Raw genomic sequence first — 121,896 nt, 5'->3', positions numbered from 1 at the left:
CTTGCCAAATGGAACTAAATTAGGTACAATTGTGAGTTATATGGACGGTTAGTCACCACAGTTTACTCATTTAAGATCTTCAATGCTCGCGTACGTTTCGAGAAATCTATTATCGATGATAAAAAGAGTTTCTAAGTTTGCCGTCAGAATCACTACGGATTCGTTTTATATCAATAAAACATATTCAGGATTATTGGAAAAATTGAATATCGGCACTTATGCATCATGGGGTGAATGGAGAATAAAACAAGATTAATCTGAATCCGCTGATGTTTCGATTAAAGATATCTATTGCGGAAAATATCAGACATTAAAGCTATTTTCTGCACCGTCAGTATATGATCCCTTTGCTAGACATAAAACAGTTTATCTCAATGGACCTGGAGGTTCTGATAAAACAACTCGTGTGATTGAACTATTTCGGAATTTTGATATGGTCTTTTTAACCCCTACACACAGACTCGCAAGAGAAATAAGAGAAATAAATATTAAATCATGCATTTATCAGAAATTCTTTCGATGGAGAGGAGATAAATTGATAAATTGACCCCTGAACGAATGGGAGAGAAGTATATTCAAAGGATAAATGTTTGGGATGAAATATGCACTGTATAATTAGAAACGCAAAAAATATTTCTTGATTGGTTATTGATAAAAAATATTGCGGTGCTAGTCAACCGCTACCCTTTGTTGGATTGTCTCCACACGAATGGCTGAAGAATTTTATTGATTCTTATTAAGAAATAACTGATGATCATGGAGCACTTGATCCAGAGTTAAGAGAGTTTAAGAAATTAATCAGACTACAACCTAATAAATTTCAGTGTGAAATAATGCGTGAAGTAATTTCAGAAACTCCTATGAGCAACTTTTGGAATGTATGGAGACCAAATGATTTATTAGTAGCAAGTGGAAAGATAGTTCGTGATACACTTCAACAACAATTATTTCAGTTACATAAAGATAAATTTTCAAATCTACCCGTACCGTTGTGTTATCGACCGGTTGATACGCGATGGCAGAATATCGTTGATATACCGGGTTTGACTGAAAAATAAAATCTTGTATTAAATGATATTGTTTTAGTTCCTGTTCATGTTGTTGTGAGCGCGTTAGCCATGGACAAAACTCCGTGTACGTTAGGATACACAATGATGATTCATTCATCACAAGGATTAACCATCTCTGATACAAGTGTTTGGATCGTCGATGATCGTATCTAGAGTTAGAAGAATACCTCAGCTGCAGAGGGTTATCATAGACTTTACAGAAACTACTGGTAATAGCGATGCTATTGACAGCAATATAGTAAGAAAAAAATTAGTTGGTTATAAACAGTGTGACAAAAAATTAAACGCGACTTTGATCTTCACGCTGAATTTATCGTGACATTAAAATAACAGCAGAATAATCATTGTGCGAGCTGTAATACTGTAATGTTGCGGAGCAATATTCTTAATAATCCAAGACAATTTACTGTCGACAGAATTAATAGTAAGTTTAGTCATGCACGCGAAAATGTAATGCTGACCTGTCTTGAATGTAACTGACGTCGATGTGCTAGTTTACAAAAGTGAATGCGGTAGTAATTATGTGTCTTCAGGAATTACTTGTAATTGTTCACGTACAAATCCACGTTGAGGAGTAGCTGAATCTAATCTGTAGATTGCAGGTCTACACGTGGATCTTACCATACTAGATATTTTATGTGTCGTAATACTCCAAATAGGATCAGTCGCTCTTTGTCTTACCACATTCAAGTTCACCAGGTTCATATAACTATCTGACAGTCACATTACCTAATACTGGTTGTTTTGAAAAATCATGTCGTTGTATTGGTATTTGTTTTTGTGATCGCATTAACGGGTTTCATGGCAGTTGTTCGAGTTACTTCATTATTTAAAGCAGATATTACACTTGGTAATCTTGCAACCCATTCACGAGATCTTGTATCCTGAATTATTTCCTTTGCATATTGATATCCAAATAACCGCTCAGCAAGTGTTCGATTAAATCATTCAACATTTGCCTGATCACGATGAATTGGCGGTATGTCCTCATTTGATTTCGACATTATGTTTTTTTCATCAGAGATGATACTACATTAAGAAATTCTTTGCCAGGATCAACCTGTAATAGTTGCGGACATCGCTGATAAATTCGTTCAAAAGCAGATACAACTTTAGCAGCTGTTTTCGTTGATAGTGGCTCTGCCTCCTTATACCTACTTGCAACGTCAACGACACTCAACGCGTATTTGTATGTTAATTGACGTCTACCAATTTTGATAGTATCGTGTGCTAAAAATAAAATATGAGCCTGATGAACTTCATTAGGAGTGCTGACATCAAAATGTGCATGCTGAATTTTTTTAGGTGGTGGTAGATAATTTGCCATATTGCCTGTCGTTCTAACCATTTTCAACAGCAGAACGTGTAACATTTGCTGCATCAGCGAGTTTACTAATTGCTGCTCTACCTATCCCCTTGGGCTATAATAAATCGATTCTATTATTTTAATAATTGTTTAATTAATTAGCAGCTCCTTATACTAGTTTACCTTTTATTGCGGATCTTACCAACCGATTATCTAATGATTCTCTGATATTTTTATTTTTTATGGAATTTTACGAATGAATCAACTTCACATCTGCAACATGTCGTTGTTGTAAATCTTTATTTTTATATGCCACATCATGAACGTGACATGCTTGATCAATAGCATTCATAGGATATTCACCAGGTTTTGGTTGATCTTGTTTATCAAGTCGAATATTTCTCCTGGGTATTTAGCCCATGGAGTTCCTGAAAATTTTGACTTGAATATCACCACCATCCTTATGTTCAATTTTAGGTAAAAACGAAAAAACAATTCTGTTACATATTGCACATTTTCCACCATATGCTATTTTTCCATTTTTGGTTGTAACCGTGGATAAATCAGTGGTTCGAGTTTTAACTCTACAACGTAAGCAATATAGATTCATGTATATTTATAATATGGATGTAACTGATTTCTCAGCAACACGAAAACAAGAACCAGTCAAACATATTTCAGCATTACCAAATTCTATCAGAATGATTATAATAGGCCCGTCAGGATCAGGTTAAACACAATTACTGCTTAATCTTATAATGAGATGGTTAAAGTGGGACAAGTTTTATTTAGTTGCACCATCAGTTGATGATCAGAGATGCTACGATGTACTTACACATTTTAATGAGAATGCAAAATTGTTAAATGAAGATGGTGACGACATTATTAATTTTATAACCGATATCGATGAAGCACCGTCCGTTTATGAATTAGATGGATTTATTAATAATCTCGTAGTATATGATGATGCGATGCTGGATAAACAATCAAATCCAGCTAGAATATTTTCCAGAGGCAGACATTAAAATGCAAATATAATTTATGTTACTCAGCGATATACACAAATACCTAAATTGATCAGAGATAATATTTTAGTTGTATTTAATGGAGTTAATACACATACTCTGCGAAATATTCATCAGACTTGGTGTAGCGGAGACATGGATATAATTAAATTTAAAATTTCTTTTCAAAAGCACAGTCTGCTCCACACATATTAATTACAATAAATTTACACGATCCTAGAACAAGATATCGTGCATTACTTGATAAATATTTGGTTGATATAATAATGATCTAATTATAGCAGCAGAGAAGGTACGACCTCAATGAGACGTCATTTGGGTAAACAAAAACGTGCATACAAATTTAGAAAAACACTAATGACAACGATAAAGTATAATAATAAAAAAATAACCCCCAAGAGAGACTCTTGGACAGAGACTCTGGGAGAGAAACTCTCGGTAAAGTTAGAGGCTTTGGTTTAGCGTTATTGACCGTTTTTTTTTTTCATTTGAGGTTTTAAGTTTTCAAAAATAACGTTTCAGCAAAAGGTCTGTTCACCCACTCAGCTGCTAAATTGAAAACGTATTAAAATTAATACAGAAATATTTTTGGGGGTCGAAAATAAACTCTTGTTGTAAAGATGGAAGCAGCGCGGTGCGAAAATGTCATTATGGTGCAGCACCATACTAATTAAGATCAAATGAAAAATTTACATAGTGGTTTCTGATTGGTACTAGTGACAAAAATTGTTTCCGCAATTCAATCTCACCTCGGAAGTAGTTACGCTTAATAAGGCCAATGCGCCTGCGTACAAGTCTATTCCTTGCCGTGTATGCACAGAAGAACGGTGGAGGATACAAAAGTGATTGATATAATTATTTATGCGCTTTTGCTCCCCTTAATTTTGTCAGCAGTGATCGAATTTTTATTAGAGTTAATTTGAATACTGTTTTCCATGTAATACATCAATAACTATCATTGTTTTAGTCACGCTAATGCGTGACCTTGTCACTTACACATTGCATTGAACAGGTAGTAAGCAAAAGCCGTTGATGATGTTAACAAGTGCTGCTTAGATCTGTAAAGATTATTACCATCAGAATCTTTTGACATAGAATTTTTCAGTAAAACCTGTCCTCAATGTATTTATGCGACATACCAGTCATACCTTGATACTGATTTCTTGTATTTGTTCCTCATGACCCCGTCTTGAGATATATTGCTATTGGTATTGTAAAGTCGTACAGGTTATGTAGGCGTTCAGAAGGGTATTTTGGTAATGAGTATAATTTTTGTTAGAATTTGATTACACATTTTTTTTAAATGACAGTTATTCACTTTATTTGGATCCTCATATATCCATATTCCTCTGAAATATTATTAATTGCACACCCTGAAAAATACAAACATCAAAACCAATGCAAAATTATGTGGGCATATTTGGATGAGGTGAGCATAAAGGTGTGCTTCAGTACATCACACACAGTCTTGTCACAATGAGAACAATGTGTGTTGAAAACAAATTCATACTACCCTGTTATCTGTTATGCTAGGTCCGACATTCTCTTTTCGTTACCCACTTTAGTGCCTGGCTGTCATTGTAGTCAGTAATTTTCGTCAGAATAATTTTGAGGATGTCTAAAATGCAAACATTCAACTATCTGGATTGGTTAGTTAAACTATTTGGTATTAAATTTTGGAACAGTATTTGATTAAATGTGCTTAATGACCACACTGACAACACTTTAGACTAGTCCTACAGTGTAAGACTTCAACTTCGATATCTGTGTTGTTTAGGTTGATGTCTTACTTCCGAAATAACATCTTTTTGTAGCTTGTTCCCAGGTGGACTGACATGATCAAGAGGACAAATTTTCATTTACATCTCATGCACTTGGTAACCCATATTGTGTGTGTGATTTGGATTTTTAACGTAGCTCTGATAGTTTTTCATTCATATTGCTATGGTGTCTGCAATGTGGCAGTTTATAGTGATGTCTAGCACTGGGGCATCATGCTGCAGACATGTAGCATGATGTCCCACCCATTTACAATATCCTGGCGCCAGGCCAACTAGTCTTAACATTAACCTCTTAATGCTGAGCACCAAGCGAGGCAGCTGTTAGTACCATTTTTATTAGTCTTTGGTATGACTTGGCTGTTTTTCAAACCCATGATCTCCTGCATCTGAGGCAGACTCTCTAACCACTAGGCCACTGGAGTGGTGGCAGCCCATATTGTAACTTTTTGACAAATTAATGTAAAATTGCTTTTTCGGACAATACATACTCTGATGTCTTTTTTCCTAATGGAATAAAATTTTGACAAAACCAGTGGGCGCATTTTCAAGTTCTGCAGACATGTTTTAGTTGGTTGAAATGCAATAGTAGCTGAGGAAGGTATTTTGAGCTGCATATATCAGTGTCTCGCTTGCTAATTTTAAATGGAACCTTTCTTGTTGTCTCTTACCAAAATGCCTTTATGAACCTTTGGATGAAGCTTCCTTCTATAATCTTACCCTTGAAATAGTGTTTCTTTTTCATGTTAATGTCTGCTAGATGAAGGATTGAGCTTCATGCCATACCCATAGAGCATAGCTATATCAGGTTCAGTAGGAATTATGTGTTGGTTTCTCTCCTTTTCCAACCAGTTTCTTTAAAAGCAAAATACCAGCATCAATCATTTGTTGCACTTCTGGTTGAGATTCAGTCTCAGTCATATCTGTGCAGTGGATGATCAAGATAGACTTTTATGTCCAGTTAGGGTTTTGATTTTTAATTTGTCAGCCTATAAATAGAGAAGAAAGAATACGAAATATCTTTTCCTTCCTGTGAAAGGTTCAATAGTTGCGTCAGCTTCCACCAATTCTAGGTGAATTGCATTAACAACCAAGAGATCTTACCAGTCCTTTATCTGTTTTTCATGAAAATTGAAGCCCATGAGGTTCAAGTCATTGATGCCTCCTTGGCCTGTCTAACTTGTTCATCTTTGTAGGATGTGATGAAAGCTGAATCCTGGCATACACACTACTTTCAGATCTTTTTACCTTCGCTTATTAGCCCACCAAAGCAAAGCATTTTGATTAAAACCAGATCTCCACTGTCCTACATGAAGATCTGACACTGAGTGCTTAGGGACCATGTTCTGTCAGCTTTTGAATTAGCCAGTGGAAATGCAGCTTTCAGAAATCTGAAAGTGAATCAGATCAGTTGGTACACATTGATGCTCAACAGCCATACTGCTTGGTCTCCCAAATGTGAAGAAATAAGATTGGCTGATAAAATTAGCTACTATGGTAATAACTGATCACCAGAGCATGGGGTTTTCACCAAAAGACTTCTGATACCTAACCTTGTTGGTCCTGTGATGACGGCTGTCACGAAAACCTTGTTTTCATCAGTCTTCAAGAATGGATAATCATTATGACATGGGGTTTTCACTAAAAGACTTCTAATGATGTCTGCTTTGATCTAAACACAAATGGTGCAAGTCTGATAGCCACTATGTCCACAACAGCAGTTAGTTTGAAAATTTTGTTATTGCTGAAGGATATCAGAGATTGTTTAAATACAGTTAAAAGGAGGAAATGGTGTTATCTTTAATCCCTGGAAATTCATTTTGCCGAAGAGTGTCAGTCCCTTCAAGGGACTCTTGTTGTTGTTGTTGTTGTGATTAATATTATTATTATTAAATGTATTTACAATACATTGCCTTGCTATCATGATCAGAATTAACCAAGCAGATCTCCTTGAAGTTTTTGCACTTCTTTATGACAGCAGTAATATTTTTGATATATTACAAATTTTGATCTTATTAAAAAGTGAATGATGTAATAGCAGCTGATATAACATGCTGTTTTTTGTTTTTTTATCTTCAGACACCATGGTACATATTCGTGGAGGTGGTGAGATGATAAAACGCCCTGTTCAGTTGGGAGCAGCATTAAGGCAGTTCCCCTGGGTTTGGCATTGGAAAAATGGCAGATGGATCCGCTTTTTTACCTACACTGTTATCCTTATACAGCCAGCTTTGTTTATGATTACTAAAGCTGGTGAGGGAATTGTTAAAAAAAATGTAGAAAGAATATTTAATGTGTATTGATGGAAATTATTTGGCTATGAACACAGGAAAATATAAAACTTATAAAATGTAAAGTTATTGTTTTGCCTGCGAATGAGACATGTACAGGGCTCTCGGAGCATGAGAATCAACAATGGTTGGTGCTCTGTTTCAAGTTTTGATAGTTGCATATCTTCTTCATAAGTTTATTAAACTGTAAGTTTGGTAATATATATTTCATTTTTTATATATATATATATATATATATATATATATAAAGTGGTGCATTGGTTGAGAAATCAAAATATGTGGTATGGTGTAGTGCAATATGTGTCAATCAACATGGAATATGCATGATTCCGGACACAGTCTTTATCTCTGACAGTGACTCAAGGTTAGATCTCAGCCCTTGACAAAAAATTTCAATGAATATTTGGTATTGTGCTTCTTGGTTTGGAACAACAATTCCATTATTTGATGGGGTATTGCATGAGCACCACAATAAACAAACTTGTTATAGTAGAATCATGAACATCAAGACATCAATCATTCCTTGTAAAATGCCAAGTGTCCAAGATTCATTCAGGATGTGTTTGATTATTTGGCTGTGGTTGAGTAAATGAAAATATAATTGTTATCACATAACATCATTTCAAACATGCACAGAAGATCTGGATCTTGTCCTGACTGTGCCATAATAAAACACAGACTGTGCAGGGCTGAGCAAATTTTTTTTAACCACTAGTCCAGGACAAGTGGTTTCAGAAAATTCACTAGTCCCACCTTACTTTTAACTGGTCCCAAAATGGTAATCACTTGCCGAGATTTGATGAGACATATGTACTTAATCCATAGAAAGAAAAAAAACGAAGTAATAAACAAAAAAATTATTTCTTAAATGAATTTAATTTTTAAAAACATTGGTTGTTATACATTTGGCTTCTTCAGGTTCATGTATATATGTTTTAGCTGATGGATATGAAAATATGTCCATGTATATGTTTGCCACCTTCCGAGTCATATATTCAAGTCAGGGATAACAAGCACACTCAGTATCCGTCTTACGTTTTATCCCTCCATTTTCAAACAAATTTACCTTCTCCGAATCGCCGTTATTGCCTTCCTTGCGAAAATTATTTAGCAAACTCATTTTATCCACAGAGTAACTATCAGCTTGCTTGACAACTACTTCTAAAGTGATCATAAGATCAATTTTCTCTTTTAAATATGAACTGAAACAGCTCATTAATTAGCATAATTGTTTCGCTTCAAACACAATATCGCACATGGAAGTTAATCATCTGTATAATCAATTATAAATTAAAGAATCATTACTGTCATTTAATCAGTTCATAAAGGAAACCAACACTGATGTCAGTAAAGTACCTTTCATTAATTTAATTACACTGACTCGCTGGATTAAAATCATAGTGAGCCACTGGTTATAATCTAGATTGAGTAAACTCATTGCAACAAAACTGCTAATTGATCATACTGGCTTTCTTTTGTTTGACGTGTTTTGATTTGCCGATAATTTGGTTGCTTAGCCCAATATGCAGTCAAGTGGTAACAGGATGTAAATGTATACACGAAGAGGGGTAGAATCAAGTATTCAGTATGCCTGGAGGGCATGATTGGCCAAATAAAGGTAGATATATTGATTAAAGCACAAAAATAAGGACTGGCCCGACTTTTTTAAAAAGCACTTGTCCCGGACTAGCGACTTGGAAAATTTTACATGCCTGACTTCAGAAATGACTAGTCCAGGACGTCGGGCTATGGGATTTGCTCAGCCCTGCTGTGCTTACTGCAGATAAATATTTTGACAATTTTGCAGTATATGTTGAACATGAAGTTGTTTGGTGATGATCCTTGCAATTTGATTGCATTTAACGTTTATCCATATTTAATGCATTTATGCAGATACACAGCTTATCTTGAGCTGCTGGTCAGGTGTTTTTGCTTTCATTATTAATTGCTAACCATGACTTTAATAATATGTCAACTTTTACTTTTGATTAAAGAGATCCCTTGAAGCACTTTATACTTTGCTGAAATTAATCCACATGCCTGTATCTTCAACAATTTTTTGCAATAGTTTCCAGAAATTTTTGGTCATGACCCCAGTGTTCGACATTTTATGCGTATATTCCTACATTTTAGTAGCAGATGATCCTTGTAAATAAATTTGTGTATTGCACAATCTGCATACACAAAATAACAAGTCATTTGATCAATCACATAATGTCCACCCTGTGTAACATGTCAATATGAATGCATTTACAATGTACTCCACAATGAGTGGGTGATGATGTTACATTTGTTGTAAAGCATCATGGTCTGTAAGCCACATGACATGTAGTCTAGCAGATTTGAAGCAAGCATTTGACTGATGATACTTCCAGATTAGCATACAGATATGGAGTAAATTTTTAAAGGTGCTTAAAAAGTAGTTTTTTCTGTTTTTACAAAAATGACAGTTTTAGAGCAAACTTGATTTACGTTTGTTTCATTGCCTTTCGTAAATGTGCGTGTATATATTTGTAAATGACTTTTGCACTCTAGTACATGATTTCACCTTTACTTAACTTCTTCTGTTTTGCTTGTATATTCTTGATTATTCCAAATACTACAGATTTGTATAACAACTGTTTCTTCTATTTTGCAGTAAATAGTCCTGAAAACTGGGAATTTTGGACACAGAAGAGAAAAGCTAGAGAGCGTCAGTATAATCAAGTTAAAGAGAGAAAACAAAATCAGATGCCTTTGTCTGTTCCACTTTGAATTCTGTACACTATCTACAATATTATTTTATTTCAGCCAAATTTGGCATGCAGCATAATGTTGAGACTGTGACTGAGCATTACTGTCAGCACTCAGCATCATTGTGTAGTCAATTTATGGCCCATAATTGTTGGACCAACCCACTTTAGTTTTGTCATCATCTTTTAGTGGAATTACTTACCCACTTTCTTTTTTGAGGAAACACTTGTGTTGGATTTCAGCCAGAATTGGTACGAGATGTTATATTAATTACACCTTGACGGTGGTTTTCAGATTTCCACATCAACATTTAGCAGAGTTGTGACCCCTTTAAAACATCCACACTGGAGAGAATGGTGGCATACCTCTATGCTACATTAATGTAATGTGGATGATATTTCTTTGGATATTGTACTTTTGGAAATTGTACACGATTTAAACACACTGCTAACTAAAATGAATGCTCCCTTGTGCTAAAAAATCAGCTTGAATTAGTCTAAAGTGCACTATCCATAGCAGCTATTAAAATAGGGAAAATGAATTTTGCCAGACTAGACAATACCAGCTTCTGAAAGTGCAATGAATGAATATATAAAATGTAAAAAAAGGATTATCGGCTCTTTTTTTATACAATTTACCTCTGAAGTTCAGGAAGTAAAAATGACCAAGTGGAGCTAGCACTTTTTTTAAAGGTGCACATCTGGAGTAAGGCCAAGCTGTTTACTCTATAACCCATATTACACCCATCAATCATATATCAAAATAAAGGGAATTAAAGGTTCTTTGAATTATACCTAAGATATACAAGGTCTTTTTTAAATAGCCAGTATAACCAGTGAGGAAAGCCGGGGTAGTTGTTTTTCTTTAAAATCCTAACCCTATGCAAAATACGAAACTAGAGCGCCACCTTATTTAGGGCCTAGCTCAACAAAGTTGGTGGATCCCTATATAAAAATCATGTTTTCTGTCTGTCTTTCACTCTGTCCAACCAAACATCCAACTGTTTCCAGTATGGGTTCGACCGCTCCAGTGGCTTAGTGGTTAGAGCATCCGCCTAGGATACAAGAGGCCATGGGTTTGATCCTCGGCAGAGTCATGCCAAAGACTTACAAAAATGGTACTAACAGCTGCCTCGCTTGGCGCTCAGCATTAAGAGGTTAGTGTTAGGATTAGTTGGTCTGGTGTCAGGATAATGTGACTGGGTGGGACATCATGCTACATGTCTGCGGCATGATGCCTCAGTGCTAGACATCACTATAAACTGTCGCACTGCAGACATCGTAGCGATATGACTGAAAAATTGTTAAAGCTACGTTAAAAATCCAAATCACACACACACCCAGTATGGGTTATGCCAGATAACTTTACTGTGAATTCTTTTGGTGTTAACCAAATTTGATTTGCAGCTTTATACTGATGAGACCTCAGAAGAGTTTGATTTCCAACAATCTTTAAGATCATTTACAGGAGTTATGGCCTTGGATTACCCACAAAGTTTTGTTTCCATTGTTTAACTTTTCCAAGGGTTGCTGGACTTGACCACATTTGCCAAGCAGTTCAGTGTTGTTGGAACCTTGAATAAATTGGATATCCACGATATCATTTAAAGGAGTTATGTCCATGATTTCAGAGCTGTTTACTAATAAGATCTCATCTGTAGTTCAATGTATTAACTGGCTTAGTCTTTTTCCATAGAGATGCAGCCTTCCAGAGTTACATCTTGGTTGGACTAGTTAAACTTTCTAAGGGGCTTGGCTGAGACAACTAAATTTTGTCAGTATCAAAAGTTGAACAGCTGCATATTACTAACTGAATAACCGCTATCGTTTTAATTTAATCCCCAGTGAGTTTTAAAACAGCTGCATGTGCAACTGAATTAACATCAGTAAATGCCAATGCATCCAGCAGGCATGTCTAATACCAGCTGCATTTGAAAGCACACCCCTCCTCCCACTGACCTATGTTAAGAGATCAGTCTGAAAAGTATTGGCAAAGAAGATGCTTGGCTCTTTATAGACCCTGGTGGTGTAAGTTCATACATTGTATGATTTGGTAAAAGTACATAACTTTTGTCAAGGAGTAAACCACATCTAATGGCCAATACTGCTGGTGATACTAAATGTGCAGACCGCTCTGGTTGCCTATTGGTTAGAGCAGCCACCTTGGAAGCGGAAGGTAGTGGGTTCGATCCCCAGCCGAGTCATACCAAAGACTTACAAAAATGGTACTAACAGCTGCCTCACTTGGTGCTCAGCATTAAGAGGTTAGTGTTAAGACTGGTCTACCTGGTGTCAGGATAATGTGACTGGGTGGGACATCATGCTACATGTCTGCGGCATGATGCCCCAGTGCTAGACAAAACTATAAACTGTCACACTGCAGACATCATAGCAATATGACTGAAAAATTGTTAAAACCACGTTAAAAGTCCAAATCACACATCACACACTAAATGTGCAGATTAAGTAGACTTTTGTTGGTTGTGTAAAAAAAGGCAGTTTATCCTCAGAAGTATTACCAGTACTTAATGGTTGCAGCTTAGAAGTCCATGAAGGGTTATATTAGAAAACTTCTTTTGTGAAATTTGATCAGCAGAAGTATTACAACTTTATCAGTAGTCAAAAACATAATATCTCCATAACAAGTAATATATATTCACTTGCATAAAGATTGTGGTTATACATTCAATACAATCATTTTTGGTTAAACGTTAATGTGTATTGTATTACTGATATTACAAAAACTAGCTTTTGAATATTATTAAACACTAGAAAAGAGATAGAATATTCTGTAGATTCATAAAGTTTGTTATAGATAATAACCTCCGGCCTCTTCCATCTGAACCCTTATTTTCTAGCTTCAAATTATTCATGTCTACACAGGAAACTGTCCTTAAGTGTTAATGCTGATAAGAACAAAACCATTTTAAGTCGAAGGGGTGGAGAGATTGGCTTATATAATCAACATTCTGCTCCCTGCTCTTTGCTCCACAGTGAAGCAAAGTCTTGGTTATGAAACAAATGTTTCAATGAATACTGGGTTTATTTCATTTATTGTTTTTCCCTGTCCTTTAGAGAATGACTACATTTTTTAAGGAATTCACTTTGAACTCAAACAAATGGTTTACTCCCAAATTGGGTTCAGGCAGTGTTTATGTACACACACCTGTTGAATTCTCATCCAACAGCATTACTAGGGGTCTATGCCTTTGACATTCTGCAGAAAATAATGTGCGTTTCTTAACTTTGCGTGAATGTATTAGCAAGACATTAAATATCAGAATTTGAATGGATCTAACAAATGTTTCTAGGACCAAGCAAATGGGTTTTTTCATAGAAATTATGCATTTTTTTATGCACATTTTTGATTGAATTACTATTATGGATATAAAAAAAGATTTTTGCTGTAGTTCAATGTATTAACTGGCTTAGTCTTTTTCCATAGAGATGCAGCCTTCCAGAGTTACATCTTGGTTGGACTAGTTAAACTTTCTAAGGGGCTTGGCTGAGACAACTAAATTTTGTCAGTATCAAAAGTTGAACAGCTGCATATTACTAACTGAATAACCGCTATCGTTTTAATTTAATCCCCAGTGAGTTTTAAAACAGCTGCATGTGCAACTGAATTAACATCAGTAAATGCCAATGCATCCAGCAGGCATGTCTAATACCAGCTGCATTTGAAAGCACACCCCTCCTCCCACTGACCTATGTTAAGAGATCAGTCTGAAAAGTATTGGCAAAGAAGATGCTTGGCTCTTTATAGACCCTGGTGGTGTAAGTTCATACATTGTATGATTTGGTAAAAGTACATAACTTTTGTCAAGGAGTAAACCACATCTAATGGCCAATACTGCTGGTGATACTAAATGTGCAGACCGCTCTGGTTGCCTATTGGTTAGAGCAGCCACCTTGGAAGCGGAAGGTAGTGGGTTCGATCCCCAGCCGAGTCATACCAAAGACTTACAAAAATGGTACTAACAGCTGCCTCACTTGGTGCTCAGCATTAAGAGGTTAGTGTTAAGACTGGTCTACCTGGTGTCAGGATAATGTGACTGGGTGGGACATCATGCTACATGTCTGCGGCATGATGCCCCAGTGCTAGACAAAACTATAAACTGTCACACTGCAGACATCATAGCAATATGACTGAAAAATTGTTAAAACCACGTTAAAAGTCCAAATCACACATCACACACTAAATGTGCAGATTAAGTAGACTTTTGTTGGTTGTGTAAAAAAAGGCAGTTTATCCTCAGAAGTATTACCAGTACTTAATGGTTGCAGCTTAGAAGTCCATGAAGGGTTATATTAGAAAACTTCTTTTGTGAAATTTGATCAGCAGAAGTATTACAACTTTATCAGTAGTCAAAAACATAATATCTCCATAACAAGTAATATATATTCACTTGCATAAAGATTGTGGTTATACATTCAATACAATCATTTTTGGTTAAACGTTAATGTGTATTGTATTACTGATATTACAAAAACTAGCTTTTGAATATTATTAAACACTAGAAAAGAGATAGAATATTCTGTAGATTCATAAAGTTTGTTATAGATAATAACCTCCGGCCTCTTCCATCTGAACCCTTATTTTCTAGCTTCAAATTATTCATGTCTACACAGGAAACTGTCCTTAAGTGTTAATGCTGATAAGAACAAAACCATTTTAAGTCGAAGGGGTGGAGAGATTGGCTTATATAATCAACATTCTGCTCCCTGCTCTTTGCTCCACAGTGAAGCAAAGTCTTGGTTATGAAACAAATGTTTCAATGAATACTGGGTTTATTTCATTTATTGTTTTTCCCTGTCCTTTAGAGAATGACTACATTTTTTAAGGAATTCACTTTGAACTCAAACAAATGGTTTACTCCCAAATTGGGTTCAGGCAGTGTTTATGTACACACACCTGTTGAATTCTCATCCAACAGCATTACTAGGGGTCTATGCCTTTGACATTCTGCAGAAAATAATGTGCGTTTCTTAACTTTGCGTGAATGTATTAGCAAGACATTAAATATCAGAATTTGAATGGATCTAACAAATGTTTCTAGGACCAAGCAAATGGGTTTTTTCATAGAAATTATGCATTTTTTTATGCACATTTTTGATTGAATTACTATTATGGATATAAAAAAAGATTTTTGCTGTAGTTCAATGTATTAACTGGCTTAGTCTTTTTCCATAGAGATGCAGCCTTCCAGAGTTACATCTTGGTTGGACTAGTTAAACTTTCTAAGGGGCTTGGCTGAGACAACTAAATTTTGTCAGTATCAAAAGTTGAACAGCTGCATATTACTAACTGAATAACCGCTATCGTTTTAATTTAATCCCCAGTGAGTTTTAAAACAGCTGCATGTGCAACTGAATTAACATCAGTAAATGCCAATGCATCCAGCAGGCATGTCTAATACCAGCTGCATTTGAAAGCACACCCCTCCTCCCACTGACCTATGTTAAGAGATCAGTCTGAAAAGTATTGGCAAAGAAGATGCTTGGCTCTTTATAGACCCTGGTGGTGTAAGTTCATACATTGTATGATTTGGTAAAAGTACATAACTTTTGTCAAGGAGTAAACCACATCTAATGGCCAATACTGCTGGTGATACTAAATGTGCAGACCGCTCTGGTTGCCTATTGGTTAGAGCAGCCACCTTGGAAGCGGAAGGTAGTGGGTTCGATCCCCAGCCGAGTCATACCAAAGACTTACAAAAATGGTACTAACAGCTGCCTCACTTGGTGCTCAGCATTAAGAGGTTAGTGTTAAGACTGGTCTACCTGGTGTCAGGATAATGTGACTGGGTGGGACATCATGCTACATGTCTGCGGCATGATGCCCCAGTGCTAGACAAAACTATAAACTGTCACACTGCAGACATCATAGCAATATGACTGAAAAATTGTTAAAACCACGTTAAAAGTCCAAATCACACATCACACACTAAATGTGCAGATTAAGTAGACTTTTGTTGGTTGTGTAAAAAAAGGCAGTTTATCCTCAGAAGTATTACCAGTACTTAATGGTTGCAGCTTAGAAGTCCATGAAGGGTTATATTAGAAAACTTCTTTTGTGAAATTTGATCAGCAGAAGTATTACAACTTTATCAGTAGTCAAAAACATAATATCTCCATAACAAGTAATATATATTCACTTGCATAAAGATTGTGGTTATACATTCAATACAATCATTTTTGGTTAAACGTTAATGTGTATTGTATTACTGATATTACAAAAACTAGCTTTTGAATATTATTAAACACTAGAAAAGAGATAGAATATTCTGTAGATTCATAAAGTTTGTTATAGATAATAACCTCCGGCCTCTTCCATCTGAACCCTTATTTTCTAGCTTCAAATTATTCATGTCTACACAGGAAACTGTCCTTAAGTGTTAATGCTGATAAGAACAAAACCATTTTAAGTCGAAGGGGTGGAGAGATTGGCTTATATAATCAACATTCTGCTCCCTGCTCTTTGCTCCACAGTGAAGCAAAGTCTTGGTTATGAAACAAATGTTTCAATGAATACTGGGTTTATTTCATTTATTGTTTTTCCCTGTCCTTTAGAGAATGACTACATTTTTTAAGGAATTCACTTTGAACTCAAACAAATGGTTTACTCCCAAATTGGGTTCAGGCAGTGTTTATGTACACACACCTGTTGAATTCTCATCCAACAGCATTACTAGGGGTCTATGCCTTTGACATTCTGCAGAAAATAATGTGCGTTTCTTAACTTTGCGTGAATGTATTAGCAAGACATTAAATATCAGAATTTGAATGGATCTAACAAATGTTTCTAGGACCAAGCAAATGGGTTTTTTCATAGAAATTATGCATTTTTTTATGCACATTTTTGATTGAATTACTATTATGGATATAAAAAAAGATTTTTGCTAGTAAGTACACATACTCAGTGATTTATGCTTATATTACAGCTGTAATATATGTAAAACAAATTATTAAATATTTACAACTATTTCAAGTACTTGTTTAATGTGGAACAAGCTGATAGCTGCATCATTAAATACATAGTATTGCACCCTCTTCTACCCCCCCCCCCCATTATTCTTTTTGTGAGTATGCACCATTTTCTACAGCTTAATGACTTGTTCGGCTATAGCATGAAATGGTACAAAATGCAGTATCATTTTGTGGAACCTGATCATTATGCTGTATTGGGGTTACACTGTACCTGTTGTATACCAAGGTGTCTTATAGTAAAGGAGAACTGTATTGCTATAATATTGGCAGAATTTTGAACATTAGTTTTGTCTTCATTTAGTGGAGTTTGGACCACTGAATGCTTGACCCACTCTGTTTCAGTATGTAACTATTTTAGTCTTTTTATTAGTTTGTTTTATTTCTTGAAAATTTAGTATGCAGCTTTAAATTGATAAGACATTACCTGGTTTTAATTGTCATTGTTCTGTCAGTGTCTGCATAATAGCCCTTTGAAGTAGTTTTAGGTCATAACCTAACTTAGAATTCAGCTCTATACTGATAGAACCTCAGTTGAGTTAGATATTCATACAAGCTATTCTCCTTCCAGCAAAAAGCAGAGATATTAATTACTTTTTATTACATGATGTACCTGGCAATGATTGTAAAGTTCATGAATCAATTTCCATTCCTTAATTTTCTTCCATTATTTGTTTCAGACAATCCCTTTGCTAAACCTAAGCTTGACGATGATGGTGGTCATCATCATTGATTACAGATGCGGCATACTGAAGGATGAAAATGTGTGATTATATGATATAGCAAAAAATACAATTCAGAGAATAAAAATTTGTTTTTTCCTAATTTCTTTTCCTTATTTATTTCCCCACTGCATTGCCAAGTGAATAAACTTGTGGTGTGATCCTGTGTCCGTTGTGCATTGTTTTATATTGTCCTTCCAGTTGCAATTGCTTCTTGCCAATCTAGATACCATACATTTGATCTGATTTTGGTATAACTTTAAATATGAGCTTGATTCATCAAATTTCTGTTGGGTTGAAAGTGAGATTTGCACATATTAATGAGGTGGTCTTGCATCTGATTAACTGAGTTTTTTTTTGTTACTACTATGGAAGCCATATTTTTGATCTGATTTTGATAAAGCTTGGAATGTAGGCTTATATTGTAAAGATTTGATGAGTTCAATAATGAGCAAGATAATGCATAATAATGGGTGAACTTCATTTTATTGGTAAAGCATGTTACTACTTTTGAGGTCACATTTATGATCTGACTTTCGATCATATTTGGAATATATGGTTATATCACAATCTTGGATGAGTTCAATAACGGTCAAGTTGCAAGCATATTAATGAGGCAGTCTTGCATCTGATTGGCTGAGTTTGTTACCACTCTAAACTATATTTTTGATTCAATGTTAAACACAATTGAAGTGCAGGCTTATTTCATCAAGATCTTGGAGGTGTTTAATAATTGGTGAGATCCAAGCAGTTAATGAGGTAATATTGCATCTGACTGGCTGAACTTGTTACCACTCTATAGACTGCATTTCTGATACAAATTTGAGTAAACTTGGTAAATAAACTTAAATTGTCAAGATCTTTGATGGGTACAATTATGAGCAAGATCAGTGCATAGGAACCATGTGTCCGATTGCTGAGCTTGTCAACACTTAAGTGACTATTTCTAATAAGATTTTTATCAAACTTAATAAGTTTATATGGTCAAGATATCCAATGAGTTTTATTATGAGCAAGATCTGTTAATGGAATTTAGTGCAATTTTACAAAGTTCTCAATTCATTTGCTATGTAATCGATGTTTGTTTCTTTTAACAACACTTCTCTCTTAAGGAAGGGAAGTAATCCATTATAAACATTATTCTTTACCTTGTAATAAAATGCAAACATAATTTCAATAATAAATTTTAGACTAAGGTTGCGCACACCAGTAAAGACAAAGTAACAGAAAATGTCTGATAGGTTGATGTTGGAGAAAATGCACAATTGCAGGCTAAATAAACCATATGTTGTAATTAAGGATCAGAATTTATTTTCTTAATTATAGGGATTCGTTTACATATATGTATTTCTGAAGTTGATTAGCTCAGTTCATTTAGTGATGTAGAATTTGACAGTTGCTAGTATTGTCATGTTAAAGTGAACACCACAAATCAAAGCTTCATGCAGATACTTTTAGAGATCTTGGATGACTTTGTTTATAAGCAAGGAACTATGCATATGAATTAAGCTCATATTTTTGGAAGTAATTTTTATTTCAAGTAAAATGGGTAAAGTCAACACGAAATATAGTTTACATAGGTTTTGCAACTACATATCTAATAAAAGCCTGAGGATTCAGGGTGGCTTTGTGATCATCATACTGGACGTACAACCAAAATAATGTAGTTTGAATTGCACCATTAGCTCATTCTATTAGACTCTAAAGTGATGCAGTTTTTATCATTAGGACTAAAGGTGTTTGTTTGCTGGATGGTGAGAAAAGCAGTTGTGTTATCACAGCAGAAGTGGAAGTCATCTCGTGACATGATTGGTTTGATATCTGCATCTATTTGCCTGTGAATTTAAACTATCATATGAAAAAAAGTTAACTTTTGAGAAGAGATTAGAGTTTATCCCTTTTCCTTAGGGTCAGAGGTCGTTAGTATTTAAAATTTGTCTGTAAAGGTCAGTGAGGTTTCGGTCCATGGGACACAAAGAATATCCATGTATGATTTTCATTCCCTACTCATTACAGGTGTCATATAAGCCGACTTTTGAGCTTGGCAGGTTAAGCAGCTGACTAATGCAGATATTGTTTTTGAAGCATTAAAAGCCATTTCCAAAAGCCTAATCTATACATGGCTGTCCACAGAGTTGGACCTCTCTGTTAGTCTTGTGTAATCTGTCAATCAATAGTGAAATTGGTGTTTTCTGTCATGGTGCACAAAACAAAGATCGTCGATTATTTTAAGTCTGTGATGATTTAATGTATAGGAGAGATTAATGTGAGCAGGATACAGTTATCTTGTATGGAACATACATTTTGGAGAGATTTGCTTTGACCTGACAGTGATAAGATCTGCATTAGATCTGGCTTTCTGATAACAGAGGTATGCAATTTTATGTTTGGTCTAGGTAAGTATGATACCGCTTTACCTGAAAATTTGATTACTAAGACCTATACAATATGCCACAGACTTTAGTTAAATTTAGCACATTCGGGTCACTTTCTTGAACAGTGTCTGCTACAGTCTGCTGTCTGGACAGTTTGCTGAATGATAACAGAAATACCAGTAATCAGAACAATAAATGGCAAATACAACTTAATCTAACAGACCAACCTAAAACAAAACGAGTAAACAATTCTCATCTGAGATGGTTTCAGTTAAGATTATTATACAGGTTTCTTTGAACATTCATCATTTTACAAATATAATTGCAATAATAAATGAAAAGTTCTTTATGTAAATACTTTACAAATACTGAATCATCACTTGTGGGACTGTCCTTTAGTGAACTTGTTTTGTGGTATTTTAAATCATTAGAAGTAACACTAGTTTGTATTCATTTTCATTTTAAGATTTAATGTTAAGTGAAGGGTTGCAGAAGCTGATAAGCTATTTAATCACTGATCACTTAATTATATACACACTATACATCATAAAAGAATACCTCCATTTGTTTTAAAATTTCCTCAAAAGATAATATATGTATGAGTAAAGAATATAATAAAAGAAGCTATACACATCTTGAGGAGTTAAATGTTATAACACCAAAAGCAGGTATGTCACTTTCACTTTTCTTGTTTGGTGATGAGTTGTATTTTACAATTGGGTGTTTCTGATGCTCATTTGATTGTACGGTCACACAAAAAAGGGTACATTCAAATTTTGTGAACACATTTCTAGTTTGGTCATTAATTGCGATGTATATTTTCTACAAAAGTTGTTTTAAACAGTTTAAAGTCCAAATGGAAACAAAAATTTATTAAACGATCCTCTATCCGTCCAGAAAAAAATGTGATTGAGGAAGAACCTACAGACAGGTAGTAAGAAAGATTGAGTCAGTGAATGAAAAGCAAAGAAGATAACTAGTAATAACATTTATTAATTTATTGTACCAGTAGAACTACATGTCCCCAGTATATGAACTTCCTGAATATCATTAGATGACATACACAAGTTACAGTGATACTTTTTAATCACCAATATTTACAGTATTTGAAATTAGATATGACAACCATAAAGCATAATATTTCATAAACAGCATCAAACATTGGGCTGTTGCAAAAGAATTCACGTGGAAAAAGTTGGAATGCCAGTGAGTTTATTAGTTTGGGGATGAAGACATACTTGCTTACAAGTCGGATCCAACTGCACAGTCCCATATATGCCACTGTATAATGTGCCGGTAGATATGTGTCTATGCAGTTTGGAATAATAAGTATATAAGCACAGACCCTTATCTGTCACTGTATTACATGATGGCAGATCAGGGCCTATGATGCCTGCAGCTGGAACAGACTTGCAAGCAAATGTACATGGTGCCATGTTATTCAGGCTATTAATGTGAAGTACAAGCACAGTCCCAAACCTTGCCATTTCTGATCAAGTACCGATGATATACATTATTTGTTATGCACATAAAAGTAAAAATTGATAATTCTCTTAGTTTTATTCAAGTCTTCAGAATTCTCATTAGTTTGCTTTTGTGCATGAAGATGCAATGAATTGGTCGTCAGTTTAATGTTTGTAATGAGATATCCAGGAAAGCTTTCCTTTCCCATCTGATTGTGATCAAGTACATTGATTTTGGTGTGCAATTGAACAAAACTAAATATTATTAACACTTTAAAATCATTTGGAACCAGTTAGGTTTTGTGGTGAATAAAACCATGCAGAAGTAAGCATCAAGTGTTTTGAATAAAATTGAATTTCTTTACATTTCTAGATACCAGTACTCACTGACAGTCAATGGGAGTAAATCAATAGGAATATCTCAATGTTAAAGTTAATTTTCATTAGAAAGTTATCTTACATATTTAAAATACATTTCATTTCCCACATGTACCTATTTAGGGACTATCATTTAATTTTCAGAGGGGATGCCTGAGATTTATTTGTGAAAAAGAATTTGTCGGTATCCAAATAGCTTGAAAACATATTTTTGCTCTGATTTATAAAATTACCTTTTATGTTCCACTATATTAGCTGAAAATAAAATTTATCAAGAGATAACAGAAAAAAACAGTCCCAAAACATGCCCTTCAGAAAGTATGTATTCAGTCTCTTTTGAAACAGTTTGGAGTGCCAGCATTATAGAGGAAAGTCCTCGTGAGTAAAATCATCAATTCAGCATAATTTAATCAACAAATCATTACCACATTTTCACATCTTTTGATCCATCTAATTAATTCTAAAGGAATTTATTCATTTAATTTTACTCCACTTTTAATTACAACAATACATAGAGAGATTAAGACAAACTCGTTTGCTAACAATATCAAAAACATACAGCCATGTGAGGAAATGAAATATGACACGAGGCATATTCCTGCCTGGTGATATGACTTGATGATCTCATCAGCTTGTTAACAGTCTTAGTTACTCCAGTCATATTTTTAGTACATGTGATCTGGTTACATCAGTCAGGATGCACAGTTCCAGTGTCTAGTGCAATTAATGATAGCTGTACAACACCTGAAATTGACAAATACCCAAGTTTCTACCCCCATTTACATTGTAACTATTTAATATATAAGTGACTACTTGGAAATACCCATAATCATCAACAGAATTTTTAATTTTGTTTGACTCCTATAATTTTGGAGAGGAAGAAAAATGTGAAATTGTACTAACACCTAACTGATGCAGCAAAATCTCTTGGTGCATGATAGGTTTCTCGTAATAGATGTTATAATATAAAAAATAACCTTCCTCTGTGCAAAATAAAAAACTTCAAAATAATCTATAAGTAGTTTTATAAATAACATCTAACAATTTTATGATACAAGAGGCATTGTTTGTGTTAAACATACTTGAAAAATAGCAATTGCCAGACAATATGCATCAATCATTCCTTTGTTGATCTCTCTTTTGCTTCCAATTTGTTACATTTATGTAGTTATTAGTAATAAATCTGAATCAACTCTTTTCTTTATAGATTCTGGAAATATGTAGTACATACACCTAATGTAGCATTGATACAATCTGATTAATTGCTAACAAGAAGTCAAAGGTCAAACAAATGAAATGCATACCTAGCATTAAACAAATCCACTGGCTACGACTGCACTATATCCAGCTGGGGACAATTTGACTGAAAAGCATGCAGGCATGTTTACAATCTCTTTCACCAGTTTGAAATTGCTGCAGTTGGCAGAACAATACTGCATCAGATAGTTGGCAAAGTAATCTGATAGGGTAGACCAGTTAAGAGTGAGTAGTCATGGGAAATTTGTGTACAAATCCAATGACTTACTCAATGGAATTGCCAATGCAATGTAGTTTTTATGGCCACACGCTTACTACATTTGTGACAGGAGACTTTTACTGTATAAGGATTGGATTCAGCTATTAAAATCAATGCAGTGTAGCAATATTGGCAGCACATGTTTACAAGCTTGTTATATCGCCAAACAATGATCCAACAAGACTGCAGAATAAGCTGGAATTAATGCATTTTTGTATAAGGACTGGAAGTTTTTTGAGAATTACTGACAGTACTGCAAAGTGGCAATCTTCATGGTCAGCAGCATCTTATAATCCATTTATATTCATCCACCCTCTCTCAATTATGTCCACATAAAAATACTGATTCTTTTATTATTATCATTTCAAAATGTTTTTTAACAAAAAAATGTTGCTGATGCTGTTCATGTAGCAATTATGTGCTTCAAAAATGGCAGTGCTTGTGCAAGAGATGAACTAAGGGTTAATTTTGACTGAATCTTCTGAGATCACGATGAACCATGTAAATAACTGGTATGTTTCAATGCAGAAACATCTCCAATGACAATACTGTTTTTCACCCCCACGGGCCCCAGTAATTTATTACTAGTGTGAATCCTACCTGATGTATAACAATCTTGATGAATATGTGCTACATTGTAAACAGTCTTGAAGTATTAGTACTACATTGTAAACAGTCTTGATGTATATGTGCTACATTGTAAACAGTCTTGATGTATATGTACTACATTGTAAACAGTCTTGATGTATATGTACTACATTGTAAACAGTCTTGATGTATATGTGCTACATTGTAAACAAGCTTCCTTGTGGCCAACAATTTTTATGGCAGTGTTTTATGTGTCATGCAATGTCAAAGTGGAGCACAAGACAAGAGTCGTTTCTTAAAAAAAAGGTATTGGCTAAAATACACAGAAAAGTACCAACATAAAATAAAGGTTGTCAAGTACAATTAAAATTATAAGATAATGGAGGAATGTTATCCCTCCGAAAGCCATGTAAATTGTTCCAAAACAGCCCTTAATGACTAGAAACTATAGTTGGGGAAAAACACATATAACAGCACCTTATGTAAATAGGAATTTGAAAAAAGAATTGACAAAAGTAAACTATACAAAACTTTAGGCAAATGATTCATGTAACAAAGTAGTCCATGCTTTCACAACACCTCTCAAAAAAGTCACATGTGCATCTATCTCTACACCATTTGTCCCAAATTTGAAGGCCTAACCATCTTATGGCCCTTCACCTCAACAAAAGGGATCAATTTTTGTATAGCCTTGTTCCCAACACAAATGGCCAACCCACATAAGAGACTGTCCTTAACACAGGGGATCAACTCTTTCATGAGCTTTGTCCCCACACAAGGGGTCAACCCACATAACAGCCTGCCCTTAACACATGGTAACACATGGGATCAACTTTCTTACAAGCCTTGTCCCTGACATGATGTGTCAACCATTGGGGGTGAGCATGTGAACTGAATAAAATTTTTAGATGATTCAAAGGAATGTTGAAGGACAACTACAGTAAATAGTTGTCAAAAGCCAAAAACAAAAAAAAATCTTTGTATCTATTAAACCAATAGGGACACACATACATACATACATACATACATATACACACACTTTTGTTGACAATTTGTTTGGCAAAATAGTATAAATATTTACTGAATATTATATTTACACCAAGAAAGTATTTCATACTTGGGACATCTGGCAATTTTTGTACTGAATTTGTATTATCACCTGTGAATAGTTCTTGGCATGCGTGCACACACACACACACACACACACGTCAGATGAAACATTACTAAAAAGATTAAACATTCACATCACAAGATTTTAAGATGTACCAAAAACAAAATTATCATGTAGTATTCTTGATGTGCTTCAAGCCAATATGTGCAAGTTATGCTACAGACTGACTACAAATTTTATTTTCTAAAAAATGCTGTCTGAAATATCAATACAGAATGATCATTAGGTAATACTGTACACACAATGATTTTTCAGTGCTTGATCATAAGTATGAATACAACAATTAATTGAAAAAAGATCACATTGTTTCATGCAAGCATATTTTAATTTTTTACAATATTCACTCATCTCTAAAGAACACTATACATTAAATATAAACAAGAGGCCCATGTGAGACTAATATTTCTCATTTGATAGTTGACGTGTAAGCTTGCGAGTGCATATTCACACATTTTGAAATTTGAAAGAAAGCGTTGAAGCACATAGTCGCTAAACTGTGCATTAATATTGATGCCATTTATCTTCTGTCCTAGACCATGTATCAAGGATCACTTTCTTCTCATAAAAAGAAGGTCATTTATACAACCAGGATTTTCACCTGGATCTGTTCCTGCACCACGGAAACTTGACCCAAATTCATAATCGAGAAACTGTTTACAGCAATACCCTCAAAAGTATATACTTGGCATTGCAATGTACCTGTTTTCCTTCAAATCTGATCAAAAATTTGTTGCACAGTTTTTGAGACTGAGTCATTTTTAGATTTTTCTTTTTTTAGTAACAGTGGTCATAGTTTATGGTGGATCAGCATAATTTGAACAAATTCGATAGATCTTCATGCCAGGATGCTTTCTATCAAATTTGATCAAATTCTATCAAGTGGGTTTTGATAAGAAGTTGTAAAATGGAAAATAGTGACTCGATTGTTCACAGTTGATGAAGGGCCAAACTATAAGCTCACTTAACCTGATCAGTGAGGTAAAAAACAGGCATATTTATTATGATAGTACATTTCAAATAATTTTAAAGAAAGAAAATTCATATAGTATAATGAAAAAACTGACAATGGGTTTTTTATAGTACTGAAATACCTGCAAATAAACAAAAAATCATGGGTTACAAAGAGAGTTCCAAATTTATTTACAACATTTAACTAAAACACACTGGAAACAGCTGCAAGTTATTCCATGTAAAAAGAAGCATAGTGTAAAGACGAAATTTCATACATATTTGCATTTCCATTCTCATTCTTGTGAACATGAACATTTGAAAACTTAAAGATGAAAAATTGTCAAACATCATCCCCAACAAAATAAACATAATTATACATTATCATACATTTTACACTGTACAAAAAAAATGCACACAGTCACATGTACAGTCAATAAACAATCAAAATACCATCATGAAGAAAATGTGAAGCTTGGAAGCCAGATGCAGTTGGATTTGCTACATTACTGCAAAAGATAACATTTTGGTATCATTAGTCCAGGTACATTTTAAATTATCTAATTTATGTTCTGTTTCAAAGTTGGTAAACTATATTAATAACTTGCATCTCATCCTCATGTAAAGCCGATCAGCCCATTTTCCCCTAGCAATGTGAAAATAATGCTAGAAAACTTTGCATCCATGGTATCAATATCAATTATCATCCCAACAATTAGAAAATCTTTCTTCAAAAGTAGAATTTAAATGACTGTTATTGGAAAAACAAAATTTGTATATTCCTTACATTGGGTTACCTCCCATATCTAGGATAAAACCAGTCACAATGCCATAAATTTGATTGTAAATTTGCCACACAGAGAAAACCATACTGTTTGATAACCTTATGACTGTGGCCTCTCAAAACAGCCTGGACATGACAGACATGAGAAAAAGATTGCAGATGAAATAACCCAAGATAAAATAACCCTGCAACTCAGCCACCTGTGGCCCTATTGTTATCATTATTATTATTATTATTATTATTATTATTATACAATTCAGATTATAATGTCTTATGAACAATAAAATAGCCTCTATCCCTGTAGTTTTTGTCTGCATGAGAACTTCTTTTTGTCTTTTTTCAGGGTAAGGAAACATTATTTTGACTAGACCTGAAAAACAATATGCAACCAGAAATAAGGGAACATTATTTTGACTAGATCTGAAAAATGATCTGCTATTAGAAACAATAGATTACGTTTACTATAAAGTGTCTTGGATCATCTGACTTTATCCACATTTATTGCAGATTCAACAAGCATGGATTTCAGTGATGGCGTATTTTTTGTGATGGCTAACAAGTTTTTTATGAGATGGAGTATCAGCATGATGCGTGATGTCATTCTTTCACTTAACAGATTTTAAAATCAGCTTTACAGGAAGATCAGAATGCATATTCATGTCTCTTGAACTTGATTCCAGCCAATGAAATTCCCATTTCCATCCACAATTGAATTTCATGTAATATTTCTGTTGCTTAGAGTTTGGCAAATTGGTATTGGGAGATAACACATATTTAAGCATCTCGACAAACTTAACCACTGAAGTCACATCAACCTTGTTTTATGCCTCTTGAGCTCTCTAGTAATCATACCACAACCAAAGAGCATCTTTTACATAGTACTGATTTTTAACCATCTCAACATCTTTAAGCACTAAAGCAGAACATACTCTCTGGAAAGAATCAAAGTAATGTCAATTGTTTTATGCTGATTGAGTTATTAAGTAACCATAATCAATTAACATCTTTAATCCTTTTGGAATTACTTTTGCTCACACACAGTATAATCCATCTAGACAAACTTCAAGTACTGAAGCCAACTGACCCTGCCAAAAGAATCAAAGGGAATTTAATTGTTTTATGCTGTCTGAAATTACAACTAAACTGTCTTGCTTTCTTTGAGCCAGCTTGCAGTCATGTGATAACAGACAGTATTACAATAAATATTCTACAATGGAACCATAGTGTGAAAAAATTGGAACATGTTACCCTTCAAGATGGGAGAAATACCCTCCCCTTCGGAAGGTTTACGTGTAAACATAAGATGCTGTTATCACATATAGACAAATAGACACATACCTTGTATACATATGTAGGTACCATTTATAATGTAACAAGAATTAACAGGACTTGCCAGCATATATGCTGCAAGAGATAACATATAAAAGTCTAATGTTTTTATAAACACATAAATAAACAATGTAAATATGACCCACTATGTCCATAAAGTACCTCTAAGTGGGTAGATTTACATTATAAGCAGAATTTAGCAAACTACTAAGTTCTACCAACTTACATTTGTACATTAAAAGTGGATCAATATAAATGTGACCTACTTTATGGATAAAGAATCCATATGTAGGTACATCTATATTGTAAAATGAATTGAGCAGATTGCAATGACTTGCCTCCTTGCACAGTGAATGATCAACAAGCTTGATGTTGTCACCAATATATTGAAAGCATGTGACGTGGCTTTTTTTAGTAGTGGTTTGTCTCAAAATCAATGCACCATAAAGTTTCGTGACTATATATGAAATGGTGTCATTTGAGATGGAGCCAAAGAAAAAATAAGTGACATCAAACATAAAATGCCGTCTGGAGTGTCAGAATTAGGTCGATGTAGATAGGTAAAAAAAGAATACCATTAACTCAATTACAATTCACAGCTTGAGGCAAGACCAAAATTTCCAATCTAAGTTTGCCATGACCGCACTTCATTGACAACCCACTGTTGACCTGTTTTACTGGCATCACAGGTGTGGAGGTGAAGTTGGTTATCTGACCCAGCCTCGATACATTTTCCATAGTCTGTATGCTGAATAGCACCAGTACTCTGTAAAAAAAAATAATATAAATTCACATTTATTGTGTTGTCATCAAAAAAATTTGTTCATCATACTGATTGATTACTGCAAAGTCTTTGCTGGTTTGTGATAAAAAAGATATGTTTATTACATCTAAAATTTATGAAACTCACTGCATCCAAAGTATTTCAATATATTCAGCTTGATCTTCAGTTATGACTAGTTTTACTGTATACACTTATCTCAGATAAATTAGTATTAGGGAAAATCTCGGCAATTCAGTAAAAGAACAAATCTTAACCCTTTCCCTCATGTAAGCGCCTATGAACGCCTTTATTCTATTCTCTTGGAAGTATCTTTGGACACCTCAACCCGATTCTCATGGAAGCGCCTTTTGACACCTCTACACTGTTCGCATGGAAGCACCTTTCGATGCCTGCTGAATACATCAGCTATTTTGAGCGGGTTTTTGTAGCACCACCTTCAGAGAAAACCCCCTATTAGATACTACATTCACCGGTGTCAATGACCATTACATCAGATCACATGGTCGCATTTTCAGATCTGGTCGAAATCTGCTATTTAGAGTAACTGGATTGTATTCTCCACTCTCCAAAATTGAGGCTGTTGATTTTGTTCAGTACCTTCTTGAGTTTTCACAAACAGAATCACTACTATGAAAGCTTCAATAACTTAAGTGGCTCTGATATTGATATAGGCAGCAATTATGTTTTAAAAGTTATCAGATTCAGATGATTTAGTGATGCAGACATAGACAAAGAACTTGTAAATTTCAAACATGAAAAATGGCAGCTATGGTTGGTCATGTGGCTTCACTGAATTGATGGTGAACAAGTTCTCTCAAGACTGTAAAGCACATAAAAATTCCTCTGTGAAAAATAATTATACAGCAATAACGATCAGATTTTACTCTTAAATCTTTCTATACATAATATGTGTACCAAAAATGTAAAATGGTTAAAACTTATGTTAAACATAACATATACTACACTGCTTAACAGTTAACAGGCAGGCCTATGTGTATGGAGTCAAATAGATAACAGGTGTTCTATTTATAGTGCATGTATATCAAGGGCTAAAAAGACATACACTCTGTGAGGTAAAGGGTTAAAGAAAATCCTCCAAAATATTTCAATCTCAAATGGACAGGTTACACTCTAATTTCTGAACTTTTCTATCTTTAGAGTATAACTTTGGGTCTGACAAACATAAGCAGTTATATCTGTGAGACAAACCTGGGACTCTGTGTGTGTGTGCACAGATGAATGCACCTATGGATACATATATGTCTTGGATACATATGCCTGTGATTTAAAAAATCTATTTAGACTGACACAGGCACAATGAAATCCCAGTCAAGGGGATACTTAATTCTGAGGCACCCATCCATGAATTTTCCTTCTCGAGGTGCCAAGCACCTAAAATGAGTATTTTTTCATTCACTTGTTATTCAACAAAAGAACATTGCCAGTAGCTTCTCATGGGTTGGTGGTTCTTTCCAGGGTTTTCCCTGGTTCTTTCTCCACCATTTATACTGGCCGCCATGTATAGCCTATCTTGTGCTGAAAGATGGCATTAAACCCCACAATAACAATAACAAGAAAAGAACAGCATTCAACCACACCACTGGCTTGTCCTACCTGGAAACATGACCATTATTTGTTTATTACCATACTAGGACATGTGCTAGTTGTCACAGGACAAGAACAGGAGGTTAGCAACTTAAAACAAACAGACTAGGACAAATAAAGATATGCAAGGTCTCTCAGTAACAGGGGTGAGCATAATATGGTGTAATAAGTGCTTCAGTAAGAAAACCCTACTAGATCATAATTCCATGGCCCCTCAGGTTGTGTATCACAGAAATGTATATGAAGAGTGTCCCCTCCTGGAGATTCTATGCAGCGTTCCCCAACTGCTAGCTGGCCCTTCACATTCAAACGGAACAGCTGAAATGAAATGTAAAAGAAAAATAAAGATGATTGAGATGAATTGTGTTAGAGTTGTTGGAAGTGGACACTCTACAATTTATCATTCTCTATAAAATTTAAGGGAAAAATTATATTTAAAAATACAATCATTTAAATTTGGAAATCATCTTTACTTTATTCACTGTTTCTGCAATAAACATTTTTATGTAATATACTCTTGAGTACCATATCAAATTTGGAGGCTCTGAGCTTTTGTTTAATTACATATCCATTTAACTGAACATGTTTTATGTTTGATACAAATTTTCAATCTGTATTCATGTATTACAAATTCAGATTGGAAATATTTTTGACATCCAGAAGTCCATATTCTTAAATGCACCAATCTAACTTTTGTAATTCTCAATTCATTCCAAATTTCAAACTATAAAATTAAAAATATTTAGAAGGCATAACTAAATGGGTACATAATAAAAATCTGCAATAGTGTTTTGTTCTGAATCAGGGACAAGAACTCATTTGATATGGCTTATAATACATCTCAGTCTGATTGCCTTGTCAAATTCCTATTCCAAACTCTTTCTCTCTGCCAACTTTGAATAAAATATGTTTTGTGGATTGATACTAAAAGATATTTCTTTCAAACTGTAAATTCGTTTATTTTTGTGGACATAAAGTTTTATGTTTGTGCAATGAAGGACCTTTCCTTGCTATTTAAATATATGGGATAGAATGGAGGCCCTATCAAATTTTGCAGATTGATCACTGGGCTTTAAAGTTTGTTGTTGTTGTTGTGTTGTTGTAGGGTTTAACGCCATTTTTCAGCACATGATAGTCTATACATGGCGGCCAGTATTAATGGTGGAGGAAGAACCTGGGAAAACCCCGGAAAGAACCACCAACCCACAAGAAGCTACTGGCAAGCTTTCTCACATATCCAAATTGGCCAAATCTGAGACTTGAACCAACGCAGACAGCGGTGAGATGGCAGTGATCCATAACAGAGAGCACTTCAGACCACTCAGGGCCCCCTTTAAAGTTTGTAGTTTGTAGCAACCACTAAATCAACAAGTATTGACACTGAGCAAGTTAAAATTAAGTTACAGTACAATTATAGTTGCTAAAAAGAACATTTCTGGTAAAAAATAGAAGGATGAGACACAAAAGTTAATTTCCAAGAAACAAAGTTTTGAAAGAAATAAAGTTTTTGGAGGAAATGCATAAAATTTATCAAAGGTGGTCTATATATGTTTTTATTACTTTTAATAACTGCTTTCATGTGCATGATCTTGATCTGCCCAAACAATATAACACTTATTTATTTATATTATGGAACATATGTGAACCAGGAAATATGAACTGTGATATCAAGACCTGCTGAGTATTGGTCAGTTTTAAACTTTAAAATGGATAACCATCAATGTTTATATCTAAACTACAAAGAATTGACTTAAATAGATACATTTCATTCTGGATTTTATTTTCTTCCTGATGATAAACATGATAAAAATATTGTTTTCAATGCCAAATAACTACATGCCATCCTAATTAAAGAAGCATAGATTATCAATAAAGCATTTTACATCAAACACCTCAAAATTGGAAGCAAAATGCATACATGGTGAACATTTATTAAAAAGCAGTTGCAAAAGAGAATATCAAAAAAGCAATTGCAAAAGAGAATATAAAAAAAACGATTGCAAAAGAGAATATAAAAAAAAGCAACTGCAAAAGAGAATATAAAAAAGAACAGAATATTAAAAGCCCACGGCAATATGGTAGCTATGGAAATTTAGCAAAGTACTAACACACTATCCAAAACTACTTATAATTCACCATAAAAGCATGAAATATCACAAAGATCTACATGGGAAATTAAAATGTACTACCATACAATCTAAATATTGTCAAAGTATCTTGACTGTGGCATAACCAATAATGGAGATATGAAAAGCCAATGTAGAATATATAATAGATGTTATGATGATGAAGTGGTATGAAATATGAGATTGATATATCAGCAGAGGTCATGGAGATGAAGCGGTATGAAATATAAGATTCATATGTCAATAGAGGTCATGGTGATGAAGTGGTATGAAATATGAGATTCATATACCAAGACTTGCAAATGAGGCTTAAGTAATCATGCCCAGCACACAACTTTATAACCTCCACTATAAAATGTATCATAACTATGAGGTGTGCAAACTGTATATCTTATCCCTTTTAGTCTCTGTATTTTATCACAAGTAAATCAAACAAACACCATCCAGGTGAAAAGAAAGGTGATTCAAAAGTATATAAGCATCTCTAGAATGGAAAAACTTCCCATCACCATGGTTACCATACAAAGTTCTTACCTGGTGATAATACTGGGTACCAGAATCTGTATATATACCCCTAACTCATACTTAACTTACCTACCATTGCACCATTAAGGTGGTAGCAAGGGAGGTGGATGGAAACATAAATATATGCAATTTGACTGCAGAAGTACATGTGGATAGATACAGTTATGGAAGGCATGAGAAATGCCCAAGATTACCTATATTGACCTAACCATGTAGTAGTCCAGCCATGCATCCACTGTTTTAGCATTTCCTAAGTCCTTCTACTAATGGAAGGATTATGTATGTGAAATCATTAAAGGCCCCTATTTGAACTGAGATGATGGTGACATGTAGCAAAAGACACTCAAGTTTGCCCTTATTCATTATAGTCCTACTAGAGCTACCCTGGTAAAATGGTCAAAAAATCAAACTCGGACTTAAAATCAAAGGTCCACATACCATACCTGCAGTTTGTTAATAAAAATGGTGTTGGGAAGCCAAAACAGTCTTTCAGAACAGCAAGTCTCTAAGCAAAGGTCACAGAATTAAGTAACTTAATTACTTATACACTATGAATCTGGTCATGAATAACAGGTCGTCATCCCACTCATGGCCTAGGGAGTTGTCATCATCCTGAATGCTATACATCCAGGTGTATAGCATTCCATACAGAGTGCTTGTCTTGTCACCATATATAATAATAGTTTTACATGGCAGAAATGCTAGTTGGGCTGACCGAGTCATGTTCAGCATGGTGCATGGTCCAACAATGGAATGTCAATACAGGTTGGTTTGGTGGACCAAACAGGACAGCTAAACAAGGTGATGCCAGTGCAACCCAGTGCATCATGCAGGTGGTGCTCTACAGATAGGTCAAGCTGGTTGTATATGCAATATTCACACAATGAGGAGATGCTGGAAATCCTCTGCACTTCTTTCATGTACTGTTGCTGAAATTTCTTCACACATAGTACTTATGGAAACTATACATGATCTAAGTACACAGCTGACCAAAAAGGTTGCTCCTATCTGCTAGAAAATAAGCATGAACAAGTCCAAAGTACACTAAGTTTATCAGTAATTAAAATAGGGAAAACAAATTTTGCCATAGTAGGCAATGCAATGATAGAATTAAAAAATATATAACAAGTATAAAAACAGTCATTGGCTGTTTGTTATAAATTACCTTTAAAGTCCAGAAGTGAAAAATACCAGCAATTAGAATTTTGATAGGTTCACATCTTAAGTAAGGTCAAGCTGCATACTCTTTAATCCAAACTAAAAACATCAATCATACACTAAAATACACGGAAAAGTTCTTTCAACAATACACAAGATATAAATGCCTTTTTTAAATAGCCAGGATAACCAGTGAGACAACCTAGGAAACTATTTTTTAAAAAAAAAATTAAACCCTATGCAAAGTACTAAACTGTAGAGCACCACCTTACAGGGTGGCATGCTGGGTGTAGGTCAACAAAGCTCTAGAAACTGTGGAGCTACATGTGGTTTCCAAATCCGATATGATAGATACATGCCCACCAAAACAAGACACTGACTGGACATGTTTGTCTGGAACTGGGATGGCATACGGTGAATAATATATCACATGCAGGTCTATCCATCCACCTTAAATTATGATAAATGGATTATTGGTAGCACTGTTAACAGCTGCAGCAAAATTTTTAACTAGTATTCATCCAATCCGGATAGCGGGATCAAGGGGAGTTAATATGTAAGAGTTACATCCCTTTGTTTATATGGAAAAACTAATGGAAAGAACTTTTTGTTTTGGTTGGTCTTTCAGGGAAGGCCGGATAGGATGCAGCAGAGGGTTATTCCAAGTGTTAATGTAATCTGGTAATGTATTTGACAAAGACAGTAATTTTTTAATGAGCTGTTTTTAAGCAGATGAGAGCAGATATGTGATATTCATGCAGACAGAACAATAATTGGTGAGATTAACATGCCATAATGAGTTCTTTAGTTTATATGTATTAGTTCAAGATAACCAGGTATCTATGTTAGTATGATTAAGTTAAACTTAGATACAAAACTGTAAACCTTTTTCCTAGTATGACTAAGTTAAATTTGGATATAAAACTGCACACATTTCGATTAGTATCACAGAACTGAACTCAAATACAAAACTGTACATATTTCTGTTAGTATAACAGAGTTCATTTTCAGGCAAAGTTGTTATTCCATATAACATGCATACAATGAGATTTATGTATTGTCTGAATAGATAACATAAGCACTGTATAAGGTCAAGGTTATTTATGGAAACTTAAACACAGAAAATAAATCAGTTCCTAGAGAAAAGATAACTGAATCAAATGTTATTTCTGCTTAAACCAGTGAAATTCATTGTTACAGGTTGTTACATTTTGGTCATTTCTCACAAATTTTAGAACAATGCAGCTGACCATTTTTCGAAATTCACTGTTACTGATGGTCACATTTTGGTCATCATTTGCAAACTTCAGGACATGCACTTTACTCAACCAAATACAATTCAGCAGATTCACTTTAGAATAAAAAGGAAGAAATCTGAAACCTAAAGATTTACTTCCATCAGTAATTTTATGATTTTTACATTAAGATGTACCATCTGCTCAATATTGGTTCACAAAATGTGACAGCTTGCAGTAGATATCTATGAATTTCCAAAATTATTTACCCTAATTCGTTATCCAAATTAATTTTGCTACAGCTTATTCAGATTTGGAATTGATCCTTTTGTGACTAGGTTACTAACATATTTTCTCAAAGGGATCTTCATTCAAATGAATGGTCATTCCCAACTGTGTACTCCAACCACAATCAAATAAGATCATTCCCATGGGTGTACTCCAACCATATTCAAATGATAGGTCATTCTCAAGGGTGTACTCCAGCCACATTCAAATAATAGGTAATTCCTAAGGGTGTATTCCAACCATGTTCAAATAAGTCATTCCCAAGCATGTATTCCATTTTTTCATAAATCATCCACTGTAGAGAAATGATGAATCACCAGAAATGAAATAAACATGCCTACTCATCAGCAAAGCATTTGCTCTAAAGACAACTTTTTTATTTTGTAATTTTATCACTGTCGAACCATTAGGAATCACTGTTTAACCATTCAGAATTACTGTCTAACCAGCAGTTGTCCTTTCAGTCAGACATGCTTAACACAACACATGTCATTATTTAACAAATGACAGGTTGTGTAGGAAAAGACTGACTGGTGGCCCCATAGGAATTTTGAATAAACAACAACTGATTCACAGCTGTTGTCAGATGAGTGGAATTTGGTATTCATCCAGCTTAGCCCATGTGATTCACATAAAATAAGATTCTATTTGTTCCTAATTCAACAATAAAATGAAGGTCAAATTTGAAAAAAACTCGCATTCATGTCAGTATTAACTTTTCTTCCATCTGAACTAAATAACTCACCAGGCACAAAGTGACTGTAGTGACAAATAATGAGATTACTTGCAATCTATGTCCCAAAGTCATAAAATTATCTGAATACAAGAAGAAAACACCAAAAATCATATAAAATCATAGTGCATCAATTTTTAAGTCTTCTCAAAGTATGAACATTCTTGGTGAAGAAACACACCATACAATTTATTCAAATGGTTGAAGAGCATATATCAGAATGATACAAATCTCATGCTGATGATGTCATGCTCACAATAACTGTCAATAAAAAAGATATAACAAAGATTACACTGACTCTTATAATCTGTTTTTTGGCAACCACATAATCTAAACCCAATAAAAAATCCACTCTGCAAATAGTTAAGTCACAATTTTTTTTATGAGAGTACCAATTCTTTTAATTTCAATGTAGCTTCAAACCACAAATGCAATAACCCCACGAATAGTGATCAGAAAGCTTAAATTTCTCATTCAGAAATTTAATTACACACTAAAAGGTCATTTTTCACAAAACCAAGAAAATTTACATCCATAAAAATACACCAGATCATGGTTTCTCTAACATTTTCCTGATTCTGCCTTATTCTGAGAAAAAAAAGATAAACTTTCTTTCCATGTTCAATTCTGTCTGCAAGACATTTCTTGAGTAGCACCAACTGAGACTGGTCTGTCTGTACCCAGTGAATATTTATGTATCCATCCACTCTACCTGGTTGCCACCAAAGTGGTGACAATGACTTATCCCTATAGCTCCTCCTCCTACACCTTGCCCCAGGGTATCCCAGCACATCATGCCTTGCTTCTGCTTAAACTGAAATTTAAAAAAATCTCTTTAAATGCTCCAGTGATGTAATTTAGTGAGCAATTCCATGAATAGGGGTTCTAAATGATGAAAATATCAACACTTTATTTAATTAATTTTTAGATATATGATATTTATCTTTAAATTTTATCTTGTCAGTCAAGTACGTACCTATGTAATCTTAGTCATGAAGTTATGCTTTTTATCAGAAGATGTTTATATAATCATTCATCTGGTTATAATCTGTATGTTTTTGTGATCACACATTAGGTACATATAAGTAAATTGTTCAAAATTTCAAGTAAATGAAAGTTCAAACATTAAAATAAAATAAAATACATATAAATATTGCATCTCTCCCATTTTCTTCAAGGAATAAATTGTCTTGATTTTACAGGGATTCCATGCATACTAAATAAACTCACTGGACCAAACCTCGAACTGCACAGACTTAGATCTGTTGTTGTTATGTTTAATGCCATTTTTTTAGCACATGACAGGCTAGAAATGGTGGCCAGTATAGCTAGTAGAAGAAGAACCCAGGAAAACCCAGGAGAGAACCAACAACCCATGGATTTAGGAGCAACAAGACATTAAAACCCCCATATAGATATGACTCTTCATTTTGGAGATCTAACAATAACAAAATTTTCAAGATAGGTGCCAGTGTGGCCATATTTTATATAAGATTGGCACCATTTCCATTTATGATCAGCTATACATCATAAGAAGTCTTTTCAGAAAAAGCACACAGACCGTTCTGTTGTCCTAGTGGTCTGAGTGTCCGCCTCGGATGAGGAAGGTCACAGGTTTGAACCCTGGACGAGTCATATTAAAGACTTATAAAAATGGTACTAACAGCTGCCTTGCTAGGTGCTCAGCATTAAGGGGTTAGTGTTAGGACTGGTCAGTCTACTGTCAGAATAATGTGACTGGGTTGGACATCATACTACATGTCTGCGGCATAATGCTCCAGTGCTAGATATCACTATAAACTGCTACTGTGGACACTGTAGCGATATGACTGAATTTTTTTTAAAGCTACATTAAAAATCCCAAACACACACATGCAGAAGTAAAAGCACAATAAGCACCATGTCTATATGACTAGCCATATTCCTAAAGTCACTATAATAAGATTTTCCATCTGGGCATTACGGTGACCATCATGGAGGTCAGAGTGACAGTGTTTTCATTCACAACAAACTAAATACATGTATCATAATAATATTTCAGTTAAACCCCCATGAAGATATAACCTTTCATCAAAAGGAGTCAAGATAACAAGATTTTCATGATGGCTTAAGTGACAGTCACCATTTTTATCTAGATCCAACAAGATATTACAGGAAGTCTTCTAACGAAAACCTTATATCAATGTGACTTTCTGCTTAGAAGGATTAGTGATAACAAGGTTTTCAAAATGGCCACTACCGAGGTCATCTTGGAGGTCAGATCAGCACTGATTTCATTTAAGTATAAGAATTTAATCAGAAGTGTAACTCCATCTGTTAAGAACAGTTATTATAAGATTTGAAAGATGACTGCCAACATGACATTGTTAGGTAAGACTGGCACTAATTTTTATAGGACCATTTATATATCATGATAGGTGTTTTACTAAAACTCAAGTTTTATGTGATTTTATCTTCAGGTGGAGTAGCAATAACAAGATTTTCAAGATGGCCCCTACTGTTGCCAATGTGTGAGGTAAGCTCAGACAATTTTCAAATAGGACCACCTACATATAGTAACAAGTGTCTTTGTAAAAATCTGATGTCAATATGATCATCAGTTCATGACTGGTAGCCATAATGATATTTAAGATGGCCACCATGGCAAAGTGAGAACATACTATCCTTGCTGAATGTCAGATGACCAATATTATTATGTAGGAAAAATTGATAACACATTAAGTTCTTTTTGATTGATATTCAAGATGGCTCCTATTGTGGCATTACTCTCTTACTAGTGGAACTTACTTGTGAATTTTGCAATAAATCCAGAAAAAAGTGGCACACTATGTAAAATATTTTGCTGACCCCTGAATTAGACCATGGGATGAATGTGTGTGCAAAGTTTCATGGCAAGCCACCAAGTAGTTTTGGAGGAGTAGAGATTACAAACTTGAATTAATATACAACTATGGATGACAACATCCCACAAGTTATTCTACACCCAAGGATTAAACTGGTACTGTCCTAAACCAAGCTAGAATATAAAAAAATTGACAGTGCACAAGTAAAACCTTTCTTCATTCTGTTTCAATTAAAATTAAATGATCAGCTTTGAAAAGATACATTTACTTAATTTTTTACTTCTCATTATCAACCAATCATGGCATCATAAACCAATATCCTCTATTTTATGTCTAACCATTTTAAGACTGCTTCTAATCCTTTAATATAATTAGTACCATGAACCCTATATTCACTGCTAAGCTACTTGACAGACCTTTGTAAAGTTGTTGAGCGCACAAATAACATGGGCACATAATTTTCTGCAGAAGAAAGCCCATGTCAATATGACTTTCTAATCAGGTAGAGTTGAGATTAGAAGATTTTCAGAAAGCTGCCATGGCAGTCATACTGGATGTCATTTCAGCATCATTTCTATTAAAGACCAACTAGACTTCATAAGATGTCTTTCAGTGAAAACCGTATGTCCAAATGATCATCAACATAGGAGGGGAAGGAATAAAATGTTGCACCATAAGGTTATTGTGATTACCATATTTGCCATCAGATTGGCATCATTATTATATAGGAGCAACTAGATAATTAAAAAGCCTTTCAGTGAAAACCCCCTGTTTATATGACCATCCTTTCAGAAGTAGTAATAACAAGATTTTCAAGTTGGCTACTATGGTGGCAATATTGGACATAAGATCAGCACCATTTTCATCAAAGATGAACAAGACATCATAAAAAGTCTTTTAGTGAAAACCCCATGTTGATAACACATCTGTTAGGACTCTGTGGTCTTAAACTACTGTAAGTAACAGAAAAGAGCAAACACCAAGATGTTTTGTAAAATTCAACAAATAATTTATTTTCCTACCATACAAAGTGAAAATCTAAAAATGACTTACAGTATTGTGAATTAAATCCTAAATAGGACTAAAAGTTCTATCACTTGTCCAAAAGTATATAGTATTCCATGTGAATTCCAGTGGTGTTCCAAATGAATTCCAATATTGATTGATGTATCACAATGTCATAATCCAAAACATCCTTGAATGAATTCACAATAGTCCCAAAATAATGATTTAATCTGAAAATTATTGAGCACTTTGTAATTCCACTGAATAATGTAAATTAATAAATTAAATCCTCTCAACTGAACACAATTAAAATTGATTCCACTAAGACTGATGTAAAGATATGGAATGAGTAAATTAATGTATATTTAATTTGTATTGTTCATTAGCTTTTTCTCCATGATTATATGCTATGTATAATTGTATTTTTTAATTGACCTTAGTCCAAAATCAAGTTCATGATGTACCTGACTAGGGACATTGATTTTGTAAACAATATAATACATAGCTAATATTTCTCTGTCAGTATAGATTAAATATTATGATTATTATCAATGGAGGTAAACATGTTTATCTTAATCTGAGTCTAGGACATTGGTAATCTCCATAGAAAAACCAGGTGTACCTTATGTTTGCCATGCTCTTTATTAAAAGTTTTGTAATAAACCTAATCTTATTGACAACTTAGAATGTTCTAGAAGTGAACTTTTGATCATCTTGGTTTTGTTATTATGTCTTAATTTTTTTTATAACGTTATTTACTTGAAAAATTACCCATTCTTGCTTTGACATCTTGAAGAAGGATCAGTCTTATTGTTTTATTTACATTTTCATCTGAGTGGAGTTATGTATTCATATTATTATTTACTGGAAATATAAAGCGCTCATCAGTAATAATCTTGGCCTGGAACATTAATCTGGAATTATAGTGAATTCAGATAAAAACATTTTTTGGATTATTTTATTTTAATATATAAAAAAACTGTAAACACTTCATCACATTCAGGCCACTGGCACATTACCACATTCAAGACTACAGATGCATCAACACATTCAATTTTTTAACTTATTTCGAATACCACTGGAATTCATTTGGAACTTCATACATTTGGAATTGTAATAAAACTTCTGTAACTATTCGGGATTTAATTCACAATATTGTACGTTCTTTTTAAGTTTTCAATTTGTATTCTAGGAAAATAAATTATTTGTTGAATCATAAAAACTTGTCAGTTTTCGCAATTTTCTGTTACTCAGTTTAAGAGCATGGAGTCATAATAAAATTACAATGTTAACAACTTTATATACCTCTCCACACGATCTATATCATAATAATTTTCTGAAAATACCCTGTCATCTTAATGGAATTTTCCATAAAATTAATAAACAAGGTCAAGTTTATTTACTTAAATTTTAATAAGCAACCTGTGAAAGGGAAGGTAGATTGTTTTTTTTTCTGTGAGGAATACCAATGTCCTAATTCAAACTCAAGTAAACATGTTTACCTACAAAAAATAATAATCTTAATATATAATCTACAACAAAGAAAACACCCAGCTATGCAATATGTTATTTACAAAACAACAAGTCATTAGCCAGGTAGGCACAACCACTACCATCAATTATGGATAAAGGTCAACTATGCAATACAAATTAAATATGCATAGCAAATAAACATAGACAAAAGCCAATATACAATACAAATTAAATATACATAATACTGTCCATGTGGTTAGAGTAGTGATAGCAAGATTTTCAAGACGGATATCAAGATTTTTCCAAGATGAAGTGTTGGCCATATTGGACTTCAGATTGTCACCATTTTTATTAGGACCAACTAGACATCATAAGAAGTCAACACCATTTTTATTAGGACCAACTAGACATCATAAAAGTATTTTAGTCAAAACCCCCTATTGATATGACCATCCATTCAAAAGGAGTAGTAAAAACAGTTTTCATACTGGATGTTCAAGCAGCACAGTTTTCATCTATTGACAACTTGACCACAGGCAGTTATGTGTGTAAAATTCTGTACCAATCCTCCAAGTAGTTTAGGAGGAGTAGTGATAAAAAAAACTTGTGCTAAACAGATGAACAGACAAATGACTACTGACCATCCCATAAGCTCCTCTGGTCTATTAGCGCTGAAAAATCGGTTACCAACTTTAAGTAATCAGGCTTGTTTGTATGACACTAGCCTCTCCCTATTTAAATGCTTTTATTGACATGCCTTTACATACACCTCTGATGCAGCAGACATACTGCCTTTTCTATACAAAGCATTTTGCTTCAGGATAACTCTAATGAGACTATGCATCTAGCAGCTGTAATTAATACAATCATGTACGTAACCATCCTTGATGGCTTAGTTCTAAAATCACATATTAGATTATTCACCAAGTATTGATTTCCCTTAATTGAAAATTATAGTGTTATTTTTCATAAATATGTTATCACATAATGCATTTACATACACCATAAAAATGCGGGAATGTGAGATTTCACTGACTGCCCAAAAATGAATGAAGCTGATAGTAGGCTTCAACGTTTGTTACTACGCTTCATACTGAGAAACTAAAGACAGAAGTCATATTTAATACAAAGGAAATTTGTATCATAAATTATGTTTCTTCAAGATTACTTACCCAATCACATTACCTATAGGAATATAATTTCTGCTACCTCAGAAACCCAGCCATCCCAGGAAGATAAAAAAAATTCTTTCCTGTCTATATCTCATATAGACTTCGAAAAATTTCATAAAATGGAAGTATATTTTTCAAGATTCTATATCAAGATTCCCATGCCACTGCTAGTTGGTTACCCATCTTTTGGATGTTCTATAGTATAAACTTAATCAAAACGCAAACCAAACACTGTGTTCAAAAGCAAAGCCCACACAATTTCAGTGAGAGATATCTTCATGAGATGTATCTGATCCTGACAAAGCGCAGAATGCACCAAGAGAATGACCCACTTGCATCACAAGGCCAGCACTTGATAGGTTTTACCTTGTTTTCCAGCAATGATACGAAGGAAAAGCCATTCATAGGCTCCATGAATGTTTTCCAAATCCAGGTTGCAGCACCGGCATAAATTTATGATCTTATCAGAATGGAGATAGTATGTAGCAATAAACAGACTGCAGTACAGCTCATACAATTTTTCAGAAACCACATGTATTGCAGTGAGGGATGGAGAGAGAGTAAAGATTAAGAAGAAAAACAATTCCACTATATCTCCACGTGACCTGATGGAGTTATCATGGATGACCACCACTGAGTGGATGTGGTCTATATCAAATGGGTGTAGTTTTAGACATGATTTTGGTCTTCTGTGAAAAAAAGCTGAAAAAATTTAAAGGGGGGTTTGGGGGTCCTCCCCCTACGGGGTCTCAAGGGGCAGCACTCTCAATCCAGAGGGCCAAAGATGCATTTTACACTCATAAATACTGCTCTTGGTGCAACTTAAAATCATAAAATAAACCAAAATAATAATTTTAAAAACTAATAAACTTACCAAACATTTTCAACTAGACTTCAATAATTTCACAATATTTATAGTCACATGAATTTGTTCTCCAATGCTGTTGATGCTGAAGTTATTTCATGTGCATGTCAGTGTTCACATCGTAATTAAGTCACAGTAATTTCTCAGTTTTTGCAGCAAATATATTATACTTCCCTCTTTTCATAACAAATCTCTCAAATAAATACCCAAGTACATCAACTATATACAAATAATCCCATAATTCACTTGTCTTTTTCTCCAATGGACACAACATGTTGATATGCCAGTCGAGCTCTTTTTATGGTTTTGGGAAAGATTTCTTTAGCCTTCCTTTTTGTCACCGCTGACTTTTTGGCTCAATGTACAATCGTTTCTTTTCCTTCTCAATGAGAGCCTTTTTCCTTTCAAGCTGGTGCTTGTATTGGCAACATGCCGTGCGCATATTCTTACAGAGGGCTACATCTGTTCTATCATGCAAGAAATCTTTCTTCTTATAGTAATTAATTGCACTTTTTTCCAGATGCCTTCTGAGCTTCAATTTTTCCGTATGCAGCTTCTTTTGTAGGTGCTGTTCCAAACTCTTCCAACTGCAATTACCGTAGAGCAGAGGTCACAAAATACCAGTCCTCTAGCATTCAGTTTTCTAATAAACTGACCAACTACATGGTTCCCATGCTTTTCTAAATATAAGTTTCCAGGTCTTTTCCAGGTATTTTCCAGGATGAAATTAATTTTTTCAAGGTTAACATATGACCATTAATGAATGGAATTAAAGAACATTTTGGATTATAAAACATGCATTTTCCGAATCTGAAGATGTTTCTCTTTCAAGACTCTCAAAAAAATATGTCAGGAAAGATAATCATGTACAAAACCACAAAACGAGTCACATGAAACAAATTTCACTATATTCCTATAAATTGGCATTTAAAGCCATTTCAATGTACAGAATACAAATTCTAACTTTACTTTGCTGACCTGCATTATGTTGCTACGTGGAAATAACATAACGAACATAAATTATTTTGCTTCCTTTCAAACCTTTAATTCTAAAGAAGTCTAGAGCAATATATGTGCATATTATACAAGTAAACATTTCCTATCAAAGTATGAAAAAAAGCAATAAATACAAAGTATTAGAATCTTAACTTGTAACGAAAAAAAGTTTAACCCTGAATTCATGTGTGCCAATAAAATCTCAAACAAGATTTTTCAACCAACCTAAACTCCTTAAGACGATTTGGTTAAAAATTCCATCATTTAAAGATATTTACAAAAGGGATGTTTTAAATTTTGACAAAAGACCTTCAAAATTATATATTGTTGTATAAACAAGGACTGAATTTTCTGTAAAATCAACTTGTCTTCTTGTAGTTCAATAAACCAGTGCCAAAACCTGAACTGATAGATGGGATCTTATAATTTCTTAATATATAATAAAAGGGACGACAATTTCCCATTTCACCTGTGTTCTATTTTAGATCTGAAACCAATGCTTCAAGCTCAAAATTTTTCTAAACATGGTTTCCTCCGAATATTCCAACCCCATTTTTCACATTTGGACATTTAGGATGGAGTGTGGGTTCAAAGTGATTACATATAAAAAAAATTTGGAAGCTTACCAGGTGGCCTAGCAAATTTAAACTATGTTATATTGACTTTTACCTGTATGAAATCGATAGGAATTTTTTTTATTTTCTCAAAAATGGCAAGTATTGTAATCGTTATGTCTTTAATCTGCTGACAGACTAGATGAAACGCGGCATAGGTGAAACCTGACCTGGTACTCGCCATTTGTGTTAATAGGCTCATGACTTCACAACTCTCAAACAATGACATTGGAAGTCCAATAGTCACACGATATCAACAACTCATTTTTAATGTCACTGTAAAAAATTTCAATTATATTAAATGAAAGTCTGATACTTTTTGTAAAAACCAGAAAGAATACATAATTCTCAACATATTTATTTTGAGAACATCTACAAGAAACTTGGCCAGTCTGATTCATCAAGCAGAGTAGTCTGGTTCCCTGCTTTGTATGTTCCCTGCGTGAGTGAGCACATGTCAACATGGTAGTCACGTGATACAACAAAACTCCAGAAGTTGGTCTCAGAATAAATATAGAGAATTTTGTGCTCTTTCGTTTTTGTATTTTTATTACAACCAGTATACGACTTTGATTTAATTTTTCCTACAACATCTGAAAATGATGGTTGTGAGATTCTGTGTGCTCGTGCAACTAACAATCAAAATCGCTAGTACCAGCTCAAATTTCATCAACGCATTAGTTTTTTTCTTCTTTCAGCAGATTAAAGACATAATGATTTTAATACTCACAATTTCTGAGAAAATAAATAATTTTCATATCGATTTCATGCAGGTTTAACTCAATTTAACAATGTTTAAGTTGGCTAGCCCATCTGCAAACCAGCTATGCTTTAACGCCACCATGTTGGCCTCTTGTGATGCTGGACTGGTTTTCATACCTTCCATATATAAAAAATATACGGATATCGAACTGTCTGTGAAACAAAAAGTCTACCAGATGAATCTAATCCACTAAGCGTTTGGATTGTCTCAACAAATTTATTTATGGCAAGCACCCAAATGATCCATACTGCAACCTCCTACTATTCTGGTTAGAACTAGATAAATTTAACTCATGATCAGTTCAGTTACAACTCAGTTATGTAATTGTTTCGGGCATCAAGTTGTGAAGGAAAATTCATCGGTTTTTCCCATCTTTCGTCAATATTTGCAAAATTTAAGGACTTTTCATGGTCGGGAGAAAAATTATCATTTCTCCTGACTTTTTCCAGATTTCCCGGTAGTGTGGGAACCCTGCAAATACATTTCTGTCAACTTTTTGCTCCAGCCATTCCCATTTCCATACGTTCCACAACTCGGGACATCATGTTTTGCAAGCATGCTTGTCTTCCCATTGCCATCAGTTTGGATTACATTAAGATTCATTGGATGAATTTAAACCTTTGACAAATCAGAATACTCTTTACGAGAGCTGTGTGCTAACTAATATATGGAACGAATAATTTACAATGTTCATTTGTGGAATGGGAGCAGACAGACTGTTTTTAAAAAACTGGATGGGAGATGATATAAAAAATGGACTATATAAAGAAAAATCTGATTCAAGTCAGGAGAAAAGTGGAATTCCGTTTTAAAACGGAGAAAAATCATGTCTGCAGTTTACTGTGTATGACCCTTGCAAAGCATATTCTTTAGAGGTTCACAGAGAGAGGTACTGATTTATCTAGATGATTATCAGCTGATTATAAACATTTCCTAGTTCTAATGAAGATGAGGTAATAGACAAAATGCCAAATCAAATTTTAGACATTAACAGCTGCAATACATTGCAATTAATACCACAGTAACTTTTTTTCATCTAGAAAAGCCTGATCAACATCTTTTACAATAAGTTTACACTTTTATTTAATTGATAGAAATCTCAACACACCAGCACACTGACTTGATGAGACTCTGTTGAGCTTTTCTTGAACAGTGTAAATTTATCTTACTGTTTAAACATGAAAAGTAACCCTCTGAGGTATGGAAAATTAAAATTCCAGATAATAGCCACTTCTGAAAAAAACACACAAAAAAACAGACAGGCAACATTAAATTTACATTTAAGTGCAAACCACGTGTTATGAGGCTGAATACACAAGTACATAACTAATAATGGTTAAATTCTGATTGCAATTGTAATGTAAAGGACTGGCCATTTAATTTACGGGGCTAAATTGTTCTTTCAGACTGGGATATTTTTTATCTTTTCATTCATCACATGATAAATTTGTTTCAAATAAAACAAGGAATGGTATAGTGCCCTTTTTTATGCTACAAATCAGAAGAAGACAATCTCCCCCCTTCTGTAGTAACTTAAATGGTCTCTCCCATATAAAGACTTGGCTTCAGCAGCTGTTCAGAACAAAATAAAGGCATGACCATTGTAAACATTGTTATAAAATGTTAGCATCAAAAGATAATGTCAATTTCAGCTTTGGAAAGGTGTGTTTTTAACACATGAAGCCATCTGTCTTGGTTCTTTGTATTTAACAACTCAAATTATAGTCCTGTCATTAGCAATGGAAGTTTGGTAATTGTTTCTAATTAATCAGACCTCTACATATTGTGGAAATGAATAAGAATGTGGAAAATTGTCAAATCTTAGATTGTCAGAGATTTTAATTTCCAACAAAACTTTTGGGCATTCTGTGTGGATGTCTCCACACATATCCTACTATTTGCTTATTCTTGTAAGGAAAAATATAAAATCAAACGTTGCATCATAATAGAAAAAATATAATCTATCATATGGAAATGATGTGTCAATCACATTAATCATAACATAGATCTACTTCTTACAATTATTTTGATGCAGATATTCAAGTATGCAGTTTCCTGTTCCTGGAGACATTGTCTATTGACACCCCCACCCAATCAAAACTTTTGCAGCTAGTTACTGTGGCTGAGTGAAAAAAGTCTCTCTATCGCTAACACCTCTCTCTCTCTCTCTCTCTCTCTCTCTCGCGTGTACATATAATGGGTAAAATTTCAACATGTCATGCATTGGAAAAGTTAAAATCTGGTTAGCAATAATACTTTCAGCATTATTTCTGAAAATTACATTGGTGGAAATGTCTTCAAAACATATTCTGAATCATGAAAAACTTTCATGACAGAAATGCCTTTTTGGCTTGGTGTGAAAGATCAGGGCCATTAAATGGAGAAAGTCTGCAGTCAGGAAATACTTAAACTTTTACTGAAGCATGTATAAAAATGTTTCGAGTGCAAGTGATTTGGATTCCATATTTTATGAGAGAGACAGAGAGAGAGAGTTGTCATCTGCAATCAACGAAGAGATTTGTTATCTGCAATAAAAATGAGTATAATGAGAAAGGAAGTGAGTTGCCATCTGCAATCAATGAGTATGTTTGTGTGTGTGTGTTTTGGTTTTTTAACGTAGCTTTAAAAAATTTTCAGTCATATCACTATGATGTCTGCAGTGTGGCAGTTTATAGTGATGTCTAGAACTGGGGCATCATGCCGCAGACATGTAGCATGATGTCCATCTCAGTCACATTATCCTGACAACAGGCCAACCAGTCCTAACACTAACCTTTTAATGCTGAGCACCAAGCAAGGCAGCTGTTAGTACCATTTTTGTAAGTCTTTGGTATGACTCAACCGGGAAGCAATCAGTGAGTAAGACAAGCGACTGAGTCATCATTATCATCTGCGCTCTCTCTCATTAAAGGCTATTTGTGCATGTAAAATTCTCTCTGTTCAAATGTGGATGCCTTTTACTGCTTTCTCCCTCCCTCCTCTCTCTGCAGATAAAATTGCATATCTAATACTTACGTTTCTCTAACATGATGTAATGACTTTACACAAACAAAAGAAAACTATCAATAGCAGTAATAACATTTAATTTATCATTTCCTTTAACCACAAAGCAATGAAGTTTTAATTTTACAAGAGTTTTTGAATCCCTGTCATATAAAGTACAATACAAAAGTGAATCAATCTGAGCTGAAGCAAATGTATGAATATCATTTATCATATTTTGTATGTAGTAGGAACCAGTTGATAAAGAGAAGTTTGGCCTCTACATTTATCTCAGATTGGTTTTGTGATTTCTACTGCATCTTACAGAACACTCTACTTAAAGCAAAAACTATACAAATTGCTTGTAGATACATTCTGAGTATATTTTGCACAATGAATCTTATTAATGTTGTTTTAACAACCATATAATCAGAATGTACAGACACATTCATTTCCTTATTTCTGCAGTTTGCACAATATACTTTGTTAATTATCATATGAAAGTCAGTGATACTGCACTCCCTGCAGAGAAAAGAAAAATAATGAAAGATACATGTCAAATTGTTTTTATAACAAAACTGCATTCATACCTGACTGAAGTGAAAGAGTACTGCACAAGTTCCAATAGTTACCCAACACATGAGTTCTCATTAACATAATGTACATGTGGAAATATTTCATGCAGAATGCCATACATTATTTATTTCAACAATTACTAAAGTTCTGTTGCTAATAATGGGACCATAATTTGAGTTGCTAAGTACAACATGCCTGGTCTGATGGCTTCCTGCATTAGAAATGCACCTTTTCCAAGCTGAAATTGATGCCATCTTCTGAAGCTAGCATTATATAACAGGGTTTACAATGGTCGCTGTCAATATTGCTGTTGAACAGCTGCTAAACCAAAGTCTTTATCAGGTAGAGACCATTTAAATTTCTAAAGATGGGAGGGGTAAATATTTGAAAACTATTGTCTTGCTCCGATTTGTAGCATAAAAAGGACACTATCCATTTCTTGTTGTACTTGAAAAAAAAAAGTATCTTGTTATGAATGAAAGACTAAACAATACCCCAACAGAAAGAACAGTATAATCTCATAAATTAAATGACCAGTCCCTTACAGTGTACACGCAGTTAGAATTGAACTAGTTCATAGCTGTATACATGTATATTCAGCCTTGTGACTGGGTCATTACTGCTTAAGGGCTAAACAAGTGGTTCACATTTAAGTGTAAATTTTGGTGTTTTCTATTTTGTTGTTAGTTTTTAATCAGAAGCAGCTGTCATCTGGAATTTACCTGTCCAAGGCTCAGAGAATTACTTTTCATGTTTAATTGTAATCCAAGTTTCCTCTGACCATTCCCACCCCATTTTTGATATAGGACATTTATGTTAGGGTGTACCCTCTGATGAGTTTATCCCTTTACCTCATACGGTGTATGGCTTTGAAGGCAGTTTATATACATGTCACACAGTGCAGTGAACTATAAACAGAACATCTGTTACCTATTTGACTCAAATACACATAGGCCTGCATGTTAACTGTTAAGCAGTGTAGTATATGTAATAATCAACATCAATTTTAACCATTTTACATTTTTAGTACAGATCTTTTATGCATAGAAAGATTTAATAGTAAAATCTAATTATTATAGGTGTATAATCATTTATCAAAGAAGAATTTCTTTTATGTGCTTTAAAATCTTGAGAGAACTTGTTTACAGTCAAGCCAGTGAAGCTGCGTGACCAACCATAACTGCCAATTCTCATACTCAAAATTTATCAGTACTTTGTCTATGTCTACATTAATAAATCATCTGAATCTGATAAATTACAAAAACTCAGTGTCACCTACATCAACATCAGAGCCTTTACCTAAGTTATTGAAGCTTTCATAGTCACGATTCTAATCATCCAAACTCCAAAAAGTACAAAATGAAATCCATGACCTCCATTTTGGAGAGTGAATTCAACCCAGTTACTTTAAATAGCAGATTATGACTAGAACCTAAACAGCAACCATGTGATCTTAAGTAATGGTCGTTACATCAATAAATGTAGTATCTAACAGAGGATTTTCCCCTGAAGGTGGCACTATGAAAACCAGCTCAGAATGGCTTATGTTTACAGCAGGTATCGGAACACACTTCCATTCAATTTGCTTACTCTATAGGCTCAAGCTAGAGCTACAGGAAAACAAGCAAGATGGAAGTTTCAGTGAAGAAGACAAGGGCTCCAACTTAGTCAAGTTGAGCCATATCAAGACCCAGGAAAGTGTTCATCTGGGAAAAATGGTGAGCAGGTGGAGCCATGGAGGTTAAAAACTAGCCAACATGTTGAAGAAATCTTAGTTGCAGCTAATATCTTCTCCCCCATGGTATTTAAACATATCAGAAATCATGAATTAAAAATCCTTCTTCTCCTCAAAGAGCCAAAGGAAGAAGTATGCCAAATGCCAAATTCACAGTATGATAGCTGCCAAGGGTAATCTGGAATGCAGGACCTATGCAGACATGTTGGGAGACTCGTGCCCATTAAACTGCCAAATGAAAAAAGAATACAAATATATGTCACTCAGTGTAGGAGATGAAGTCCACAATGAAGTGAAAAATTAGAAACATTTACCAGAAAAAACAGAAATACTGTTACCATGCAGTAACAGTACAAAACAGTATGTAAAAATATTAAAACTATCAAATACCATCGATTCAAAGATAAATGGTGTACAGTACCAAGGTGTTTTTAAACTGAAGAACATCCAGTAGATGAGTAACCACCTGGTAGTGTCAAGTGGAGGTAATTTTATATAATCCAAGAATATTTACTTCCCTTTGATACAATTTCTGAAGTTCATCCAGTATGCATATGGGTCATCTGGAGAAGGCTGGAACTGGAAACTAATATTGGGCAATGTATTTAATGGGAAAAAAATATCTCCTTATATTACACACATGCAGAATGGTGGTAGATGGGTGGGAGCAAAATGAAATTGTCAATGAAAGTTTTCAAGCCAATCATGCAATTTCTGTGGACTTAAGATACATGTAGGTGATAATGCTAAAATCTTACCTCGCCCCATGCTTTATTTGGTGGTAATGGAGGAAATTTATCATAAACTTCATATGCAATATTGTCCATAAACCACTTAAAGCTTTTACAGTTATGATCTTTCTTAAATTTCAATTGTTCGGAAATATTGCCAACAGGGAAACCACGAACACTGGGCTCTCTAGTGTAGAAATAGTCCTTGAATTCATCATCTAACCACACTTCCACAACTCTCATATAATTCTGAAAATATAAATAGAATTAAACAAATGAAAATGATTTAACTTGCTATTTCAAGAAGAATACAATAGTTTTTAAGCTTTGATGGTATACTGCAGAGATCCTGTTACCACAGTTACTGCTATTAATAAGCCTCCAAACAACCCTTAGAGTCTGAATAATACTGGTGTTCCATATATTTTATATATAGTTCTTGACAGAAACACATCTGCATAATTAAACAGCTGTCAATACATTTTAATTTAATTTTTAACAAGAAATGGTGGCAACAATTTTAGTTATGCAAAACTGAATCCCCCTCCAAACTTTTACACATTTAGAAGCTACAAAATGTTTAAGCTGGGAATAAAAGTTTACAGCAATCTCATAAGAACTGAGATCTGCTTATAGTAAGTAGATCCAACTGGCACTATTCCCACCTCAATTATTTTAGAAACATAACAGATAAGGCACTGTGTTTTGAGTTAGCGAGAGTTATCATCTAAAACATGTACATGTATTACTTTCAAAATGGCTCAAAATGTCAAATGAACATGACCTCTTATCATCATCAGATCTACATTATGTTGAGGATCTTGGCTTTCAGACTGAGGTTTACATTTACTGTCTTCAGTTGCATGCTTATAACATTCTGACAACAAAAACTAAAAGCAATGACACTAAATTACATCATCTGTCTGTAAAGAGACGGACACTGACATACACTATAATCACATGCAAGATTGCTTCATGAGAGGTTTTGATCATATATACCTACATTCAAAGTTTGATCAAAATTAGATTTTACAAATTGATTAGATGTAGTATCACCTCATCACTGTGTGTAGATCTTACTCCTTATCAAAACTAAGATCTTGATGAGATAAATATATATTCCAAGTTTGATCAAATCTGATCAGAAATATAGCTTTCAGAATTGTAACAAGCTCAACTGTGGATCTTGCTCATGATCAAACCAATCCTTGAGCTTGATGAGATGTGGGAGTATAATAACTATGTTTGGTTGATGCACTGATTCAATGCTGGAATGTACCAGTGGTATTCAATTGCTCTTTATCTTCCCCAATAAACTTACCAACAAAATAACTGGTATTTTGAGGTCAATATTTCCAAACCCATATGGCATGTGATTCCTATATACATGTCCCACTCGAGAGCATGGCACCCATTCTATGCTTCCACCACACTGCCACAGCTGCAAAATAGAAGAGGTGATTATAAAAATTGCAATCTTCTTTCCCAGCAAGACATTTTCTGTTGTTTTTTTTTTTTTTAAATTGTAAATTATTGTCATCATTAAGCATACTGCCATTAAGCAAGCTGTGATTAAGGGTTGACAATACTGATTTTGACCAACAAGTCCAGCAAGAGTGACACCAGATAAAACAGTCTCAAAATCTAAATTGTTTTTTTCTTCTATGTAAAAATTGGGCAGGTGACATGAAATTTCACAAACTAAGTAGTGATTTTTAGTTGCTCAGGCTAGTCTTGTTAGGAAATTGTCACTTCCTGCCAATTCCAATCCATTACCTAATAAAACCTTTAGAAGCCAACAGTGAAGATTTTGGCCTTCACTAGTCAAAGCCTTCTCATACAGAATTACAGACCTGGCAAGGGCAATTTTACCAAATCTTCATTTGGTTCGCATCTCAAAAGACCTGGAATTATATTCATTTGCAACTCATTTCCAACCTGAAATGAGTAATTTGAACAAATCTGCATTTAATTTGTATTTCAAATGCATTTGGTATTCATTTCATTGGGATTCTATCTGTATTAAATTCAAGTTTACATTTCAGCTGTAATTTTGTAAGTTCACATTTGTGATCTCAGAAATGCAATCTGGTATTATATATATCATACCAATCACCTTTTCATCTCATTTTCATGCATCTGGAATAAAATGGAAATGGATTAACTTAAGGAGCCCCTCTACGGTTTCACATTTCACTAGGTTAAAAGAAAAAGAGATGTTCAAATTTTTTATCTATGATATCACGCGTTCTTCAAATAAATCAGGAATGCTTTTGTTCACATCATTCAGTTTTATCTATGAATTTAATATGTACCACATACTGCAGGTATCAAGCTCAGTATGACTACCATGGGGTTTGAATGCAAAACTAATCCCAGGTCAGTGCCCAGCTTGAGAGGAAATTTAAAGAGGTAACAAATCAGTTTCTTCTTTCATCCAGAGAATGGCAATTAAGGTACCTAAATCACCATATGAGTGTAGGTGTAAAGCAACTCATCTGTCAGAACTGAAATATGCAGAAATTCCAGATTTCTGCTATTTCTGAAGCATTTATGCTAGTTCTCAATCTGGACTTAAGCAAGTTCTTATGTCCAACTGAAGAATACAATAAAAACACCAGCTACAGTGACAGAGAATTCTATTCGGGATTTTACAGTGTACAAGATGAAAGTCCCATTTTATGGCAAATATATAAAATATAAAAGACAGGATTGAACTGGTGATAAACTGAAATGTAATGGCAATTGCAATAAATGACAGATTATAGTTGTAGAGTGTCTGTATCATTCAAAAAAAATTGTGCAGAATGATTTAACATCTGTGATGATATTATCACATCAAAACTGGTGAAAAATTGTATCAATGTATTCTTGATTATCATGCAAAAGGGCTTTTGACCTTGTAAATTTATTGGAAGCCTGAAATTAATCAATTTTCAAATCCATGCATGAAAGCATTTGTGTATCCTTCAATTTTTTAAAATTTATCATTCACCATTCTGCATTTGGCAGTTATGATTTCCATTTTCTTCAAAATGCATTCATCACTTCATTTGCATTCATTACATATTTCCGATGGGTTTATTCTGCATTCCATTTTCCTTTCCCTGGTAAAATTACCTGTTTCAGGGTCTGTATGGAACACTCATAATATGGTAGACCCTATATATGAAGCCCCCAAGTACATGTAAATGAATGATGCAGTCCCTCCTATAATAGAGTGCTGAATTCCCTCTGTATGAAGCCCCTAAGTACATGAATGACGCAGTTCCTCATATAATACACTAGTTCATCTATATGAAGCCTTAATTACATGAATCATGCAGTCCTCCTATTATATTACAGTATGAATGTATGAAACCTCTAAGTACATGTATGCTGCCGTCCCTTTTACCGGTATAATACAGTAATCCCTCTATATGAGTCTCTAAGTAAATGTATGCTGCAGTCACTCCTAAAATATAACAGACTCTCTGTATGAAACCCCTAAGTACATCCAAACTACCATTCCCTCCTATAATAATGTAGTCCCTTTGTATGACCCCCCCCCCAAGTACATGAATACTGCAGTCCATCCTATAATACAGTGGTCCCTCTACATGAAGCCCTAAGTACATGAATCATGTAGTTCCTCCTGAAATATATTAGTCTGACTCTATGAAGCTCCTACGTACATGTAATCTGCCCCCCTCCCATCCCCAGAACATGTTTCAGTCAACATTTGACTCTAATTAGCCATTATTGTATTCAATGTCGGATATTGTATTTTAACAGCGTCCATAATTATCATTATTGTATTCAATGTCAGATATTGTATTTTACCTACGTCTGCACTTGTCATTATTGTATTCAATGTCAGATATTGTATTTTACCCATGTCTGAACTTTTATTATTGTATTCAATGTCATATACTGCATTTTACCTATGTCTGAACTTGTCATTATTGTATTCAATGTCAGATATTGTCTTTTACCTATGTCTGAACTTGTCATTATTATATTCAATGTCAGGTACTGTATTTTACCTATGTTTGTACTTGCATTGTTGTATTAAATGTCAGATAATTTACTTTACCTATATCTGTCCTTGTCATTATTGTATTCAATGTCAGGTATTGTATTTTACCTATGTCTGTACTTCTCATTATTGTATTTTACCTACGCCTATACTTTTCACTATTGTATTCAATGTCATATATTGTATTTTAACTATGTCTGTACTTGTCATTATTGTATTTTACCTATATCTGTACTTGTTATTATTGTATTCAATGTCAGATACTGTATTTTATCCATGTCTCTACTTTGCCATTATTGTATTCAATGACATTGTATTTTACATGTATCTGTACTTGCCACTACTGTATTCAATGTCAGATACTGTATTTTACCTGTCTGTACTTGTCAGTATTGTATTATACCTATATCTGTACTTGTCATTATTGTATTTTACCTATGTCTGTATTTGTCATTATTGTATTCAATGTCAGATACTGTATTTTACCTATGTCTGTACTTGTCATTATTGCATTAAATGTCTGATAATTTATTTTACCTATATCTGTACTTGTCATTATTGTATTCAATCTCCAGTACTGTAATTTAACCCGTGTCTGTACTTGTCATTATTGTATTCAGTGTTAGACACTGTATTTTACCCATATCTCTACTTTGCCACTATTGTATTCAATGACAGATATTGTATTTTACACGTCTCTGTACTTCCCACTACTGTATTCAATGTCAGATATTGTATTTTACCTATGTCTGAACTTTGCATTATTGTATTCAATGTCAGATATTTTATTTTACCTATGTCTGAACTTGTCATTATTGTATTTTACCTATGTCTGTACTTGTCATTATTGTATTTTACCTATGTCTGTACTTGTCATTATTGTATTCAATGTCAGATACTGTATTTTACCTATGTCTGTACTTGCCACTAATGTATTCAATGTCAGATATTGTATTTTACCTATATCTGTATTTGTCATTATTATATTCAATGTCAGATATTGTATTTTACCCATGTCTCTGCACTTGCCACTATTGTATTCAATGTCAGATATTGTATTTTACCCATGTCTGTACTTTGCCACTACTGTTATTGGCCTGCATCAAGTATTTTATTTGGTAATGGTACATAGGGCTGTTGATCTTCCTTTAGCACTAAAGCCACTAGATCAGTGATTTCATTTCAATACAAAAACATCACACATCACATAAAAAGATCAGCTAACAAATACGATCAGTCGTTTATTGACACAGAAAGAACTAACAGAAGCATATCTTATATATACTGCTGCTACTTTCGGTGATCTGTCACCTTCCAAATGTCAACTGATGCAAATGGCACGAAATAACCTCATCTTTGGTACTTGTCATGCAAAACTAGAGCTTTAAGTGCTCAAGTGCAGCACAGAGTGTATTATCGGATGACCAGAGAGAAGGTATCAGTCATGAAGCTGCATACACCTTTGTGTGCATTTTGTTTTGTCAATTGGAAGAATTCAGTGCTACAAACTTGAAAATGCAGAATTACTTTACAGCATTGACAGATCAGTGTAAAAGATTGCCTTCTGGCATCAGTTATGTCAAACATGTTCATTGTGTTAGAATGTCAAATGTGTTCATTGTGTTAGAATGTCAAATGAGTTCATTGTGTCAATATGTTACACATGTTCATTGTGTTATGTCACACATGTTCACTGTGTCAGAATGTCACAAATGTTCAGTGTTAGAATGTCACACATGTTCGTTGTGTTAGAATGTTAAACATGTTCATTGTGTTAGAATGTCACATATGCTTATTGTGTTAGAATGTTACACATGTTCATTGTGTTAGAATGTCACATATGCTTATTGTGTTAGAATGTTACACATGTTCATTGTGTTAGAATGTCATGTATGATCATTGTGTTAGAATGTCACACATGTTCATTGTATTAAGAATGTCACACATATTCACTGTGTTAGATTGAAATGAAAACTCCTGATTCAGCAATGACTAAAATATTGTGTAGGAAACATATTTTATCAGCTCTTTCATATAATGAATTACACAATAAAATAATTAAATTTTTCTTTTGTCATTATGATTGACAGCAATCTGATTGGCCAGAACCTCTTGAATTTTTTTGTACATACCTATTTGAATCTAATTTGTTTTAAGCCATGCCCACCTGCACTACTTTTCTGTACATATACTTAATGAATGATGACTATATTTAGAATATAGGATCACTCAAACTCAGATTTCTTATGAAAGATTTTAATTATGAACTAAATACAGGACCTTTTCAAATAAATGAAATATCTTTGCTAATGCTACAAATAAAATACACTTTAAATGAATAAATAAAGATCATCTGCTTATCGATCTTGATGTGAAGACATGATGGTACCATGCTAAATTCATCAATGAGTGTATCTATTAATGTATGAAATGAAATATGTATACCAATACAACATGGGAATCTGAAATTTGTTCTGTAGAATAAAATAAAATAAAAGAATAAGAAATGAGAAAAGAAAATAATGTGGCCACAGAGAGAATCAAACTAATGACCTATGCATTGTTAGTTGTTGTTGTTGTTGTGGGGTTTAATGCCATTTTCCAGCACAGGATAGGCTATGCATGGCGGCCAGTATCAATGGTGGAGCAAGAACCTGGGAAAACCCCAGGAAGAACCACTGACCAACGAGAAGCTACTGGCAAGCTTTCTCACATACCCACACTGGCCAAATCCAAGACTCAAACCCACGCAGACAGAGGTGAGATGGCAGTGATTCGTAACGGAGAGCACTTTAGACCACTCAGCCACTTGGGGCCCCATGCATTGTTAGCACAATGCTCTAACTTAGCTATGCAATCACATGACAGATGTAGTATTAGATAATATATAAAAGCCAGTTTAGGCTGTTTACAGAGTTTATCATTTAAGGATTGTTGTTTATTATGAAACAAATTAGACTTACATATAACAAATGTTAGCATCTAACGTCTTCCAGCTGATCAGAGTTGTGTATTGACATCAGCCAGATAGCTTTTCTCTGGCTATGTTGTGTTTTATTTCACTTCACTGTTATGTTTTATTGCACCTTACTGAATGAAATTCAGGTTATGATTATATAAAAAGAATGATATAAAACAATGAATTTATTTAGCTATTTATGATGTTTATTTTTTGAGCTTCAAAAAAGTATGAACCAAAAAATGTTGTGTAGTCTTTTCAAAAAATTAAAATGTGTAGAACCCATGGAGCTCATATAACATAGGTAGTTTATACAATGAATTTGAAATTCTAAATCTTACCTTAAAAGATAGTTCAAAATTCTCTCCACCCCAAATTTGCAGGCCAGTATCATATGCACCCATTTCAAAGAAATATTTTCTGTCCATAGCAAACAGTCCACCTGCATGAGTTGGTGACCTGGAGTGTACAAGAAGAAGTCTGAAAAATGTTGTTTCTCACCTGTTTAGTCATGGCATAAGTCATAAACCTTTAAAAGTCACTAGAGATTAAAAGTAGGCCATTTTATGCAGGGTGATAAGCATCTCTCAAAATAAATGCACCCATCAAGATTCATAACTGTATATGCAACAATGTTAGAGAAAATAGACTGAATGCTAAAACACCATACTATATTTACTGTATATTTTGGGACAATGTATTTGTTGTTGGGACACCATATATTAATGCACCATATGTTCTGGGACACATCATTTTATTCAAGTTGCAAGTTGTGGGACACCTTTCAACTCATTTGAAAACTATGCTGGAAAATGCATTCCAACTTAAGTTGTATTTAAAAAAAATATAAACTGTGTACCTGAGATAAAACTCTTTAATCCACTGCAGAATCATCTCATCAACCTAACATTATCCTGCACACATACAATCCATTCTTCTGGTGTATATTTTTTTAAGCTTTCTCATGCTGTAAAAAATTATCACTGGAGAAAACAAATGTCCTGAAGCAGAAACAGGAAGACTGAAAGTCAGATTTTAAAAAAATCTGTACCAGTCCTGCTAATTCTCACACTTTTAACCCCCATCTTATCAACAGTCCATCCAGGAATGAGATCAAAGTACACTGGAATTTCGTCCATGTTAATGATCATATTGTCGAAAAAAATCATCTTTTCTTCTGGCCTTCATGAATTCATCCAATGATTTTATTTTCTCCAAATCTTCTGGATGATGCTGGGTTATTGATGTACATGCATGAAGCACTAAACTGTATCAGTTAATTTTTTTCTTCTCCATTTTCTCAATTTATTTTCAAAATTTCTGTAAATACCAGTGAAAAGCATCCAAAGTAAGCTTCCGTTATGTTGGCCGACTTTGTATAATAATAAAAAAACAATAAATGAAAAAAAAATTAACACACTTATAAGAATCCAAAGTCAGCTTCTGAGGTCGACTTGTTTTGTAATAAAATATCTTTTGTATTTGATATCTTTTAAAAAAAGCATCAGCACACTTAAAAGTATCCAAAGTTGGCTTCTGAGGTTATAGCTTTGTAATAAAAATAATTGTTGTATTTGATATCCAGTCTGTAAGTTCACACAATGAATTGATTGCTCACTGCCAGTTGTGTTTATTCACCATCCGGGCTTCTATCTGCTTGGCATCTGTAGTAATACATATGGATGTCTGTGGGTAAATATTACACACAGCAATAACTTGCCTTAATAATACTTTTTGTAACACATGCTAGGGAAATGATTGTCATTATTGTTAAACTGGATATAATACAATATTGGTTATTTTGCACCTAACACCATGTCATGTGTGGATGGCAGATGCCTTCATGGAATTGGCTTATTATTTCCCTCTCATTTGCAATTTTGTTCAATCCACTTTTCAGCTGAATAACATATTCAAACCTCTGAGGACACCCAAATATGATTTGCTTTTCTATTTTCACATCAATGAACAATGTGTCATGTCTATCTGACATAAGCGATGCATGCTACAGTATGGATGCCTACAGTACACTACATATATGAAGTACATGGATATATTTTTATCTTTAATGCTCAAGATGGAAAAAAACAGAGGAATAACAATACAAGGTTAGTTTATTTCATTTTTGTTTCTGAATAAGCATTTTGTTCTTCTATTCTGTAATGTGCAGTAGGTAGTGATGCACAAATTCAACACAAATTTATTTCATTTCTTAAGTCTTGGGACATTTGACCTAGGTGATAAAAGTTTCACCATAAGTTCTGGGACAGGAAAAAATTATTTTATCGTGTCCCAACATAGATGGTAAATACAGTAATAACAGAAATGTGAAAAGAATGCCACTGTTTTCTCCTACTGCCTGTAATCAGCAATACCATCCATTATGAATGCACCCATCAAGTTGGATGACTGTACATACAACAAGGTCAAGCAAAACAAAGAGAGAAATATAATAATATTATGTTGTGATATTTGATAACAGTTTAGCAACAAGTTTATAGCAATTAAAGAGAGATTAATATTAAAATCTGCTTTTTCTCTTAATCTTGCAAATAACCAATTAAGATGCTTCTCCTAACAGTAACAATCACATGTATATCATAAAATCTACTTTAAAAAACAAAACAAAAAAATTTACACCCAATATACCAGATCATCCTGCTAGGTCAATACTAATTTAAGATTCTGCTCCTGTCAAGCAAAGCTCTCTAAAGAGGATCTCTTCAAATGGATTGAGAATGGTGGGCTTTACTTGACTAGGCTTACTGACAAAAAGAAGAAAACAATTCACTATAGAATCCCACTGGTGTCAATCAAAACTTAATATAGTAATATATGTGGTTCGTTTGTGAAATTACAAATGTTGTCTTTGTTTTACACTTTAGTTCTGCTGATTAAACTGCATTGGTGTCACCATTACCTTGATTACAATGTTAGGATTTTCTTGGTTATTTTTTCATCCATGCACAAGCTATACAGTATTCTGACTGAATTGTTTTGGATCGACTGGTTTCAAATGTTTAGTCCATGTAAAATTTGCCATGTTATAGAGCTGCTGCAATATTACAACATGAGTCATTCCTTTTATTTTTATTTTGGGACCGTTTTGTATTTTCCTTTATTACAAATTAAATTAATCAAAAGTGTTCCTTAAACTTGGCTAGAAGTAAGTCCAGTAGTAAGATTCATCTTGGCATACCTTTTATTGTAAAGTACTTTAATCACTTCCTAGTCACTCATTGGTTTTAAAGATATCCCTTAAAAAGCTCTCTAGAATTAGGTGTTTTGACTGCAAACCATGACATCATGTAAAACCAGTGTATATGAAATGCAAACACTTTTAAAACATAATCTAATACTGATGATGCCCCAATGTTGAAACCTGTGCAAATGTGTCATTTGTCCATTAATCTGCCTCCTACCAATAATTTGTGCACCAGATTTGTCTTATGTACATTAATTTTTTGGCTACTTTTTGCCCTTTCTTTACCCCCTAATTGTCCTTAACACCAGTAAAATGCCATACAGATCTACTGGAAATAAGAAAATCTAGGAAAACAGGTTCTGATACTGTGGATGACACTGCTGCCTCTCTTGCCAATGCTGGAAGTGATACCAATGCCGTCCCCTAAATCCAAAATGCTACAAACCTTCAAAACTTTTTGAAAAGAAGAAAGCATTTGGGAATTACAATTAATTCACCTGCAGTGAAAACATTTTTTTTTTCTCACCAAGATCTTTGACATATACACATACATTTCTTTGTACATATGGTAATTAGCCATGAAAAGTTATCTCCCTTAGCCTGAGAGAAAGGTGGAATCGGGTCACAATTAGTACTTCCAGTTCAGTACCCACGAATATAGTTCTAGTCTATTTTTAGAATATTTTTATCTCTCTCATTCTGGTGGTGATAGAAGAGTTATATTTATGCATTTTTTTGGTAGGGATTTAAAGGTAATTATTTATTCTTGAGAATATGAGCTCAGGGTGTGGTGTTCGTGTGTATTTCGGCGACAGTGCACAGTGAGTAATAAGGCTTTGGTGATGATCCGGAAGTGAAATCTGTGTTCTGTTTACATGCTGCCCTGTTACAGTCCAGCCTCTCAAAAAAATGCAGGTCAACCTTTGACAAGAACTTCACAGTGAAGTCATCTTTGAAGGTATTTTAGATTAACATATGATTTGTATTGATTGTCACACAATGGAAAGGTCAGTATTGAGAAAAACAAATGTAGAGAACATATAATAAAATTAATTGTGTTCTATGTCCTGTCAGTGCATATTGAAATAAAGTTATAAAATCTTTATTATTAATGACAGACACATTAAATTTGAATATGGTATGTATATTGACTTTGAAAATATAAGAATGCAATTAAAAATAAAAATTAATTTTTATTTTAAAAATTTAAATGAAATTTAAAAATAAAAAAATCCCCCAAAATGCACATAATTTATATTATATTTTGGGAATCATATTAAATGATATCAGCATGTATATATTCCTACACCATATGCAAGCTCCAATGTTGGATATTTGTCACATTTTGTCAGAGAAAATATCTTTGTAAGTCAAAATCAGACCTTCATTTAAAATACACGAAGACAAAATTCTATTTTGTATTGGCCATTCAAACTACTTATTAGGGGTCCAAGCAGTTCATTTATGTGTTTATGATGGGGTCACTTCCTGAGTAACACATACCTGCGTGTATAGCCTACAGTAATTGTTTATAAACATAGTTATAAGGTATTTAGTGAGAGGACAGAGATAAAAACTTTATACAAGAACCTACTCACGTTCTCTACTAAATCATTTTAAACTGTCTGAGAATGAAATACAGGTCAAAGGGATAAAATATACTTTCCCCAGGTATATTTACCCTTGGATTAAGAAATCAGCAAAACAATTTAAGCTGAACACAAAATGCATTCCTTTTTACTGTTCAGTTTGGTTAAGATATTGATTGGTGTAGTGTGGCATTGTGGCCTATATGATCTTTTGGGAATTCTAATGATCCATCTTGCTTTACACATTATTAATTACTAATACTATTTGTTAACTGACACTCTAAAGATTACATAAGAAATATTCAAACAGATTATTTGAATTTTACTTTGTACAACTGATCTTAATATCATTACATATCCCACATGATCAAATACCCATATATTTTAGAATGTATGGGATGATAAGTTCACATTCAATATATCATATAGGCTGACATTGTACCTACAGTGAATCTGTAAGGCACATTTCTGCTGTGTGCACTGAAAATATCCCAAAATGTTATTTTCATCATGAATATGCCTATGTGTGGTAACATATTTCAATTTAGTATTTTGACAGAGTGTGGTATTGTAGCATGAGCCTCTCAAAAAAATGCAGATCAACCTTTGACAAGAACTTCACAGGAAATCATCTTTGAAGGTATTTTAGATTAACATATGATTTGTATTGATTGTCACACAGTGGAAAGGTCAGTATTGAGAAACAAATGTAGAGATCATGTAGTAAAATTAATTGTGTTCCATGTCCAAGTGTCAAGCATGTATGGTAATCCTGTGACACAATTGTTTATAATGACATGTACCTCAATTCATTTGTATGCTGCTTTTTGTAATATTATGTATTGAAAGTTCTGAAAATTGGATCCATCTCCTTTAATACTATATCCATACAACTAAAGAAGGTCACTGAGAACTACAGTTTATGCCTTTCTAACAGAGGTTAAGTATTTTTTTTTAGATTAGATCCATGTAGATTTTTCAAAACTATATGTAACATAGCCAACATAAAAGGCCCATTCATACCAATGCATTTGGAAGTAAGAATAGATACATTTTATTCAATGGCAGACTTTGAATATGACTGATTACTTATTGCATCTTGTGATAAATTATCATCAACAGCTTCACCATGTGAATGAGTATAGGAATTAAATAAGTGGACTGTATGCTTTTAATGTGAGGCCTTAGTAGTATTATAGCTTATTAAGGCAATTAATGATGCATGAAATATGCTTCTGATAATGGTTGTCACTCCATGGTTACTCAAAGCCCATGACTTTCACCCTCTAAAATCTGTCATCTTCATAGCTGCCAACCTTCCAAGCTCGCAATTAGTGAAAATAGAGATAAAAATTAGTGAATTTGGACACGAATTAGTGAAAAATACCATGACAATAACTCCATCCACTCTGACCGTCAATACTACACTATATCAAGATCGCAATATAAAACTAAAACACTACATATATGCAGAAATATATCTGCATTTCTATTTACTATGGTATTCATAAACTTCACTTGTTCTTGTGGTTATTTATCAAGACATGATACTGTGGCAGACCTGAACTGCCTCAACTGCTTGATCGTAAATTTGTTTTCAAAACAGTTCAGGCTTCTGGCTGATCTTGGTGACTAAAATTGCTGACAAATTTCTGCACCTAAGGAGGCCCTAAAGTCTGTCTTATTTTTCCTCATTAGAGAAAACACTCTTTCACTGTCACTGTTGTTGTGAGGAATGCACAGGAGCTGCAGCACTTTTGGTTCTTCCACAGGAAAATCTGGAAGCGATCTTAGAGTCCGGGAACATTTGTCGGAACAAATGTTTAGCATGGTCTCCAGCTGATAAAGGTAGATTGTGTTTAACAAGAAAACTCACAAATAATGCTTCAGCGTTGGTAGCTTGCAGGTCTTCGACAGCTTAAAATATTCCAGAGCTGAAATCTGCGAATTCTTAATCTTATCTCTATGTACTTTTTGCAACCGATGTGCTTCCTCACATTGTCTCTGCCACCATGCCCAATACTAAAATTTGTGGCACACTGAGTGCAAAAAGTATGATGTATATCAATGTTTAATGGCTGAATGCACAGCCAATTTTTGGTATATTCTAAATTAAACTTCACTTTTTGAGCAATACATTTCTTTTTCCTTGGTGGTGAAGCCATTTTCAAGATCTTACATGTGATGCCGAACGGTAATTCAAATCAGTGTTGGTGACACATGCGCGAAGCGGAATTCCAGTTAGGCCCCAATTTCTCTCAAAAGCATTTGTAAAACAACTCTTATACATATAGATTAAATTAGACTAAAATGCTTACTACCGAGCCAACTGTACCAATCGGCTGTAGTTCTACTAATATTGCGACCAGCAGTACCGGACCGTTTCGGCAACTGTCAATATCAGGACTAGAGCTTAACGGGAAATCATTTGTTTTATTAAGGAATTAAAATAATTGAGAATTGAAGAATTCTTGAAGTTTTTGCTTGCGGCATGAATCCATGAATTGCTGAAAAAGTTGTGAAATTCATGCCAAAATCGTGAGGGTTGGCAGCTATGCATCTTGGTGTAGACAATGATGCAGATTTTACGTTTTTTTTCTGGGTTTAAGGCCATTTCTCAGCAACAAGATAGGCTATTTCTTGTCAGCCAGTATAAGTGGTGAAGGTAAAACCTGGGAAAACACTGGTAAGAACCACAAACCCAAGTGTAGCTACTGGCAAGCTTTCTCACATACCCACACTGGCCAAATCCAAGACTCGAACCCACATGGAGAGAGGTGAGATGGCAGTGATCAGTAAAGGTGAGCACTTTAGACCACTCAACCACCCAGGGCCCCACAGATTTTATGAACTGTTTTTATAGCACTTCTATTTTGATATCATAAAAAAAATGAATTACTGTTTATCTTGTATGCCATGTCACAAGTATGTATGTCTGTATGTATGTATGTATGTATGTTGTTGTTAAATGGTTTAACGCCATTTTTCAGCACAAGATAGGATATACATGGCGCCCAGTATAATTGGTTGAGGAAGAACCCTGGAAAACTTTCGTTATCAACCAAACATAGCTAGCCAAACCCATATATGCTCTATTTTGCTATCACCCATTTCTAGACTGGTTCCATATCATTATAAGTCCAATAAGCTTCAATGTAGTGAGCTATGCAATAACTGATTACATTCTGTTTCCATATATGTACCATCTAAGAACAAAACCTTAGCTCCAAATATCTTTAACTTTATATAAAATTTTTTTTAGCAAATTTAGTATATGCAGACATTTTTTAATATATAGAGAAGAAGTTTAAACAATTACTGTAATAGGTATCAATGTTGTTGAAATAAAGCAAAGGAACAAAGCAATAATTGTACAGATCAAGTTACTGTATATACTAACTTCTGTGTTATACTCACTTTTAAACTGGATCCACTTTTAACTGCTGAGACCCAAATCTGAAACTGCATAATGCATCAAACAAATCCATGTCTATGTAGTTTGTTAGGAGTAATCAGTAGAACAAACAAACACTGACCCTGATCTGCCAGTGCATATGCAAAAGCAGATCAGGTTCTATGTTCCTGTAGCTGAATTTTAACTTGCAAGTGACAAGCTTTATGCCCAAGCTACTGCAAGTAACTGGATATTATAGGCAACTATCATCCATCCTGATAGGCAGGCAATCAGTTTGGTTTCCTATGATAACTTAAGCTGCAGTCAACATATTTAAGACAACCCGGTACATATATTCATCTTAGTCAAAGAAAAAAAAAACTTAATGATTTTGAGATCTCTGATTCTAAGGATAGGCCACTGATGCTAAAACTATTTGTTGTCAATGCATTTCTATTTCAGGTGACATGTTATGTTCTCAAAACATTCAAGGAAATTTAGTGCATTTGTTCCCTTTAGTTCTGGGAAGAACTCTCTTAGTCTAGGCCTCAGTAGTCCAATTGTCAAAACAGATATAGCTTATGCATTTCTTTTCCAGTCAATAACTTCAGCATCATACAAGTCATTTGTAGAAAACTTTTTTCATTTTACATTTGTTTCCCTCTGCCAAATAAAGATCCATATTGATTTTCATGTTTGTACCACCAAGGTCAAAGCTGAACTTATTACCATCTTTTGCTAATGATATTGTCGAAGCTCAAAAGTAAGCCTTCCCCTCAAAAATTAGGGATCTCCCCAAAACAGCTCATCACCACTTCTGACCCAGAGGTAAACAAAAGTTTCTGCAAACATTCATAATATTTTGTAATTATATTCAAAAGACTCCATATTTTAGCTAGTTTTGTATTAGTCTCAGCGGAATGAAAAACATTCATTTAATAAATCATTCTACATTTAGTTGCAAATATTATTCTGAAAGAGACATTAGGCCACTGTACTAAAATCAGTTATTCATAAAAATTTATTTCAAAACCTTTCAACTATCTAGAATTTCTTAGATGTCAATAAACCACTTATTATGCTGATTTTAATGCAGAAAAATAATGTGTCCAAGTATATTGCCTTGTACATGTTGACTGCCAGTGAAAGCTCGGTCATATCCAATTTAAAGATACATTAAACTACATGTTTATTAACTCCAGCAATCACATCATATGAGATCCATTCAAAGGATACTTGTAATATCAGTAATCCAAATCACTCAAAGGTGGAATGACTTTGAGAATAATGTGCTTTCATGGCTAACATGACTTCCTATTCTGGTTCAGCAGAAATCTTTATTACAGGAAATAAGAATTCTTTTTGGATTGTTGTTGTAAACATGTGGTACTAACTGAGATGCACACCATCATCAATTTCATAATTCTACCCTACAGTACCTGAGAAATAAATATCAAATAGTTTTAATCCAATTCAGTAAAGCATAAAATATGGGCCATAATGACCTACTTCTGCAATTAGTGAGTAGTGCTCATCAAGATGCATCCCCTCATCAAGGTTTTGATTCTATATATGATAGTACAGTAGTCCCCCTCTTATAAGGCCACTCCTAATGCAGCAGGGAAGTGGCCTTATAATGAGGGTGGCCTTTCTAGCGGGGGATGACAAATGCGAATAGTAAATACATATGAAGTCACATGTACATTTAATTCTAAAACATTTAATATTTTCATTAAAAAATCACATGCATATTATGAAACAAATGTAAAACAAACTGAGTCATCATTTTCAAAAGAATGCTACGAATAACCATTGATGTAGTTTTAAAACTGTCTTTATAATTATGTTACAGATCACATCATGTCACTTTGTTGGTAACAGTCTAAAAAACAAACCAGTCTCGTCACAATTAAAAATATCCTTGCTGTCATATCCCCTGCATATATCGTTTAGTCTTTTGTTCCAATCTTTGACAACTTCATTATTAACATCAGCTGATTCTCCACTAAGGACAGAACACTTAATATTGTGTCGCACTTGAAATCTGTGCAACCATCCGTTACTTGCGGTAAAGTCATCATATCCCAATTCAACTGACAAAATTGTTGCTTTTTCTTGTCATTCAAATCAGGAAATAAACATCTCCTGGCTCAAACAATCTTCCTTTCTCTGTCCATTTCACCTTCCCACTTCTGCAAAACTGTTTCATTATCTTTCACGATATTGTTTATATGAGTCTTCCCGACAATAGTTTTCTGCAAGGATCCTCGACACCCCCACCCCACAGTCAGTTGAATCACTTTCACTTCTAAACTGAGATTTTTCTTTTCCTTGATGAGATGCTGATCTTTTTGCAGTAAGTTATTCATGCTGCCAACTGCAATACTGATAAAACAATTTTGTATGCATCGAAACAAATTGCCGTGTGTTTTTAAAGGAAGTGATCTTGTCATGTGATTTGTTAGTCGCAGTCTGGTACCCTATTGTTTTTATACATTTCTTTACATTAAGTGAGAGAAGCCAAAACGGCTTCAGTATGTACCATTAACATCACGCAGATTTGACCTTGCGGCCATTAGGATTTGTAATTTTGACAATTATTGTCAGTAGTAATAGCCACTAATTATCAAAGTGAACAAGCTCAACATCTTACTAAGGGAAGCCATAAAGGCTATCAAACCATTTTCCTGCTGACTTGTGTATTGTACATCAATACTACCACATCTCAGCTGTTACTACTGTTCAATAATTGTAATCTTAACAATTATCAAAGTGACTAAATCGGGCATCTTATGATAACACAGCAGTAAGGCTAATTGGATTACATGTACTTACCCTTTTGTATGGATTAAAATTTGAGTCTTTCTTGGTTTTTATGGAATAAATTTGGCTTCTCGTGACGTGTAAATGATTTAATATTAACCTTAGTGGTACACATACTTTACTCAACATTTCTTTCAGTAACGAAAACCTGACATCGGGAAACAGAAATCGGATTACTTAACACATGTCATGAATGAATTGCTGGTTCTGGATACATATTCAAATAAAATGCGGCCGCTTGTGAGGGGTAAATTTTATATTATTGCACTAATATGCTGGCCGCTGGTCACGTTAGCTGGGTGGCCTTTCGTGAGGTGTACTTTTGAACACAAACTTGTCGATGCCAATGGATTCTGGCTGTACAGAGCGGGTGGCTGCTGGTCAGGGGGGCTGTTCAAGAGGGGGACTACTGTATGTACAAATAGCTTGCCAAAAATTCCTACCTGGAACATGACTAAAAATAGAAACTTAACCTCAGCTAGTAAATATGAAATGTCAGTTACAGTGACCTTTTTTGTATGGGCATAGTACTAAAGGAGATGTGTTCGATTATCAGTTTAATGATTTGAGCATGAACAGTTAAAATACAAACTAAAATCAGTGATGCAAGAAATATGGGTCACAGTGACCTACTTTTGTGATGATGGTATAGTACTCATCAAGATGCATCCCCTCACCAAGTTTCATGTTTCCAGGTATAACAGTATGGATACAGGATAAAAAAAGGTGGTCATGAGCCAGTAAAATTTAGATCACAGTGACCTTTTGTTATATGAGTATGGTAATGACAGAGATGTATACAATCATATAGTTTGATGATTCGAGCATTAGCAGTGCTTGAAAAAAAACTTCCAGCATAAAACTGAACCCAAGTCTGTGAGGACTGAGATATGGGGCCATAATGATATACACAGTTCATGAGGACATAGTGCCCATCAATATGCATCCTTCAACAAGTTTCATGAGCCTTACCTGTATGGCTCTCTGTGATGCTGCTTTTATAAGCCTTACCTGTATGGCTCTCTGTGATGCTGCTTTTTATAAGCCTTACCTGTATGGCTTCCTGTGATACTGTTTTTTATAAGCCTTACCTGTATGGCTCTCTGTGATACCGCTTTTTATAAGCCTTACCTGTATAGCTCTCCATGATACTGCTTTTTATAAGCCTTACCTGTATGGTTCACTGTGATACTGTCTTCTATTTAATTCTGCCTGAGGTACTAAACTCTCCTTGTACAGAAAACCCCACTCAAAAATTCCTCTGTGATGGTTTGTGGTGTAAACAGGATGATAAGCAAAATTGTCCCAGTCAATTCCATCCACTATTGGTACTGCCATGATAGTTCTGAAAGGAAATTTCAATAAAAAGAATATACACTAGGTATTTATAAGACCTGGTAGCTGTATACTGGACTTTGATCATCAAGCTAGAGAACTTATTAAAAAAAACAGCAACAAAACAAACAAATGTGACATGTAATCAAAAACACAAGTTTTCTTCACAACAGTAGCACATTCTGAGTGCCCCCCCCCCAAATATACAGACTGGTATACAGAATTAATTCCAAGGTAATGGGAATTAAGTACATTGCAAATTGTTATATGCCATGATAACCAGCCCAGACTGGTTTGGATAGGATGTGAATCTGTTACTCAAATGGATGAAGGAAATATGACTGCAAAATAATACTAATTAAGATGAATCAACATACAAAGTTCCATCAACAGTATAGGGATGAAACAAAGTTGTATTAGTCTAGCCTTAATATAGTTTAAGATACAGAGACTGTAACATATGACTGAAAATTCAAAATTCAAATGTGAAACATAGGTCACAGTAGCGTAGTTTGGTATGGGTGCATTACTCTCTTTTGGGATACATTCACATAACAATTTTCAGCAAAGTTGGTAAAATAGGGTCCAAAATAATGAACATATTTTGAATCAATAGCTACAAATATACAAGTCAATCAAGCATGAAATTTGGGTCACAGTAACTTGTTAGGCATAGTTGAGTTGCTCACTGAGATGAATTGAAATTATCAATTTTTGGTGAGTGTAGATAAAATAAGGCCAAAGATAACAAATGTGTTATGAATGAATGGGCAATTATACGAAAATAACTTAATCCTGAAAACTGAATCAAAGTGATTAACTTTGGTATGGCTGAGTTGACTAGCTGGAGATCCAATTCCACACAACTTTCATAAGTGGACATAAAATGGCTGAAGCTATTGCAAGTAAAATGAACAGCTGCAAATCAAAATCACACAAGCATGAAAACTGGATCACAGTCACCAACTTCTGTAACTAGTTATGGTTGTGTTCCTCTCACTGAGATGTATCCAAATACCAACTTTCATGTGAAGGTGGAATAAGGTCCAAGATATTGATGGCATAAAATGAACACATAGATGGTTGCTGTTGTTGTAGGGTTTAATGCCATTTTTCAGCATGGTGGCCAGTATAACTGGTGGAGGAAGAACCCTGGAAAGGACCACTGACCCACAAGAAGTTACTGGCAAGCTTTCTCACATACCCACGTTAGCCAAGCCTGAGACTCGAACCCACACAGACAGAGTTAACTCTCACAGTAAACCTATGGAAAGGTCATGATATTAAAACTTTAAATTTCTGAATTCTCATATATATATATATATATATATATATATATATATATATATATATATATATATATATATATATAAGCCATAACCTTGATGCAAGCCATCATATTTTCTGGATTAACACATTTCTGAAACAAGTAGTTTTCAATTTTGCATATAAGAGTTGGGTGCTAGTGTCAGTGATGAATTTCTGAAACTCAATTAAAAGGACTACCGCTCTGATGGCCTAGTGGTTAGAGCGTCCACCTTGGATGCAGGAGGTCATGGGTTCTATCCCCAGCCGAGTCATACCAAAGACTTACAAAAATGGTACTAACAGCTGCCTTTTTTGGCGCTCAGCATTAAGAGGTTAGTGTTAGAACTGGTCGGTCTGGTGTCAGGATAATGTGACTGGGAGGGACATTATGCTACATGTCTGTGGCATGATGTCCCAGTGCTAGACATCACTAAAAACTGTCACAATGCAGACATCATAGCGATATGACGGAAAAATTGTTAAAGCTATGTTAAAAATCCAAATCACAGACAAACACACACATGCAGAAAAAGGACTAAAATTCCCTCAGTAAAATATCATCTCTATTGTTTCAGTTACAACAAGGATAAACTCTCTAAAGATTCTTTATAATAGTATCTTACTTTCATTATCAACCAAACCCGGCTAAGCAAACCCATATATGCTCTATTTTACTATCACCATTTCTTGACTGGTTCCATATCATTGTAAGTCCAATAAGCCTCAATGTAGTGAGCTATGCAATAACCGATTTCATTCTGTTTCCATATATGTACCATCCAAGAACAAAACCTTAGCTCCAATTATCTTTAACTTTATATGAATTTAACTTGGGGCCCAAACACATAGATGGACAAACATGCAAACAAACACTTAAACAAATGAACAAAATTCTGATTTGATTGGTAAATACAGTTAAACCTTTAAACAACTTATAAATAGAATTTGATTGCATTTGACAGATAACATGTGAGTTTGAAGACCTTCCAAATTGTACAGCTTATCTCCCATAAAATATGGCCACTATTATTTTTTTGATAACCCATCCATAGAATTCAACCAAATTTGACAGAAAGCATCCAGGCATAAAGGCCTTTCAAAAACAGTAATTTTCAGATTATTACTTGTGTAAACTACAGAATATGAAGAAACTGGTAGAGAAAGCACCCAATTAACACCGATTTCTTTACCAAGTGCTCTTGTACTGGGCTATTAGGCAGGTGTCAGCCAGCTGAGCCATCACAAGCCCATTTTGACCTCTTGTTCTTGTGCTAGTCCCAAAACCAAGATGAATATTGCCCCTCCCAATTATTAGTAATGTGAAGTCTGGAACAATAAAAAAGAGGAAAAAAGATCCCAGCTTGATTCCTTAATTATTTCCATCATCAGAATATTATCTTTTTCTAACTTGTACTGAGACTAACGGACATTATGAGTATTGTAGGAGGAGGGAAATAGGTAATAATAACAGGTAACCATTACATAATTAAAAGAGAACTTGCCATCTGCTCACAGTAGGGTGCAGACTAGAAGACAGTTTGATGACTTGCTAGGCTGACCCAATTGGACCTAATGTGTAATTGCTTCTACTCTGGTGTGACACAGATAAAAGCAGAAAAAAGAGGTGAAGTGAGAATTCATGACATCAGCCAGGAAAGAATGAATAAGAAAGGCCCAAGAAGGAACAATAGCCCTAACCTCAATGACTTTGATTCTCAGTGAGAGACTGATAAGCTCTTCTGATCATCAGAATAATTCACCTTGAGATGGTGGCTGCCAAAATATCAGCAGTACCTTTAAGAGTGAGAGTTTCTACTATTTCTTTCTGTGCTGACTGAGGCAAATAGAAATGAACACCACCAACTGGACAAGGCACCTATCTTGATGATCCACATGAATGATGCAACTGAGACTGGGGATTACAAGAAGATCAGAGGCTACCATGGGTAGATGATTCTTGACAGAAACCCAGGATGGCACGGAAGAAAAATGGAGTCATTGTTACCAATGAACTACAGAAAACCCTTTTCCACTGATAAGGCATTAATTTCACTCATTTTCCTCATCAATGCTAGGGAGAAAAGGAAGACTATCTTGAAGATTAGGTTCACAAAGGAAGCTTCACTCAAGAGTTCAACCAATGCATTACAGGGTTAGAGACTGGTACCTGAAGATCAGAGTACCTGAAAAAGTGTCCAATCCAGTGGTGGCGCCAATTTAAGAGTATTGTTGAGGGCTGCTCAATAGCCCTTAAAGGTGGATAACTGAGCTATCTTTGTCCTTGTAAAGAAAGAGATGAAATCTGCAAAAAAGTTAAAGGTGATCATATATGATCAATTCATTTCCTACTATACCATTATAGAATATATATTCCCTGCTTGGTACTTAAAGCCTTGTAAGTTGATTGCTTCCAGGTATGGGTCATGCAGATGACAATTGTTGTGCGTAAACTAATCTTGGTGGATTGATTATTTGATACAAGCCAGACATAAAGGTGGAGAATCTGCATTGTTGTGTACAAGGGAACTTCTTAGCTTCATCTGCAGTTCCTTCATCAAAGGTAATTCACTGAACACATCAATTTACAGGTTGAGAAGGTCAATGAACCATGATCATTAGGGCCTGGAGAGTATTATTAGAATGAGTCATAATAGAGAGGTATTGGCTCTGTGGAAAACTAGAAATTATACTGAAGGGTGGAAGAACACAAGAGTAGAGATGATCCTACTTAACACTGAAAGCATCCACCACCCAAGCCCTCTGATCTGAAAATGGAGAGACATAAGGGCAAGCTTCACAGCAAACATATGTGCTATTGCCTCCCCCCACCCGCTGAAAAAATTTCTTTGATTTACTGGTGCAGAGACTACCTGACCCTTTCTGGGCAAGCTGTTTGCCAGGATACTTCTCTTGCCTAGAAGCAGCAGGCTAAGAATGATCTCTGAGACTCTCCTACTGAGATTCCAGACTTTGAAGCACAGGAAATGAGTACTCCTTGCAGCCAATTCTTGCCTGCGGTGACCATGATTCAATGAGTACTAGAAAAAGATCCGACATTTCTAGGTTGAAGATATGACAGGATAGCTCTTCCCAAGACCACAAGCCCTGTAAAACTACCACTTCTGGCTCCAGGTGAACAAACCAACCTGAATCTGAAGAAAAATAGGTGAGGTGCCAAGGTATGTATTTGGAATTCATTCCAAAACCTGTCCTGATCATGCAATCAACACAAATGATGAAATTTGGATCTCAAGTGCAACTGAACTTACACAGTGTCCCTGTGCATTTTCTATCAGTAGGAACAGGAGAGACTGCAAATGAAATCTTCACTGAGGAACAAAATTTGCTGCTGCATTCAGAGTCCCCTGGAGAGTGGTAGAGGCAAGCAAAGGATAAAAGTCTTAACTGTCAGACTTGCTATGAGAAATGATCTGTGTGACTCCCTCAGAGAAATCTGAACTGTCCCTTTACAAGCAAGAACATTCATACCCAGATAAAAAATATTCTGAGAAAGGATCAGTGTGTGTGTGTGTGTGATTTGGATTTTTAATGTAGCTTTAACAATTTTTCAGTCATATCGCTACGATGTCTGCAATGTGGAAGTTTATAGTGATGTCTAGCACTGGGGCATCATGCCGCAGACATGTAGCATGATGTCCTACCCAGTCACATTATCCTGACATCATGGCCAACCAGTCCTAACACTAACCTCTTGATGCTGAGCGCCAAGCGAGGCAGCTGTTAGTACCATTTTTGTAAGTCTTTGGTACCACTCAGCCGGGGATTGAACCCATGACTTCGAGAAGGGATCAGAATCCAAAAGTAATCTAAATAATGGCTGAAGGATACCCCTAAAGAACTCACAAAAGCCACTAGTATACATATCATCCTGGTAAATACTGTGATCGATGAAGAGCCCAAACTGAAAGATGGAACTTCCTGTGGGACAGGAAGATGGGGATATGAAGGTTGATATGCTCCAAATCTATGAAGAGTATGCAGTTGCTTGATCTTGACATTTTTTGACTTAAGCAGATGTTTTGAAATGCTGATCCTAAAGAAACTTTATTAACTCATTCAGCCCCAGACCCGTTATCAGTATCACTGCTGCTATGCCCCAGCAGCGCTAAGCTGTGTCTAGCTGCGTGTGCCCCAGAGTTTTTACCTGTTTGAAAATTTTGTAAACATCGTGCACATGCATTCACTCTTACCTTAATTTCTCTGCTTATATCCAATTAAAATCCAAGAAAGTTTCACCATTTATTGCAAATGAATTTGTCTACACAGTGATGTATTTTTTTTCCCATTTGTCCAAGTCTTTCACGACTTATTTATACAGAATTTACAAAATTATGTGCAACGTTTATCCGCAAGAACTCGATCATCAGCGCTGTCAGCATCCTCATCTTCGGACGATTCAATCTCAGAAACTTCTATGTCCGAATCGAAATCTCACAAAATATCCAACTAATGAACATATCTTTCCTCAGCTTGCTCAGTATTTTCAAGATCAAACCCGAGAAACTCCTCATTTTTGCTCTCATCAAAAATCACTCTTACGTCCGCCATCATTTATGATTTTTCATGACCAGAACACGTGTAGTTAAACTGCTTTCAAAACAGGAGCCCTTAGCTTCTGAACAATTCAAATTTCCGCAAATGAAAGTAAAATCATTTCTGATTGGTTTAATAGTTGTTAGTTCTTGGAATAAACCCATTTCTAACCAATCAGAGACGTTGAATCTAACACACATTCATCACACTTGGAGACGGGATCGGCCATTGAATGCAGTAAAAAAATCACGACTACAGGCGGGATCGGCCATTGAATGCAGAAACCGGATCACACCTACAGACGGGATCGGGGCTTAAAGGGTTAATGGGGAAAGTTCAATACAGGGTTGAAACTTTCTATCCATTTTTGAAACTAAAAGAAAATCTAGGAATAAAATCATAGACTTTGGCTGTTTGTCACCTTTTCTACTGCACCATTCCTTAGAGGTGTATACCTCAGCCTTTATTGATACCATATGAGACATCTAATGGGGGTCCTTGAAAGAGCTGGAGGGTCCTGGAATTGAAGCCTGTAATTGACCTTTGTTGTGAAAAGGACCCATGCATCAAACCTGAAATCTGACCAAGCCTCTTAAAACAGGGCCAGCTTGGTACCAACTTTGATTTCAGGAAATGTGGTGACTTGGCAGGAGGGTGCGACTCTGTACAGATTTCTGCCTCCATCCTCAGAGAAAGGGGAAGAGCTCAAAAGCTTTCATCACCAAGCCCTTCAAGTCACTTCATCAAGTGATAGAGAGGCAAAAGTTTTAAAATGGGTCTGATGGGACCCTGTTTAAAAGGTTTGGGAGGAGGAGGACCCATTGACCTTTTCAGGATGGGTCTTTTCTTTGCCATCTTAGCTGGGCAATGGACTGAGCCAGGGACCAGTGTTGCTACTCCCTCAAATCATTTAAGGCCATCGAAGGAATCAGCCCTCAGAATAGCATCTCTGAATCAAGCAGTGTGACCTTCAAAAGGTCTTGGCTGTGCTTCAGCAAAACCATAAATGTCTCCAGACATTTTGCCAGGTAAGTGTGGAAACAGCTCAGTTATTTATTGTCTGTAAAACTTAAGGAAACCTACTGTATGACATTCATCAATGCATTGCTGTTTACATGTGTTGAACACATCAGTAAAATGTAAAATGCCATTTTTATATAGGTATGTTATGTCTAAAGTGAAGAGAAATGGAATGTTGGAAAAGAAGGAAAATGTGGTAAAGTTACATATATAAAAATAAATTGACAGAATATATCTGCCAAAATGGAAAGAGGCTTGATTTCAAATTCTGAGGATTACTGGCTGTTCTGTTCAAGGAATTTATACTCAAAGATTATTTATCATTTTTTTATTTAATCCCTTGATCAAAATTGTGTTACATTTTGTGTTTTCTTGTCATACTCTTGCTTATTTTGATGTTATTATTTTTATGATTATTTTTTATCATATAGAACATTTTTCTGGTGTGAAGATTATACTGATTTAGATACATTTTCATGATTTGTCATCTTGCTGTGTTCAAGTTCTGGTGACATTCAATTAAATGTCACTACACTGTACTGTTAATTCAATTATGTATGCTGCCAATTCTTTCTTTTCTATTTGACTCAAACTGTGCCTCTGACAGATAATGAATTGGTCATGGATATAACATTGTGTGAAAACCTGCCATACTAAGCTGGTGACCAAAATAATTGTCCAGCTCTGTAGTTTAAGATTAAAATAAAATTGGTAACGGCTCATTTAAATTGCTATAAAATGTAGAAAATCATGTAACAAGCAAATATATGTAATACTTTCTTGTCATTCTAGGGATCACTAACTGTACAAAGTTTTGAATTTTCTAACATTTATATTGATAGTTATAATGTCACAAATTTAGTTTATCAGCAATGCGTTTCTCAATAAAATGTCAAATTTTCATAGTATAGTCACCAATATATTTTGGTAAATATGAAAAGAGTGCAGTTTTCTTTTCTCTAGCTCAATCTGGAACATTCTGTCAAAAGAAAAGAGAGAAAATGTAATTTTCTGTGGCACCATGTCTCAGAAAGGTATGCTGACATCCAAATTGGATCAAAATTTTAACGGTATTTCAAATTTTAATGCCAAAATTTCAGACCTTCAACAATTAGATATTTTATCAAAATGTGCACTGGATGCACAAATATGTTTCAATAAATTTTACCTGTCATAGGCTATCCTGGTCAGCAGAGGGACCAACCAGTTTCTGTTACATTCACAGTGAGCATCTAGGAAAATAATGACATCTCCTTTGGATAGCTCGGCCCCTCTAGTTCTGGTTCTTATCAAGCCCAATCTTTCTGAATTACGATACAGCTTCACCTTGCCATTAAATTGTTTGATGTATTCATCCAAGTTGTCCTTTAAATGAGCTGAAAATGGGAAATTAATGTGTTCTTATGCAACATGGGAAAAAAGAAATAAACCATTATAAAACTTTCTGATAATTTTACTTAATTTTCATTACCAAACACCACTGCTAGATGTTCAAAGTGAATCAGCATTTTGTTTTTATTTCAACAAAAACAGTTAACAAAAACTAAGCATGTGAAACACCATGGGATCTGCAAAAATCCAAATTAAAATAGTTTTCAAAGGGACATAATTCCTTTGAAAAGGGAGACAAAACTAAAAATAACCCCATGGACAAGCATTTGTATTTAACTTCTGTTGCTCTTTACCTAACACAGCAATTATAATCAATAACTCCTATAAATCAAATATGGTTACAAACCCAGAGCAACAACTATACCAGAATCAATGTATTGATAAGTTAGGCAGGACTTTAGTGAAATACTGGTGAACACATGTAGAATCGAACCATGTCATTGCAAACAGGTACTCTTTACATAGTAATAAATAAGGAAGGTTTAATGTCAAATTTGGACCTTAACAAAACCTATGCAGTTTTGTATATAATGGTTGTCCTTAAAAAAAGATGGTAACCATGGCAGGTTTGACAGTACTTCACTCATTCAAAAGTAAATTTACCATATTTTATTGAAACCATATGATAGCTTGGTTACAGATATGTATAACATACTGTGTCCTCCAAAAGAACAAAAGAGCTTACAATGATATTCCTTACTTCATTATGACATTTTAGAGTGGTCATACCGGTCATGTAGGTGTTCAACATTGATTATTTTTGCAATGCGTGTCATTTTTGAGAATCTGATTTTGCATACTGTATATGGCAATTATTCACTTTATTTGGATCCTCACAGAGCCATATTCCTTTCAAAGATCATTATTTAAACATCCTGAAAACAACATTTTTTGATGAAATGAACATAAAGGTGTGATCTAGTACGATCTGGACTGAATGTCATAAGATGTGATGAAACAATGAAAGATACACATGTTGACAAACGAATTTGTACTATTCTTTATCGTGACAATTAGATTTGACATGCTCTTTTCTTGACTCAGTTTATTACCTGTCCACCACTGCAAAAGTCCATAGTGATCAATAATTTTCAGGTGGAAGTTTCATGATGACAGATGAAGTGCAGAGCATTCAATAATCAGGACTAAATAGACTTTGGCAAAACAAAATTAGTATCATATTTTTAAACAACAATTTAAGATGAGTAAATGTGCATACCTGACCTGTACTAAAGTCTCCTCTGCCCATATTTACACACTGCTACATCCTCTTGGCTCAAATTTGGTAGAAGCAATGAGTCAACTTTGTCCATCTGTCTGTCTGTTTAATTTTGTGTTTAAGTTTTCTGCCACTATGGTGGCACATTTCTTGTGCCACAAATAAATTCATAGTTGACGATATATCTTACTGGATCAATCATAAAAAAATTATTATGTTTGATGATATAATATAAATATTCATGCTTGTCAGAATATTTGCCAGATATAAATTTATTTAGAGCTATTATATCTATTTACAATAATTTCACTAATTCCAATCATGATATAGGATTTGACAGCACAAAATATAATATTTGTTAAACTTATTTCTCCAATCTGAAACAGACAAAACTATATCTGAAATGTCATTTCGTTTACTTGTTTATGTCAGATACATTTTTAGAACTTTACTTTCTTTTGTTTTATAATAAGTGTAACTCACTTTAATTAACTCAGTTACGTAAAATATCAGCTAAATAGTCTATCAAGTCTATATAAAAAATTTGGTACTTACTAGTAAATAACCTATCTTTCTCAGCCACCTAAATGTAGGAAGAATTACGGTTTATAAACACAACCTATTGTGGATGATCACATTCTTCTTGCACTGATCAACTGTGTTATATAATCTTGTGATTGCTGAGGAAAGAACATTTGTTGCTGTCAGAAGGGGGGAGTCTCCTCTCAAGACATGTGACACAGTATTAGACTGTTAAATGAGGTAAACCATAAGTGGAAAACAACAGCCAAACAAAATAAACATCAACTGGAAATGAGGTGACTGTTGATGGTAGGTGACTGCTGCAATGACTGTTTGTCTTGCTGATTACCTAATTCTGCTTAAAGTGATCACACTTACTGAAGACAAGTTGTATAGCTCAATCATAATATTAAGTTCATGGATAGAAAATGTAAGCAGCTGATAATAGCATTCTGACTGGGGAACATGAGTAGTTCATGTCCTTAATGCATCTTATACGATGAAATTACATAGCATACCTGAATGCACCAAGTAAATGTGTTCACATTCTACATGGTTTCATGCAGTCTGTATATTTATACCACTTTACCACTGTGTTGTTAATAGAATCCACATTTGTACTTTTGTTTTACTGATATATTTTTGTGCTTACATTTTTCACTAAAATCATCCACCATTACCACCTCCTTCAGTAGTTCAGGTGGGGATGTGTCGATAACACTATGTACTGTTCTCATCAGTGTAGACCAGCCTTCATTGTGGAAAACCAGAATCACACTAGCGGTGGGCAACTTGCTGATTTCAGGGTAGTGCCAATATTTGCACCTAGTGAGGAGGAAAAGAGAATGCAATGAATAAAAGTTACAGTGTCAGTTCCTATGGTCTCAAGCTCAGGTTGTTTAGGAACTGTGTACATTGACAGTTGAAAATACCAAGCTGATGATGGTTTACTTCAGTCATTCTAATAATTCCCATTAACATCATCAGATTTTCTTGCCTACCCTACAGAGTTACCCATATCCCAAGTTCTTCCATGGGATAGACAGATCTTATCATATGGGGAAAATAATTTTTCCCCACTAATGTGGTATCAGTTTCCTAATATCACTAATGCAAAAATTTCAACTAGCTTTTCACATTATGCAATGTTTATATGAGAAAATAATCATGCAGGTGGAGGTGGATGACTTGACCCTGATACAATGTTATCCCTTCTGGCTTTATTTATCTATCTTGTCCACATACCTGGAGAAAATTCTATAATACCAGACAATTATGTACAGCAAATGGTGATTTACAGTGAACATTCAATACCTGATGCAATAAAAATATCATAGCACAGGCGGGCAGTGTTATACATTAACCATGTGTTTGCACATTTAGGCTGGTACTGCCTTTGAACTAGTGTCTGAACATCTGTGAATATATATGAATTGCCTGCCTGTGCTTGGATATTATTCCTGAGTCAGGCTTTGATTGCTGGCACAATTTCAATATTGGCTAAAGATAAATTCTATGTGCTCATGTATAAAAAAATCATACAGTTGCAAACTGCATAGACTGAGCTTTGCAGCAGTATAATGCAGTGGGAGATCAGGGTGTACCAGTAAGCTGTTGGTTCTAATTAAGATTTTTAAGAGTGATCTGCTGTGAAATGTAGGAGTGTTTAACTTTTAAAAATGTTTTTATTTTGGTACAGAAAAATGTCCAAACAGTGCTGATAGATGTATAGACTGAAGTGCATTTTTGTGCTACTCTTATTTCAATATTTACTTTAAGTAAGGGTCATTACATAGAAATGTATCATGTCACTAATTCTCAATAAATTAGTAACTGCATGAGTACTGAAAAGTTCAAATTTGTACTGGATGAAGACCAAACACTCTTCATATCAAATAAAAATAAAAATGGATATTGGTGAATGCAATTTTTCAGGTTGACACAACACTGAGATCACATCGGTTTTCTGCAACAGAAAGCATGCCTGGCAGACTTACAACTGGTCATAAATTGCTTAATATTTCCCAATGTACTGTACATTTATCACTGTCTTCATAATTTTTCTTCACTGGGCTGTTATTGCAAATATTAAAAAGGTAAAACATTTTCTTTTTCTTTATTTAATAGGATACAGAAATCGCAATATAATATGATGAAGAAAAATACAACTGAAACTGCAACAAATGTTTAAAAAATATAGTAGTAGAATATTTGGCAAGAAAATGTTATTTCTTATTTCATATGGTTCAAAAACAAGGGTCCCTTAAATAAACTGGCACCCTAATGGATTGAAAGAATTTCCAGGAATTCAAGATAAGACCGTTAGGTGCTGTGGTGGTCATATAGGCTGTTAACTTGGCACCATTTACATTTAGGACCAACATGATAAGAAATCTTCTGGGGGAAACCCCAATGTTGATATGACTTTCCATTTTGGAGAAGTAATGCTAACAGAATTTTCAAGATGGCTGTCATGATTGACCATATTGGATATATGACTGGTACCATTTATATAACCATTGTTATACTCTCCTTAAGAGGGCCTCAAGGGTGAATAGTCCTTGACTAACGAGTCACCCTCTATAAATAAAACATTATTATTATTATTATTATTATTATTTACATTTAGAACCAAACATATATCATAAGAAGTCTTCTGGTGATAGCATAATGATAATATGCAATCTAGAAGTAGTGATATCAAGATTTTCATTGTGGTAGCCATATTTGAAGTCTGATCAGCACCATTTTCATTTAAGACCAACTAAACCTCATGATGCCATTTAGTAAAAACCTGATGTTAATATGACCAACTATTCAAGTGTAGTGATAATATTTTCAAGATTGCCACTGTGGTGGCCATATTAGATGTGCAAGCAGACGTGCTTTTAGGACCAATCAGACATCATAAAAAATGTTCTGGTCTGATAATAATCCCTGCCACTATGTAACATTTTCATGGAGTTAACGTTTTTTAATCAAATTAATTTCATATTACGGTCTCTATCAAGAAGTGGGCAGATTTCAGTGGTGGACTGACTGGGATTTCATTGAAAGATATATTTAAATGCCATCAGAATCTGAAGCAGTCACCTGAGCAACAACAGTATCATTATGGACTGAGCAACATGACATCTGATTTTATCAACATGAAATTGACAATCCAAACAACTGTGCATCTGTTGGACTGCATATGGTACATTTTCACAGACAGTGCAATTCTCAATGTTCATGACTGCTCACAGCAATGAGATGTGCCTATTGTAAAGTTAAATGACAAGTCTGCATGTATGCATTATTGGCTGCCATTTACTAAAGACCATTACATGGGAATAAACTGTCAGCTTCACTGTACTTGAAATGAGCAAGACTGGTATATTATCTGTCCTTACAATAAGAATTAACTCTTAATGCAGTTTATCTATTGTAGCTAATGATGGAAGCAGTCTTTAGCCCATAAGCAAACTGTTTCTGCTAAAAGAAAGTATTATTTTCCATTGGTAAGACAGAGATAAATGCTACAGTCAATCCTGAAAAGTCAACCCACTCACAGTTACAAATGTTGTCTTTTTAAGAATTTTAAATACATGCAATAGCAACTGTAATTATATTAACAGTTATTTCCACTTTTGGAAGAGTTATTTTCCATCTCCTTTGTTCTGCTGTTATCATCAGCAATTGTTAAAAATTTGATCACATGTTTGGGCTTAAGAAATGAAAACACATCTCATTTATGATCTGTGAATTCATTTATTTCATGGGTGATGACATTTTCATTGTTTTGCATTTAAAAACTATTGTTTCCAATAAGTCTAATTATTCAATGGGTCATTAAATATGATTTGTAGAAACCATAAAACCCATTCAAACTGGCACCCCTCTACAAAAACTGGTACCACATGAATAATATGAATTTACAATTACTGACCATTCATCATAGTTCATAAAGCCTTTGAGTGTGTTTTTCAAAGTCTTCCAAATGAGGTTAAGGGATGCTATACTGTACTCCATCGGTGCATATCATGTATCATTTGATACACCCAAATTCAATGATATTTCAAGGCAGAACAAACTTTTTCAAAATTCAAAAAGTTTTTTTTCCAAAGCAAACCCTAACATTCATGGATTCTTTAAAGGCTGTATCATTCATGTTCATTCAAGTTTTCAACTGATTTTGAAAAGACTTCACTTCAATCAAAAGACTCACTCATCCATCCGAGTATCTGGAATTGTTCTGTTCATGGCAATCTTGTCACTGTTAACCATGTTGAAACCGAATTCTCGAATGGTTTGGTCAGCTCGAGCTCTCTCCTCCATTGAGGTGTATACTGCCTGGCCCTGCTCACCTAAAGAAAAACAGAAATTTCTTGTAGCATGTGAATACAGATGTTGGCACAGGGTAACTGGATAAAAGACTACATACTGTAATTCATGTATTTTTTGTACACAAAAATTATTCATTTCAGTGTATGAAAAATTACATGTAAAATAAATAATTTTCGTTTGGTGGTACTGACCATGTACGAAAAATAAAGGGATCATACCAGAACAAGTTCTATGGAACACATGCTACTTGACAACCTAACGGTACAAACATACAAAGTAAACATACATTTTCTGTCTCATTCTGCTCTCAACTCAAGAATCTAATTACAATAAAAATAAAAGCACTCAAAAAGATTTGTGTTGTTATTAGTGAACGAGAGAGAAAGAGGATTTTGTCTCAGTGTGCAAGCTTGTCTGCATTTAGAGCATATGTAGCTGTTATGTTGTGTAATGTTGACAAAATGATTACGGTAAGATGGTTTGAACATGTATTAGTTATGTGTATTATTGATTAGTAAATTGTATGCAATGATACGAGTCCACTCTGTCAAGAAATTAAGTGCAACTTGTATTTTTTAAGCAACAACAATCTCATTATCAAATTGCAATACAAAAATAAATCATGTTTAAGTTAATGTGCATAAGCACACACATAAGTGTATGTGTGAGAAAGAGATGAAACAAAATGTTTTCAGTGTACGAGACCATATTTATTTGTAGCTTTTGCAAAGAGAAAAAAGACTATTTTCAGTTACCTGACGATTGTGATAATCCTCATATATTATGACCCTACTGGGTAATCTGGTCATATTCCAACACTGAGGTCGTTGACATGAGGTCTACAACTTCATTATTGAAGACGACTAATGTGTACCTAACTACAATACAGGAAGCAGTCAATCAGGCTTCTTGCAAAAAGTTTCATTATTCAAAAAGCATATAATTTGAGTTCTTCTTACTGAAAAGTGATTTTATTATGACTATATATGCAGGGGGTAAGTCCAACTGTGTTGTGGCTTATTCTGATCTTTGATATGTGTAATTCCAACGACAATATATGGACCGTACATATATGTTTCATCTATAAAATAGAAAGATTTTGTTTATCTTGACAGATTAAAAAGCTTTAAATTGTTTTTATTTTATTTTTTCAGATAGAGAGATAGCAGATAGAAAGTGATATTGGTATATAGATAATTGTTGATGTTATAGAGATCATTGTGGAGAGGAGTAACATTTTATTTTTATTTAGATTTAGACCTTTAATTTTTTTATTTCTTTTTAATTGCATATTTATTCTGTTTTTTTCTCTTCAAAGTACAATACAAACTAATCATAATTCTACATTTTCTTTAAGCTTGTATTCTTGGTCGGAATTGCCCTCTTATGATAAAGAACCTGGGGTAAATCCAACCAATTTTTACTTTTTTAGCAAGACAAAGCATTATTTTAAAACTACGATAACATAATTATTATGTTATTGAAAGCTATACAAGTTCTGGATAACAGATGCCTGACTAGGTTCCTGAATACAATTTTTTATGAATGCTGCTTCTGAACTTGTGTGGAAGAGAGAATACTGATGTGATTATGTCATTTTGTCATGCAATGCCCTCGTCACCTGGGAACATCTTTACTAATTTGCATATGCATGTGCACAAAAAAAAATAAAGAACACAGCAAATAATTTGCATATCTTTGTTGTAAACAGCAGGACGTATATCCAGGGTCGGAATATGACCATATTACCCTATATTCCATTATCAATAAAAATCACTAAACCAACAATTCATTCTTGTAATAATTATGATGTACATTGTCACAACAACAACATGGCTATGCAGTGTTATCTACACAGTAATTAAACATGCTTAGTGCTTTGGTTATCCAGTTGAAACCAGATTGAGGACAAGAATGGACAGAAGAGGTAAAATCAGAGAGGCTGCCAGTAGGGAAATGAGGCTCTCATTAGGGAAATGAAATCTGTCAATGTGCTATTGAAGCCGTTGTCCATACAGCAGATGTTATAAGGACAAGCGATCATATATATTACTTGTTATTTGAACTTGCCAATAAATAGTGGGGTGTATCGTAGAATAGATTTGCAATAAAATGTTAATTATATCAAAGTCAAAACATAAAAAGCACTTAAAAGATATATATATATATATGAATCAATTTAACGGAGTCCATGACTTTCAAATTTACGATAGAAACTTACAAGGCTTTTATATTTTATGCTTGTATGACTATATTGAAACAATAAGACTAGATGACCAACGGTCTGTGATCTTCACTTTAGCATGTATTGAGACGTAATTTTTGTTGGATAAGAAAACATCAAAGGGCTTCCAAACTCGTTCGAAGATGCATGTGGTGTTTTGTTACGGTGACAGACTTAATAAGGAGAACTAATTAACGATACTACTTAAAGGTGTGGTCTGTGAAATCCTTTGTCCATTTCTTAATAAACACCAGTAGATATTGTAATGACAATAAGAGAGCTTATGCACATGGGCATCCACAGGAGTTTTTGCAAAAAGGGGGGGGGATCAGTCAGTCTCGGCTGGAAGAGTTAGTATAGAAAGCAGTCTGAAACTAAAGCTGATATTTACTAAGCATTTTGAACTAATCTTGTGACATATTTTCAGCTTCATGTGACCCCCCCTTGACCTATGCTGTGGGCGCCCATGCTTATGCATTGATCTTTTTTTCTCACCAACAATTAATTATTAATTGTTGTAAAAGCAAAATGGCAATACAGTATTTTTCATCTTTTTTGCAAGCGTAAATCTTCTTAGTAGAAATTTTAGGTCTGATAATTTAATGGATTTTTTCCAAAAATACAAAGTGATATATATGAAAAATTATGATACATTTAAATAATTATTATTTTGATAACTGGATTGTGTAAAAAAAATTAAAGGATATGAAAAAATACATGAAATACGGTAGAAAGATTTGAAAAACTTGCAGTTACCCAGAGCAAACAATAGAGTAAAAAGTTCATAATCTGTACCTTTATCCATCACTGCAGAACAATAAATCCAGTTTCCACTTTAAATCTGCCAATTTATTCTACCACAGAAAGAAGGGAATCTCATACGAAAATCTGAAATACTGTTGTTTTTAACTGTGTTAATAAGACATTTCAATGGGTACTTGAATTCATGGATTGCTTATGTCAGTGCTTGCATATTTATAGGCATTTATTAATAATTTTATAGATTAACATCAGCAAATGCCCAAAATAAACAATACAAATGAACAAAAATATGCTGTCAGTAAAAGGATGTTCACATAAATGATTATAAAAATACTACCAACAGTATAAGTATAAATTAAATACATTAATATCAAACCTTTTCTGTGTTTTCACCTAAATGTTCAATTTTTATTCACCATAAGGCCGCATCATTCTAACATTGTGATGATCACAACATAAACACAGTGGCTTAAGTATTATGTCAATGCCCTTCTTTAACAAGAGCTGATCAAGTGTATGTATTGAACCACAACATATAATATGATAATAACAGAAAACTATGAATGCATGTGTGTGTTGGCAAGGGGGAGTCATGTGTAAACAAAACACCAGACAAATGTATAAAAACACTGCTAATGCTAATTTTAAAACAAAATTCACTTTATTAAGTTATTTAAATTTAATTTTGTCAAATAATCATATTTGTCATTAAATATGAAATACTGAGATATTGTTGGAGCCCTTGGTGACCATGTGGTCTAAGTCATTCACCAGAGCTGTCTGTGTGTTTTGACTTAACCAATGTGGGTATGTAAGAAAGCTTTCCAGTAGTTTCTGATGGATCAGTGATTTTTACCATGATCATCTCGAGTTTGTCATCCACCAAGTATACTGACCACCATGTATAGCCTATCATGTGCTGGTGTTAAATCCCGATAATCAAACAAACCAATCAACCCATACTGCCCTACATTTGATGGATCAGATAATACGAGTACGACTAAAACAATGGTGTACATTAATAAAAACCTACCGATCCGCATTCTAATAGCTGGATTGTCATCAAGTTTAAAGTGATTAAATAGATTAAACAAATCCATCACTTGGGGATGGGTGGGAATAAGTATGATTAAATTACAGTTGCATTGTCATCAAGTTTAAAGTGATTTAAACTGGTGAAAGATCTCCATTACTTGGGGGTGGGGGAGCATGATTAAATTACAGTTGCACTTGAGACAATGAAATCCTGATGCCAGGAACAATAATCTTTTTTAATTAAAGCTCAAAATCACATCTTTACCACTTCTATTCACATTTTGCAATTAAATAAAAACATCTAATTATTTATCATTTTTATCGATAAAAATGCACAATGACTGATGTTAAGTCATTTTGTCAATTAAAATCTTTATTTCCAAGCACCAGTTACATATCACAATTAATAACTGAATAATGTCAAACCATATGCAGCATGCACTTAGTAATTCTAAAACAAACCAAAAACTTAACTGCTATAACAAACTTGTATGTATGTATGCATGTATGTATGTATGTATGTATGCATGTATGTATGTATGTATGTATGTATGTATGTATGTATGTATGTATGTATGTATGTATGTATGTATGTATCAATGTATGTATGAAATCCATCTGAAATCCAATGTCAAAAACAAGCACAGTTCTTCACAAGAAGAACAAATCCAAATAGAATAACACTGTTGACTCAGCATGAAGTGTATTGCCGTCTTTCATGTCTACTAACATGAAGAGCATATGCCGGACATGTCTGATGGTAATGAGGTGTTGACAGTTTGCAAAATACTCCAGTTATCTTATTATTTTTCAGATATAGAACTTGACAAATCCAGCAACAAGCAGATTAAGGTATATACTACCAAGACTAAATAATCACATACTGCTATGCATGTTGTCAGGCATCCAACAGAATCTTCACTTTACACTGTCAGCATTGCTGCTTTGTTTCAAATACAAGTAATAAAGTGACAATGAGTAAGAAAGTAAATATCAATCAATCAAGCAAATGACCTCTTTGAGTTTTCTTGGCTGGTTAATTCCAAAAGTAAAATACTGTCAAGCATTGACAAGAATTATCACTTAACTCTGTGAACTTTTGAAAAGACAATAAATGTAATTGCATCAAGTGTGAAACTGCCATAACTTCAAACTGGAGATTCTACAGTTCCATGGCTCAACCAAGTTTGGGAGTAGACCATTTGATTTCAAGGGCTAAAGAATGATCCCCAATAAACAGTTGTCATTTTCAAATAGACTAAAGAGAGAAAAAGTGAAATAATCCAAATTTAAATAATAATTTTTTATGATAACTACGGCTTTGTACTTAATGTGCAACAGAATCTGGTAGTATAAAGTTTCTGTGCAAATGTAAATGATTTCAACCCTACAACATAAATATTTATGTTCCCATGTTATTGACCAGCAGCATGTAACTTCAAGACATGTTGTGATGTAGCTATTTTAGCAGTACAGTTTCAAATAGTCCATGTATATCTAAGTGATCAAAGCTGAGGACTGCATTGAAAAACAAAAATAAAAAATATATATATAATCTCAGAGGTCTTGGGAATACTTAATCATGCGTATTTGGACCCAAATTTTTTACCTGGGACGCGGAAAAACACTTACACAGGAGTCCTCCATATGCACACATTTGCTGGATGGCAAATTCAAGGGCTTGCCAGTCCTGCTTCAATGATCTGCTGAGTGGGAAAATGTGTTGATCAACTGATCATTTTAGCTGTACTGATATTTACAATGAGTAAATTCAGTGGCTGAAAAACCCTCAGATGTACATGCTGCCATTGTAATGGTACATCTGAAGAACAAGACCCAATAGCTTGGCTGCAAGTTCAAACCCTTGACTAGCTGCAGAGTGGTGGGAAAATGTGCTGATATTTACAATGGCTGAATTCTGAGGCAGAAAAACCCAGTGATGTACTTGTGTATAAGAGTACATCAAATGCACAACTTTAGTTTTCATTAATGTGTTTGTTTCCAAGTGTAGCCGAATAAGTAGTGCATATGACCTCGAAATCAAAACATGTTGAGAGTTAGACAAAATGCTGTTTGCAAATTTGGATAAGTATTTTGGGGTTAAATGGTGAATCGACAAAGATTGGAATGAGATTCAACAGAGTGCTAGAAGTTGCTAGCACTGATATTTTCACATGGAACACTATGTGTGATGCCTAGCTTAGTGCTTGGAATAAAACCTTTCCTTGGCCTGACATAATTCACCCTCACTCTAATGGACAAACAAGAGCAATATGTCAATGGTGTAAAGAAGTTAGAAAATGAAATTCCATTGCAATCACTGGTTCTACTCATCTGAAAATTTAGTGACTTCAGGTATACCCATTATACTTTTGGTAGGGGACTGCGACCTTTGCTGGTGGGACTCCTGTTTTTCCCAAAATAGGAGTCCTGAACTCCAAGTTATATATATATATATATATATATATATATATATATATATATATATATATACACACACACACACACACACACACACACACACACACACATGTATTTTATTTCAGTTCACTTACCAAGATAAGATGAAGGTGGAAAGGGGAGGGGAGGGGTGCATGCCTCTGACTGGTCAAATATGAAAAATTTGTTCAGACCTTTGATGTATAATATTTGTTACTGATTACAACAGTGACTAATTAGAGATATGGGTAATTATAGATATGCTATAGTTTGTTAACAATCCAATATCTGACACAAAATACCACAGTGGCTAATTACAGGCAATTACAAAAAACAACTGAAATCAAACTAGACTTGGCAGTAAAACAAAAAACAAATGAAATCACTTGTACAACTCATATGTAGAACAGGTAATGGAAAGCATGAGTTAAAAGAAAGACACTGATGTCAATACAATGTATCAGAGGACCTTAAAACATCAACACTCAGCTGATTCATGCTAAAGGATAATCAACGGTCGTGCAAAAAGGTTCGAGATAAAACCTAATTATGCATGACTTTGAGAGATTGTCACAACTGTATTCAGAGGTTTTGTACAAAAAAGAATGAAGTGGAAACTTACATACTGTTCTGTATTGTATATACATGTTTAGTTCCTACATGTGCTTCAAGAAATATTTATTAATTTTTTTTTAGAATTGGTACATGTTAAAAGAAAGCAAAACATGCTTGTATGAACTTTGCAGAAGGATTTAAATTTTAACAGAAAAGTTTTCTACATGTTATTAAAAGTATAAATGTTTGCATTTATCTATGCTTTAAGTAGATTCTTCATTGGGATGGCTCACAACTGGGTAAATCTTCAATCACACAGAATTCAAAATAATAAAATGACATTTTTCCATACAAGTATTTTCAACAGAAGTTTCATTTGAAAGAAGGATTATTTAAATAAACATTATAACTTATCTTCTGAGAGCTTTTAGTTTATTAGTTCTTTAATTTTCAATAATAGCAATACTTAAGTACTTTTTCTTTTCTTTTTCTCTCCTTACTGATATCACAATACAAGCTGATTTAAGGCAGTAAATACATGTGCACTAAACCAATTTAAAATGCTTGATATTTCTATTCATCCAGAAAGTGGTTATACAATAACACCAACACATGTCAATGATAATACTTTATTACAGCAATGAACCTGAAATATTAAAGAACTGAGTCACTAGGAATGTATGAGTAAGAAAATTGGGGGGTGAGGGTCTGCATCATATGTGGCTCTTTGTTTGTTGGGTCCTTAACACTGGTTTTTTAAAACAATACAAAATCCACAGAAAATGGTATCCCATGTAAAAGAATGAAATCAGAATACATCTGATATAGTCCAGTCAAAATTGTGGTTTGAAAAAGGACAAATTGCAACAGAAATGAAACCAGTTGTTTTCAAGTTGGAAGGCTGTACTGATTCACATATGAAAAGTCTCCCACAGTCCCATGGAAGGAAATTGATTTCTTAAAAATGCAGACATCAAACAGTACCTCTCGGACAGGCTCCATTGCCAACAGTAAGTCCACATGTTTTGACAGTCCCACTACAAATTAAATTCTGCATTCAGTTGTGCAATCACTCTGGCTCAAGGTTTCCAATCACCATTACTTGGCTCAAGGTTTCTAATCGCCATCACTTTGGCTCAAGGTTATGAATCACACCATCACTCTGGCTCAAGGTTTCTAAGCACCATCAATTTGACTCAAAGTTTCTAACCACCAGTCACTTTGGCTCAAGGTTCTAAACACCATCAATCTGACTCAAAGTTTCTAACTGAAAGTTTGCACAACCAAGGATTGTGCTGTTCTTATGCAGAAGTGCAAAAAGGTATGAAAATAGAGCAGCAGTTTCTCATTGTATTGGATTACCTGGATATGCACAACAGCATTTTGTACAAGTCATAGGCAAAAATATGGACCATACCTTAGTAAATTTTATGGAAGGAAAGGCCATGACAAGAGGTATTCAAATACGTTTTCTCATGGACACATGATATTTTCAAGGTGCTTCTACACAATGTGGATCATCAAATTGCAAAAGACAATGAATCTGGAACTGATGAAGACTGACAGTAACACCAATTCTGACATGGAAAATTTCAAGAGGAAAATAGTATAAAAAAAATAATCAAGCAGAGAATGTAGAAAGAAAGAATGTTGACCAAGACATGATAACCACTGGAGAAATCTAAAACATGAACCATGAAACCAGCTTGGAAGATTCTCTAATTTCTGGCCAAAGAATTCATTAAATAAATTAGAAGATGCAGAATGTAGGCAAGAAAGCAGAACTGTCAAATTGTGGATAGAAAACATGCATAGTGTCAATGAGGGCTTTCGTGTCATTAGAAGTGGCTGTTTCTAGGGAGGACTTTTCTTTAGATTTGGTTAGTGAGCAGGTACTGATGAGAAATGTTAAAACAAGAGGTCTAACCAGAGAAAGGGAAATGACTGAAATTTAGAGGCTTGTTTAGGTATCATCTATACCTACTTTTGCAGAAGTAAATAAATCCATGCAGGTATTTAAAGGAACAAGAAATCAAATAAGTGACACAATAAAAACCTGGTTTAAAAGAGGCAAAAGCAAATTCTTCAGTCAATTATATTTCTCCTCTGAATATATTCCCCAATCATATTACATTAGGAATATCAGCCTGCTGCCTTGCGAATCCAGCCCTACTGAAAGATGAAAATTTGTCTTTTCCTGTCTATATAAAAGAGAAGGACAATAACTCTTGTCCATTAGCTCCCTTTAGCACCAGTAGGTGTTGCCAGATTTTAGCTGAACAAGATACTAACGAGGATGCTCACATGGCGGGGTGGATGGGAAGGTGTTTAAGTATTGTGATTGGTTAAGTATTCTCATAGAAACAATTTACATAAAAATTTGCTTTCTCCTAAGAATATGTTCCCCAATCACATTACATTAGGAAAATAATAGAAGGAGGGAATGCTGAGCATCCAACCTCTTCCTCAGGTATCTTTCTAGGGAGAACAGTTGAATTCCCCCATGCAAACAATAACCTGCTCTCCTAATTACATAGGCAGCACAGTCTGGAGTCTCTTGACCTGTGACCCTAACATACGGTTAAGAAGATGATAACTGAATTCTTCTTACCTATAAAATTTCACCAGCAGATCCAGCGAAGCTAACAGGTTGTGTCCATTGATCCAGCTGGGTCTGTTGGCTGTTTGTGCCGCTGCCACTGGACATACTAGATTCAAGGTTGCCTCTGCAATGCCAAATCTCTGAGACGGAAGCTCGAGAAGGTTGAGTGCATGCCAGCCAACAGCTTCTATTGTATCACTGGTCAGAACATTGCATTCAAATGCAAGACTCCGAGATTGCTCAAAATGTCTAAGCAGTAATCTACATGAGGTGACTCTAATCTGGTGAGATGTAAGAGTACACCAAATGTATGGCCCACTTCAGCCATGAAGAAAGGGCTTGAGGCATGATGTCCTGTGTTCCAGCTCACACTGGAAGGAAGAGGCATTTGTGCATGCCCTATTTGTCTATGTGCTCTTCAAATTAATGCCTGAGAGCGTGAACAGGATCTAGCATGGCTGCAGTTCTCAGCCTGTCTATGGAAGATAGCGAGTGACGACTCTGATTACCAACAGACGGTAACTTATTTTGGCCTACGAAGCCTGATTATGTCACGAGAACCTCCGAACTGAACAGAGTAGAGTTCAGGCTAATGTAAAGGGCATGCAGCTCTCTTATCCTGAATGCAGAACCTAAAGCTATCAGGAAAAACAACTTGGATGATAGTGACTTTAGTGAAGTATAGGCTAGATGTTCAAATGGATTCAAATCAAGCCATGTTAAAATCAAGGAGTGGTTCCATTTGGAGACAAAATGAGAGATATTGGTCAATTGAGACCAAAATTGTCTGAAAGATCAGACAGGTCTATATCCTGCCCATGATGCCAGAATGTGTCCAATATCATGGGTTGTTAGCCTTTGGTAAAGATTTGGGCTCAATTGTTTCTCCACACAGAGCCAGAGAAAAAGTTAACCAGTTGGGGGTCTGAGGCAAGCAGAGGGACAATGTTGGTATGGCATCCTGAAAACACACCACTTTCCCTAGTAAGCCTTCAGAGTGGAGGGTCTTCTTGCTTTCAAGATTCTCTACACAATCAAAAGTTTGAATTGTTCATTCTGCAAGGCTGCCCTGGTAAGAGTCGAGTGTGTATAAGAGGACATTCCAGGCAGGGAAGGACCATCAGTGACCGTGGATGCTGGAGAAGATTCAGGTTGGGCAGAATCTTCTTGGGCATATCTATCACTAGAACAAGTAGATCAGTGACCTAGGGCTTGTCCCATCTGAGAGAGGCTATCAGAATCATCTTGCCATTCTATAGCCATAACTTCTGGATTATTTTTGGACTCAGCCCCATCGGGGGAAGGCAAATAACCACAATCCCTCCCAAATGATTGAGAGTGCATCCATAGCCCAAGATTTTGGGTCTGAAACTGGAGAGATGAAGGTGGATAGCTTGTGATTCAACCTTGTCGCCAAGAGGTAAATCACTGGACACCCCCAAAGTGTAGAGTGAAGACCAACTGATGGAGAGACCATTCTATGTGAAGGACCTGACCACTTCTGGATTGTGTCTGATTCGCATGTTGATATGGGAATTATTGCACCAGCATAGAAAATGCCAAATCAGAACAAACAGGTCAGGTGATCTGGTGCTTCCCTGTTTGTGGAGATAGGTCACCACCACAGAGTTATCGGACCTAATGAGAACCATTTTCGCATCCGAGTCGATCTTTTCAAAAGTGAAAGGCATTGATGACAGCCTTCATTTCTAGGATGCTGATGTGTAGAGGCTGTTCCCCTTGCTCCCACGTTTCACTGACAGTAGTAAAGGTTGGCAATAGTAGGGCACCCCCACTGTGCACACTGGTGTCAGTACCTACCATTATTTCTGCTTGGGGTTTCTCCAGCTGGATTCCCATGGTCAGCCGACCTGGAATGCCCCCATTCATGCAAAAATGATCAAATCTCAGGGCTGATTATGAATGTTTGATCAAGGGGTCTTGAAAAGGGGCGCAATTGTGCTGGCAAGGTCTCCATAAAAAAGACAGCCAAGCAGGATCACGTCGCTGCCGCATTGAATAAACTGAGAAGTTGCAAGAACTCTCTCGCTGAAATCCTAGTCATGTTGGAAATGACTCAATGAGTTTGACTGATTCTGATAACATGAACAACATGAACAAAAAAGCTGTACCAGATTACAGTTGGCTTGGAACTCCATACCCAGATGGACCAAGTTCTGGGATGGACGGAGGTCTGACTTTTCCATTTCACTAAAAAGTCTAGATGATCCAGGAGAGAAAGATCTTTCCTGCCTTGGAGTAGGATAGAACTTACCGTATGTTTCTGTTGAATGTTGTCTGGGTACACAGCTGTCATTGTAGATGAAGTTGACTGGAACTGGGAGCCAACATAATCCATAATCTGAGTAAATACCCAGGGGCTGAGGATGAGGCCAAAGGGAAGAATGATTAACTGATAAAATGTGTCGCAGTAAGAAAATAAGAGAAAATGTTCATGACATGGGTGGATAGGGATGTGAAGAATATGTGTCGGTCAGATTGAGACTGATGGCATACTTGGCCATCGAACAAAGAGGTGGATTGAATTCAGCATCTCCATCTTCAAATGGTTAAGGTAACTTTGGTCAATGGCAGGTCTCAACTTGCTGTTGCTTTCCATGAAAGAAACAGCCTTGAGTAAAACCCTGGCGACTGTGGCCTTTGTACAAGCTCCACCACCTCTTGTTTGTATGATGAGCAACTATATTTCCTGTTGAAGAAAGGCATCCTTTCCCTGATTTGACTGTAAAGAGGGGAGAAGAAGAGGGAAGAGGGGATTGTTGATGAATGAAACCTGAAGCCCCTCTGAGTGATGAGGATCACCGCCCCTCCCTGCCCATTCTGAAGGAATAGGGAGATTCAGTGAGTTAAAAAATTGGCTTCCTATGACCTCGTATAATTACTTCCCAGGAAATGAAGTTGGTGCACATATGACTGAGAAGATTCCTGTCCTGCGGCCTCTTAACATCCCTTCACATTGACAGGGACTGAGTGGTTCCAAACACCTGTGTGGGTTGAGCAGTGAGATGGATGGGCAGTTTCTGAGCTGTCTGCCTCCAAACTTCCTCTATTCTTCCTCCAAAGCAAAGGTGACTGTAACAGGGTTGTCCCAAAAGGAAGGGTATGATAAGGTTAAATAGATGTGGATTGCCGACATGCAACACATCTTATCAAGAGAAGATTGGCTGAACCTGTCAAAGTATTGGCCATGGTATGGTGAGCAACCCTTGTCATTGACCCTAGCAATCCTGGCCAGCACCTCCCAAGCGTGGTTATTGCTGGGTGTCTGCAATGACATCCCAAACCAGCCCTGATGGTCATGGAGCAGATTTGTTCAGCCTATAAAACAGCTGAATGTACATATAAACAGCTACTACATTCTTGTCAAGTGCTGGGAGATCAGTTCTGAAAGCATATGTTGCCTTAAGTTCATCTCTAACTCCTCATCGAGATCTACCGATTCTCTAGAGCAGCAGTAAGGGTGGAGGACATTCTGAAGCAGACAATACCCTAAAAATGTCCTCAATGATGGCTTTAAAGCTAGATTTCAATATGTTCCATGGTCAGATCTGAGTAAGATGTGAAGGATGATGGATTTGAAGAAGTTCCGTCACACCCAATGTGCATCAAGGCCCAACCAGGTCTATTTGCAGCGCTAGAGAATGCATATGAGTTGGTATGAAGATACAATTCCATCCCTATAAAAATGTCACTAGCTCTCCTTTGTGTACAAACAGTGAACATATGGAAGTTCAGTACTGCTGGTAATGCTCGCTGGTTTGCCTGGCGACTGGTACAGAAGATGACCTGGCTATCACCAGTACATTCACCTACAAAGGCTTGGCTAGATTTCTCACTGTAATCTCCATCATAGAAAGGGCCTGTTGCCAATGGTACCGTTGGATGGGCATATCTGTCACGAAGATCCCCAAAATCATAGTTGGCTGGATCAATTTGATTTAAAGGTGCCCATGTTGGAATGGCTGGACAGCTGGCGATGGTGCAGTTTTAATTAGGGCTGTACCGAATAGGTAATTATCACTATTTGGCCGAATACGAATAATTGGACCAACTATTTGGCCGAATATGAATATGAATATGAACAGTGTACAAAAAGGTCTACCGACAACATTCAAAATTTCAAATGTAAGCAAAAGTTTCAGTTCAGTAAATTTAATACATAAACTAAAAGTAAACAGTTAACTGCATGTAATTTTTGCACCCTTCTGCCAGTCTGTGTAAATTAGGAATGGAAATAATTTAACTAAACTTAGAAATTGCCACTTACAGTTCAGTTAACACATGAATGCTGCGTTAGCTTTCAAAAACACCAATCGTTCCATGTTGTCAGCATTAAGGCAGCTTCTCGTTTCACTGAAGGTATCACCAGCTGTACTAAAGAAATTAGCTTGGTACGCTCGTAGGTGGTACAGAAAGGTAGCACTTTGCAGTGTGACACAAGGTGGGAAATCTTGACATGTTTATTTTCCACCAATCCAATGGGTCAGTGTTTCTTGGAATACACGGATCTGCCAGGTAATTGTTCACTTCTGTTTCTATGGTAACAGACATGTCGTTGTTCTGTGCCTCAACAGGCTGCAACTGATCCCATGAGGTCCAAAAGTTGTCCTTTTTCTGTTTTATGCTGGCAGTTGTTCGTCAGCTGCAGGAAAACTTCAGACAGCTGGACTGTAGTTGTAGATGATGTTGGCTGGCATAGTAATGTAGCAGTCATAATGTATGTCTTGGCTTGTACTTGCTGCACAGTGGTCAAAAAAAGTAGTTTGAAGCATGGATCCAAGCCAGCTGACACCGCATACATGCTATTTTCATACAAGCCCAAAAATCTCCTTGTTAATGATGCTCTCAGTTCGCTGACTGTCTTCTTGATGCCCTCATCAGAAGCATTTTTCTGAAGATACAACAAAATAGCCTGAACAGCTGGTAGGATCACTGAAAAACAGGAATTGCTGCAGCTTATTTCATGGGTCAGTTGTTCAAACAGCTGCAGAACTGCAACAATTCTTCTTGCTAAAGCCCACTGGCTTGTTGTCATGGATAGCGCCTTGTACTTCTCGTCACATTCAGCGACATACACAGACACAGCTCTCTTTTGCTCTATCAAACTATCCAGCATCTGGTACATCGAATTCCATCTGGTCTGTACATCCTGATGTAACTGATGGTTTGGCACTCTGAGTTGTTCTTGAATGGCATGAAGGCTCGAGGTAGCACTTGAAGAGTGTCGAAAATGTCCCACAATCTTTCATGAGAGTGTTATCAAGTCAGCAACATATGGCTGTGTCAGAATAGCATTATGCAGAGCCAGCTGCAGTGTGTTGGCAAAACAACTGACGCTGGGAAGATCTGCATCACGTATCGCTTTCACCATGTTGGTACCTCCATCACGTATGACCAAATGGACAATTTTTCAATATTCCAGCGATTCATCATGTCCAGCAGAGCATCAGCTAGTCGAGTTCCAGTGTGCTGTCCATCAAACTTTTGACAATGAAGGACAGCAGCTTGGCGTGCAAATTTGTCATTGATCCAATGTGCCGTTAAGCTCATGAAAGATGTTGTCATTGTCTGCGCTGTCCAAGTATCTGTAGTTAGACACAAAAAAATTTGGTTCGCTCATGACAGCCTGGACATGACCTCTCAATGTATCATACATCTCAGGTATGATTTTTTTCACTGAAGAATTTGCGGCTTGATAACACATATCTTGATTCAAGTATCAGTTCTTTAAAGCCACAATCATCAACAACTGGGTATGGCTGGATGTCAACGGCAATCATTTCTCCGATGGCCCAGTGTACTTTCTGCGCCTCTGGGCTGTCGATAGACCACTTCTTTTTCTTGTTAATGATGTCGCTTAGTGTTTGCTGAGTCCTTCCCATCTGCTGAATGCCAAATGTCGAACTTGCCAAGGCTGATACTGCTGCTTTCTGGTTTATGACCTGTTTGTACTCGTCCAGGTGTTTGCACGACAAACGGTTATTCAGCGGAGTTGTTGTGAATGACTTCACTGAACCACTGCCACGAGAAATGACTGCGTTGCACAACTGGCACATTGCTTTTGTTTCATTGTCGCAAATCTTGAAAAATTCCAAATTGGACTTCGCTTATCCATCACCGAACTAACCAACTGTAAGTTGAATTTAATGTAAAATTAACTAATAAGTTTAACTAACAATTGACCTGCTCAAGCCTCAAATGCTGAACGTTAAGTCACTTTACACAAAGAATGAGACTACTGATACTGCGATACCGCGGTCCAGGCAGTAGACAACGCCTGGCTGCAACCACAGCATATATTATGTTAATGAGAGTTACTTCAGTCCACTCACTGTAGCAGCCGCATATGCAGAAACAGATGTCACGTGACCACTATTCGTATTCAGTCCAACCGCTACTATTCGGTATTTGACAACCGAATAGCTATTTGGCCCACTATTCAGCCCCAAAGTGAATATGAAGCAAATGTTCGGTACAGCCCTAGTTTTAATATACATTAGATCCAATGGATCTGGTGTGAATGGCATGTGGTCAGCTCAGATGCTGGTGATACATAAAATGGTCTGGCAAGCAACGCTACTAGCCACACCAAAGGCCTGGCTGAATGGACAGAATTCTCATTGAAATCTCTGGGACAGTAATGATAAGATGCAGATGGCATTGCTAGATGGAAGGATCTATCACAAAGATTCCCATATCAACTATTTGACTGGACCATTTCAACAAAAAGGACCCTATGCGGCGATGGCTGGTGTCAGCTGGAATGCCAGAGTTGGCTGGTAACAGTATAGCAGTATTAAGTGTTGGAACTAACACATCTGGCATGAACCCCATGTGCCCTGACTTACAGGCCTGAAGGCCATGCTCAGAAATGCAGTGAGGCTACCTAAAACTGAGGAATAATCTCCAATGAATCGGTATCACCAACAATGAACTGTAGGTTGCCTTCCTTGATTTATTCTGCCTTTCGTTTCCTACGATGCCAAAAGGATGATTGCTCTGAACGTGCATTTCATGCATATAGTAAACATTTCTCCAGAAACGACACAAGAGAAAATAAACCATAGATTAGCAAATTAGCATGTCAATAACTAGCAACTAGCATAAGTTGGAAAATCAGTATATGACTAATTACCTAACAAGGAAGCTCAGACTGCTGCATATCATAGACAGTGTACACATATTATAAACAAAACATGAGTCATAGTAGACTTCCATGCTCTGAAGTTGCAAATAAAACATTTAAGCTGAAATTCTGCTGAAACAACACAAAAACACAAATTAAAGCAGAAAACTAGTAATTACTGAAATTACTAACTCAGTAAAACACTGTCGTAACTAACAGGGCAGTGAAAGTGTTGTATCAGAAACCTATGGCCCTTTTATGAACTTATGAACAATGCTTAATTAATAATTGTACCAAAGTTCTATCAAAACAGCATGAAAAACGAATAAACTAAGCATAAATATCAAGCAGCACTTCAAAATTTCTTTAAAAAGAGTTCCATAATGAATGGGGTAAGCAAACAATGTCAAAGGTAAGCTAACTCATAATGACCTTGTATAAGGTCAATGATTGTGTGGTGGAATGGTGGTCTTAAAAGATAAGTCCACAAATGTGACAAAATCAGTAAAAAGTAAGGGTAATTGTAAAATAACACATACAACCTGCAGCAGATTGAAAAATCTGCATAATAAATCAAAAATGAATGTTGGATGGGCCCATAGGAACACAAAAATGGCTGGATTGTTGAAGGATGATTTGTATAATGTGTGGTCTGTACAACAGTCTCTAGCTAAAAACTAGTGACACTTGCTGGTGATAAGGTGAGGTAATGGGCAAGAGTTATTGCCCTTGGTCTATTGATCTAGACAGGGAAAGATGATTTTTCATCTTTTAGTAGGGCTGGATTCGTGAGGTAGCAGGCTAATATTCCTAATGTAATGTGACTGGAGAATGTATTCAAAGGAGATAAAGACACTTAAGTTAATAAGCTTCCTAGAGAAGAAGACTCTGTTTACACAAGATACCGGTCTACATAACATTGCCAATGGGATTGTTTGTGACAAAACAGTTAATGCTGATGAAGCAATAATAGTAAGGAATGCAATTCCAGAGAATTCTTTCCCCCCGACTCAGAATAAAAGACTTCTGTAGTTTTTAACTGATTACATATTCCCTTTCTATTCACACATTCTTTTAACTTTTTTAATGAAAACTTTTACAAAAATGTATTAGGCACTTGGTGTTGTATGAAAGATACTGTACAACCCATCCTGATATATGTAACTGGGGCTATAGCACAAGTCATACAGTTCATGTATATGCATTTACTCAAATTAAATTAAATATAAATTATTGTATTAAAATATAAAACTAATTTTGCTTAACCAAGTCTATTCAATCCTGATTAAGTCTAATTGCCACAATAAAGGGTAGTAAGAATTTGTTTATTAACATGTATAGCTTTCATTGTCACATCACAGCATATGACAATCAATCCAGACTGTATTACTTTAACTACATACTATGGAGTTATGTAATCGGTTTGTCTGCATTATACAATCAAAATCAATGTTTTTGTGTTTTTGTAATTTATTAAGGGTCAAGCCTGTATTATGAATAAATGTACAGGACTGATCATGTAGCATCAAGCCAATCACATCCCAAATCACTTACATAATATGTATAGGTTATACTGTTACAGAAGTATATTTCCTTCACAAAACAAAACCTCACCTGGCCCTGATCGGATGGGATAGTTTCTGGGTTCATAATTTCCCAGAACATTCTTTTTCATCACTGCCTGAGGTCCATATTTTTTTGCATCTTCTGCTGCCGCCTCTGCTCTTTTGACAACATCCATGGGATTGGCAGCCACATTTTGCTCATTTTTTGTCTCCCCTACTTTAAATGGATTCAACTTCTTGATATCATTGGCAAGCTGAAAAAAAGATCTATTTTAAAAAATCCCACAATAAAACATTTTTGGACTGCTCCACATAAAGGGCATCTGTTCATAAAGAACAATGTCCATGAACACCTTTTCGTAAGTTTCTATACATCTTTCATCAATATATAAATGACACCTGTATGTAAAGGACAAAATTTTGGTTGTCCATTGAGTGTCCTTGATGGTCACACTCTGGTAATAATTAATAATCCTAAAATCAATGTATACAGAAATATTCATGAATATTTCTTAATCATATCCTATACACCAGAATAAAATGAGAATTAATAGAAAACATCACCAGTATTGGACACACATTTATGAAGGACAGATAGATAACATTTTTTCTCTGACATGTGGAAAATAAATGACTGAATTTATTAACTTATGAACCTTTAAAAAGTTGAAACCACCCATGTCATCTTAAGTTGGAACGTAGGGCAAGCTGTAGGTTCTGATAATGCTCTAATATTAATCTCCCATTGTACATGCTTTCTGCCCACTAAAAAAATAAATTTAAAAAAAACTATCTTGTTACCCTGTTCAGGTCAACTTCATCCACAGCAACAGTGGTACAAGTATATTTGATGACATTCTCCAGAAACATATGGTAAGTTTTGTTCTTTCAAGTGCAGGAATGTTCTGCTCCCTTTTGAGTCGCCTTGGCATTCTCTTGAATCAGGAAAAAAGTGACCCCTGTCTAACCCAATGTTTTTTCATATGGGTATGGAGTTTATCACCAATCTCAACAGAGTACAATTCAATGTTTGTTTGCCTCTTCATATCTACCTTTGGAAATGAAGGCATTAATTAACACCATTCATTTCTGGAAGAACCACCGATGCATGAAATCAGTCCTTATCCTGCAGGACAATTCAATATTGGTAATTTACCTCATGAAACAGGGGGGAACCAAATCACCAGGTCTGTGTGTTGTGAATTGGCAGTTTCTGCATTGGTATTCCAAACTCGATATAAACAGACAAATCACACACTTTCCCAGCAGACTCAGTGTCCTGACTGGATCTCTGTCACAACAGGGTCAGATCATTCATACCAAATCGTCCCTCTATCAATTGGCCTTTCATCTGATTTGAGAGCTTTTGGGGCCTTCAGTAATAGATCTTTCTGTGACAAGGTGACACACTTACCTTCATCTCTCCAGTTCCAGATCCAAAAAATATGGGCTGTGGATGCACTTTCAATTAGTTGGGAGGGGTTGTGGACTTTTGCGTACACGCACATGCAAATAATACAGAAGCTGAGGAATCAGCAATGCAAAATGATTCAATCAGCTCCTCTAAGATGTCAAAGTTCTGCAACAACAATCTACTCAGTTTGGCAACACATCTGTCCTGAACGATTCTAGCCAAGCGCCAATCTCTTCAAATAACTGTGGTCACAGGTATTTCATCCTTGTCCAGACTTCTCCTTCATGTCTGGCTCTTGTCAGAATTTAAACCAGTAATTGTGGAGAAAATCTCAATAGCAAGAAATCCATCTGCTTTGAAAGCCTACAAGGGAAATTACTGGTAGCATATATTCAGGGATTTGATGCAGTCAACATCATCCCTTTGAGTGCCTCAATTCTTCAACTGGTTGACATTTTCTATGGCTGTATAAAAAATCTGGTCCTAATTTCTTTCAAAGGCTACTGTTTCATGATATCTGAAACTTTCTGGCATCATCAGTGAGTAAATACTGGCTACAATAAAGATTTTTCAGAATAACTAGCCAATTTAACATGAACTGACCAAAATCCCTCACCCCATTTTCTGAAATGGAATCTGTCATGGGCTTTGACATGCCTCAATTAAGAAATATCTGAGCCTTTGGCCAGATATTTTTCAATATGCCATGCAAGATAAGTAAGTTACATGCCTTTTTACTGAACCCCAACTATCTTCAGTTCAAAATAGATGGTTCCATGATATTATGATGCAGGCAGATACATCGAGGGATGCAACAACGCAAGATCATGTCTGTACTTTTATGTATTACTTAGAAGTTTTAGAACAAGAAATAAACTCTATCTTGTGGTGAATGTCAGGAACGAGGATATCACCTGTCAAGTTCCATTACCATGGCTTGAGTGGGTCATATACTCAGCATACTCTAAAATCTCAAAAGATCTGAGTCACCTCATGAAACTATAGCAATCTTTGAGAATCTGGTTTTCAAACAATGTTTTGATTTGAGACATAGCAGAAGCTCTTGGTTGGCATGCATGGTCAACATTCTTGAGCTTTTATCAGAGGGATTTAGCTTCAAAGAGATAAGATCTGAATCAGATAAATCCAATGGCTATTGCACACATTACAAGTCCCAGTTTGTGTCAGCAGTCTCCTTAAGGGCATACTTTAACTTTCACTGGAATCACCTGTAAAATATCTGTCAATAAGTGGAGTCTGTGTGTAATTGTCAAGTATCAACTGCCATGGGTATGGGTAGGATACACAGCATTCCTGCTGCCTAATGGATATTCTCCTAATGATAAAGTGATTGGGGAATGTGTTTAAAAGAGACACAATTTTTTCAGAAAAATTATGATTCTCCAATCACATTATTTAAAACTCTCCATACCTCCCTGTCATAAAGGCATCATTGTTGATACTTCACTCAGTTTAAAACCAACAACATCTGATACTGAGAAGGTGATGTAATGGGCACGAGATACTAATCTTCAGATATATGGAAAAGATGATTTTTTACTCTTTGGGAGGGCTGGATTTGAAAGGTAGCAAGCTTTTCTCCTAATCTTAATTTGATTGGGTTGATTGGGTAAGTATTCTGGGAGAAACATAATTTACTAAAAATCCAGACTGTACTCCTTGCATAAAATGGAAAACATGATTATTTCAAAGTTGGAACGATTTGCAGTGTGGTGGTGTGATTATTATTTTAAGGAAAAATGCGCAAACACAGCTGTGAATCAGGAAAGCTTATGCCATCTGCAAAGCCCAGCAAACTCAGCTGGGAGATGAAATTTTACTTCATGAAGTATTTTATACTTTGCAAATACTACAAACACCATATTAACATTAGTCTCTGTGTGTGTGTGATTTGAATTTTTCAGTCATATCACTATAATGTCTGCAATGTGGCAGTTTATAGTGATGTCTAACACTGGGGCATCATGCCACAGGCATGTAGCATGATGTCCCACCTAGTCACATTATCCTGACACCAGGCCGACCAGTCCTAACACTACCTCTTAATACTGAGCACCATGCGAGGCAGTTGTTAGTACCATTTTTATAAGTCTTTGGTATGATTCAGTCGGGGATGGAAACCACAATCTCCCGCATCCAAGGAGGATGCTCAAACCACTAGGCCAACCTTAGTCATTCTGGAATATATGACATCTATTGACAAACTCCACCCTGCATCACTGCAAATGCGGTATGATCAATGACGAGAAAAATGCAATAAACTCTTAGGTTTGAATGGAACCATCCAATCTCTAATGCGTGCAAATAAGAAAATCTGCAACACCTTCAAACCCTGCAACAAACTAATGAGCACAGCAATGTCAATGACTACAATGCCTGTATTCTATTATGAAATGGATTTTAAAGAATTTTTTTAATATATTTTATTTAATGTCTGCATGGTTGTGCTTATGCATGTGTGTGTGTACATGACAATAACAATTCTACCTGGTACCTTTTAAAGTTTATTAAATACTTCAAACAAAGCAAATATTTTATTTTCTTTCATTCACATTTAAATTTCCACTATTTCTCACTGCCTTATATGGGTAAATAACTTATTCTGCAATCATACAATAATGCTTTCTGGGGTCACACACTCTGACCTCCACCTTGGAACCAGAAAACACTTTTTGAGTCTCAAAACCCAAATCAACCCTGCCTGGAAGGTTGGTATATCAATAAATTTGTATAAATACTGTCAATCCAGAGTATTAGCAACATAAAACCACTTAATGATTGTTGAGGTCTTGGGAGACCACTTAATGATCTTTGCTAATGTTGATCATATCATTAGCCAACTATTGTAAAGCACTTTGCATAAAAGCACTACATACAAAACTTAATAATAATAATGAACATTTTTGTCATAAAAATAAAACTCATATCTTAATAATAGCAGTCTTCCTTTCTAAGGTGATGGATGAGCCTGTTTTTTTATAGTACGGTTTCAAGATTCTTCCAGAACCTTTCTGCAGACCACCCAAATGGAGCTTGCAGACTACCAGTGGTTTGTGTACCACAGTTTAAGAACCTCTGAATTATTATTTTTTTTTATTAAAACACATTTTTTAATAGAACTTTATTGCTGAATTAGGTAAACAATAGTGTTGGCTAAGATGCTGCCATTTATTTATATCTACAATATAACAACCTAAAGACAAAAAAAGTGCTATACCTCATGCCAAGATCCTTTTTTAGCCCTGGCCTCTTGGGAGCTTGAATCAAGTTGATTTACGATGATTGGTATTGATATGAGTAATAAAACTGCTACAATGCAAAGTTTAATGATAACTCCTCTCCTAAATCGGACCCGCATTTGTAATAGTAAAATCGGAATGAACCGTAACTAATTTCCTGTCCTCTGTATCAAGGTGCACAAAGTTAACGGTAAACGTGTAAAATGTCTATTAATTTATAGAAATACACGTGTTTCTTGTTAATGCAATGTGTATGAACATATCACTGTACACATAGAAAGGTGTACATCTTAGTGGCTATCGACTTTTTAACTTCCGACGACGTGGCCAGGTGACTGACAGGTGTTTGATTGAAATTTGGACTCTTATTAATTGGGAATACACTCAGTTCATTTTTTTTCCCCAAATGCTTTAGATTTCAGATAATATAAGACTTTTCTCTGAATAAAAAATTCCTCTTTAAAAAAAAAAAACCAAACTGTTCGGAGCTATCAAATCTTAATATAAATAGCTGTATTGTGATAAATAAGGAAGATAGTGAAAGAATTCCCATTGTCTAAAACTTCCGGTAGTTATAAGCTAAATTCAACCACAAACTAAGTTTATCCCGGAGTGAGTGTTTTGTATATTTATGGGGCACATCTGAGAAACTTCATCACTTTTGTAAGAAAACGTCAGACTATATGAGAAAGAAGCTAATCCTAAAAAGATATATATATAATAACGGAACTGTATAGATTTTTTATATTTTCATTTTTATTGATATCCTGACATTTTCTTACTACATTGATAGAGTTTCAGTGGTATGTGTACGGAGGCATGAGATTCATTCGTTCGTTCGTTCATTCATTCATTCATTCCATAAAAAAGATATTTCGATACATACATGATACAAAATATAGAAGAGCAGAAAAATCACACTTAAAAGAATATAGAGTACAATCTAAGAAAACCCCTGTCTAAGTGACAATTAAAGAATAATTAAGCCAATATGAAGAAGATATCTGCATTTGCACAATATAATATTTGCTAAGAATGTGTATAAACAAGGATGATATAGATACTTGTATTTCTAATATTTTACGCCAAATTAAACACTATGGTCTTTTTATAGCAAAACCGGTGATAATATCTTCACATCATAAACACGAATTTACTTAACTGACACTAACGTATTTCTGGTAAAGACCAAAATTACGACGATAATCTACATTTCGCGGGTAATAACAACACATGCGTTTCTTTTGTTTTCATTTACAATGGAGAAATAACGGAAATACATTAGCTACAAAGTAGAAACAATCTAGGAAAATAATAAAATCTCTTTATGGGTTACCAATAATTTTAGAGCAAAATTCTCTTGTAATGCAATATGTTCAGGTCTCTAAGAAGTGAATTTATTTTGTCGTGGGTCAATACAATGCAATACAATACAATACAATACAACGCAATGCAACGGAACGCAACGCAATGCACTGCAATAGAATACAATACAATGATATTTTCATTTGTAGAAGATACATTTAAAATCACTTTTAAACTGCAGCCAATTTCAGGAATGACAAAGTAAGAGCAACATTACGAGAACGTAAAATACATAAACTATACATAAATATAGGTATACAACACATACAGTAGCGGATTGTGACGTGAAAATAAATTAAACATACATGTACATAAAACAAATACAAACAAAGGTACATTAATGTAGCATTTGGGACTGCAACACTAAGCCAAACATAAATATATGTATAGGTAATGTATAATGTATAGACGATGCAAATGTTGACGCGATTATTCAAAGATATTCATATGTTGAAACAAAAAACAAAAAACATTGATGAACAAAGATCAAGATAGAACACTGAGATACAACAAGAAGCAAGACTTTCGGCAACAGGACGCCGATCAAAAAATGAAAACCTAGGGACTAGAAATTTTAACCGTGCATTACCACCAAGTGCTTTAATTTGAAAAAAGCAGTGGAAAAACACAAGAATTTTAAAAAGAAATGAGAGCTATTAAAAATATAATTGCGAATCATACTTTTAGGACTGTCCTGGTAACCAACCGCAAAAAAACCATTTAAATCAGACGCGCTCAAGGTGGACATCAATAAATTAAAATCATTAGAATTATGCACAGTTCTAGCTTGCTTGGGTAGATCGTTCCAAAACTTTACTACTGCATTGCGAAAACTCTTTTGTCCTTTCTTGTTTTCATTTTTGCACAATTAGTGTGTAACAATATATTAAAGTGTATGTAGATTCCCAACTCTCACCTGTGGCTCCTAGTAGCTGTTTGTATGCGACAGCGGCCACATCCCGGGAAACCGCTTCGATTGGCGGGATAAACCTGGTGAGGGTAGCTGGTATGTCTCGAGCCTTCCGGTGATTTTAGGGACTTGCTCAACCCAGCATACGAAGACTGCTCCGGCTGACTGGGCGGACGAGATCAATCAGAAGATCCAACGGCCAGGAAGGCGGTTCAGCAATGCACTGTGGAGTGCAGAGGACACGTCGGAGCACAAAAGAGGACCTGGCCATCCACTGCAGCCAAAGAAGTTGCCAGCCGTAACGAGTTATCGTGCCACTGGACTCCGACTTCTGCGGCCGAATGGGTAAGGTTGTTCCAGCGCAGCAGCTTCTTCACTATAATCTCCTTCACGCGCATTGTTTTCTTGTGTAACGCTCTTCACTCCAACCCCTGCGTCCTCTTTCTTTCTACTCTGCGCATCTTCAAAGTCCAACGGCGAGGGGGGTGGGGGGTGGGGAAGAAGCGACAGGTAGATGTTACTACTGGCAGTGGTAGTTCCAAACCTACACGGAGGCGGTCAGTGGACAATTGGTCGTTTTTCTTTGAACCAGGAGAGCAAAGAAGTCCGGCAGCATCCAAGGCGACTGAGCAACCCTGTTTTATGTCAACACTGCTCACCCTAGTAAGGGAACGTACTAGAAAAGGTGTCCAATAACGTCTCTCCTTTAAACTAATTGTCAGGCAAGCCGCGGTTGGCAGTTAACCCTTATTGCAGTCGACACCATAAGCATAAACAAACCAAACTCATTCGCGGTACATAGAACGTACGCACACTCATGGACAAAGAAGATATACCCAGGCCTCAGAGAAAAACAGCCCTCATATCCAGAGAACTGGGCCGATACAAGGCTGACATTGCCGCTCTTGGCGAGACATGTCTAGCCGATGAAGGATCTGTCTGCGAACCCTAAGGTAGCTACACCATTTTCTGGAAGGGGAAAACAGAAGATGAACAAAGAATCCGCGACCCTTCTCTAAGTCACGGTATATCACCATCATCAGTGCGTATGCCCCCACGTTGACCAGCAGCGAAGGTCTCGATGCCCTCGTAAAAGCTACCCCAGCTTGCGACAAACTCGTCGTACTTGGCGATTTTAACGCCCGAGTGTGTCACGACTATAAAAGCTGGAATGAACTACTGGGGCAGCATGGAATCGGAAAAATGAACACGAATGGACTGCTCCTACTGTCGATGTGTGCAGAGAACAATTTGACGGTCTCGAACACACTCTTCCGTCAGAAGAGCAAATATAAAGCAACTTAGATGCATCTCCGATCTAAACAATGGCATCTGATCGACTATATCATCGTCCGTAACAGAGATGTCCGTGATGTAAGGATAACAAGAGCCTTGAGGGGAACCGAGTGCTGGACGGACCACCGATTAGTCAGGGCTATCCTTGATCTCAACATTGTCCCGCCACATCACAAAAAGCCGAAACTTACCCGGATCAAGTTCAACACTGCAAGGTTGAACCATCCGCATGTGAGAGAGCAATATCAAGCTCACATTGACAACCTACTGACTGCACACGGACCTCTGACTTGTGACCCAACCTCAAAGTGGAACCAGCTCAGGGACATGTTGCGTGAGTCTGCGAAGGTCAACCTAGGACCCAAAAGAAAAGTCCACCAAGACTGGTTTGACGGAAATAACGAAGTGATAAGCATCCTCTTTCAACAAAAGCGATAGGCCTATATAGAATGGCAGACCGACGCTGACTCAGTCTCAGAACGTGATCGCTTCAAACACCTGCACAGCAAAGCCCAGAGAGAACTCCACGTTATGCAAAATAGTTGGTGGGACCGAAAAGCAGATGAAGTCCAGCATTACGCAGACACCAACAACTCCAAAGAGTTTTTCAGGTCCCTGAAAGATGTCTATGGACCGTCGAAAGCCTGCAGCACCCCGCTAATCTCTTCTGACGGGACCACTCTGCTCAAAGACAAAGAGAGTGTCACCGAAAGGTGGAAGGAACACTTCTCCAACCTACTGAACATGCCCTCCACCGTAGGCTCTGCTGAAGCCATACTGCCGGAGGCCTAATGTGGTTTCAGACCAGATCGGATCTTCACAGTGAATCGACGGCATGACGGGACTTGTTCTCTACAACGGGGATGTCTCCAAGCCATTCAACGTTTCTAACGGCGTGAAGCAGGGTTACGTTCTCGCCCCAGTATTATTCAACCTATTCTTTACGTGTGTCCTGAACCATGCTGCACGTAATCTCGAGAAAGATGTGTACATATAGTACAGACGGGTTGGCTCTCTCTTCGATCTTCGCCGACTGAATGCCCGGTCCAAAATAATGGAAAAACGTATTCTTGAAGCTCTTTTTGCGGATGACTGTGCCTTCATGGCACACACGGAAGCAGATCTCAAGATCATCGTTACTCGCTTCGTGGAAGCCTCGAGACTCTTCGGATTCACTATCAGTATGAACAATACAAAGGTACTTCACCAACCTGTCCCAGGCACCATAGCTCGCACCCCCCCCCCCATCGTGTCTATCGAAGACACCCAACTGAAAGCTGTCGATCACTTCAAGTACCTTGGAAGCATCATATCTTCCGATGAATCGCTAGACAAAGAGATAACGGCTCGCATCGTCAGCGCCAGTCAATCTTAGGACGTATCCGCTCTCGCGTGTTGAGTCACAGGAATATCAAACTGTCCACCAAGATAAAGGTATATAAAGCAGTTGTGCTAACACGCCTCCTATATGGATGTGAGACCTGGACAACATACAATAAGCACATCAAGCAACTTGAGCGCTTCCACACGAGACCCCTGCGCTGGATTATGGGCTTCAGATGGCAAGACAGAGGGACGAACCTAGAAGTGCTGGATAGAGCAGGCTTAACCAGTATCGAAGCAATGGTCACGAGAGCCCACATGTTCTATAATGACCCTAATTAGTCAAATGGCTAATTCGTTACGCCTTGACCTTACACATTAACGCACCATACGCGAGGCCTGGGGTTCTGAGCCAGCCTCAATTTACACAGCGAATACATGGGATACATCACATCAATTACTAAATCATTTCAGTCAATACACACTTACTCTTAATCATACGTGAAATCTTCTAAATTCGGCGAATTCACACGGATTCTCCTAATCATATTAACTAATGTAATGCATTAAATTCTTAGAACCTAATTCTTATGCAAACAAGACGACAAATTCAAACAATTCGTCAAACTTATCTGCTTGAATTCGTCCCTTTACATACGGCGAATCAAGATCAATGCTGACGACCGGAAGCGAATCCTTCGTCCGGTTTGCAAACTGGACCTCAACCGTCTCGCCTGTATAATTCCCAGGCTTGGCATACCTACTATCCACCAAGGCAGGATAACTGCAGCCAGTATCATACAGTACGGTTGCCCTCTCACCGTTAACCGTAGCTACCGCTGTATTAGCCACTGTTTCTTGTCTCTTAACAGTATTCGGAGTTACCGAATTAATCGTTGTCGGACGATACTTCCTACAATCCTTAACGACATGGACTGGTCAGTTGCAGCCGTAACACACCGGCTCACCTTTCCTCCCCGTGGCATCCTTCTCTACCCCTGAGTCTTCCCCGACCCACGGAAATGTTCTCGGCTGCGATTTCCGGCCCCTGGCCTCCCACCATTCAGTCCATTCCGTCTTTGGGGTGCCACCTCAGTGGTCTTTCTGTGCTCGCCGATTCCAGGTCGGTCCCTGCCACCCCAGGTGGTTGGACGCGAGTGCGCGCTCTCATAGCGCTCGGCTATCACGCTTATATCATCGAAGGTCGAGAACTCGCGCTCCGCTAAGAACACTACTAAGTCCTTCCTGTACGTACTTAAGACGTGCTCTTTCAAAATTTCTTCGCGTATGCCTTCACACGTTCGCGCGGTGCCAGACATTTTCACCATTTATTAAAAATTACGCGTACTCGGCTACGGAATTACGCTTGCGTTTCGGTAGCTCTCTTCGACGATTCTCTAAAGAGTTTCCGAAACATTTCTGCCGACAGCTTATAGTGCCGTAGTAGCGCTTTCTTCAGAGTGTCGTAGTCGTCTATCTCCTCCGGTGTCATATTGTGGTAGACGTCTTTCGCCGCTCCCTGTAAGAATGCTGAAATATTGATAGCCCACTGGTCTCTGGGTAGCTGATGAACCAGTGCCAACTTTTCGAACTGTGTCAAAAAGTTGTCAACAATTTCGTCCTTGTCATTGAACATAGGCATGGTGATCTGTATTGGTCGTCTGTCTTCAGGTCTTCTACATGCGAACCCTGAAAGTTCGTTCAGATCTTCACCCCTCCTGAACTCGGCTTCGATCCTCAGTCTCTCCATGGCTAACATATGTTCGAGTTCTCTAGATTTCTTCTCGGCCTGTAATCTGGCTAATTCGAGCTCTCGCTCAGCTGCTTGTCTGTCTTTCTCTCGTTCACGCTCAGCTGCTTGTTGCTCCTTGTGTTCCCTAACAGTTCGTTCGACAAATTCCTCTAACTGGGCTCCATCGTAACCTAACTCTTCTCTTCCTATTGATTTAAATTCCCTAACTAATTGTCTGTCTGTCGCCATCCTGGTCTACTTGTAAGGTGACACAAGAATTAAGTCTTTTACCTATAACTTAAGTTTTACTGCCCTATTTGAAAATAGTCCCTCACGTATTTATGGTATGCCTGACTCAGTTAAACCAGACGGTCCCTGTACCAATCAATCAATAAATAAACGGGCAGTACACAGCTGGAATGTCTCCCCAAATTAGTACCGCGCTTACCCACTAACAAGGCGTAATTTATTACTGCGAGTTTTGCCTAAATATCTCTCCTCACAAGAGGATACAAAGGAAATTTTCCAATTTACTCCACAAATTTAGAACACGACTTGATAGCAAAGGTATGTGTCTCAATTCTTACAATATTTTCATCACAATATGAAAAGAAATGGAAAGAAATTCGCATGCACAATATATATATATATATATATATATATATATATATATATATATATATATATATATATATGTGTGTATGTATACAACAACAAAAATTAGCAGACAATGACTCGATTCACTCTGATCCTTATTTCTTATAGTAATAATGGAATTATTACTGTCTAGATACTGACTTTGTTCTATATTTGCTCAGACTCTTTTACTCGAATGAAAATGTTCTAATATCCCGGACGAAACCTCCCAACTTGTAAAGCGGGGAGATTGTTTTACCTGGTGGGTGTCCCGCTTAATTTTTGGCTTTCGTTATCTAGGGGTTGACCGCCCTCGATGTTATTGCCCGGTTCGAGTAAATATAAATATAAGTGGTGAAACCTATAGGTGAAATAGAGAGAGATCTGAGCAGGTATATAGAACAAACCAACACGAGCCCCCGTACATGTAAACAAACAATTTAATCAATTACATAAAAAACACTGTGAAACTTCATTACATCAGGAATATACTCTGCTTTTAGAAATTTAAACTTTCACCAAAATACAAAGAAAACGCAAATAGATTTAAATAAAATAGCCGATCTGTTTACTGATATATTTAGTTCATCATAGGATCGAGTGAACAATCGAAGTCAACGTCTTGTGCGATTGCATAACCTGCTTGTCTTCAGTTTGTTCTGCTTCCACTGTAGCTGTTCAGAACCTTGGATCTCAGGATGATATTTTCCACCATCCGTCTCAGGATACTCTCAGAATACGTTTCAGAAATTAATACGTCGCAGGATTAGGTCACAGGATTGTACGTCCCACTGCACTTCTCTCTATATTTCTCAGTATACGTCTCAGGGTAACGTCACATCATACGTCACAGGATTATACGTCTCAGGAGCTATTTTCTCCCTTTTAAATAAATATAAAAAGAGACAACCTAAATTTCCTGTTATTTATGATACAGTTAATTCTTCATTATTCTCCCTCGTTATCAGATTTTACTATAAGTGCTAGACAGATGCTAAGGCTATCAATCGACTCCACATGTTCTATAATGACCCTAGCTGGTCAAATGGCTAATTCGTTACGCCTTGACCTTACACATTAACGTACCATACGCGAGGCCTGGGGTTCTGAGCCAGCCTCAATTTACACAGCGAATACATGGGATACATCACATAATTACTAAATCATTGCAGTCAATGCACACTTACTCTTAATCATACGTGAAATCTTCTAAATTAGGCGAATTCACACGGATTCTCCTAATCATATTAACTAATGTAATGCATTAAATTCTTAGAACCTAATTCTTATGCAAACAAGACGACAAATTCAAACAATTCGTCAAACTTATCTAAAGAAGATTAATGTACGACTTCCTATGCATAAACTCAACACAGTTATACTTCATAAAGAAAATTATTACACGAATGTAGAAAAAAGATTCATGCAAATACAAGTAAATAAATTCAGCAAAGCATTAGATATGGCATCAACAAATTACACGGAATTGTCACACTACCTTTGCTTTCAACTTTCCTCCCTCTAATCGGCAAATTATTTCGTCGGTTCCTTTCGACAATAATTCCCTTTGGACAACAGTTCTTTTACGAGGAATTTCTTGCAAATCCCTCGGAGCATACTCTGGTTCCTCTCGTAGAAAAGCTTAGACTGATTAAAATTTCCGATGTGGCAATTTTAAAACCTAGAAAATTTTGTGTGGGAAACACGCCCCTTATTTAACGTAACCAATCAGAATCAAATATCTCTGCTGCCTTTTTTCAGAGGCGCCAAAATCGGGGAGCAGCAGAGGGGTCGAACAGACCACTTGTCTGAAACCTAATTTGCTTAAAGTATAAGCTTCTTCTGAAATAAAAAAAAAATAAGGTCACTACTAACCTGACCGAGAGTTGTGTTTACATACCAGAGGTCCCGCCCCCTCTGCTGCTATCAATTTATCCAAAAAGTTTATCAATTCCAATACGATATCTTGTTCTAGGATCATGTAAATTTATTGTTATAAACCCGTGCTGGGTTGATTGCGCTTGTGAAAAGAAATTTCTGAATTTAATTATATCCATGTTACCACTACACCAAGTTTGATGAATATTTCGCAACGTGTGCGTATCGACTACATTAAACATAACTAAAATATTACAGTTATCTCTGATCACTTTTGGTATTTGTGTGTATCGCTGAGTAACATAAATCACATCAGTGTTTTTATGTCTGCCACGTGAAAAAATTCTGGCAGGATTTGATTGTTTGTCCAGCATCACATCATCGTATACAACTAAATTATTAATAAATCCGTCTAAAACATCAACGCTCGGCGCTTCATAAATATCGGTTATAAACTCTATAACATCATTATCTTCGTCCAGTAATCTTGCGTTTTCATTGAACTCTTTAAGTACATCATACCATCGTTGATCATCAACTGATGGTGCTACTAAATTACAACTTATCCCATTTTAGCCATCTCATTATCAGATTAAGTAATAATTGCGTCTTACCCGATCCAGATGGACCTATTATTATCATTCTGATCGAATTTGGCAACGCAGGATGGTGTTTAACTGGCTCTTGTTTTCGTGTCGCTGAGAAATCAATTATATCCATATATAAATAATATGAATCTATATTGTTTACGTTGTAGAGTTAAAACTCCAACTAATGATCTATCTACGGTTACAACAAAAAATGCGAGAAAAAAAAGTTTTCTTTTTTACCCAGAAAAGATGGTGGTGATATTGCTAAATTAATGTCAAATTGCCCAGGAAGCCCATGGGCTAAATACCCTGGAGAAAAACATCTACCAGGATATAATTATTGTGGTCCTGGTACTCGACTTGATATCAGGCTTGACAATCAGGATCAACCAAAACCAGGTGAGTATCCCATAAATGATATTGATAAAGCATGTCACGTTCATGATGTGGCTTATAAAAATAAAGATCTACAACATAGGCATATTGCAGATGTGAAGTTGATTCATTCGCTAGATTCCATTAAAAATAAAAATATCAGAGAATCATTAGCTAATTGGTTAGTAAAATCTGCAATGAAAGGTAAACTCGTATTAGGGGCTGGTAATTAATTATAAATGGAATCAATTTATTATAGTCCAAGGGGATACTGGAGGGGTAAAGCAGCAATTAGTAAACTCGCTGATGCAGCAGCGGTTAAACATTCTACTGCTAAAGCGTGGTTATCCAAACAAGCAATATGGCAAATTTACCTACCATCACCGAAACGAATTCAGTACGCGTATTTCGATGTTAGTGTTCCTAATGAAGTTCATCAAGCAGATATTCTGTTTTTACCTTATGATACGATTAAAGTACGTAGACGTCAAATAACATATAAATACGCGTTAACTGTCATTGACGTTGCAAATAGATATAAAGAGGCAGAACCATTATCAACGAAAACATCATCTGAAGTAGCCGATGCGTTTGAACGAATTTATCAACAAGGACCATTACGATGGCCACAACTATTACAGGTTGATCCTGGCAAAGAATTTCTTGGTCCAGTATCATCGTTGATGAAGCAACATTATGTCAAAATCAGACGAGGACACACTGCAATTCATCGTGATCAGGCAATTGTTGAACGATTTAATCGAACACTTGCTGAGCAGTTATTTGGATATCAATACGCGAAGGAATTCATTCAAGATAAAAGGTCTCGCGAATGGGTGGCAAGATTACCAAGTGTGATAGCTGCATTAAATAATGAGATTACTCGAAGAACCAATATGAAACCTATTAACGCAATTACGAAAAAAAATATACCTATACAACGACGTGATTTTTCAACACAGCCAGTATTAGGTAATGTGACCGTAAGATATTTATATGAACGAGGTGAACTTGAAGGTGGAAAAAAAGAGCGACTGATCCTATTTGGAGTATTACGACACACAAGATATCTAACATAACAAGATCCACTGGTAGACCAGCAATCTGCAGACTAGATTCAACTGCTCCTCAACGTGGATTTGTACGTGAACAACTACAAATAATTCCCGAGGACACTCAATTACCACCGCAATCACTTAACTAGCACCACTACGTCGATTACATTCAAGACAGGTCAACATCGTGTTTTCTCATGTATGGCCAAGATGGTTATCTTTCCTATCTACGGTAAATTGTCTTGGATCATTTTTCAGATACCGCCATAACATTATACAATTACAACTTGCACAGTGATTATTCTGCTGCTGTTTCAGCGTATTTATAAATTCAACGTCAAGATCAAAGTCGCTTTTATTTCTTTTATCACACTGTTTATAACCAGCTAATTTTGTTCTTATTATGTCACCGTCAACATCATCATCATTGATCACTGACTCGTTCATGATAATCCTTCGTAGTTGGGATATTCTTCTAACTCTAGATACTGCGAGATAAACCAAATTTGACCACTCGATACGATCATCGACGATCCAAACAACTGTATCAGTAATAGTTAATCCTGAGATGAATGAATCGTCATCGCGTATCCTAGCGTCCTCGGGGATTTATTTGTTTTTAGCGCATCCTCAACAACATTGACATCGACTGCGATAATATCATTCAACACTAAATTCTGTTTCTCGGTCTGTCCTGGTATATCAACGTCAATATTTTGTCGTCGTGTATCTGCTGGTCGATAACATAACGGCACTGGCAACGTTGGAAACTTTTCTCGTTGTAACTGAAACAACCGCTGCTGAAGTGTGTCTCTGACTATCTTTCTACTTGCAACTATCAAATCGTTTGGTCGTTCATGGGTGTTTCTGAAATCACTTCACGCATTACTTCACATTGAATTTTATTTGGTCGTAGTCTGATTAATTGTTTAACTCCCTTAATTCTGGATCAAGTGCTCCATGATCATCAGTCACTTCTTCGAAGTGGTCAACAAAATCTTTCAGCCAATCATGTGGAGATGGTCCAACAAAAGGTAGTGGTTGACCGTGATCGCCACACATTATCACAGTAGTATTTTTTGTTAATTACCAATCAAGAAACGTTTTTAATGTTTCTAACGGTACTGTACATATTTCATCCCAAACGATAATCCTCGGAATATATTTCTCACCCATCCTCGAAGAAGTCCATGCATCACCCTTCCATCGGAAGAAGCTGTGATAAGTACACGATTGTACTCCTCGTTGTTTCATCTCTCGAGCGAGTCTATGTGTAGGAGTTAAAACGATCATATCTGAATTCTGAAATAATTCGATTGCTCGAGTCGTCTTACCAGAACTACCTGGTCCGTTGAGATAAACCGTTTTATTTCTGGTTATTGGATAGTACACCGATG

At 35.6% G+C, this 121,896-nt stretch overlaps 2 protein-coding genes across 2 annotated transcripts; one reads left to right on the top strand and one right to left on the bottom strand.

Annotated features, from left to right (window-relative positions):
* Nucleotides 1-4,170: 4,170 nt before the first annotated feature.
* LOC149805063 (uncharacterized) lies at nucleotides 4,171-18,014 on the top strand. Its single transcript, XM_089946954.1, has 4 exons — nucleotides 4,171-4,243; nucleotides 7,259-7,432; nucleotides 10,109-10,162; nucleotides 17,870-18,014. Exons 1-4 carry the CDS (start codon nucleotides 4,180-4,182, stop codon nucleotides 17,920-17,922), a joined length of 345 nt encoding a protein of 114 aa, XP_089803080.1. The 5' UTR covers nucleotides 4,171-4,179; the 3' UTR covers nucleotides 17,923-18,014.
* Nucleotides 18,015-21,261: 3,247 nt separating this feature from the next.
* On the bottom strand, nucleotides 21,262-109,856 carry LOC149805062 (N-acetylgalactosaminyltransferase 7-like). Its single transcript, XM_089946944.1, has 12 exons — nucleotides 109,318-109,856; nucleotides 104,715-104,919; nucleotides 86,218-86,356; nucleotides 82,663-82,835; nucleotides 80,046-80,253; nucleotides 71,832-72,005; nucleotides 59,991-60,108; nucleotides 53,994-54,113; nucleotides 52,700-52,921; nucleotides 37,630-37,731; nucleotides 31,045-31,170; nucleotides 21,262-29,229 (listed from the first exon to the last, which is right to left on the bottom strand). The coding sequence occupies exons 1-12, from the start codon at nucleotides 109,456-109,458 to the stop codon at nucleotides 29,089-29,091; spliced, it is 1,869 nt and encodes a 622-aa protein (XP_089803070.1). The 5' UTR covers nucleotides 109,459-109,856; the 3' UTR covers nucleotides 21,262-29,088.
* Nucleotides 109,857-121,896: the final 12,040 nt, after the last annotated feature.

This window comes from Sinohyriopsis cumingii, chromosome 2 (assembly GCF_028554795.1).
Source record: "Sinohyriopsis cumingii isolate HCF-2022 chromosome 2, ASM2855479v2, whole genome shotgun sequence".
In the NCBI taxonomy this organism is placed as follows: domain Eukaryota; kingdom Metazoa; phylum Mollusca; class Bivalvia; order Unionida; family Unionidae; genus Sinohyriopsis; species Sinohyriopsis cumingii.
Note: the sequence above shows the minus strand (reverse complement) of the source record. Positions and strands in the feature narration are given on the sequence as shown.

Coding starts and splice junctions, on each gene's coding strand:
- LOC149805063 (XM_089946954.1), top strand. CDS start 4,180: ATGCGCCTGCGTACAAGTCTATTCCTTGCCGTGTATGCACAGAAGAAC. Junction 4,244..7,258: donor GAACGGTGGAGGATACAAAA/GTGATTGATATA, acceptor TTTTATCTTCAG/ACACCATGGTACATATTCGT. Junction 7,433..10,108: donor GTTTATGATTACTAAAGCTG/GTGAGGGAATTG, acceptor TCTATTTTGCAG/TAAATAGTCCTGAAAACTGG.
- LOC149805062 (XM_089946944.1), bottom strand. CDS start 109,458: ATGCGGGTCCGATTTAGGAGAGGAGTTATCATTAAACTTTGCATTGTA. Junction 80,254..82,662: donor GGATGATTTTAGTGAAAAAT/GTAAGCACAAAA, acceptor TCCCATTTTCAG/CTCATTTAAAGGACAACTTG. Junction 54,114..59,990: donor ATTTTGAACTATCTTTTAAG/GTAAGATTTAGA, acceptor TCTATTTTGCAG/CTGTGGCAGTGTGGTGGAAG.